The sequence below is a fragment of the Microcebus murinus genome, chromosome 10, assembly GCF_040939455.1.
Source record: "Microcebus murinus isolate Inina chromosome 10, M.murinus_Inina_mat1.0, whole genome shotgun sequence".
In the NCBI taxonomy this organism is placed as follows: domain Eukaryota; kingdom Metazoa; phylum Chordata; class Mammalia; order Primates; family Cheirogaleidae; genus Microcebus; species Microcebus murinus.
In genome coordinates, this window is record NC_134113.1 from 18847554 (window position 1) to 18991732 (window position 144179).

At 39.2% G+C, this 144179-nt stretch overlaps 1 protein-coding gene across 3 annotated transcripts; it reads left to right on the forward strand.

Moving 5' to 3' along the window:
• Positions 1-9006: 9006 nt before the first annotated feature.
• On the forward strand, positions 9007-93235 carry IGF1 (insulin like growth factor 1). 3 transcript variants are annotated; one of them, XM_012772679.3, is made up of 4 exons: positions 9007-9328; positions 13873-14029; positions 68327-68508; positions 92971-93235. In XM_012772679.3, the coding sequence occupies exons 1-4, from the start codon at positions 9266-9268 to the stop codon at positions 93028-93030; spliced, it is 462 nt and encodes a 153-aa protein (XP_012628133.1). In that variant the 5' UTR covers positions 9007-9265; the 3' UTR covers positions 93031-93235. The 3 variants fall into 3 exon arrangements, with proteins under 3 accessions (XP_012628133.1, XP_075863188.1, XP_012628134.1); XM_076007073.1 differs by lacking the exon at positions 9007-9328 and adding an exon at positions 9513-9548; XM_012772680.3 differs by lacking the exon at positions 9007-9328 and adding an exon at positions 11095-11161.
• The last annotated feature ends 50944 nt before the right edge of the window (positions 93236-144179 follow it).

The following is a 144179-nucleotide window of genomic DNA, read 5'->3' on the forward strand; positions in this document are numbered from 1 at the left end:
ACAAACCAGGCAAGTAATATAATAGCTTTCTGAGAATCCCTGACTGCACTGACTCTAGGGCAGGTTGAGAGAGATTTGCTATGTTGTCTATCCTAGAACAACGTGCAAATGCTTCTTTAACCTTAGGAAATACAGGCACCAGAGACTGAGCTTGCCCCAGACTCTAGGACTCTAAGAAGTAGAGTCTGTCTCATCAGAATAAAGCCTATTCAAATTAGAGTGGGATTCAGTAGGCAGATGTTTGGCGTTGTGAGTTGCTATACCTCAGCTTCCCACATCTAAAGTTCCAGTAAGACTATACCCCAGAAAACCCATCCTTTGTTTTTACTGTAATTGAAAGAGTAAAAGTGGCTTTCCGTCAAGGTTAAGTTTTGCCTGAGCTCCTGGCTTGACTCTTGCACCTCTTGCCTCTGGAGAGTAAGTGTCTATTTCTGCTGCTCTGGCTGCTTGCTTTGTTTTATTAGTGGCAGCACAGCATAGTGAAAAGTCTGCAGGGACTTGTCCTGTTGGACTTCTAGGACATTTAGTATTATGTATTAGACCAACCTGAATTTGAATCTGGCATCTGTAATTTATTAGCCATGTGCCATCAGCCAAATCATTTAACTTCTCCTAGCTTGATTTCCTCTTCCTTCATCTGACAAGTACTTTGGAGAATTTGGTATGTTCCAAGAACTGCCCCCCTCCTTAAGCACTTTGAAATAAAAATGGAAATATAGTATATGTTTCATTGAGGTATGTGATAATTAAATGAGATCATTAAAATTAATGTGAAGTAAAAAAAATGACTATAAGACAAATTCAACAATGGCAGTTTTTACTCATATAATTATTAATTTACAAATATTTATTGAGCACCTGTTGAAAACCAAGTACTGTGCTGAGAGCTAGGGATATGCTGATATACAATAACAGGTTTGTTATGAGGAACCTATGTTGGGCATTAGCAAGAGATGAGGCTGCTAAGGAGAGAAGTGTTTCGAATGGCAGGAGGGAGCCTCAGATGTGATCAAAGCACTCCAAGGAGTCGTTACATGTTCCGGAACATGGTATGTGAGGAAGATGATTGCAGCAAACAGGTATGGGCTACATTGCATGAGGGAAGACTGGCTGGAAGTCCATGAAATAATCAGGAATTCATCAATCCAGTGCAGAACAATGCCAGGCAGATGGAAAGGAAGAGGGTGGATGTGAAAGGCATTACAAAAGAAGGTGGTAGAATGAGGGTGAGGTTTGATGGGCGAGTGCAGATAAATGTCAAATAAGCCAGCCAAGACCAGAATAATACCTTTAGAGGCTCAAAAGCTTTGAAGAGTAAAGAGGAAAACTGAGTGACTAAATACACATCCACACAAACACAGGCATATATGCTAGTCTTCAGGCAACACCAAGGACAGGGAGTACAAAGAGCACAGGTTGTTATCTGTCAATGATATATTCAATAACTGTGTTGTGAGATTTTTCCTGACTATAAAAGCAAGGGCTGCTAAATGTAAAAAGAAAAAAAAACTTAGAAAATGCAGAAATATATTAAGAATATTAGAATCACTGTCGTCCTGCTACCCAAGGAGTCAAAGTCCCACATTAGAGCCAGGCACAGAGTCAGTCTCTGGAGGCACAAGCATGTGGGAAAAATTTGTCTCATTTTGCCAAAAGGGAGGATATCACCCCACAGCACACACCATCTTAGACCTGAAACTTCTCCACATTGGTCTAGACAGCAAGTTTTCTTATAAGGGAATGAGCATACTTCTTATTATCTAGATAAACAAGAGCAAATGTGTATGTATGAATTTGTGTGCATGTGTTCATGGGGTATGAGTGTTACTCTGTGTGTGTGTGTGTGTGTGTGTGTGTGTGTGCATTCTGTGTGCATTTGCTCCCATTGGTGGGAGGATAAAACAAAATATTGTTTATTTGCTTGTCACAGATGAGCAGCATCTTCATGAAATATTAATGATATAGCCAAGGCACGTGCTCCGTGACTTCCTTTTGGCAACGATCAGGAAACAGTAAGTGCAGGAGCCACAGGTTTAAAAAAATGTATGGGGAGAATATTTGGAACTGCAAAACGTAATCCATTAACTTGAGTTTTGTTTTTTGCAACTGGGAAAAGATTATTATTATTATTCAGTTTTAGTGAGGGAGGACCAGTGAGTGCACTTTTTGAGAGCCACTGTTACGATGGTTAACTCCGTGTGTCAACTTAGCTAGGCCACAGTACCCAGATATTTGGTCAAGCATCATTCTAGATGTTTCTGTGATAAGATTCACATTTAAATCAGGAGACTTGGAGTAAAAGCAGATTACCCTCCATCATAATGTGGGTGGCCTCGTCTAATCAGTTGAAGGTGTAGACAGGAAAATACTGACGTCCTCAGAAGAAGAGGGAATTTTGCCAGCAGGTTGCCTGTGGATCCTCCCTGGATCTGCAGCCTGCTGGTCTACCCTGCAGATCTTGCACGTGCCAAGCTGCCACCATCATGTGAGCCAACTCCTTAAAGTAAATCTCTCTCTACAAACATGTATACACCCTGTTGACTCTGTTTCTCTGGAGAACCCTGACTGATACAACTCAGATTAAAAGTGTATTTTGAGTGCTGAAAGAAGATGAGGGCTCTTGCGAAAAGGAGCAATGTGGGCTGTAGTTACATCTACGTGGCTGTAAGGTGTTCGGTACACGCTCAAGGGTCTGTGCCGGGCAGAGGACAGGGTACGATTTCCAAGGGTATACGCTTACCAAATGGATCATTACCAAGAGCTCCTCTAGATGCAGTGTCCCTCTGCAACAGAGTACTCAAACTTCTGTTTATAGAGGGAACCCCAACAGGAAGCAACCTGAAAGGTTCCCCAGTAGCCACTGCTAAGTAAGAGACTGAGGCTGGGGCTGCGTGCCCTACTCTCAAACAGCGCATAATAAGACTTTCTTAGTTGACCCACGTGAAGTGTATGATGCTATCATGAACCAGTTTCCCTAGGCCAGGTGTCCTCAAACTACGGCCCGTGGGCCACATGCGGGTATTTTCGCCTGTTTGTTTTTTTACTTTAAAGTAAAATATGTGCAGTGTGCATAGGAATTTGTTCATAGTTTTTTTTAAACTATAGTCCAGCCCTCCACCGGTCTGAGGGACAGTGAACTGGCCCCCTGTTTAAAAAGTTTGAGGACCCCTGCTAGGCATTTCAGAGCATGCCAGGAACAAGCCCTCTCAACCCTTACAGTGAAAAATCTTTATCAAAGTGTAATCATTTAATTTTTCTATTAAAATATACCTCCTAAAGTATAAACACTACAAGTAATCTTTTAAAAAATAGAACAATTGGCAAGATGATCCGGTGATCAATCTGTACCTCAGTTTTCACCCAGGACCGTTCTCCTGGACGTAGGTTATAATGTAACCCGGGTCTGTTATTACATAGTTACCTTGAGGCACTGTGCCATTCCCAGGGTTAATCGTGATTTAGTTACATGCAAATCTTTGTGTGCAAGGGAAATATGAGGGCATGAAGACTGTTTTCCAGTCTTTTCTAACTACTCAAGGGAGGCTACTGATGGGAGATGGGCTCCCCAGTGCAGGACTCATCTCCCACATTCCCCCCAACACTGAGGATCTCCTCATTCCTACATAACTTTGCTCATGCTGTTCCCTCTGCCTGCAATAGCCTTTGCTGTTTGTTCCTTCTTGGAAGTGAACTCATGCTTTAAGGCCTGTCTCAAATGCTACTAGGTCTGCCAGCCCCTTTCCAACATCTCCAGGCTTTGTGAAAGACTGGAGTGAAAAATGTGCGAGCCAAAAAGGGATCTAAATTATCTAGATATATAATGAACACATTTATACGGTGGCATTTTTCAATATATTGGTTCTTTGTTCACTGTCTTTAGGTTGTGGCTATGCATTTGTTTTTCTAACACAATGGCATGTCACACTGCAGCCACCCTACACATCAGACTTTCAAACACCACCTACACATTGTTTGTCATAACTGCCGGCCACCTGTAATATTATTTACTTACTTTAAATATATTCTTTTCCTGAATTGATGTTTTTAAGACTTAGATACATATGTTTTAAAACTGAACTTTAAAATATCTATTTTAAATATAGCATCACTTGCCCTAAATAGAAGATATTTAAAAAAAACAAATTCCGTAAAAACAGTATTATTAAATTTTGGATAGAAATCGCTGCCTGCAAAGACGTCAGGCTTGAGATTCGCTTTCTTTTTGTTAAAAAGGGAGATTAGCAAGTGCTAGAGAGGCGTTGAATATGGACTAGTGCCAAACTGAGACTTACTCCTTGGTAAATTCAGGATAAAAAGAGAATTGAAAATGGAATCACTTCTATACTTTTTTTTTTCCTGAAACAGGTGTCTCTCTATGTTGCCCAGGCTAGGCTTGAACTCCTGGACTCAAGCAATCCTCCTTCTTCAGCCTCCTGAGTAAGCTGGGACTACAGGTGCAGGCCACCATCCTGGCCCCACTGCTATACTTAAGTGATTCTTTAATGCCATGGTCTTTGACCACAGGTGTTATAGCCCACATTTTGAAAACTGAAGTGATACAAAGAGTGCAGAACCACAGGGAGACTGGGTTTGAGCTCCACTTGTGAGCACCTAAATTTGTTTTGTTTGACGAGTCATTTTTCTACACCCTACTTACCCTCCCTTTCCCAGTCTCATTTTTCTTATTATAAAATGAGAAACTTGATCATTTTACTCTCAAAGAGTTTGTGATTTTTTTTATGTTGTACCTTTACCACCATTTACTTTCTAAACTTTCATTCATTCAACAAAATGTTTTGAGCCTGTACCAGGAGCAAAGCATTGGGATTAAGGCCACAAAGAAACAGTCCATGCCCTCATGAAGTTTAGGATGTTTCTTTCCCCTTTAGCACTCTTCCCCCTTTTTAAACTACAACGAGTTGAATATCTCCCTCATGTATCTCAAAAGACTTAATAAAACAAAAGATAAGTGCAGCTTAAAGCATATTTAAACGCAGAGCTTTTAATAAAGCCCCCACTCCTGCCACGCCGCACAGCCACGGTGGAGTGCAGTGGCAGTTTCCCAGAAGCCCACTAGAGGGCGCGCACATTTTTTGATTCCCAAAGAAAGCGCTTATGTGGGTATTACCCCTGAAGTTTGGAGTTGGTGTCTCCTCTCCCCACTTTCTCTTAAACGTGGGGCAAGAGTGGCGAGCCCTCAGGTTCTCTCACTTCCACCTACCCACCCCTTACCCTATGCAGTGACGACTCCTCTGCCACAACGAAGAATTATTCTGTTCACACAACCACAACAGTTTCGTTTCTGTTTCCAGCATTTGTCCTTTTGACATTTTAGAAGAAATAAGATCCAAGTTTGATGTTGAAAAGAAAGCACTGATTTCTTTAGTGAGAGGATTTATCCTCCCTTCTCCTGTTCTCCCTAGCTGTGGGGGAGATGTTCCTTCAAGGAGTTAGAGCAGTTCCTTTGAGCTAAAGAAGATCTTCCTGGGGAATAACAGGGACCCTTCTGAGCAGATCTTTTGGAGCTGACATTAGCCCTCCTGCCCTGCAGCACGTGGAGTTATTGAGGTCCAGTCTTTTCCTCTGAGTTTTATGTTCTGAGTTGACAAGCTCTTGTCCTCAAATATTGGAGAATACACCCCCAGACCAACCCTCTCCACAAACCATGAACCAAGGGAAACATCCAGTAGTCTCCCCAAGTTCTTTGCTTGGTGGGTTGCCCTAGAAGCTTAGTTCTCAGCCTTTATTTGATTCCAAAGTTCCCTTACCTCCAAACATCCATTCTGCGCTTTTCTTGGGATTCACCAACACATTAATGAAATAAATTTTAAATATGCCCTATTATACATGGATATGAAATTTCCTTTTGGATGAGCTTTTCTCCAGTTAACACAGGAAGATTGGGAACATGGTTTGAGCAAAAAGAAAGAAGGATTGGGCCTTGCTCACCCCTCACCCCCTTTCTGTGAACCTCAGCCAGCCCTCCCTTTAAGGAAATGAACAACTTTTTTTTTTAATGAAAAGTGTCAGAAGTCTGCTTTATGCAAATACGCTACTCAAGAAGCCTTTAGGGGAGAGTTATTTATATCCCATAGGCATTACACATGCGAAAGGTGAAACTGTGAATCTCTGAATTTCCAGGAGTGGATGTTCTCAGGATGAGCACATCCTTGCAGTTAGCTATTTTGGTGACACACAATTCCCATATCTCACTGTTAGATTTTTCCAGGCAGGAGATGACATTTAGTAATTTTAGAATGACCCTGGATGTTTCTCTCCAATGGGACTTCATGACCTGAACTTATTCTGGGCATCAGATTTACTACCACCTTGGACTCTCTAGTAATAGGTGTATTTGTTTTCTTTTTCTCCTAAATAGGTACAGAACTCAGTCATTAAAAAGTAATCGTGTGGCACATTTATTGCTCTTTCATTTTCATATTGACTCCTGGAACTGGCATGGAAAATTGTCATTTCTCTAGAAATTATTGCCCTGCTCTGTTGCGGGCTCCCCAGAAGTAGAGACCATTCTCCAAATTGAAATATACATTAATCACTTCAGGAAATTGCTTCCTCCATTGGAAACTGATAGCTCTCCTCGGAATGTTTCCATGGCACAGCTGATGACAATTACGATTCACTGAAATTTCAGTTTTCTTTGATTGTGACATAAAAACTGGGACATAAATTAAAACCTAATTATCCTTTAAGGGTAATTGGGGTTATAAAACCAAGAGACTGTGAGTCAGTGTGTCGATATTGTAGGAGTGCAGTGCCTGCTGGAATAGTGTGTGTTCTGTCCCCAAAGCAGCCTTTCATATGAAATGGTTTCAGATAAGGTAATCTGTGCACCGGGGGTGCCAAGAGAGCAAGCACATCAGGCTCAGTGACAGATTTGGAGAAACATAGTTAGCTTCTAGGACATCTTGGAACAATTAAAGTATGCTGAAACTGCGATGAGAAGCGGGTAGAACAAAGACCTGGCTTTCACCTGTGAAGGTGCCCCATTGTAGAAAGAGGAATTCATGCCAAGACTCCAGCCAGTACCTGGCTCTCCCAACTTGCAAGAGAAGGTTCTTTCTCATCTGGGAGACAGGTGAGGTCAGCTCTTTTCTTCCATACAATCTACATCATCAAAGTCCCTTAGAGGAAGATGTACTTTGTGTTTGACAAAGGGCATAATCTATAAAAGCTGCAGAAAAAAAAAGAAAAAAGATTTTTGGTAAATCAAGTCATGATTCAAGTGCGCGAGGACGGTTTGTTAGAGGAAGCCATGGATTGATTATTCTCCTGCAGATGCCTACTGGGCCACCTCTTGATGAAGCTGCTTTGTATACACTTCAGGTCAAATCTTAGTCTCTGACACTTCCCAACTGTATACCCCAAAGCCTCTCCTGACCCAATCCATCTCCTCCATTCTGGATTTTCAAAAAGATTTCACTCCCCTGTCTTCCCAGAGAATTTGTCACTCCCTCCCGCTGTTTACTGTTCATAGTTTTAAAAGAGCACATACATGACAGTAACATTTTCCTTGCTGATTCTGCCACTCAGCTGAAAGTCCCTGGGGGGGCTTGACCGTATCTTATTCCTCTTTGTTTCTCTAGAGATCTGTGTAGTTGGGCACATAGTAGGCACTCACAAAATGATGCTGAATAATGCACTGTGGAAACAACATGATTCCAGACTTCTACCTTTTATTTCTGGAAGGTAAATATTGCTACAATGTATTAACCACACAGAAGACTTGACCAAACCCAACCCCCTTTCAAAACCAAACAGGTTTTCTTGCGAGGGTACCAACCTCTACAGACAAATTTCAGGCTACAGGACATTTTAAAGAGCCAGAGAAGGGTTTCTAACAGACCTCTATTTTCAGTTTGTGTGTCAGTCCCCTGAGAATCACAAGGAAAATAATGCAAGGGCCAGGTTATTTCCCCCATCCCTGGGAAACCAGACCTGGAGAGATATCTTTGGAGGGTGGTATGTCTGCTCTGGGCTTTTGCAACCTTATTTCATAATCCACTTTCTTATCTACTGCTTCGCAAAACCAAAACCAAAGAGAAATAGGTACAAACTGTATCAACAAAAGATCAGAACTTAATTCTCAATGGCAAAGGCAAGTGTACATTATAAATAGCTAAACAGCTGGCTTGGACCATGTTGCCGGCCACTCACCCAGTTGAGGGATTTGAATGACATCATAACCCTTGAGAGGGTATTGCTAGCCAGCTGGTGTTATTTAGAATACACAAAATTTGGAGAAAGAAAACACACACACACACACACACACACACACGCAGAGATTCAAGTTTTGCAGAAAAATATGACAATGGAAAAATAGTTTGTCCCTCAGGTGCCGCCAGGGGGCTGGCGTGTGGGTGGTGATAGGTAGCCCAGTAAAAGAATGAAAAAAAAAGATTTTATTTTTTAGTTGGTTTTATAGATCAGCATTGTCTTTGCCTCCTTGTAGGCAAAAAAGTCTGAGACCTGACAGTGTCCTGACAGGAGCCGATGCAATGCTGCCTGCCCCTCCTGTAGGTTCAGAGAATGAGATTACTCCCCTCACCCAGCAACTAGGACAAGGGGTCGGTCACCCGAGCGTTTCCAACCTACTTTAACCCAGCCACTTGGGGGTTAAAATTGTAGGGTTTGCTGGAGATGGTCTTTTCTTCCTTACTTTTTTTTTTCTTAATTTTGCGTTTGCTCTAGAATGTAAAATTGCTCACCCATCCCCCGTGTATATTACTTTCTTCCCGGTAAGGTGTATTAGCAGACATGTGTGTCTTTATGCCCAGTAGAAAGTTAATCAGGGAACAGATCCTTATTTTCTATGGCAGCATAAGTATTTTAATGTCTCCTAACCCTGTCACTAACACACATTCTTTTAAGGGAAAAAAATGCTTCTGTGCTCTAGTTTTAAAATGCAAAGGTATGATGTTATTTGTCACCATGCCCAAAAAAGTCCTTAGTCGATAACTTTGCCAGAAGAGGGAGAGAGAGAGAAGGCAAATGTTCCCCCAGCTGTTTCCTGTCTACAGTGTCTGTGTTTTGTAGATAAATGTGAGGATTTTCTCTAAATCCCTCTTCTGTTTGCTAAATCTCACTGTCACTGCTAAATTCAGAGCAGATAGAGCCTGCGCAATGGAATAAAGTCCTCAAAATTGAAATGTGACATTGCTCTCAACATCTCCCATCTCTCTGGATTTCATTCTGCTTCATTATTCCTGCTAACCAATTCATTTCCAGACTTTGTACTTCAGAAGCAATGGGGAAAATCAGCAGTCTTCCAACCCAATTATTTAAGTGCTGCTTTTGTGATTTCTTGAAGGTAAATATTTCTTACTCTTTGAAGTCATTGGGGAATTTTATTTAAATTGTTTACTGTTTGCTTCTGCCTAGAACTGTTATTCACTTTAAAATTTTTCATTGTTTCAGAACTGGGAGTTATTTATAAATTGCTGAATATGCAATTCTGTGAGATCTGAAAAAATATCTGGGGAGATGGATGCATTTGCACAGATATCTGTATGAGTAGAAACTATTGCAAGGTACTTATGCTAAATCCTCCACTTCTGCAGGGCTTCCGTGGTGTTATTATAGAAGATTCCTTTAAATCCTGTCTATAGCTGAGGGATATAGAGCATGGATATGAACTTTGGGATTTTTTTTCTTTTGCAGGTGCAGATGTTTTATTTTTAAGACCATGTTCATGTGTATGCATATGTGTGTGTATGTGTATGTGTGTGTGTGTGTGTGTGTGTGTGTGTGTAACTTGTCCGGATTTTATTTATAAGGCATGCTACATACAAAGAGTTACATTTTAGATGATATTAAAGCTTTTAAATATGATCCTTGGAGCTAAGGTCCCGGAACTCTACGCTTATGCCCAGAGAGTTAGAGTGAAGTTTAATTTGTTCTTCCGAAAAAGAACTCCTTGACAATTCTTGCTGACCTTGCATATTAGTATAATTTAAACAAATGTGTACTGTATATGGAAAGCAGAAACTTTCTAGCAGCTGTTTGCCCAACTTTTCTCTTCTGAAGAGGACTTTCATGAGTGAAGTTTGAACTTAGGGTTTTGTGTTGTAAAACTCTGATTTTATACTCAGTGTTGTAAAGTCTCTTTAGGTAAATCTGACTGCTGTTGTCAATGCACCAACTTCTCGTTTCTGATCACTGGCCATAGTTCTAGTTTCCATTCTCAGCAGAATTATATCCTTCAAGACTTGTGTTTTTTTTTCAATTTGCACGCACTTTTAAGCCCTGTCACTGGCTCCACGGATGCAACTGCCTGAGGGCTCAATTCATAAAACGCCTCTGCCACTTAGTGCAGCATTCATTCGCTGCTTTCAATCACTGCACCACTAGGACTTTTCTTAGTCAAGTAAGTGGCTTAGGAGTTAAGGATATCCCCTTGCCAGGCACCTGATTCTGCTGTTTCTGAGATGCCCACACATGCTAGCCACCTTGCTTTAAAAGGGATGAAGTCAATATGCATATGTACTATGTGGTCTGGCAGCTGGGGTTTTTGTCTCCCTACTTAGATGATCATAAAAGAGGCTGTAGAATATTATCCCTGAATCAATTACAAGTTTAGAAAATTGTCTCCAAATTCACTTTTCATGCTGTGTATGTATGCTGAACATTTCAGAAGTGGAGCTAGTAATAAGTTGTTACTTTCGCCTGGCTTGAAGCAGGAAGTGGTTTGAGGGAGCTGCATGGTCTTTTGAACTTAATTCAGTGAGCAAAGGTGTCCTGCCTAGGGGCAGAACTATCAAGCCGGTTGTACTCTGAGTCTCAAGGTATTTCCAAGGGAGTGAGGGTGGGGGAAGGGAGAAAGAGAGCCCACTGGAGCTTGGGTCACTATTCTGGGTGGCTACAATAGGCACACTATGGATATTGGTGGCTTGATTGGGGGGGAAAGATTGATTTAAATCCCAGCCGTGCAATTTGTTCATTGTTTGAATGGACAAAAGGCAGTTTACCCAGGCTCATAGAATACCTGCCTGGGTGTCCAAATGTAACTAGATGCTTTCACAAACCCCACCCACAAAGCAGCACATGTTTTTAAGTCCTCAGTTTTCTATCCACATCAGCCTCATAATACCCACCCTGACCTGCTGTAAAAGACCTGGAACAAACAAAAATGATTACACCTACAGTGAGTATTTTCTTATGACTCTTGCCCTCAAATTTTACTGGGCATTTTCATTGTAGTCCAGACATCTGGAATCAATTGATATTCCATTTATTTAAGATAAATAAGAAAAGTCTTTTAAAATTGGGATTTGTGAATGATTTTTAAGGAAAAGTGTTATGAATCTTTTTTCTTTTTTCTCTTCTCTTTCTGATTCTTCCTTCTTTTCTCTCTATCATATCTTTCCTTTCTCTCTATTCATTTCTTTTGTTTTTGGCAAAATAAAAGGCCAAGGAAATGATGAACATATGGGGCCACTTGTTTTACACTTTTAACTCCTCAGCAAGTTCATTATTGTTTTCTTTTTTGGGGAACATAATGTGATAAATTCTGTGGTTCTCTGTGGGTGTACTGGACTGTTCCTTAAACTAAAGGAAAATGCACTAGAGGTTCTATCTTGTCCTAGAACTATAAGTACTGATATTTATCTGACATACAACTCAGAAAAGAAACAAAGAAAGGAAGGAAGGAAAAAGAGAAAGAAAAAGAAAAATCTATTAAAAATCTATTAAAAAATCTTAAGTTCTTACATGCTAGAGATTAATATGTATTGCTGGACTTAAATGTGTTATACCAGAAATAGCTATTAAAAATATAGTTTTGACATCTAATGAAGTTCTAAATTCACTAGGGCTATAATTTGAGTATCCTACCCCCATCTCCCCCGGATTTCACAAAAACTGAAGAATTTGATGGCATCTACAGTGGCAGGTGCTTAGTCTTCAGCAATACTATAAACTCAACAAAGAAGGCAGGGGTGGAGAAATAGGATTGTTGAATAGTATATATTTTCTAGGACTAGCGCATTGCCAGAGTGTGGGGATATAGTCTATAACATCAATTATGGGTTTATTCTTTTGAAAAGGGCCATGAAGTCCACTTGGGTTGGATTTATTGATAACCATTGGAAATATTAAAGGGGAAAATCCCCCATTACTTCTTTAACTAAGAAAAATGAGGACTGGATGATAACTTGCTGCTAGCAGTCCCAGTATCTTTGGCTATGTGGGCGTGGAGGGTTTCCATGCAGAGGTCCTCTTGAGAAAACATAAAAAATGTTCAGCTGAGCTTTTACCTCTCCTATTTTATGTCCATTATTTATGATGATTTGCAAATAGAGGGCGCTTTTTCATCTTCAACTGTTTTACAAGCATTAACTAAATATTTATGTTGTGTTAACGAGAGTCAGGGGTTTGGAGGTTTTTTTGTGGGCTTTTCCCCCCCAATTGCTGGGCTGAAGATCTGGACACAAAACTGGAAATCTTAATTAGAAGGATGGAGGAAACTTCTGCCACTGATGCAGAACCATTAAGTTGAGAGTTCATGGAGGGCAAGGAGGGTGGTCAGAAAATAACGGAGTCTGTTTCTCCAAAAGTGATGAGGTTGAATGGACCTGCCACTACTGTGAAGTTCAAAAGAGCCTCTTTTTATAACTTCCAGTGTAACTTCCGAGACCATTTTAATAGGGTCCCTCACCTAACATCCTGCTGGTGGCGCTTCCAATGCTGTTGAACGATGCAGCTGAAAGAGGTGAAGCTACTCATCTTGGGAGGCTGCCTGGAAGAAACCACATCTTTGTGCCACGAGTGGCAATATGGAAAAATTTAATGATCACCTTAGCGCTGTTTCTACTACTTAGAGGACGGTGACTTGAGCCACAGGAATCCTGCTTTGGCAAGGCTGTCATTTGGCTGTCTGTCATGACTAAGTCATGCCAATCAGGGGTCCCTCGGTATATTTTGCTATAAAATGGATACAGTGACACATAAGTCCCTCCAGTCCAGGAGATGAAGTCAGAATTCCTGTGACTATTTAAAAAAAAGGCTTTTGTAGGTTTTGAGTCCAGTGTACAAGGAAGGGACTCTACACATATGTGTTAATTTGATACTGGATTAGAGGCAAGGGGCTTTAGAATGCAGAAGTAGTATCTACTTAGCATGAGCCAATTTCATTCCTAAATTCTCACATTTTTCCTGTATCTGTTTTTATTTTCTTTCATTTGTGGTTGTGTTAACTGCTGATATACCCCAGGTAAGAAATCTCTCTCTCTTTTTCTCTCTCTCTCTCCCCCTAAATGAAAGGAAAAAAAAAAACCTCTAACAGTATATAGTATTTTAACAGTCTTTTTGTTTGGCCACAGTAAATTCTTTTTAGTCAGTAGGCAGGAAATGATGTTCTGGTTAATTTAATATTCTGGTCAATAATGAACACATATGCCATCTGTGGATTGCCAGTTTTTAGAGAATTTAAATTAACAAAACTTATTTGGCCCCAAATCTGTACTTAGCACAGTTTAACCTTTGATAATTCAAAAGTGTCACCTGGATCTCCGAGTGGTGTGGGATCTCGCTATAACAATAGCATCCTTCATATACACGGTAAATGTCTCTAGATATTTTATCTTAATTGAAATAGGAACCCATAAAGAAGGGCTTCAGGGTGGATTTCTCTAAGGGTCCACAGCATCAAGGGGATTAAACACAGGTTGTTTGATGCCAAGATATGCTCAGCCCGCTACCCCCACTGGTCTCTCGTGCACTTCGTTGCACTTCTGTGCCAGGCAGTTCTGGTGAATGACGGTAATGGAATACTGGGAGTAAATGCACCCCATCCCGTCCCCTCTCCCCTTGCAAGGACCAAGGAGGAAGGCTGACCCTCTTCTGTTTCTCCGGCAGGTAAAGATGCACATCACATCCTCCTCGCATCTCCTCTACCTGGCCCTGTGCTTACTCACCTTCACCAGCTCCGCCGCAGCTGGACCCGAGACGCTGTGCGGGGCTGAGCTGGTGGATGCTCTTCAGTTCGTGTGTGGAGACAGGGGCTTTTATTTCAGTAAGTAGCCCTCCCTCTCACTGCGCTGCTAAAGTCTGAAGTATATGGCTCTGTGGATTTACAACCGCAGGGAGTGTGTGAATAACTGAATGGCTGCCCGAGGCTGGCAGCCGTCCTAGGCCTCCGAGATTCCTCACCTTAAAGTAAGCATAGTGTTTCAGTGGGGCTTTGGCAGGTTTTGCAGATTTAGGATGGAATTTTCCTCCTTAACAGTTTGCCTTTAACTACTTCCTGCTGAGCCTCCCTTCAACTATTATGATCTACCCTCACTATTCTAGTCCTTTCAATGAAAGGATGGTACAAAATGACCCTGGAGTATTGAGGTTTTTGTTTTCAAGACCTATGAGTGCACATGTAAACATATGGAACACATGAAAGGCAGTTTTAAGTGCTATATATTTTGGAATAAAATAGTAAGGACTCTTCAGTCATGTGGGCTTGGGAAAAGAATTAAGGGAATACATCCCAGATGTCCCCATGCAATATGAAATCACCATGAACAGACAGACAGAAGGTGAACTTCACTCAAAGGCATGTCTGGAAATACACAGGCTCTTTCTAAATGCAAACTAAAATGCTGTACTAATTTGCCCTCTATGCAAATTGACCTTGATTTTTTTGTTGTTATTGTTCTTTTTTGGCATAACTCTTGTCTGGGACTCTCTAGTGATATTTCCATCTGGAAAAGGGTCTCTGACAAGTGCAGGATCACCTATCTCATAAGTAGGTCTCAGGTGATTAGAAAGTCAACAGTCAATAAGAAGTAGATAGCCAAGTCAAGGTTTGCAAATGATAAACCAAATAAAATCAATGGTACCTAAGGGAATTAATCACTTAAAGAATCTATGTCACATGCACTTATCTTACTGTATGTTACAGGACAGTGAAAGATTTAAAGCCAGATGCTCATTCTGTATAATTCTTTGGAATTTTAGAGAGTTCCAGGAAACTGAGTATGAATCATTCTTAAAGATTCATATCACTCAAGTGTAGACAGCTTACCTCAGTTACCCACTAAGCTCTGAATAGCTCCTGTGATGACTCACACATTTGAAATCTCTCTCATCTTCTTCCCAAATGTCAGCCTCTCTCTAGGCAGATAGTATGTGTGTGTGTCTGTGTGTGTGTGAGTCTATTAGTGTATGACTGGGGGTGGGGGGTCCATGTCCAGTATGGAGATGAGTAGGGGAGATGGGAAGGAAGAGGTTTGGGGATGGGGGGGGGGTCTGGTGACCTGCACTTACAGTGGATTTGGCAACAAATAGTTTTAAAATCACTAATGACAGAAAATCAGAAGTGCTTTCTACTATTTGAATAGTCAGATTCCCACTCTGCTTTCAGCTGGTGCTTTAATTGAGTAAATTCATTTTTAATTGAGTAAATTCATATTTTTATGGCACTACATCAATTCTATCCAGTTCTCTGTTGCAAGGCAGAGGAATGAGCACATTGGGTGGGTGCTTTTCCAATAGCAGACTTGTTTTACCTTTAAAACCTCCTGTGGACAGTAACTGTGTGACACCACATGACCCAACAGTGGGTTGTAATTATTCTATAATTTGCTGCTACTGATCCACATTTTTAAAAAATGAAAAAGTGGTTCTCACTTATTATGCCCAAGAGGATTTTTTTTGCCTTGATAATCCATTTGTGCAATTTCCTTTGATCCAGTTCACTAGGTAATTGCCAAGCCTACAAGTGTCCTCTGTAATGTGCCAGGTTAAATTGTGATGTTCAACATGACATGCTTCAGGATTTCCAGGCACTGTGCGTAGAAACGGGATCCTTCTATGCCTGTGATGTTTGCATTAGATGATGAAAAATAAGGTAGAAAGAATGATTTTGGTCCTAAGTAGCTGTATGATACTTATATATGTTCATGCAGACACTTAAGAGTATTGGACAACTATGATAGAAACCTATTTCAAGGCACTGAAATGGTTCTTTTATTCTGTTTCTACAACAATAAAATTTTAGCAAATTTTTAAAAATTCCATTTAATAACTTGAAGGGGGAAAGTTATATAGATAGCAACTCTTGATGTGTAGGGCATGATTTTAGGCAGAAATGGTTTCATAAATCATATATTACTTTCAATACTATTGAGAGTATGTTTCGTATATTCTGCCTTATATTAAATAGAATTCCATGACCTATGTTAATCATAAGTCTGACATAGACACTTATGCACAAAAGTACTCTTGTTAACTTTCTAGTCAACTGGGCAATATTCTTTACTCAAAAGACATTAAGCCATTTAAATTATTTTCATTTATTTCACAACACAGATGGAATATCTGTTATATGTAAGACACTGTACTAGGCATGAAAGGGATACCTAGAAATGAATGAGAGATTGACCTTGCCTTCAAGGAGCTCACAGTTGAGTTGAGTGGTTAAAAATATATATATACACGTAAGTATTATCAAGAGTCATAAGAGAAAAATAACCATGGAGAATAGATTATATCCTTTATGCTTTTCCTGAATATATTGTTTAATTTGTGGCAAATTACCAGGTTCTACCCTCCCATGAATAATGCCCTCTTAATATGCTCCTTGATGCCAAAGGACATGTTTATTTACTTTGAATCCTAGTGTTTAGCTTAGTGGTTGATATAGTAGCTGCTCATATTTGATTGTTGAACTGACAAGACTGAATTGAATTGAATCCAATCGAATTGAACAGAATTACTCGTTTGGAATCTTAGTTTTGACTAAGAACCATGAAGAATTAGTGTTGTCAAGTACTGTGGATAATACTTCTTGCCTCATGTTTACCCAGTTATTTGATAAAGCTTTTTCTTACTTTCAACTAAATATAATACATACTAACAATGACTTAGAGGCTGCATTTTGTTTATCCCAAGCTACATTGATGATCTGTTTTGTGTCTGAGCCAATTATTATTATAGGCATTAATGCTGTCAACAAAGTTTATTGGGTTTCTTTTCTGTCCCCTGAGATTTGCTGTGTATGAAGAAGTCAGCTCTAACCATTTAATGTCTTTGAAATACTTGTTAGAGGGAAGCATTCTTCCCCACCTCATATCCCCTGTCAGTTGGCTCTTATTATTGTTTTTACCCTCATTTTCAAAGGTTTAGTGTGGCTGTGCCTTTTATTTTAAGCTTCTTTAAATCCATTTTGGAACTATAGATTTTTTGTTGTTGTTGTTAATAGTGGAAAGTGGTTTCTGATCTTAGTTTGACTCTCAAACATCTAAAATAAAATTGCCTCCCTATCTATCTCTTCTTTTGTCAATACAGAATATTTAACAAACAAAGTTTTTTTTAACCCTATTAGAACTGTTCCAAATGAAAATTTTTGTAATGTTTATTTTGTGTAGCTTGACCCAATGTTGTGAATGAGCTCCTATTTCCCTTCCAGCCCAAATGCCACTAGAGCACAGTGGAAGCAACCTTCTATATTATCTGTCTCATGAATATCTTCCCAGCATAAGTGGAAGAGTTCAAGTATAATTAATGCAGCTTCCTCAGACATTTTATGAAATAAAAGATCCAATGAAGAGCTAATTACTGATTCTTCCCTATACATCAGAGTAAGAGAGTTTATCAACCAGCCTTCTGCTCTTATTGTCCTGTGAGAAAAATGGTGGCATAGTGGAGGTGAAAGCACATCAGGGGAAAAAGCTAGCTATTATAACCTAATTTTGCATGAAACACAGCAAGAGGAAAAGAGCTTCAAGTGAAATAGGAGAAGTTAAGCTTGCCATAGATATAATTTTTGACAATCATGGTGATTAACCATTTTAACATGCCGTTATGGGCTTGTGGAATTTCTCTCCTTGGAGATACTTAAAAAATTGACAGACAACCAACCATCTTGGATGGTTTCAATTAAGAGCAACCAAAAGAAAAAGTTTCTGGGGTCTTTTTTAGTTTTAAGAGTCTATAAACAGTCCCTTAAATAAACTGTATATGCTTTACCTTGGCGGTCTGGGAAAAAGGAGAAGTAAATCAATTAGAAAAGAAAGTTGGATACCCTTTCAGCTATTCCAGATTTATAGCTTTTGTAAAACATACTCCCAATGTATAGTTATTAAGAACAGGTCTGGATAAACAAATGGCATTCTTCATGTGTTAAAATGTGCTGTTTTGTAAAAGAGTTTAAGTGAAACTTTGCAATTAACTTTCATTGTTATTGATTGCAACAACCTTCCTAGATCTAGGTTATTATTATTAACTTAAGCTTCTTTCCTTTGATATATAATTCTCAGAAAACTGCTCCTAGACCTGTCATTCATTAGCTGTATGACTGTGGCAGACATTTAAACTTCTTGGGCTGAAATGTCCTTGTCTATAAAACAAGGGGATTTTGTTAAAGTAAATGACCTCTTCTAACTTTAACAGACTCATAGTCTAGGTTATAATTAACAAGGCTTTGGTGCTATTGAAGAAAGGAGAACCTTGGACTTAAGTAGTGACCAAAGAACATTCAGTCTCCTTTATCTTATTTACATAGTTTCTGTCAGTCCCCAAAGATAGGAGATTCTACCCACTGAAAGAAAGAGGAGCCAGCTTCTCTGTTTTGTTTTGTTTTAAGCTGGATTTCAACCCCTCAAGGATGGATAGAAACTCAGATATGACCAAATACATGCAGGTCATTTGTACCAAAGGAGCCAAAGGAGCACATGCCTCTTGAAAACAGACTACCACTCTTCTTTGCTAGGAATGGCCAGCTGACAGTTCTCATCTTTACATTTTCTCACTCTCTTGGCTGTGAGGACAAGTGAGTAGGTTTGTTCTTAGCTATCCTAAAAAAAGGAGGATAAATTTCAGGAGACAAATAAGAATATATAGGTTTCTAAACCTTCACCAAAAGCCTTTCCCCAACCTATTGATATTGACTTTTCAATTAAAGAAGAGAGTGCACAATTTGGGGCATTCAAAGACACACTTACCTGCCATTAGCACTGTTTTGAGTGCGGCTGGAGTTGAGCTGTGCCGCTTGCATTCCTCTGCTGGATTCTCCTTAGACCACCAGCCATGCATTTGTGTGACAGCTAGTCAAAGTTAGGTCATAGTCACTAGTTGTGGAAATGCTTTTCTCTTTGAAACTAACTGGTACATGCGGGGTCTGATCTTATGACCCTGGCATCATTAGTATCACTAAGCTAATAGTCCACAGATATTGTTAAAAAATAAAAATGCAATGAGTTTTTATATTGACTCCAAATGCTTGCTACTTACTTTTTAAATATGCCCAGGAGGACCAGTCTGTGCAAACAAGGGACCACTAAGAAATTTATGGTTTCTGTGCAAAATTAGAAAATAATTTATATTTTTCTGACACATTAAAGCTCTTCAATACCATCTCCTTCCTGATGCAGAATTATAAGCAAGAAAGAGAAGGGTTCAAGATGAGGCACATGGCCTCTATTGCCAAGCCTGCAAGGTTTGAACCCCGGCTCTGCAACTTATTTGGTGGGTGGCCTTGAGCAAGTTCCTTAAACTCTTTGTTAATCAATTTTCTCATCTATAAAATGGAATGCCTGCCTTATAGAGTCAGTGTAAGGCTTAAATTAGTTAATATACTTAATTATGTTAACTTAGAAAATGCCTGACACATAGTAAGCATCTTACACTTGTTAGCTACTACACTTACTTATTCTCTTCTGAGATCAGTTACAGAATCTATTGCAAAGGTTGAGGTATCTAAACAGCCCAATTAATTGTACACTCGTGTTCTCTTCTTGGAGGCAGCTGATAAAACCTGTTATGTAACAGCAGTAACAATTAGGTGGTAGTATTAGTAACAGTAATAAGAAGACTGTCTTACGTTTGTCTAGTATATTTACTTTTTTCTAAATCCAGTTGTATTGGCTCTTTCACTTTATCTCTTTACCCCAGGCTTGGTGGGCAAGGATTATTGCTTCACTGGACAAATGAATGTGAGACACAGAGATTTTGTGACTTATCTCACTGGATGGGTCCAGAACCAAAGCCAAGCTCTCTTGTCTCCAAGAAGTGTGTTCATTTGGTCATTTGCATTGTTTAAAGGCCCAAAGTGTTGTAGCACAGAGAGATGCTTCCAAAATCCCAATTCTCTTCTGAGGGATAAAGAGCAGGAATCCTGGGGTGACTCAGTTTATTTAGAACACATTCTTGAAAGGAGGTATGAGAGGGATAGCCATGTAATGACCCTACATTTTACTTCTGGAAAAATTGAGGAAATACTAGTAGAATTTCTTGAGGGTGCACCTAGAAAGACATCTTTGATTAGAGGCTGCTTCTGTACAAGAGGATCCACAGGCTGTATTCTTGGATCCCACTCAGAAAGAATATTGCAGCTCACCTGTGAATACCAGGATTTGCAATATGATCTGGGTGATCTGGGAGAGCCTCTCTGGCCAACTTCAAGTGGTCTTCCTCTGCCAGCAAACCTCAACTGCTTTATTTCTGGCAGCTATTAGTTTCATTGATTTTTTTTCTCAAAGGCCTACTAAAGAAAGGATGTTTAGTTGGACCAGGATTTTTCTTGGGGTGCTATGAGAGTGGTGGTAAAGGGGAGGTGGTCACAAGACACCAAAATCCAGAGAGTGAGCCAGGCAGGAAGAAATGTCCCCAACCTAACCATATACGGAGCTGTGGGAGCAGCCATGCAAAACTTCCACAGTGCAGTTATCACCCAACCAGTTGTTTGAAGACCATCGATATTGGAATGCCTTTATCTTCAGTGGCTTGTAGGGTATACATTTTGGATTCCAGAGGGAGTTTTGGCATTTTGCAAATTCAATGGGCCTCCTAATACCTTGTCCAGACACCATGTGCCGTGCCAGCATTGTTCAGGGCTGCCATTAGAGCCCACTTCATCTCTCTAGCAGCCTTCCTTCTGATTTCACCAGCTGCACCAAAGATTAAGGCACAGTGAAATGGACACAAGTTCTCTCCCAAGGAGATTTCTATTTGTTCTCAATAACAGGCTACAAAGACTTTGCTCTTTTCTTCAGCCAGACATCTTTGACAACCCATGGTGGCAAAAAATTGTTTTTGCCCTGAGCTGCTGCCCTGGCAGAATTCCATTCTATACCTCTCCATGAAAGATCAGCGAGCTCTTACATCCCAAATAATTACTTTTGGTTGCTTGGGAAGATCAAACCCTCAGGCCTTATTAGCTGTTGGACTAAGGAGATGACAACACAGCATTTTGTTTGTCTTTATCTATACGTGAGATCATGTTTAAAACATAGCAAAGAGGTGTTATTTGACATGCAATTCCCTAACTGCAGTAAGTTGTATGCCTATTTAATGCATTGTTTAGTCTCACATTGGCTAAAGCCACTTAAAGAAGCACTTGGCAAGCTCTGGCTTTTCATTCTTGGCATAGCTGCCCCTCTTACTTTTTCACTGAACCTTAAATACCAAGAAAAACCCTTCACTTACTTTACATCTGGCATATTGCTTTATGCAATTGGCCAGAACGTTTGCAGGTGGCCCTCTGCATTTGTCCTAAGGTAATTAATGGCTTTGCAATATTTGATCAGCAGCAATACAGACACAAAGAGAAATTGTGCAACTAGCAAAGACCACACACTCTTTTAAATTAAAACCTTTCGCATTAAATGCTCAGGCATTCTGAAGGGATAAGGGTTTCCATGCCAAAAGGAAAAAAACAAACAACAACAACAAAAAACTATGCTGAAACCCCTGGGAAGATACCCAAGAACCTGATTATTGATTAAGTATATATCTCTCTAACAGCTCCCTCTTAAGACTCCCTGATTGTTCAAAGAAAATAAAATTGAAGATTGCTACAAGCTTGGAAGCTCTTGGAAAATAATCTAGTCAGCACTAAGCCTGAAACCCAGAGAGAAATGACATGTCCAAGGTCATATAACTACTTAGTGGCAGAAGTAGAAGATACTCTTGATTCTATTTTCTGATCCCAATGCAATATTCCTCCATTTAGCAGCAACCAACCATGCCTGTTCAAATTTACCTGGTAAGTTAAATGAGCAGGAGAAGCCTCCAGTGAAGTTGATTACATGAACATAGATCTTCATGGTTCCTTCATTCCAATAAACTCACCTGAGATTAGGTTAATACTTTTGTTCACTTGCTGCAGAAACTTGTACAAACAAAAAACAAAACTGATTCCCTGCCTGTCTCCCATATGGTACACAAACCCTTCAGATGAATTTTGGACATTCCAAGTCCACTTAAGGTCATAATTTAGACTATTATTGTATATTATATTATTCTGATGCTTTGGTCACTCTCTCCAATGTCAACTTTGGTAGAACTGCTTTGGAATGACTTAGCAAAGCTGTGCTCCTGGAAAATCTGAAACAATCTGACCAGTTGTTGGATCAGCTTTTTTTTTTTTTTTTTTTTTTCTGGGAGATTTCTCTGCCGGTTTTAGGCCAAAAGAAATTTACACCTGATTTTTTTGCAGACTTCCAAGCAAATACGCTATGAATCTCTTCTGATTTTCTTCTTTCATCTGTGGTCTTTATGAGGTACTAAAAGGCTGTTTGAGGGGCCTTTTTAAACTTTGAAAATTTGTCAGACATAGAAGCAATTCAGTGAATATTGCTGGGAAGATGGTACTACCTCTATGCCATTTACTCTGATGAAATGAGTCTTTCATCAGACACAAGTGATTTAGAAAGTCTGTGCTGAGCCAACCCGCATGCAGCCAGTTCCTGATTATCTGTGAAACTGGGGAAAGGAGCACAAGAGCTAGACTTGTGAATTAAATGGGATTTGAAGACACTATAGATTTCTCTTCTCCCTCCTCACTCAGCCTACCTCCAACCGCTTTATGAGACCAAGTGACCTGTTTTTACAACCTAGTGCATTCTCACACTCCCCACTCAATTTTTCCCAGCAGTGCCATCGACAACAAGGTTTTTTGACCTCAGCACTATTGACATTTTAGGCCAGATAATTTTCTCCTGGGGGAGGGGCTGTCCTGTGCATGATAGGATATCTGGCAACATACTTTGTCTCTACCCACTAGATGCCAGTAGTCCCTTCCTCCCAGTCGTGACAATCAAAAATGTCTCCAGACATTGCCAAATGTCCCCTGGGGAGCAACATCACTCCCAATTGAGAACTACTGAACTAGACAAGTCCCTAGAAGAGAAGCATCTCAGAGAGGTGGGCAAACCATGAGTGAAAGTAATACACCAACCGTCAGTCACTGGTTAATCAGGAGTCTATGGTCCATTGCCCAGAGCAAACAATGGGAAGAGTCATTGTGGTTTTGAAAGCTTTCTCTGAAAATTGAAAGTTCTTCCTATAGGCTATTTAAAAGGCATTTGCAGACCTTCCCTTTTGCCTTATAGTGGTGGAACTCATTTATTTTAGCGAAAGAAGTAAGGGCAGGCCGAAATGGTCCAGAGCAGACCTGTGTGCTTGTAACCACATGGAGGAAATGAAAAAGAAATTGATCATCTTTGACCTCAGCATTTGTGGCTGTTCCCTTCTTAGTCACATAATAAATAAACTCTCAATTCCTCACAAGTAAAAAAGCCTGATTTAAAGGGAATGGCCACAATTTTTCTCCTTTCTTATGACTTTCCTATCTGAGCATTATCACAGTCATTCAATTGCCCAGAAACAGTCAGAAGTTCTGCATGTGGGCCTCACCCAGCTCCCCTAATTGAACAGCCCTGTGACCTTGGAGAAGTCACTTAATGTCCTTGAGCCTTACATTCCTCATCATAGGAGGGGAATAAAAATATTGTACCTCAGAGCTGTTCTGAGGCTCAACTGTAGAAGGGCTTTGGAAACTTAGAGGGCTATCCAAATGTGTCACTCTTAATGGGTGGAATTCAATGCTTTTTGCCTTATCTCCCTAGCAGTAATCTACAATTAGTTCAATGATTTGACTTCTGCCAAACTTGATGCAATAATTTTAATCTATAAAAAAATAAATTGGCAGTATAACTTCTCAACCTTATTAATAAAAAAGAAAAGCATGTTGGTATCTCCTGTTCACCTATCACTTCACATTTATACCACCCAAGAGTTAATTAATGGGTCTTCAGAATGCTCATTCAGTATCACTTTTTATTTCCTCTCATTGGAAGAAGCAGAAAGGAGATGGAGCCTATCATTTTACCACACTGAGCTTGCATAGAGAGTTTGTTCCCCACGAGATGGTTAGGTAGGCAATAAGGTATCACATACAGGCAAAAGATTTCTGTTCTCCCAAGTCAGCTATTGGTGATTTCTGCTTAGCCTCAAAAAGCAGTGTTCAGCAGAGGGAATGTACTCACTAATCAGAAAAGTATCTTTGTACTCTCAAGTTGCACATCTAAACTGCTTCCTTATCACAAGCTGACATAGGAGAACTGAATGTTTTTGTTTGAGCATGGCTTCGACGAAATCAAAGCTGTGAGTTTTATCACCATATGGACCAGTGACCATGTGGTTCTTCTTATCCTAAATACCTCACATCCAGTGGCTCCCAGAGACCCAACATTTGATGTGGTAATGACACTTTCGAACCACACAATCAAATACTGGTTACTGTTGCTACTGGGAATTTTCATTCTCTCTATTTTAGTTTGAGCTCTTTCAGAAAAACACAGACTAAGTTTAAGAGGTGTTTTCTTTTTTCTCTCCTGCACAGCATCCAGTGTGGGGTACTTAATACAACTCCTTGATTTAATATTAAAAAAGTCATTCCAAAGCTATTTCCTTCTTCCAGTCCCCAGAATATATCCCATGAATTTCAATTTGTTACTGCTGTCATTGTGAACCTGAGATTAAAGGAATAGAATTAAAAAGTTAACAAGTCTACTCGAGATGTCACCTCTTGGAACCCCTTCACTGCTGCCATACTGAAAGGCCCCAGCTCGAGAGTCAGCTAATTCTAGTCAACAGGGAATTTTCAAAACCTACTAGATCTTCACAGATAAGTTCCACCCATGGAAGTAGTTTTGAGAAGAGAACCTCTCCTCAATTCCTCTCTCTTATTCTACCTTAGTTATTTAAAAGGAACAGTGGTAGGCAAGAGAAGGCATGCAACAAATGGCACATCCTGGCAAATCCTGAGGTATGTGCAACAGCTAGAGCAGCAGCCCTCAGAGAACTCTACAAGTGGTTTCTATTTGCCAAAGCAGAATCAAATAATTGGAGAGCTAGGAAGAACCATATAGAGCAATCTAGTCCAGTGCTCTCACTTCCCAGATGAGGGAATAAAGGTCCAGAAAACACATGATGTGCATGAGGTCGCAAAGCACACTGGTGAGAAAGCCAGGACTACAATTCAACCACATCATGCTCAGGCCAGAGCTCTTTGCACTGCTGGACTCTTTAAACTTAAACTTGATAAACTCATGTGAAGGTAGTCCTCATAACTATAGTCCATAATACTCAGAGTGAACTGCTATGACATATTCTTTTGGTGTAACACATCAGAATAGTCATTGAAAATTCAAGCTCTTAACCATTCATAAAAACTTTTTTTTTCTATTTCTACCACCCATTTAACAACATCATCAAGTCTCTTTATCCCAAATCTGATCAATCCTACTATGAATCTTCATCAACCCTAGTAGTGTGATGGATTGGAGGCTTAAAAAAAAAAAGTAAAATGCTTATTTTTTTGGAGCTAATTTTAATTTGAAGTCATGTCATCTGGTTGACCAGTTTATGTATTTTGTATTGCTTATTAACTCAGGAGCTACCTAAAACAAAAGGTATTGTCGATGTGTTGTCTCTGTCTCCACACATTCCTGACTTGCTAGTCTTCCATGAAGGTCTTCCATGAAGAAGCTTAAATTTTCCTACATAGTTTGAGTTTTATGTTTCTTTCCATTAAAGTTTCCAGCCGTTCATAGACATATTTAGTTTGGCAGAAGGTAGTGGTGACTCATGGAATGAAGAAATTTGAAGGCAAAGCTACTGAAAATGGATCTAATTTCTTTTTGGGGTAATTTGGGAGCGAGCGATTGATAATTTGTCTAATTTTTCCTGGTTTCATCAGCTGCCACACTGCCAAATATATGTTCCATATGGATGCTTTGTTATTCCTCAGACATATAACAAATTTCAGCTGCAACTATATCTAATATGGTCAAAGGGTAAGACTATTGTTGGCTCATTTTCTCATTGTTTTTGGCTGGACACCCTCAATCAATGGCTATTGAGTGAAAAAACAGGATCATATTGAAATCATTTTCAGCATGTTCCTTCCTATGGATCTAACCGTTTCACTGTGAGTTTGTCAAGCACAGCAAATGTTCCCTATTAAATGGATGACTGTGTTTTCAGCATAGATGCAACTGCCAGTTAATTGCATTCACCTTATAATTCCACTCTCTCAATTTGGTGTAGAGATGTTTTTGGCACCCCAAAGATTTCTATATATATATATTTTATTTTATTTTATTTTATTTTTTGCTGATCCTTGCCTCCTAGTATGGAACAGATATTTGGGGATACATTCTGAGAAGATCAATGACACACATACAATAGGCATCATTTCAGGCTTTCCTTAAATTAGAAAGTCTGTGGGCCCTGAGTCATATGAATCATAAGACTTGTGAAAGGTATTAGTGCCACAAATCTGGCTGGCATTTCTGTATATTATTAGTGCTTTGCATGCTATTATGGAGGTCTCTGGCCAGATAAGTCAGAGGGAGGGTTCAGTAATATTGTACAAAAGCACTGTGATGTAAAAGCTGAAGACACAGAAAGACTTACTTCGGGTTGGTTCTGATGTAGACACTGGCCACTTAGTTTCTTAAAGCTATTCAGTAGTGAATGGTTTCAATCGAGATAAATGATTTTGATGTTCCTCACACATAACAAACAATAGCAATAATAAAGAACGGAGAAATCTATCTTTTAGAAGAAACCAGATTTGATTGATGGCTATGGAAAGTGTTTTGTGGTAATAAACACTCTCTTGTTTATAATGGGTAGATTTGGTTTGATTAACCAATGTTCTAAGGGGCACTATCAGTGTTGCTTGGGAAAAATATAGCTTAGTGTGTGGAGATAAATCCAGAGCCTTGCTACTCAAAGCAACCTGACAGCTTGTTAGAAATGCAGAGGGGGGAGGGGGGGCTGACCCCAAACCAATTAAACTAAAATTTGCATTTTAACCAGACACTCAGGGGATTAGTATGTGCATTAGGGTTTGAGAAGCCCAGATCTAGAAAATAATAGGAAATAAAAAGTACTTGTTAATTGGTGGCTCTCATCTGATAAGTGAAAGGATACAAAATAGCCAGATTTCAACTCTCATAGAAGATTTGAAAAATGATGTTAGGGCCAAACTTGCTTGTGGTCATTAACAATATATGTGCTGATTCACCTGTATCAAGTTCTGATTCCCCCAAGTTCATAGAGCCTTTCCTCAGAGGAATTATAGCACTGCTCCAAGGATAACCCCATTGCCTGACCTTCTGTGAACTGGAAATTGGAACTCCTAATTGCTGTGGCTGCAATTTCCAAGCCCATCACTGGGGCCAGGAACTGAGCTCCAGTCCTTAAGATCTTGCCAGTTTCTTTTTCAATAGTTACATTTTTCAAGAACAGCCAAGCAAGAGTGCTTCAAAAAATAATAATAATAATTTCTAATTGCACTGAGTGGACAAATGTGTGTTTTACTCATATCAGATTGCTGCTTTTGTCATGCTCAGCCAGGTTCTAATATTATGTCTTGTGAGTTCAAGTTGATTAGTTCCCTTAGGTTCCCCACTGGAATTTTAGAGAACTAGTTTTAAGATGAGAAAAGCATATTTCTGTCACCTTTTGGAAGGTGAAGGGTAAACTTGAAAACTGCTTTTCAAAGAGACACAGCTGGCTTCCAGCCTTCACTAAGCCCATTATGGAACTCAAGTTCCCCAGCCTGAGCCCATGATGAAGGTCTACGTATCTTATGAAGGACATGCTTCTTGAGAAGGACATTGTCCGACAGCAGAACAGGTAAAAGTGAGAGAGGGCCAGTTTGTAATTTCTATTGCTTCAAATGATGCTAGCAAAAAAGGGAGGGCTCTGGGTTGGAGAGTTAGAGAATCTTGGATTTACTCAGAACTCTGCTACTAAATAACTTGATAAATTTGATGATTAATCTTCTGGGTTTCAAAAACCTGTTGTCATTGGAACAATGGTATTAAAATGAACCAAGACATTCCACCTCTGAAACGGGATAATTGTGATCTCTTTCCCCAAATTTTACAGGGAAAAAAAATGTCATCCATACAGTTTTCACATTTTTTCACATGTATTTTCCTTGAACTTTAAGTACATGCTACCTCTCGACTATATTCTTCACTAGGATAAGGTGGTATTTGACTTAGACCAAAATCATATCTTTGAGTTGTTTAGCGTTAATCCACATTATTTTAATACAATGAGATCCCTGATTCTTCGGCACTCTACTCATTGAATGAAAGTTGACAAGATAATCTCTAAGACCTTTTCCAGAACAAACATTTACTGTTGTTCATGGAAATCTCTAAAATCCTTTAAGAAATCTGACTGGCTATGGAGCTTATTTTTTATTTCTTTGTTAGCATTCTTCTCTTGTTACATTTGTTCCGTGCTTTAGTATAATGTATGGAAGTAATATTATAGCACTAACCAATTTAATTATAAAATCATCAGCTGCTTCTCAATACCCAAGGAAAGATGAAGCCATGCCTTCAAAGGGGCTTCACTCTAGTGTGCAAGTTCCCATGAAATATAATCATAAAACCCCAAGCTTGAGTCACATGGAAATATTTCTCTCCAATAGTATCATAGTCCACACCATCTACTGAGTACCTTCTGTTGAGCCAAACACTAATAATGAAAGGAGTGAGGCAAGCACAGCCCTATGCTCTTGGAGTCGATATTCTAAAGCAGATGTCACAAAATGGGGTCCGTCCCTAGTCCTCACTCTCACCCTCACCCTGCCTGAATCTAGCCCACAGACATGTTTTGTTTGGTCCACCCAATATATCTTTCAAATTTGGAATTATAAAAAATCAAGAGATTACACATAAAAACAAAGATTAACAGCTTCTCTTAAAAAATGGGCAATCTAGCATGGCTGGGCATGCATTCCTGGGTGGGAGCTTTTGGCCTGAACCTTTTATGTGGGGTGTGTGCCCCTATGGCTCACTGCAGTGCCTTGCAGACTTACTTTATTCATTATACCATCTGGCCTCGGCGTATGTTGCCCCATGCCACTCCTGCTCCAGATGTGCATGATTTCTTTGAATATTAACCATACATCATCCAATTCAACATGCATTTATTGCCTTTGCATTTTCACCCATTCACCAGGCCAACTGCCACTGATTCATATGAATACAAAACAAACTTTATAGAATGCTATAGCTCTTCTCAAACACAGCAAGGGTACAACTCAGCTAGAATTTAAAAGACAATCAAGTCCTCCTAGTGAAGGAAGAACCCAGATCTGAAAAACTGAACATTCAATAATTTAGACATTATCGAAGGGATGTTTCCTCAAGAGCAAATGGAGCTTTGGGATAGTGACCTGTCCCAAAGGGACAGGTTCTCAGCCAATGCAATAGATGGGTTATGCAATCACCTCGAGTGTCTAGGACCAGTGGAGACATCAAACTCAACTCTTCAGACAAAGCGATGGCAGCATTATAGTTTGCTTTTCACCAAGTCCACAACAGCTGTTTCCAGTTCACTGGAAGATCCTTCCGGTCCCACTATTTAGGTCCTCATTACTCACCAAAACTATTGCAACAGCCTCCCTAATGATCGCTCTGTGTTCACTCCTCCTTGACACCAGCCATCCCACCCATGAGATTAATCTTTCTAAAGCACAGTTAATCACTTTATCCCTTTTCTAAACAACTTCCAGTGACCATCCATGGCTAAGTAAATTGAGTCCAAACTCCCTAATTTGACAGTGAGGCATTTTATATAAGGCTTCCATCTGACTTTCCAATTGCATTTCTGAATGTTTCCCTACAACAAAGGTCACAAACTGGCAGTCTGTAAGTTGTTTGGCTAATACAGTGTTTTTACAAAAATCTGAATTATCTGCCAGTATTTACTAAATGAGTCCCCCCTTCATATTGACACGTGCTTGTTGCCTTACCCAAACGCCCACCACTCCCTATTCACTTGCACAGGCCCACTTCACTCCCTTACATGACTTGCTTTAATCATTGAGACACTGACTGATTCAATTTACTCACCAAGCTTATAAATGCCCCCTATATATTCCAACATCCAACCTAGATGACTTATTACCGCATGTTTTATTTTCCTGGACTTTCCTCCTGTTCTTCTCTCAAATGTCACCTCCTCTGTAAAATCTTCTACCAGATGTCAGCTCTCTTTCCTCTGAAAGAGGAAAGCAATAATACTACTTTTACAGCACTTATAATCTGTTTTATTTTGTGTTTTTGGGTGAGTATTCGTGTCTTATACCATCTGCTTAAGCTCCTCAAAGGCGAGGGCTATGTACTATTAATCTCTAGAAGATCCCACTTACTCCCTCATATACAGTGCAGTCAATGTTTGCATGGAATTAATTAAGTTATCCATTTTTCTTTAGCCTACAGGCCTAGCTTAGTTACTTGTGCCCATAAGAAGGCAGTAACTCATTTGAAATCCAGACATGGCTGAGTCGGAAGGCCTCCATGGACTTTTAGGCATTTTCAAGGAGGGAGTGAGAAATGCTGTATCTAAAGAAAACTACTGAGGGAATTTAGGTAAACAGAAAATGATCCTTTTTGTTGGAAGCTGGCTGTGATTTCCAGATTAAAACACTGTAAGAAGCATCAGCAAATCCTTTAGTATGCTCAACTTGTGTTAGAATTACAGGAGTCAATCTATTCCTGAGGGCCCAGCTGAAACAATGGATTGAGCCAATGCCAGAAAGAGCACAAATACCATGGAGAAAAAAAAAATGAAACAGAAAGAGCTCGGCATGCTACATTCAAAAGCGCCAACTTCTAAAGTTTCTGAATACCTAGAAAGGGGCTTTCATTTCTGTTTGCCCTACAGAAGGACCGTCAAGTCACAGAGTTATAGAGTCAAATCTCAGACTCCAGTAACAGATCCAGCTTAGTGAATTTTGATTGGAATGACCATTTATTAAATATTGGCCAAAAAGAAGAAAGTCACTCTTTTTAAATGTAATTAAATTCAGCAATGTTTCATGGACTACCATGTACCTAGCATAATGCTAGAAACAAGAAACAAGCTGAAACAAGAAAGAGACAACTAATATTAATGAGCATGTCCCCAAAAAGTAACGAAAAAGTCTTCCTTAAGGTTACCTTCAATCTGGTTAAGAAAACAACCCTTACCCATATATAGGAATAACCATTATAAATCTATAGCATTAAAGTAAATAATAATATATAAAAATAGTATTTATTTTTTCCTATTCTTCCTGCACATGGCAGATCTCAAAACATTTTACTGAATTTCCAAATGAGATTGGGCAAGGTAGCTCAAGCCTGTAATCCCAGCATTTTGGGAAGCAGAGGCAGGAGGGTGGCTTGAGCCCAGGAGTTCCAATCCATCCTGGCAACATAGCAAGATGCGCCCCACCCCCAACACAAACACACACACACACACACACAAATAGAAAAAGTTAGCCAGCCCTGGTGTTACACACCTATAGTCTCAGCTACTCCAGAGGCTGAAGCAGGGGGATTCCTTGAGCCCAGGAGGTTGAGGTTGCAGCGAGCTGTCAGGACACCACTGCACTCTAGCCTGTGCAACAGAGTGAGACTCTGTTTCAAAAAATTTAAAAAATTCCAAATGAATACCAAGAATTTTCATTCTCCTCTCTCCATACACAGCCTTATAAAGTCTTCCACTTATGTTTAGAAGATAGAATTTGTCACTTTCATGCACTGTATTTGCCTGGGTCCTTGCATATGCTCTGTAGCCCAAGAGAGGGCAGAAATACTGTACAATTTACCTTGATTTTGAGTCATGAAAGAATCTCTCCTTTTGTGAACCTACAAGGCCAATCTTTCTGACTCAAGTTCAATGACACATCCAAATTCTATCTAGAGTCATGAGGTTCTCCTCCCATCTAATCCTCTGTATCCCCCAGTCCATCCAGATAGGATCCAATGCAGAGAACACAAGCACCATAGGTTCCTTTTCTTTCAGAATTCCTCAAAACAGACATTTTTCTGAATTAAGCAGAAATCCAACTGTGAGTGCCATCAAATAATATTTATTTTTCTACCAGAAAGACAACACTGGGTATCAAAAAGAATTCTGAATATGAGGTGAGGAAACCTGGGTGTTCTGAAGAGGCATGAATTAGCTGTGTTAGAAACTTGGTACCTTCAGGCAATTCCCTTCCTTGTAAACACTGTACAGTGAGCCCTGCCTGCCTACCAAAAGGGTTTTTTGTGAGTATCAGGTGAAATTATGCCTATGAAATCATCACAAAATTCTCAGAGCTTCAAGGCCTGCTGCTGGTTTCTAGAGATAATTTGAGCAAAGCATAGTTGGAATTGAAAGGGAGCTGGGCCAGAGTACATTCTGAAATTGAAAGTGGGTTAGCCAGGATGGCATTCATGCACCTTCCTGTGGCGCTTGGGGACTGCCATTTCTTTTGGGGTCATGTATGATTTCTGTGGGCTGGAATTACAAGGGCAAAAGTAGGAATTGCTGTATTATTGGTCAGTACTTTCCACATTTTGCCATCCCATGAGTCGGGATGAGAGGCTAATTAAATCCATCTCTCGGGCAGCAGAAACGATCAAGGCTGCCCCTGGAACACAGTTGCTTTCAAAAAGTAGGCTTTTGTTTCAGGGAAGATCTCCCACAGAGAAACATGGAACGCCAAAGAGAACTATAAATAGGCCTATCATTTATGTCAATTATAAATAGATTTGTTCCCTTTTGATTAGAAGATTAATGCTAGCTGAAACTCTGTAGTTGAACAGAAATGAGGGAAAAACTCCTGACAAAATATTATTACATGCTAACAGTTAGATTTGATACCTTTTCCTCCCTGATTTTCCCTAAATGAAGAGTTTCTTCTCATTTGAGTTTAGAATCCAGTTTAGTCTTGGAAGTACATTTGTTCATACTTCATAAGCACCTCAGGATTTCTTCTTATCCTCTGGATTAGACCACACACATGCATGTGTATGAATGCACACACACACACACACACACACACCTTTATTTAAGTAAAAAAAATTGAATAAATTGAATGTCAGGGTTAGAAATTCAAAAAGGGGGCAAAACTTTCTTCTCAGATGCTCCTGAGAGGGCCACCATGCCCTCTTAACAAAAGTTTTCTTTTTCAAGAAGGAGATTCTGTACCAAATTACTACACACATGTGGATCCTTGGTAAACACATATTAGCAGTGAGCATAAAAACCAAAGGGATAAAGGAAAAGATCAGTAGGGAAGAGCCACACCCCATAGCCTGTTGCTACTGAGCACTTGTCAGATGTGGAGCCATTTTTCTTTCATTCTGGAGGGAACAGTATCCAGAGAGATCTCTTTAGGTCTGGTGAGCCAACTCCTTGTCCTCTTCTCGTGTTCATGACTCATCTCTTCCCAGAGCCAGGGAGAGAAGTGGCAGCTTCCCATCCACACTGTCTGCTAGGTTCATCCTGGGACGAGGGACTGCAGGTGCCACTGGAATGCATGTCTCTTCCCTGCTAGGAGGAGGGGATGGGAAATCCTGCCTGAGTCTACCCACCTTGCCTCCTGGAGGCTTTTGATTTCAGCTACCCCAGACTCAGCATTAAGGAAGGGGCTGTGGGTAGGTGGCTGGCAGGAGAGGGCAGATGCAGTGAACAGGGACCCCTCTGGGAAACTCCTCCCCCACTCAAAGTGCCATATTCTGATTTCACTGGGAGATATTTTAGAATGAACTTTACTTTTCAACTGGAAATTCACTGCCTGACCTGAGATTTCTGGAAAAACACAAATCAGGGGTTTGGAAAGCCTGGGTCCCTGCACATAAAGAAATATGTTGAATATTTATAAAGATATAAAATTCTTAGAACCATTGGACAGGTTTCCGTGTGTGACCTTTCTGTTCCAAACAGTATTGCACAACAGCCCAGCCCCCATCAGAAGGCTGACATTATGCTGTTGTGCAACTCGCAGCCTTAGCAATGTCACTTTGCTAACTGCACTTGCTGTGCATTCAACTACTGAGAAGCCAAACGGCCTTAAGTTTGAGTCAGAAGTTCTAAGCAGGATCATTCCCGTGAAACCTGAGCCTTTAGTTCTTCTAAAAAGTCAAAATACATTTGGATCTTGCAAATCGAGAATGTCAGAGCCAATATTTTCCTCTTTAATCAAAACCCAGGAATGGCATGGTGGGTGGCTGGGGCCATGTCCTCCCTTCCCCCATACTCTCAGCCAAGATTCTCCAGACTTGAGAGAGCTGAAGTGGAAAAGCAGCTCTGGTCCTTGTGTATTCAGCCCTGAACCTCTATCCCGAGCACTGCCTTAACAATGGACTGTAACACAGTGGCAGGTGGAGGCATGAGCCTGAGATAACCAATTTGTTCCCCGACTAATAGACAAACAGCAAACAAGAAAAGCCTGCTTCTTCCCACTCATGCCTACATTCCCCATCAAATTTTGGAGTTTCTATCCAACAGCCTGACTCTATATCCTATGCTGGTCTCTGACTCAGTTGACTCCTTGATGGGGAATCTTCCATCCAGTCTAGCTAGATCACTTCTCTGGCTCAATCTGTGAACTATTTTCCAAATTGAGGAAATAAGGCCCTTTCCCATCCTTACATAGCTGGCCCAGAATGTTCTTGGGAGCTTCATGAAGAGTGTTGAGTCCTGGCTTATTCAAAAAGGTGGCAATGGCCTTCAGATTTAGTTAAATAAACATTGGCACGTGCAGGTGACCATGAGATGTTAGTATTTGTCTTGCTCCTTCTGTGTTGCTATTATCTGTCATGGAAATCTAGGACTAGCAGAAAGGTGAACCTGTCCTTTCCCCTGGTCATTCACTGCCTTCTAGGGAGAAGCAAAGGAAATCCTGTCATTCCCCAGACCTCATGAGTCCCTCTGGAGGGCTCGTAGTAGCCTTGGTTACTGGCAAGTTTCAGAAGGGGAATGCCTTCTGAAAGGCATTCCACAGGCATTCATTGCAATGCCTGTGGAGTGCAATGAGTTACTCATGTTTGTCTGGAAGTCACATGTGGTGTTTAAGGTAGGCCTTAGATAGGTAGGATTTTTTATAGATGGAGAAACCAACTCATTAGAAAAGCACATAAACAACAAAGTTTGTGCCAAAAAGATATTGGCACAAGATTTATATGGAATGTTCTAGAATAAGAATAACTAGTACTTGCTAAGCTCTTCTTATATACATGGTACTATTCTAAGCACTTACATATAGTAACTCATTCAATCCTCAGACAAGGCTGTGAAATAGGTACTATCATTATCCTCACTTGATAAGTAAGGCCACTGAGGAAGAGAGAAGTACATAATGTGCCTAAGGACATATAGCTTCTAAATGTGACAAAACCAGGGTTTTAACTCAGGCAGCCAACCCAAACACCCACGGTATCTCCTAACCTTGACAGCATACTGGCTATAACAAGCCTTTACTCTGCTTTTTCTTCCATCCCTTGTCCCTAGCTGTGGAAATGCAGACCTCTAAGGCCAAGCTCTTCTCTTTCTTCCTTAGTAAGGTTTCTTCCAACTCCATCAGCAAGGATTGATCATTCCCTATCCCAGGTTCCTCTTTATTTGTACATACAGCAATTTTCCCAACCTGACTTATAGTAAAGTCTATGTTCCTTTGTGAACTTCTTCAGTCAAGAATTGACATCATATCCCTCTTTATGTCCTCAGAACCTGGGACAGTGATTTGCATTTAGAAAGGGCTCAATTAATATTGCCTGAATTGAACTGAATACAAGAGGACACTAGCTGAGGCCTGAACAAATGTCCCCTAATCCTACGACACCTCTTTAAGATCATCTTTCCAAATTCAAAACAAAACAAGAAAACCTAAGAAATGCTGAGCCTTATAGGGAACTCTCCCACTCCCAAAAACCTACAACCCACAAGAAACAGTTTGGAAAAGCACATTGTGTACTATCTCGGGCCACAGACCACGCACACCATTCGAGGTTTAGCCTTGCTTGGCTGCAAAGGAATGTTAATGGCAACAGTGCTTCTAAAGGCAAAAACGTGGCCACACGTGGATGATAGCTAAGAACTGTGGGGTTCCAGTATTTCTGAGAAGGCTCCTTTCATCCTAATAAACTTCTCAGCTTCTCGACCCCCGAACCCTAACTCCCCGCAGGAGATGCAAAAACACTCAATTTAATTAAAGCCTTTTTTTTTTCACACTGAAGTCACAAGTTTTCACAGGGTGCAACGTGTTGCTAACCCAGCAATTTCCAGACAAGAGTGCTCAGCAAGGCAGGTGCTGTTTTCTTTTTAGGGCCCATGTCCTTAAATTGCTTTGCTCCTTAGATATCTCTAAGGGCCAAATTTCTCTGGCATATTGCAGCCCAAGCTCTCTTTCTTTCACCCAATTCTTTTCTGGCTCAAAAGACTTCTACTGGGTCAATAACTACAGTAAGAATAGCACTATGCCTTCTGGAAGTATGTCAAACATGCATTTTGAATGGGCTACAATTATCTAACTGGCAAGCACCCTAACACAGATTGAATGTTATAGATCTGTAAAGTTGAGTGCCAAAATGTAGTGAAAGTACACAGATATTTACTGAGCATCTATTATATGATGGGCTCTGTAGCAGGTGCTAGGGATATGATGCTGAACAGAACTGACAGGGTTCCTGCCTTAGATATTTAGAGGTTAGCCAGAAAGGGACAGATGCCAGTGCTGAGGAAGGGCAAGGAGAGGAGATGCATTTGTACACTGGAAGCACCCGAGAGAACTAATCCATGTGTTCTTCAAGCTTTATTTCCTTCCCAGTGTTGGAATATTTTTCTCATCAATCTCCCATCTTCTTCTTTTCATTTTTCTTCTTATCACCCTCTACAACATGCACTGTTGCACACCCACTGTTATAACAACTAGGATTATATTCATTCTGGCAAAAAAGCCTCACTGTCTGCAAGCCTATATCCAGCACCTTAATCTCAAGCTTCTGGAAGCATTGGCTTTCTCGAAGTTCACTACCTACTCTATGTAAACAAACAATGAGAATGGTAGAAAACATCTAGTAGTTTTCACATTATTTGTTTGAGATATACTGAAATGCTCTGTAGGAGGGATTGCAGTGGTCTCTGCCTTTGAAGATCAAGTGCATAAAGAAATTACAGGTTTTGATACAACTTCATTGATGAACTCAATTCCTACCCAGGAGCCAACCGGTCTACCTAGCAGAGTTCTGGGAATAAAGAAGCTAGAATAGGTATGGGTAACCATTCATCAAATTCTATATATGATACTGTGTGACTCACTTGATATTAGAGTATATGTTTTAAAATTTGTTTATGTTTTCACCAGTAGCTTTTCTGGTTTTCCAAAATCCTTCTCCTTGTTGTGTACTGACACCATTAGACTTACCTCCCATAATAAGATCCTCTAAAGCCTCTTTCAATGCTGAACCTCTGTGACTCTATATCCCTGGATCCCAAATCCTGACTCCAATTAAGAGAGCTTTAGGCGAAATGACCCAAGACCCTTCTGAAAATCCATCCAAGGTATGATTAGAATCTTATTAGAATTAGAAAGAATAAATCAAAATTAGATGCATAGATGGAAGTACATTGCATTGACAAACAACCTATAGATTCTGAGAAAAAGGAAATTAAAAATAGCAAGAGGAGTGGCTTAATGAGTTAGAAAGTGTACCAAATGAGTTAGAAAGAAGGAAAGGGAAATCTTTCCTTTATTTGCATTTGCCAACACAAAGAGAGTAATAACCACCATCTCCAAATGAGATGATGCATAGCCTTAGCTTTCAAATGGAGGGTGAAGACAAGTCCAGAAGAGCAGCATTTTATCAGGTTTAATTTAGTTCCAGAGTGATCAGGAGTCTTTTTGCCTCCAAGTTAAGCGTTGTATGTGGCCATGTTTCCATTCATGGCAGAAAGCCACCTGGGCCATCAGAGCAAGAGAGGCTTCACAAAGAAAAGTGAGAAAGCAGCACTAAAAGGCAAATACAGTTCCTGTCACATCCAAAATATTTCACTTTGCTCTTTGTGCTACTCTCTTACTCATTTGTCACAGAGTAATTTCTAGGACAGTTGTGTAAAAGTAAGGAGAATGTTAGCTTTGGGCAGTAAATGAGTGAACTGGCCAAGGAAAGAATGAAATTCAGTGAGGAAAAAGAAACAGTGACAGAGGAATATCATAAAAGCTCTGGAAAAGATTCCCCTTTAGAGAATCTACCATGTGAAAATTCACACCTAATCGAACAGATACACGCTGGATGGATTGTCTCTGTTCAGAAGAATCCTTCGCTTTAATAAAACACTTTTTAAGTCTTCGTCTCATGACATCACATTTGATGTCCTTGAGCACTTCCTTCTTGGGGATGCATCCTCTTTCTATACTAAACTAGATGAGACGAAAGGGGAACCTTGGAGGTGAGGTTACTTCAAGGCCTCTCTACCTATGCACATTTGTGCTTCATTTCTGCCAAGTGGATATAATATTAGTATAACATGGCAAGACTTAGAAACCTCAGGTAATCCAGATGGCAAGAGTTTCTGTCAAGAATAGAGGTAGAAGAATCACAGAATTATAGGGCTGGAAAAGACCTTTAAATTCATAAAATCCCTCTGCTGAGAAAGCAGTCCCTTCATTGACATCCTGACAGAGGCCTGTGCTGAAATTCCTCCATGGGTGGGGACAGAAAAACAATTCTACTGCCTCCCTGTTCTGCAAACAGAAAACTGTAGCAGTAAGGTATCACACTAATCTGTGAGATGGTCATCTCTTCCGTGAATGGAGGCCACTCCTCAGTGACTCAGCAGAGTTCCTCCTCTGAACTTCCCTTGTACTTTGTACCTGCTAAGGCACTTAACCTTATTCTGCTTTATATTATAGTTTTTATGGGTTATCTCAGCTCCCTGCTGTATCATAAACTCCTTGAAAGCCACAGCTTTGTCTTATCCATCCATGTTCTATTCACATATTACAGAGCACTTAGAGCAGTTCCTTAAATGTGGCATATCACCAGTAGTTTTGCTTGCTTTTTAAAGTGCTTGTTTTTAAATTGACTTGCAGCTTAGTTCTACAAGAAGACTATCTAAATGAGAAACATTTTTTTCATCATGGCTTTAAGTTTCCTTAATCCATAAAAAGTATGCCTCACACATGGTAGACAGTAAATAAGCTTGTTGAATGAATTTATGAGTAAATAAATCAATGAACAACTGCTGATGGAGGATGGTCCCCTTTTCCCCTGTGAAGTTGAGGCAGGGTTGGTAGAATGCTCTATTTGTCTACCCCTAACTCTCCTGTTCCAGTCTAGTATTGCTGATACGAAGGTGTCATCATCACTGTTAATCCAATACTGATGTAATCTGAACTCTTGCTCTGTGTAATTAGAGATCTGGGGTAAATTTCCTAGAAGAGAACAGCCCTGGACAAAATTGTTAAGCAGAAAAAAAAGTATAAATTGGGACTTTTTTCCCATACTGTTAAGAGCAGGGAGGCCCTAACTCTACTCTGCCCCTTCTTGGTCCCTTATCGGTCATGGCAGCACCAGAATTATACGTGCTGAAGAATTATAGGCACCTCAAGCTTGCCTATTTTGTGCCCACTCCTGGTCTATTCATGCACCCTCAGGGATCTATTACCTTCCTTCCCAGAAACTCTATAAATATATCCTCATTCAATGGAACAAATCTGTTATGGAGACATTTGAGGCATCAGTAAACCAAACAGTGACCTATTACTTTGTTCATTCCAGAAGAGGTTATCATGAAAATACTCTGAGTAACAGAGTTCCAGGATTACACTGGCTTAAATAAAATGGAAATAGATTTGAAAGGATCCATGGAAATTATCTTCTGAATGCTCCATTATAATTCAGTATCTCTAAAGACAAAGTCAACATCTTTGCCATTCACCAAAATCAAGTCAACTAAAGTGAAATCCTCCTCTGGACTTGCCCTCCTGTTTAGTCCCAAGATATATAATTCAGGTATCTCTCCTGTATTAATCCAAAGATACGTAATTCAGGGCTGCTGAACTATCTGCTGCACCAGAGCAGCTCTGTTCCACAAAATCCTCAAGGATCTAGATCTTTCTAATTTTCTGTTTTATCATCCTTTCATTGTGGCCATTGTCCACATGGGCCAAGATGGTTGCCAGAGGTTCAACATTACACCCATGCTCCAGCCAACAGGAAGATTAAAAGAAAAAGGAAAAAAAAAAAAGGAAAGGATGCATTCTGATTGTCCTTTAAGGAAGGATTCCAGAAACTGTCATGTGACACTTTCACATTGATTCCATTGTCACACATAGCTGTAAGGGAAGCTGGAATATACAGTCAGCTGACAATTAGGGTTTCTGTTATTGCAGAAGGAAGGAGGATAGATATTGAACAATGACTAGGTATTTCTGTCAGAGGGACCACCCTCAAGCTCTTTAAATCCTATCACTTAAGTCCCCAAAATCAAGGCACTGCAAAATCAAAGGCTGGTCTGGTGTCAGCCTGATCCAGATGCCAATCCTGTCATGATCACTTAATGAGCTGTGTGATCTCTGAACCACTTCCCATACTGTCAAAACCAAATAACACCTCCTCATTAGGTTCCTGTAGGATGCTATGAGATGACTAGGGTGCCTAGCAGAGTGCCTGGCATACAATAGATGTTCAGTCAACATTTATGATTATTATCATTCTGTCTGCATATAAGACTGGCTCTGCTCCAAGCTTTAGATCAAGTTGGGCACAAAAAACATTAACAAAGCTCCTGGCGGTCACGTTTCTTGAGCAATTTCACACCCTATCCATTAGCCAGATGCATTAGAGCAAATGAGCGGCTGCTCAAGAGACTGTCTTTATCCTCAGTTGCCCTTTTCTTTTCTGTCTTTGTTGGATAGTGTCAAACAAGACAGAAACAATTAATAAACTTCTCAGCACCATAAGAGATGACAATTAGGATCAGCAGAGCTCAAACAGGAGCCTAAAATGATGCGAGTTGGGAAGTGGGCTTTGTAAAGTACAAAGAGCATACATTTTCACTTTACCCTGTTTATCAGACCAAGCAAACTAATGTAGGAAGTCACTGTGGGGAAAGGTAAAGAAAAATGTACCTATTTTGGCATCCACTTTTTCCTATCAAGTAAATGGGTTTAAAAGTGTATTGGGCTTTGCTTCCCATTGTTTCATGTCAAGTTCCTCTTAGAAGATGCTTTCAGATGCACTAAGCTTTTCCCATTGACTTCTATCTAGGCAGGAAGTTTCTACTCAAGTTAAGAGGCAGTGTAGTAGAATAACTTAGTGCTCAGAAAGTCTTGAGTTTGAATCCTGGCTGGCTACTGAATAGGTGGGTGACTTAGAGACAAATTAATAAACTTTGCTATGGCTCAATGTTTTCAACTATAAGATGGAGATAATAACAGCATCCATCTCATAGGATTGCCATAAGAACTAAATGAGATAGTGTATGTATAAGCCAGATGTTTCCAGGTTTTCTAGTCTCCCTGGGTCACTCTTTTCTCCAATATCTTCATAAAATAGCTTGTGACCCATTTTCACATTCCATGGGAAGTCTATGCTCTGCCCAAGAGCTCTGAAGATTTGAGGTATCTTGCTTTTCTCAAATTAGTCCATTCTATAGTCTGCTTCTCGGCAATTGCCCATTCCTATTTGTCACTCTTGACTCCTGAATTCACCATCCCCTGTCACCTGTCCCCTTTGCTCCAGCTCATCTAAAGAGTAGGAAAAAGCTGGAAGCAGGAGAGTTGACTGATTACTCAATCCCAACCTGGCAGGTGGTTGGGAACAATTGCAGTTAGCATACCCTGGAGTAATCCGTGGTCAGCACGTCATGGAGTGCATTCTTTTCGGAGCTATAGCTAGAGGGTAGGGTGCTGTGTTTGTCCTAGGAATTTTCCAGGGTGAAGCCCGTGCGTAGGACAAGTCATAGGGGTGTTGAGGGTCCCAGCTTCTAACATCTCCCCCTCTCTTTATTAATATGAGGGAGATTTATATAGGTTGGTGGAGAGCCTGTCTTAGGCTACGCGATGGGCTTCCGCGACCAGCACCCCAAATATAAGATTGGGTGATTAATGTGAAGGTGAGGCCTCTGTCTTAGGCTATGTAGGTGGCATCCAGCTCCGGCACTTCTGATTATGAAGTGTGCCCCCGGGCATGGACCTACAATATTCCTGTCATGGAGTCACCTCACGTCGGCGAGGTGTGCATTTGGTACACGGCATCATAATAATCCCATCATGGGCATCTCCACAGCTTTTGGAACCAACTGCATTCCATGTCTGCGGCAAGGTCTGAGAAATTTAGACCTTCAGTGGGTGTATTGGGAGACTCTTCATGAAGATTTCCTCTGGAGCCTCTTTGTTCTAGCCGTTGGTAAAACACGGAGACCGATTTTTGTGTGGCTGCATCTACCTGTGACTTGACAAAATCAGTTAGTTTTTTGAATGCCCAAGGCCCAAAGGTGAGGAGCAACAGAAAACCTACAAGTGGCCCTAAGACACTGGGAAGCAATGTGGATAGCCAGGGGGATGTAGAAAACCAATTTTGATACCATGCTTCACTCTGTTCTCTTTGTTTTTTCCTATCTTCTAGGCTCTGTCTAACCCTTTCAGTGCTATCTTCTACCAGACCTGTTTTGTCTACGTAAAAGCAACATTCTTCTTTAAGTGCTGTGCACAAACATCCCTCTTGGAGGAACACTAAGTTTAGGCCTCTTCTATTTTGCAACACTACCTCAGAAAGTGAAGCAAGGGATTCTTTGAGATATTTTAGGCCCTGCTGTAGCTCTCGGAGATCATTATCGATGGCAGCAGATAGCTGCAGGTATTGCTGGTTGGAGGTGACTAGAGAGGCCTGTTCCAGCCCCTGTGGCACCAAGGCCTAGAACAACTGCAAGTGTTATGGCCATGATGGGCTCTCTCTTTTCTCGGGGCATTGTGGTGCCGCGCTCCCAGAATTTGAGCAATTTGTCAGCAGGATGTACAGTGAGTCTGGGGAAAAGCATGACTAACACACAATATTCTCTATGCTCAAGAAACGTTGCAGTGACTACATACAGGGTAAGGCCGGAAGAACAAGCAAAATAAGAGGTGTTAGATGCCTGAATATACTGAAAGGTGGAGTTGACAGTAATTGACTGATTACACATTTTCTCTAAGGGTGCGGGGGGGAGCATTCTTGGGCCAAGAAGGCAAAGGCCTAGGCCTGTGACTTGGCTGAGTGTCAGGCCATTATGGGTCTCTAGGCCCCATCTGAGTTTGCTGGTGTCGTTAGTAAATAATGGTTCACTAGATGTAGCGACACCTTCATAGAAGGGAGGCCAGGGGGAGTAGCATACCCAACACTCTTGATATTCTGAATTGTTGGCCTCTCGGATGGTCCTGACAGAGGCGTTGACTAAGGTGAGAATTAGTTCTGCAGAGGAGGGGGGCCCCTCGGGCAGGGTAGGTTGGTATAAGGAGGTGCTAAGCGGAGAAGAGGACACAGCTGGGGAGGAGGGTAGGTCCCTGGAGGGACTGCGAGGCTGTGGTGGGTGTAGGTTGTGGTTAGGACCTATTGTGACTGTAGGACCTCTGGGGAGGCTTTTAATTAATTTGATTTTGAATGTGAGACCAATGTCTCTCCCAGATATGTAAAGTCTAAGTCCCCACTCAAATACGGCTCCTGGAATGGGGAAGACTCTTGGTTTTTTTTGGGAAATATTACAGGTGTCCGATAGAGGAACTGAATTAGTTTATCAGAGGGGTAATGATTATCTAGTTTGCCCTGGAAAGACATACAGTTAACCGCCCAGTCATCATCATTTTGTATCAGCCACCGAATTTGAGAAGCATTGTAAGGGAGTATTATGATATCTGGATCTTTTCCAAAGAGCTTAAGGGAGTTTTCTCGTCCCAAGCGAATAATTTTAGCTACTAAGTAAGGGTAGGTGGGAAGGACTTTAGGGGGGGAAGCCAATAGGTGAACCCAAAAAAGCGGTTGCCCTGCCAGAAGAGTCCCGTGGGGGAAAAGGGGGTAGGGAGGACAATGAAGTACAAGGGGGAATCGGGGGAGAAGTAGCCAATGGCCTGGGCATTTATGGCCTGCTCGACTAAATTAAGCGCTTGCTGCCCTTCTTTAGTTAGGGAGCATGGAGAGGTTGGATCAGTATCTCCCTGCAGGATGTCAAATAGGGGTTTTAACTGTCCTGTGGTGAGTCTCAAATATGGGCGAAGCCAATTAATGTTGCCTAGAAGGCGCTGAAAATCATTAAGGCATTGAAGAGAGTCTTTTCTGATTTGTACCTTTTGAGAGAGGACCTTATTGGGGAACAATTCAAAGCCTAAGAACAGGTGAGGTGGGCAGACCTGAATTTTTTCAGGGGACAGGCGGATGCCTCAAGCTTGTAAGGCCGAGACAACCTGCATGGTAACTTGATGTAAGGTTGCCTCCTCAGCCCCGGCAAAAAGAATGTCATCCATATAATGAATTATATAAAGCTGAGGATGTTGAATTCTAAAAGAATCAATTGTCTGAGCCACATATTTTTGGCAAAGGGTAGGGCTGTTGGCCATGCCTTGAGGCAATACTCGCCATTGGAAGCGCGGAGAGGGTCCTATACAGTTTACTACCGGGAGACTGAATGCGAAGCATTTGCAGTCATCTGGGTGCAATGGTATGGAGAAGAAGCAGTCTTTTAGGTCAATGACTATTTTATAGTAGCCTTTGGGGATAGCTACGGGCGAAGGCAAACCAGGCTGGAGTGCCCCCATGGGAACCATTGTTTGGTTAACAGCCCGTAAGTCTTGTAGCAGCCGCCACTTGCCAGTCCTTTTTTGAATGACGAAAATGGGGGTATTCCATGGGGAAGTAGAGGGCTCTATGTGTCCGGCAGCTAATTGTTCCTGCACTAACGCTGTAGCTGTGGCTAGTTTGTTAGACAGGAGGGGCCACTGATCGATCCAGACAGGGGAGTCACTCTTCCAAGTGATTTTATCTGCCTGCAGTGCAGGGGGATTAATGGCCCTTACGATAAATGGTCTTTGAACCCCAGTCCTGATCTGTCTGACTTAGGGAGGGTGGTCAAGGGTGCTTTTAGTCCCTGACCTTCCTTGCCTAAACCCTGTCCTGGGAGGAATCCCTGTTTAAGCATTTGGCTGATTATAACCTCATTGGGGCTGCACATAATGACATTCATTTGTGCAAGGATATCACGCCCCCATAAGTTAACAGGTAGGCTCGGGACTACAAAGGGTTGAGTGGTACCTTTGTTTCCCTCAGGGTCTTCCCATGTCAAAATTTTTGAGCTCTGGAGAGTCTCTTTAGACTGTCCTATACCTTGTAAGTGTGTACGGGAAGGCTGCAGTGGCCATGAATCGGGCCAGGCGTCTTGGGCAATAACCGTGGAATCGGCGCCTGAATCAAGAAGGCCTTCAAAAAGTTTACCATCTAATTTTAGCCTCAGGGTGGGCCGTTCTTTGGTGATAGCTTGGACCCAATAGAGATCAAAAGAGCCAGGGCAGGAAGCACCTCAGTTAGAGGCGATGGCTGGGAAGGATGTATTATGGGGCAAGGGTAATGCCTGAGCTAAGCGCTGTCCCTTAGAGACATACACAGGGCCAGTAAACGCACTGGCTAAGATGTTAATTTCCCCGGTAAAGTCACTATCTACTATGGAGGGGTGGACTATGAGCCCCGCAAGAGTGGAGGAGGCTCGGCCCAGAATAAAAAAGAACATATTAGCGGGGGGGGAGGGGGCCCAAAGGAGCCAGTGGGCAAAATTTGAACACCATCCTCAGGTCTTAATATTGTGTCGGAGGAGGCACACAAGTCCACTCCTGCGCTCCCTGTGGTTGCTCGGAGGAGTCTAAAGTTTGGGGGCTCTCTTGTCGGCTGTTCCCCGAGGCCGACCGGAATTGAATAGGACGGGGGCCCCGGGGCTGGCCCCTCAGGCCGTTTCCCGAAAGGGGGGGCAAGGGGTTCCCAAAGACATCAGTCTTGGAGCGGCACTGATTGGCCCAATGCTTTCCCCTCTTACAGCGAGGACAGAGGGAGGAGGGCTGGGCTGGCCTGCCTGGCGGCTCACTGAGGTTAGGGGTAGCAGAGGAGGCGGCTAAGGGGCACTGCCTTGCAAAGTGCCCTGGTTGACCACATTTAAAGCAGTCCCTCTGTGCCGCGGTCCCTTGGATGGCGGCCCCAACCGCAAGCTGCACGGCCTGTGATACCTTATGGGCGAAGGGGTCAACATCATTACACATTCTAATCATGTCATTAAGGTCTTTATTTTTGAGTTTGCCCCTGAGGATGGCCCTGCAGGTGCTGTTGGCATTTTCATAAGCTAACTGTTTAATAAGCCTATTATTCTCATCTTCGTATCTGAGGGTCCGTTCAGCAGACTCTAAAAGCCTGCCCACAAATTCACTAAAACCCTCTTGAGCTCCCTGGGTGATTTTTGTCAGTGGAGTAAGAACAGATAGATCCCTTAGAGGGAAGTGTTCGCCAGGCGCCGAAGGCGGCTGCGGCGGTCTGAGACAAAAGTCCAATTGGGAGTCTCCTTTGGCGCTGTTCAGTGGCAAATCTCCCCTGTCCGCTAAGCTTTTCAAGGGTCCAAGATGCAGAATTGGGGTTTTTTAAATTATTAGCAGCCGTGGTCTGACAGCGGTTGAGAAAGTCGGCCTTACAAGAGAGGAACTTCCCGTGAGAAAGGACCGCCTGAACTAGTTTGATCCATTCTCTGGGGAGCAGGTAGCCGCCCCCTGAGGCTGCCTCTAGGAGGGAATAGGTAAAGGGTGCATTGGGCCCATACGCCCTAACAGCAGAATTCAGTTCTTTTAAGGTTTTAAACTTTAGCCTGCGAAATTCAGTGGGCTCTGCAGTGGGCCCCGGGACTGTCTCCTCCGGGGGGTCATCACTTTCACTTTCCCTTTCTCTCTCTTCTGTATTCTCGTTATCTGAATCTTGGCTCGAAGAAGGGGCAGCAAGGTCTCCTCGCCTATTAGACCGGGTAACTACCGGGAATGCTAGGGCTTTATGGGAGGACTCTAAGGATTTTTTATTTAAGGTGGTGTATGATTGGGCAGTCTCATGACGTGGGTGGCTAACGAAGACAGAATCTTTAAGCGTATCTTGGAGGGAGGACAAGTCTTTGGAAAGCTGGGCAAATTCTTTTGAAGTTGTAAGACATCCTTTAATTGCGTGACTCTTTGACTTAAGTCTTTTTTGGCACGCAAAAGCAAGGGCATTGTAAGGGGAGGCATTAACGAAGGTGCACAAATCTGGGGCGCGTAAGGAGGAGGTCTATGGGGGCCGTGGTAGGAGGCGGCCATTCAGGATCGTGATATTGGGCCTCCTCCTCTTCGAGGGTTGCCTCTTCCGCGGGGTCAAGGGACTCTTGGAGGGGTTGTTTTTTGAATACCGGGTAATTGAATGCATGAGGGGCTGTACCCTCGGGCAAGGGAGGGTAGAGAGTCTTGGTGTCTGGCCTACTAATCGGGGGCTCGTCCCTAGATGTCTGGAGCTCAGCCGAGGGGTCTTGAGGGGGCATATTAATGCAAACCGAGGGGCAAGGGGAAGGGCATGTTGGTCCCTCAGGATTATTAGGGGAAGCTGACCCTTCGGCCTCCTCTAAAGACGTTCTTGAAGTGGACCTCGACACGGGTTGGAGGCAGAATTCTGCTACCGAGAGCAGCTGCTTTTTATTGGGGTCTGAATCTGCTCCTTCAACAATATCTCTGATTAGTCCCCAGTATGAGAAAACGGATACAGCGACAGCATCTGGGCCCTGATTCAGAAGTAAATTGTTTAAATCTCTGCCTACCTTTTGCCACTTGTGTGGGTGAATTTCAGGTCCACCAACAATAAACCAGGGACAAGCACGGTCAATGAACACAAAAAACTTTACTAGGTCCTTTTTCTTAACTCTAATTCCTCTCTCTCTGAGTGAGGCCTTGAGATCCTTGATAAAAACGGCCTCTTTAGACAATGAATAGCCCATCTCGATGGGATGACAATGTAAAAAATTTACTCACCAGACCGTCGACTCTGTGAGTGGCAGAACGAGGGTCTCTGTAGGGTTTCCTTCGGCAGAAGAGCGCACCGCGGTGTCACTCGACAAAGGTCCATACCTCAGGCCCCACATTGGGCGCCACTTGTCCCAGCCCGCGGGACCTTCTGTTACTCATGGGGGTCAAGGGGGACCGTGCCTGAAAGATATGGGCGAGAGAAAAGAACGAGACCAAGCAAATGGTTGTAAAGATCTACTTTACTTAGATTCTTAGTAGGTTTTATAAGCATACAGAAACAAGGAAGTAGAAACAGAAAAATAGAGTGGGGTGACGATGAGGCTTGCGTTTGGAGCACATTCTTTTCGGAGCTATAGCTGGAGGGTGGGGTGCTGTTTTTGTCCTAGGAATTTTCCAGGGCGAAGCCTGTGTGTAGGACAAGTCATAGAGGTATTGAGGGTCCCAGCTTCTAACAGAGAGTCATAACTGCTTGGAATTTTACAGGAGCAGTACGAATGGGCAGTAAGAGGGGGACATGAGGCCTATGATAATGAAAGACTTGATGCAATATATTGTCTTCACAGATAATGAGGGGAAAGTAGTCAAAGATGATTGTAAGATTTTGAGTCTGGATAAGCAAGAAGATAATGGGGCAGTCATGGGGAAGTCCAGAGGAGGATTTGACTTAGTTGACTTGATTTTGGTTGACATTGATTTTGGTCAATGGCAAAGATGTTGACTTTGTCTTTAGAGATACTGAATTATAATGGAGCATTCAGAAGATAATTTCCATGGATCATTAGAGTGCTAGTCCAAAACTCACAGAGAGGGTAGCACAGAAGAATAGGCCTGAAAGTTTCCTTGTACATGTGATAGACGAAGCATGTTTCTCCTCCCATATTAAATTTGTAGATTACTTTTTAAAATAGAAAGAAAGAAAGTTGCCATTTTAGGGTATCAAAATGAGTGAGCTCCATCCACTTATATCACAAATAATCTCCCAAAAAACTCATTCCTTTAGACCAGCAGCTGAGTTTCTACTCATTATTTTTATAACTATTGTAAAATTTCAAATCATAGCACACTGCAGTTGATATAAGCCTTAAAATGTTGCTGGCCAAAATGCCTCACTTAAATATGGGGAAACTGACCTGCTAGAAAGTCTGGGTGACCTATCCTTGCCCTCTCAAGCTAAATAAGACTGCCAGAAATTCTACTGTTAGAATTTCTGCTCTCTCAAGCTCATTTCTTCACCTGCAGTCTAGCTATTGATGATATGATTTTAGACATTCTATTTGCATTAAAAATGTTCCTTCTGACTAAAGTATAAACACAGGTAGCAAGGAAAGAGTGTGGAATAAAGAGCCAGAAGGCCTGGATTTTAGTCCCATGCAAAAAGAAGCAGCTGCATGACCTGGAGAGAGTCATTTAATCTAATAAATTCCCAGTTTCCTCATTTGAATAGCAAGGGGATGGGTCTGGATTCGCTCTGACATGTCTTGCAGCTCTGGCATTTCATGGTTCTTGGAGGAATTGGCTGTCTCCACTGGGTCCACATCTTCCAATCCCACACAAGATGGAGAAGTGGGCCCATCCCAGTATTTGGGGAGGCCCATCAGAACCAAAGCTGGCCTCTCTCTGTGGGGGCTGGAGAAGGGAAGCAGCTGAGGCAACACGATCAGTTTCCTTCCCATTCCGAAGAGAACAATCCAGCTCCTCCCAGGGGAAGCCATTTGGATTTTGACAGTGTGGGGTCTGTCTTATGACGGGAACAGAGGATTCCCGTAGAATAGGGGTGCTTAGTGGCTGTGATTCTGAACACAGAATCAAAGATGGAAGGAAAGCCAAGAGGTCCTTAGGTCCAGTCCCCTGCCTCTATCTAAGTCTTCCAAGGCAGATGGTTGTCATCCTACGTTTAAAGATCTCCAGGGTAGCAATTTCTCAGCTTCCCACAGTACCCTGGGTCAGCATGTTTTCCCCTTATAATCAAGACATTCTTTCTGATGTTCTAGTGGAAATGCTTCAAATGTAGCTCAAGTCTGTTTTTCTTTGTCTAGTCCTCTGTGGAGATGAGAAAGAATCTTCTGTGTAATAATAACCATTCTTATACCTGGTGCTGCTGATTAAGTCACTTCTTAGCCTTTTCTTTTTTGAGCTAGATCTTAACTTCATTTTCCACCCAGTTAATCATTCTTTTTTTTTTTTTTTTACTCCTAGCTGGATCCTTTCCAGCTTCTCCAAATGAGTCTTAAAATAGGAGGATGAAATCTGAGTTCCCACTCTAATTAAAACCTTAGCAATGCCAAGTTTTGTGGAAAGATTACTCTCTAGGCTTTCGTTTCATAATTCTCTACATACGCCTGCCTCATATTACAATTTGTTGTACTACTTTCTCGCTCACTCAGGGCCCACAGCTATTTTGCTACAGTACTTGTCTCAGACAGATGGAGCCCATTTTTGTCTATTTTAAACATCTTTCAGTTTTTAATGACTCCCCCTTACTAAATTGCTAAAGGTCTCTAAATTCTAATCCTACCTTCTAACATTTCTTTTCCTGACTTAGTATAATCTGAAAAACATTCTATTCTATTATTTGTCATTGAGGAAGGAAATTCAATTTATATTAGTTCTAGAAGGTCCTGAATATCACTTGTTTCTCCCAATACCCACAAGCATGATTTCAGCGTGAAAAACAATACAGACCACCTCTCTCCATGCATTTATTCAATATCTTTTCAGCACCAATAAACAGCACTGGGGATATAGCAATGAACAAGTCACAGTTTCTCTCTCCATTCACTAATGTGTTCATACATTCATACAAAGTGTATTTCTTAAGCACTTACTCTATGCAGAGGTATGGTGGATATTGTGGTTATAGTAGTGAAGAGGGAATAAAAGACTCTTGGCTTCATAGATCACACATTCCACTGGGGGTGGGGCAAGAGGGAGACAAAGTAGAGGTTAATCAATAAATAAACAGGACCATGTCAGATCTTGATAAATGTTTTGAAAGAAACAATAGGGATGATAGGCCTGAGGGTAGTGTCACCTTGGATGGGGTGGACAGGAGAGGCCTCCCTGAGGAGGAAATCCTGAAGACCTTTCAGTTTCGCACAGCTCTGTTGTTCTGAACCAATCCCCTTTAGCAAACCCTATTTCCTTATGTCCTCTCCTCCCAACCCAGAACCAACTTCTGTTCGTGGTTGATAATCCGGTGTTCCTCAGTTAATTATTTACATTCCCAAAGGACTCTTTCATGTTCTTTAATCAAAAGAAGTGATAAACAGAAGGCATTTCAGGATTCAGGTGCCCCGGTACCTCAGGAAGTTAATAGACATTCCTGGAAAACAGGAGTCCAGTGGTCTGTCATGTGTGGAGAGAGTGGACTTTAGAACTATCAGATAGATTTTTTTTCACTGCAGAACTTTAATGAGCTGTTCTCACAACCTTGTATAGGCTGGGGAACATTAAGACTCTCCAAAATGAGATAACGTTGGCAGCTATTTCCTAAGCTTTTTGCATGGAACTCTTGAAGAACACTCTTCAGTGAATACTGGACTGAGAAGATATTTTGGATTCTTGGTATCTTTTGACATTGGATTTGGCATTTGGGATGTGATTCCAAATTATAAGCAGCCAATGTGCAGGCCAGTCACACCTGTCTCTGAAAGGCATACTAGAAAGAAGGCGGCAAAATGTCCTGACTGTGCCTCAGCCCCCCTGCAAATCTTTGGTAACCACTATTCTATTCTCTACTTCTATGAGATCAACTTCTTTAGATTTCTCATATGAGTGAGATCAAGCCATATTTGTCTTTTGACATTGATCTGGGCAAGGACTTTTTGGGATAAGATCCCAAAAGCACAAGCAACAAAAGTAAAAATAGACAAATGGCATTATATCAAACTAAAAAGCTTCTGCACAGCACAGGAAATAATCAACAGAATGAAAAAGATACTCTAGGTCCGTGTTTTTGATTAGCCTGTGGGCTCCTTGGGACCAGGCCCAGCATTCTATCACCTCCCATGCTTCCTTCAGCCTTGGTGGAACGCTAAGTACACCAGGGAGTCCAGTACGTATTTCTGTGCCTATGGCAGGCTCCTCCCCAGAGGATGCAGAGGTGGCCACTGCATGAGAAATAGCTAGGGAGGCTGGGAGGCCCCTCAACACAGAGGTACTAGCCAACCTGGGGATACTCAGTTGACTTCTCAATGAGTGAATGAGGTCATTTTTGCCTCTGATCTTTTCCAGAAATACATTTGTGAAGAAGGCATGTGCTGAAATGACCTAGCAAGGCAGTGGGAAGGAAGTAATTAGAAAGAGAATCATTAAAAATCCAACTTCCTCTTTAAAGGGAAATGGAACAAGGACCTGGAAGAAGGTCATAATTGCCAAGCCAGCAGTGGTCCTTGACTTCCCTCCCAGTTCCCCCAATATGGATTTTCTGCCTGCAGGGCTCTGTTTGATTTAAAGCTATGAAAGCTTCACACACACTCTCATAAGAAGGGCTCATAAAAGAAATAGAGTGTCATTGCCCTCTTCCTGTCACTTCTATAAGGAGTCAGATTAATTAACCCTGTTTTCTCAGTGAGATCAATCCTGACACTTGCTTGAGAAATTTTGATGTTTATATGTAGCCTTACCGACAAATAAAAATGTACTTTTTCTTCTTGTAAATTGAATGTCGTCTGGTTTGTATAACCACTTTGGTTCTACAGTCAGTCACTGGTGGTGCGTTTCCCTTTTGCTCTCCTTTACCATGAGTTTTGAAGGATCCATGAAAGGATATTTTGACCTTGTGATCCTGAAGGTGTGCCCAAAACCCACCTCACCTTTTTTGGCTTCCCCTGCATTACCCCAGGATGTTATAAAAGTGAAGTCATAGAAAAGGTAGATTTGGGTCCCTGGAAAGTCTGTCTTCTGACCTAAGTTTTACAACTGAGTAGATTGGCTTGAATACCCACCTGAGTATTTTGAAAGCTTAAAAATAAATTGAACTTGGTACTTAGAAAAGGGCAGCTTTCAATATCAGAGGACGTCCCTGTATTTGTAGCTTTCCATTTGGCTGGAGAATTTGTTAAGGCTCTAATTTCCTTCCCTGAGACCTGGCTTGTTGTCCTCAGGTGGTAGCTGGAATTGAGAATGACACAGACTGGCAAATAAAAAATACAGGGAAGGGAAAAAGGTCAACATGTGTTTTTTGTTTCAGTTTAGTGTCTTACTTTGGAGGGTTATGATTTTTTTCTTTCTGTTTTGCAATAAAACTGATTCTGCTACCAGACTAACATATGGATACCTTTATTAGGCAATTATCACAAGAGACATAAAGACTTTCTGGAGTTTTTAAGGTATGAGAGGCCTTTCCCAGGACTACAGTCTTTATTGGCTCTTCCCTTCTCTCTAGTGCTCTAGGACTTGATCACATATGCACGTATTAGAAGTTGATATCGCACAGGGGCATTGCCACCATCAGAATTCATTAAAAATGCAGATTCCTGGGCACCACCCCAGACCTATTGAAACAGCAACTCTAAGGGTGGGGCTCGTCGATCTGCATTTTAACAAGCCCTCCAGGTAATGTTGATGCAGGCTGAAGCTTGAAAACCACTGATTGTGTGTCACTGTGTATTCATCCACCCCATGGTGTTTTGATCATGTTGGGCACTGGATGCTTCGGGAACCCCCACAGACATAAACCTAAAATGCATCCTTTCATGAGGCTTGGGGACAGGCATATGGATGAAGAAGTCTTGCCATTTGAAATCAAAGGAACTTCTGGATTCATAAGTCACTGTCAGTTTTCTCATCCCTGTAATGGGGATAATTCCATCTGCTTCATAAGGTTGCTAAAATGGCTGAAGCACGGAGTGTGTGTGAAAGTGATTTGTGAACTGCCAGACACTCTCTGGAGTTAGCTGAATGGATCAATAATGCTGAGATGCACCATGAACTGCAGCCTCCCTGAGGGGAGACTATTTCCTTTATCCTTTTCTGTATTCTGAGCACCAAGTCCAGGCAGATAATGGCCATCCGATGATCTTTGCTGAGTAATTTTAACTAACATTTGGTAAGTGTTTACTCATGCATTCATCATAAGCACCTTGTGAGGTGGATAGTGCCCCTTTTCAGATGAGACCTGAGAGGTTAAGTAGCTTACCCACAGTCACATGGTTAGAAATAGTGAAGCTAGCATCTATACTCAGGCAAAGGGGCTCCAGAGCCTGTGTTCTAACCACTTCACCACACAACCTCACAATCAGTTCATAATGGTGATGCTGAGGGGTGATGTTAGATGACATTTTGGGAGTGTTTGTTCTGTGCCACAACCTGTTCCAAGTTCTTCCTGTGTCTTAACTCACAACAACCCTATGGAGATAAATATTATTATCACTCTTTTTTATTAATAACAAGAGAGGAAATGGAGACACAGAGGCTGGTCCTGACAGTAGGTTTCTTCTTTTCAATGTACAAATTTCTTCATTTTGCTTCTCTCTGGGTATTGTTTGTGCACCCAACTTGTCAATCCACTAATCAGTGAGCATTTGTCAGGTGCCTAACTGCCCAGTGCTGTGCTCCTAGACATAGAAGCAGCTTCTGCCTTCAAGATGCTTAAAACTAAGTTGGAAAAGTGTGGTGCTCTTCACAAAACAGAAAATAAAGGGCTACTATATAGTTAAGCGCTAACTTACAATGCACAAAATAATCATTGTACACATTCAGAGAGGTTAATGGGAATAAAGCAGTCAGACAAGAATTTTCACCTAGGGGCTGAAGGAACTTTCTCTTGCTAGACTGAGACTTCAACAAATTTCTCTGAGCAATTGTCATCGAACTATTGAGTCTAGCATCTTTGCCCTATAGTTTCCTTTAAGGATGCCACAGTAATCAGGGTTCTTAAGGGATGGTGACCTGTTGTCCCATTTGTGTCCATTTTGTTGACTTCTTATCCCCAGTACTGAGAACAGCATCTTGAATATAGTAGTTGCTCAATAAACATGTGTGATCATAAGCAGGAGAGGAATAATGTAGTAAAAGTAGAACAGATGTGCTTAGCCAGATTTGGGGATGGATGGAAGGCATGTTGTCAGGAATATCATGCCCCAAAAGATGGTTGAGTGACACCAGATTGGGCAGACACCGGGTTCTTCAGAGATAACCTGGGTTCAGAAGGAACATGAGAGCAGAGCCTTTGTTATTTACAATACAAACTCTCCTACTCCATACCCTGGGGTATGGTATTGTCTTGGCAGCTGTGTTCCTTGAATCTTCCCTATCCCTACCTTAGAGAAGAAACCTCATAGGTACTTGGTGATTTTGAAAGTTGAGAACCAGAGTCTCTTGTCATCAATTTCATTTTCCTTGGTTTTTCTTCTACTTAGAAAACCTTTGGATGCCAAGCTCAAGTCTTGGTTACACCCCATGTTTCCTTCAAAGGAAACTGCACTAGTAATTGAAAACAGAAATTGGTTCATTTATTCTAATTCACAGGATGCAGGTAAGATTCCTGTTTGTGCTCCACCTTGGCTGTCTCTTTTCTAATCCTGGGAGAAAAATCTGGATATAATTCACTGCTTTGTTGATTACATTCCTTCTTGTCTTTACGCAAAATTGTAGGCTTTCATCAAAATGGGATTGTCTGATAATACCCTTTGACTCTGTAATTCCATTCCTGGGAATTTATTCTTATAAATGATCTATGAGTAGAATGTTATGTGTACAAGGACACTTATTGCTGGGATAGTTTAAATAATGATAAAACGGTAAATAGCCCACATGTCTAGTAATAGGAAAATGATTAAAGAAACAAAAGAAGTCAAATCTACTCAATAAAATGTTCTGCAGCTTTAAAATTATAATTATGAAGACCATGTAGCAATAAGGGAAATACTTGCAATATAATGTTAAATGGAAAAAAATACAGTACTACATTAAATTTAGGCTGTGACTATAGCCATGTTGGAGTAATGTATGCATCTGGATGAGAACTAGAAAAAAATTCAAAAAATGAAGATAATGTAATTTGTTGGGATATCAAGATTATGGGTAAAACTTCTCTATTTCAGTGTATGCTAACGTTGTTATAACTTTGTGCAATTCAAGGGGATTGGAAACAGGATGATCTGGCTATGTAACAGAGCGGCTACCCCAACTGAAACATTTCTGTGACTCTTGTCAGTCACAGTGTACTAGGTGAGATGTGAGCAGCCAATATCCAGCCATGGACATCCTGCATTAAACTGCAGAAGTGCACAGACTTCTTTCTCAAGGGCAAAAGCCATGCATGGCATTCCTTCTGGCATTCTCCAAAATACCTAGGATAAAACTCTGTGTCCTGCATGTGCTCACCCTGGGATTGGTGGGCTGGCTTAGATGACTTCACCCATATTTTTCATGAGATATTAGCATCATGTGCCCTCAAGAATCTCAGTAATGATATAAACTTCACAGTTTTTCATCACCAAAGAATTGTCCCACTTTTAAGTTTTCCCCAGTTAAGGTGACCTGACTCTGCAACTTACTAGATATATATATATGATTTAGGTCAAGTTGTATAATCTTGCCAAGCCTCAGCTTCCTGATATGTAAAATGGATATAGCAATAATGCCTGCTCCATGGAGAGGCTATGAGAAAGTAAATGAGATAACGTATGAAAAGTAATATTTACTATTCTAGCTTAATAGAAAGCACTCAATAAGGGGAAACCACTGGTAGTGTGTTACTGCAAAGGCCTCAATTTCTCTAACTTTCAAAGAGAAGCTTGTGTTTATGGAATAGTTTCCAACTTCATTTGATTATATCTTTGGGTCTTATTATAGTGCCTTCTCTCACACTAGCTAATCAGTATCCTATAGGTTTGCATCTTCTCAAGGGTTTTTGCTTGTATGGGTGTACTGTCTGCAATACTGTGTTTAAATCATGTTGGGAAGCTCAACTAAGCTGCAAGCCAGGTAGCATGGTTTACATAGTAACTCTTGACATTTACAGAAATGCAAAGTTCAGGCCAGATAGAAAGATAAGAGAAAGAGACCCTGGTGGTGATGCCAGAGTTGGCTAACCCTGATAGGGGAGATGAGAAAGGTGGAAAGCCAAGAGCCACAGTCAGAGACAAGAGAGGAATTTGGTTTGAAAGGTGAGTATTAAGACATCAACAACCTGGAAAGAGAAGTACAGGGTGATTTATGGCCTGTTGAGTACCAGGGAAAAAGATGTGGCAAAAGAAGGCACAGATGTTCAGAAAAATGCAAAGAATTTATGATGTTTCATATTCCAACTTAGGGAAATGCCTGCCAAAGGCAGATCTCTGTGGACCATGAGAGCACTAGTTCAACAAGAAGATATGAGGGGACTAGGACTTTACCGGTGACCTTTACCAGAGTATCTTCTTGAACCAGAGTGAAGAAGGATGAGAAGGATAAGGAGAAGTTGCTTGAAAGAAAAACAAATTAGCAAGTCTTTAGAAGTAGATTAAAATGTTCCTAAACCAACAGCCCCTTTTTTTCCTAAAATTCTCTTCTTTAAGTCGTCTTCAATGGCTTGAATGAAGATGTGTGCAGCTCTCTCACATTCTCTTATCGGAACTCCTACTACTCACAATCAAAAACTTCACTTCTCTCCTCCCATCCCTACTACATGGAGGCTACTGCAAGGTCTTGAGAGTCATTTCTTCCATCAACCACAATGTTCTTAAATGTAGTTTTTTAATACAAATATGCATCTAGTTGACATAGTAAAGATTAGGGAAACCATGCCCATCAAGAGATCAATAGATTTGATAGTCTCCTTTCACCCAAGGGTGAAAAGTTTCATTTCGGGTTACAATGAAGCAGGTTTTGGCCAGAAGGCTGGGATGAGAGAATGGAGGCTGCCCTGATGAAAAACTGTGTACTAGAAAAAAGCATTTAGCCCCTGAACTTAGGCCCTCACTTCTGCTACAGCTGGGGAGAGCTAATTATGCCTAAGTGTTAGCATAAGCAATGCTTCACACAGCTTTCTCAAACCCAGATCTGAGCCAAAGAGAGCAGACAGAAGGCAAGTGTCAGGGGAAATAACATGGCCCACAAGCAGTCATCCTGGCCCAGTGTCCCTGCACCAAAGGAGCCTCCCCAGCTGTGTGTCACATTAGACCTCACATTGCTTGTTCTCAATGAGGCCAACTAATTCTGCAACCATGGATAGGTTGTGTGATAAATTGGAAAACGACTTCTGGGGCAATAATATCTAGTTCTCAGAAAGGAAATTCACAGAAGTGAGTGGCCAGAGGGCCAAGAGTCCATTGCCTCAGAGTGGGTCCCAAAGCAGAGTGATGTGGCCATTTGCAGTGTGTCTCAGTGTGTAAGAAAAAAATGAAAATGAAAAAGAGTGTGATTTTTCTGGCCAATATCACAAACTGAAAATGTTTTCCTTTGATTAATTTAGTAAAATAAATAAGAGAATCAGAGATTTTTCTTGATGGACATTATATTTGCTCAAAAGCATTTAATGAGGTTTGGGAATGTAAGCATGATGTTGGTCCCAGATGAAATAAAGATGAGAACAAGATTTAGCTTGGAGACAAGCTGTAACTTAACCACAGCTCTCTCTCTCCCTTTCTCCTTATTCATAGTTCAATTCTTCAGTTCAAAAAAATAATTTTCAAGAGGTAAGGCACTGTGAGGAGTGCAATGGCTAGAATCTAAAGGCTCAATAATTGCCAGAAGATTACTAGGAAACCTCTTTAGTTGACCTTGAATTTTCTATAATATCCAAATATATATGAAATTCTAAAATACAATAATTGGAGGAAAGAACTTAAAGTCTCTTGATCATGTTTAAGCAATCAAATATTAAAAGAAAAGGGGATAAAAATTATAGCAGCAAAGTTTCACAGAAAGGAAAAAAATAATGGAATGGTCTGATTAGTCCAAATTTTAACTGAAATTTCCCAAAATAATATAAATACACTCTACATGGACCATTCAGCCTCAGTCTGCATAGTTGCTTGGTGTTTCGATGAATACTACTGCACCTTGCCTGAGCACTCTTTGTGCATACTTTTAAATTTTAGTAACCTTAGCTGTAGTTTATTTTATTTACAAAGGGAGTGGCATTTGAAAAACCATGTTTAAAATCTTTACATTCTGATTTTATCCTCTGGGCAGGTGTTGGGTTCCAATGGCATAGATGGTGGCCTGTCTGGAAGCTCATTCACATTATCAGAGATGAGATAAACAGTAGTTGTAGTTGTACATTTCCAGGGAAGCTATGAATCTGCCCACCTGAAAGGAAAAGAATATCACACAGAGGATTGATATACCATTGACAGACACCAAGGAAATTAATGAAGAATGAAACCTGACAAAGAAGAAACTGCCAGTTCTCTGATCAAACTTCTCTTTGCTACTATATTTCCCTGTTATCAGGAGAAGCACTGATATGCCATGCATATACATTATTGATTAGAAAGTGAGTAGTGTGACCATCCAGATAATATTTAGAGACATATTTGTAGAAGGAGTGCTAGATATTATCCACTACTTTGGTTGTCTGGATAACCAAACAGACAACCATGAGAAAACTGAATCTCAAGGAGTTCAGGTGACTTGTGAGTCCACAGAGGATCCGGGGCTAGAATCCAGTGTTGTTTTCAACATACCATATTGCCTGCTTTTGATTCCCTCTCTGCATATGGCACTGTGCTAGGTGCTATAGAAACACTCCCCAGGACCTCTCGATCCAAGAACAACACTGTTGACACACCAGCATGAAAGGGATATCACACACAACCCAACTGGCACTCAAGTGTATGCCATGCAGTTATTTATATCATGTAACTCCTCCTGTCCTCCCTCCCTGCTTCCCTCTCTCCCTGTGTTCAATCTGTCGCTGACTCTGGCTGCTTCCTTGGCTGCGATAGTGCCAAGGGCTGTCTCTGCAGCCGCGGAGGCTGTCTTCCAGCAGTGTACTTCCTGATGCATGCCCGATGCCTCTCTTCCCGGGGCCCCCACCTCCCAACACTCTCCCTCCAGACACGCCAGCCTTCCCTGGCAGCTGTCACCCCTTCACCTGCCATCCTGACCCTGTCGCTCCCACCCCTGGGACAATGTCCAGATGTGCCCCAGGCAAAACAAACAGAGGCCTGCATGAGGAGACTGACAGGGTGTAGGGCCTCTGAAAATGCAGAGCAGGTGCCAAGTTGCAAAGAAAAGAGAAATGATAGACTTTAGAGTGAAACTAAAAATAAAGAGAATGTGTTTTAATACCCCTTTGGCTGACTCATCTTTCTGTGGCACCAGAAAGAGGGGCGTTACCCTCTATTCACTAATGCCTTATGTTTTGCCTACGAGGCCTTTCTTCCCACATCTGAAAGAGTGAACTAACAATAACAGTGTAGTATGGGAGATAATACTGGTGGCATGGCTACGATCTCCAGGTTGGAGCCAGACTCAGCTTTCAATTTTCGTCACAGCTTTTCTCAAAAAAAAAAAAAAAAAAAAAAAAAAAAAATGAGATAACCAAGGCCCATGTGTGTGATTCCTCAACATCCCTTCTTATTCTTTCTCTTGGTGTCTGTTTTCATTTCATTCAGGCTTGGGTCCAAGATGGAGTAGTGATTAAGTAGGCCTGGCGACATCATATACTTGGTGACTGCTTGTTCCTAAAGCATGGCTGACAGGAGAGGGAGCCCTAGTTGTCAGTCATTACAGGGAGAGAAGTAAGCTAATTCCTTGCCTACCACAAAGTCTACAATGGCATGGGCTTTTGTCCTAAAGTTCAGCAGTGAGTAAAAAGAATATCAATGGCTGACAATAGCAGGAGAGGAGAGGAAAAGAAGTGAAAAGAGATGAGGCATGAAGCAGAGAGAGAGGAGAGAAATACACGCACTAGTTGAAAATGATTGGGAAACCACTTCTGATCATGTATTTCACCACACTCATCCCATGCCTGGCAGCATTGTTTTGAAATAAGATGGGTGGATACTAACACTGAAAAGCCAATAACTTTAACCGTGGATTATTTGAGATAAATCACAGGTAGCAAGGTGTTGTGATAAGCTCATATGACTTTGCCTTATTTGACTTGGAGGATCCACTTTAATAGAATGTCTATTCTAGATTAAAACTATACAACATATAGTTTTTACAATAGCCTATACAAGATTAAAGTTTGGATATCCCTTCAAGGGAACAGTTATTCATTTATTTTAATGAATAACAGTCCTCCTCTATCTAGAAAGACCATCTGTTTCAACCAAACTTTCTAAAGGATGCATTTTTAAGAGTAAAGGAGGAAAAGGATACCTGCCCAGCTAGTTATATTAACCAACTCAACTCCATAACAACAATGATAATATCCAACATTTATATAGTTTACCACACACCAGATAGTGTACAAAATACTTTATATACATTCTCACTTAATCTTCATACCAGTCTTGGTAGGTACTCTTATTACATCCATTTTACATATAAGGGTCTGAGTCTTAGAAGATTTGGTAATTTGCCAAATCAAAGGTTAACAGTAAATAAGTGGCAGAATCCAGACCTGTCCGACTCCAAAATCTGTGCTTTTTTATCACTCCACGTAATGCCTCTGTAATTAGTATAACAGATGTCACAGGCAGATCAAACTCAAATTTTGCAATATGTTCTAAATAATAAAAACTATATAACTAGGAAATTGTAGCTAACTTATATAGCAGGCCCTACTGAAATAATTCAAACATCATAAAAATGACCTCTTGGCATTTGATTATCTTTCACCTTAGACGTTGATAAACCAAACCATTCCCTTAGGACAACATTTCTGTCCTGCAAAGCATTTCTTTAGCCAAAGTATAATTTTTTGGCTACATCTATCTCTTCCAAGCCCTGGAATCAGACCTAAGCTAGTAAATTGTGCTGTCCTGGCAAGATGCTCATCCTCCAGGGCATTGTATCAAGCTAAAGTAATACATCACGTTGCTTCCCACTCTGTCGGTCCATTTCTTCAAAGAGTCCTAAAACAGTAACATTTCTGCTTTGAATCTCTAGTTACTGCCTGTACGCCTTGCACTTTAGCTCCCTGGCCTTGGAAACCAAGGTGGGCTGAACAGCACTCTTTTCACACCTGCTTTTGAGTTAGGCTCCCAAAAGAAGGGAGGTTCTCAAGAAAGGGGCAACCCTATAGAACCCTCTGCTTCAATCATTTTAGACACAGAGATACACAAACATTGGCTGGATTGGGTAATGTGAAGACTTTGGTCTTTCAGGTTATGGAAATTTAGTAGCTGAGAAAGAGTTGCTGTGTGGTTAGGGTGGGGACAGGTCATACAGGGCCATGATTCCTAGAAAAGATGACCACGTCCAATTGAGAGGTAGTGAGACCAGAAAACACTGGCAATTAAAAATTAACACAGGCCAAAAGTGAAATCAATACCTAAATTTGATAGGTTTTCACGAAAAGCTTATGACATGCAGTTCATAGAAAAGAGAACATTTTCTCAGTGTTCACTTTTACAAATGCGAAAGGTCAATCTTACGTGGAAATACTCTTCCATAGAAAAGCAGAAATGTACAGGGTTCACTAGCAAAGTATAAGGCAGGCTATATATATATAGATAGATATTTTAGAAAAACTTTCAAAAACAATCCTAATTTCAAAATGTTTGACATCAGCTTTGATACTAATAATAACTCACTTAATTCCCCAATATGTGTTTGAGTATGTGTGTGTACATACTTATGATATTCCAAATGCATAAATATGTGGCCAGTTGACAGTAGTAAAAGCTTTCTTCCATATTTTTACTAAGCACATGACTACTCAATAATTATATTAATTCAAGTGTGATTTCTATAGAAAAATTGTAAAAGGTAAAATACTGACTCTCAAAAGGATTTAAATTAAATGAAAATCCTATGAATTCAGGAAATATCAACCATTCAATGTATTACATTTGGGGTCTGGGTAACAGTCGTACCACAATTTTCTTTATACTAAGAATTATAAAAAAGAGTCCAGTTTTCCTTGTAAAGCCATCAAATGTGTAGGAAAGTTTGGGAAATGATTTTCCCTTTTCTACAAATGAAAATAGCAATCAAAATGCTTAAAGACTACTTTAAGATTATTCACATCTTACACAATTTTCATACTAGTATCCCATATAAAATTATGTCAGCTAAAGGAATTTATATTAGATAAGGTGGCCCACAGAGCATTATTGCCCTAAGAAAATAACCATTCTAAGTTATGCCAAATTTTCAATGTGTCTAAAGGTCTGAAATAAATAATTGGTATAAAAACTAATTTTCTGGCTTCTTCAAATAACTGGCAGAATACTAAGAAATGAAGATATTTAGTTGTATAATCAATCTTTAGTTAATCAAAGTTAAGTGCAGATTAGTTTCTTATTTGCTAATAATCTAATTGAAATTTTTCTAGAAATAGCCCTGAAAATCCAACTTGAATTGTCTTCTTACCTTTTTTTTCTGCTTTTGAAAAAAAATATTTATTTCAAAGCTTCTTACTGTTAGCAAATTTCTAGGGAATAGATTTATTCCTTGGAACCCCAAAAGTAACACATGTATGTCTTCAGAACTAGATGTATTGCATTCTTTATCATTTGAACACTGATTCTTCAAATCAGTGTCTCCTCGTTTCAATGATAGAGTTAAAATGTTAAAGTAGGGCTTTTAACTATGTTATTCTCAGTAAGCAAGAAGGAAAGTTTCAAAGGAAATTAAAGTTGAGTAGTCAAGTATAGTATCACAGCTGCATATCCAAAAGCCCATAAGAAACATAAGCTTATACAGCACCAGTAGAGGTGGTACCATTTTTACCAGTGATGAATGGCCAGAGCTTTTTGTTCTAGAAGTGATGACCCCAGTTAAATCTCAGCATTACACATTTCCCTTCAGAGATGTAGGGGAGCGAGTTGCTTGCATCCATGACAAAATGTGAGACTCAGCTAATTGGTGTGGTTTTGATGATGCCACAGTTCTGCCCAAAACCCTTGTAACTAGCAAGTTTGTCCTGAAGATTATTGAATTACTCCACTGACCATGCATTATTTAAAGGGAAGTGCTGTTATTATAGAAGCCAGCTGTTTAACCATTGGAATTCTGTTGGCCAACTTTCAAGATACAGCAGTGCATTGTGACTAAACATTATGTCTACTCATAGGGGAGTCAAAGTCTAGGTTTGGTGGTGGACAACTTGTCTGGTAAGAAATCTTTGGTCCACATGCTATGAAACCTCTGAAGCAAAACTACTGACAAAATAAATATATAAATATATAAGTTTTCAAGGTCAAGACTTTGTCAGCAAGAAAAATTCTGTGGAATGTTACACATTCCTTTTCACTCTAACAGTTGAGTGAGTACACAGACACTTCATAATGCCAATACAACAACTCTCGGATGGTACCTCATTGTAGAAGACACTATCCTAGTCACTCATCTTTTTTTGTAGCATTGAGTAAGGACAATAAAAAATGTTTTGAGCATCTAGGGGAACTCAAATGCTAAGTAAAAAAACTTTTACTTTTTAAGTTAGAAAATATTTTAACCTCCTTCTTGAAGACAATGTAAGCTCCCAACCATATTGAATATTTGGCCCAGAATTTACTCTTTCATCTCTTCACTTGTCATAGAATCTTTAGAATAGAAATGACCATAGTGGTCATCCTCTGTGTGTAATACTGGAATCTGCTCCCAGGATCTCTGACAGGTGTTCATATAGTCTTCACTTAACTGCTTCCAGCAATAGAAGTTCATTACTTTTCAAGGAAGTCTTTAACACTTGTATGTTCAAAATATTTAAAATATCTTCTTATATTAAGCCAATATTTGTTTTCTAGTCACCTGCCAATTCTGATTCTGCCCACTGGAGCAGAATTACACAGTGCCTAATGAGGAGTTTCTAAAGGCAAGGATGGAACAATTTGTCCCATCTCATTTAAAAATTAGTCAAAATGATACAAAGTATAATTTAGAGGTCATTAAAAATACCTATTATTGTTCAAATAAGAAAATCTCAAATACTGGAGCAAATTATTTTATTGCCTTTCTATTCAATCACATAGTATCAGGCTGCTAGCTTTAGACTCTTATTAAAAGAAGCAAATACCTTTACTGTGGTTCTGGAAAAAGAAACAATATGTAGTATTGGAAGATACAGGACAAACCTTTGGCCCTCAACTGTGGTCTCTCAATTGCTGAGAAATGATGATTGTTAAATATCTTGATGTAGAACCAGAACTCAAGCTTTACAGGATACTTCAAAGGATGAATTAAACTTTAAAGGGCAAGAGGTAAACACTTGTTATATTCACATATTCCCAATTAAGTATAATGAATTCATTTTTAGACACAAAAAAAATTTCTCCATAATTGTGGTAGCTAGAAATAACTGGCAGTTATGTCTAAGGCAAAATCTAAGTCTGTATACTATGCCTTCAAAGAAACAGATACAGACATAAGATAAACTTTATGGAACATTACAGAAATGTCCTAAAATTCTCTGTTCCTAAATCCGTCAGTCTGTAGACTAAAAAGCATAACTGTTTTATAGACAGAGCCATGTCCAACTCTGAGCTTATTTAAGAGAGATGATAAACCAGATGCCTGGTGTGTGCTGTTATTTTTTGCTGTGATGATGATTACTTTCTATTTTAAAAAAGGAAATAAACCTGTGGTGAGTTTCATGGCTGTTGACAGTCACAAAGAAGGGAATATGAAATTTGTAGAAATGTTCTTTGCCATCTCAGAGTGAAAGCTGGTGTCTGCCTCCTGTAGCAGGCAAAGAGCTCTGGCACCTATGGGATCTCAGAAGCAGGATTAAGATAGAAGTGCTTAAAATGGAAATACTTAATAGGTCCTGGAATCCCAAAGCCTACCCCTTTCTGTCTTCAATCAATAAGCATGAATTTTGAAATCAGTTGTTTCTGACTTAGCTAAGTCTGAAAGTTTCTGGAACAACTCCTACGAGCCTACCCCCAGACATCAAATTACTATTTCATAATCAACACATGAATCCCATTACATCCCATTAAGAAATTTATAGTTTCAACAGAAAACAATCATTACCTATGGTGGACTACAGGGACAATTATCACAAAGCAGGCCAAGTCACCTTCTCCTTCCTTCCCACCCGAAGAGCAAAAACAAAGGGTATCGGCTACACTTTACTGGCTAGTCACTTAGCAAAAAGTATGTAGAAGTCCTTTGTGAATTACAAAGAACCATGTAAGCCCATTTGTGTCTTTCCTCTAATTTATAGTTCCAGGAAAGATTATAAAAACAAAAAAACAAAAAACATTGTTTACATTGCTCAGGGGACCAGCTGAGTCTTGGCTCGCCAGTGCCGGTCCCTCCCAAGCCTCGCATCCATGAGGAGCCCACAGGGTTTGCTCTGAGAGAGAGAGAGAAGCAGACCCCGCCCAGAGAGACCACAAATGAACCCTGTTGGAGTTACTACCTCCAGCTGCCCTAAGAATGACAATAAACCTGCGTTACAGGAGGAGGCAGCCACCAGGCTCCTGTGCCAAGCATCAGGAAAACATTTGGGCTCTTAGAGGATGCCATGAACAGTTGGCCCTTCCAGCGGTGAGGCGGCCAAGCTAGTTTGGTAGCAGGCCATTACCATGGGCCTGATCTCCCCTAGTGAAGGAGTTCAAAATACTTGAGGATTTTGACTTTCAAAACCCCATCTTCAAATATGGTGTCATTATTACGCAAACATACGACTTTTTATTTAAAATGCAATGCTTTCTTCTGTCAGGAATTAAGATTGAATATGTGTCAGATTGATTAATTGGATTCTTCTGGATCAGTGGTTTTCAAATTTTCCTCCACAAAGCCTGGGTGCCAGTGGAGAAGACCCAGGCCGCCCACCTTCCAAAGGGGATAAGGGAAGATATGAGAAGGCCAAGATCCAGGCCTTCTGCCCTTGCCTGAGCCAGAGCAGATTCACTTTGGCTGTTTCATGCACTGGTGCATATGTAAGATTTGGCTTAACAAAAGGTCTACTGTGACAAAAAGTTTACAAATAACTCAGGTATATGTTAAGTTCCACGTAAGCTTGCTTTGTCCTCTCTTTTCATTCTAGAGCCAGGCAAAAGGTGTCCAACCCAAAACAAAACAAAATCAAACTAAAACAGAACCCACTTGCCAAGGTAAAGAGGTCTGATTGATTTGTAAATATCAAAAGAAATGTTCTTCATGGTGTTCCGTCTGGGTAATCAGAATCACATGAAAAGTAGACATTTAGTTCATTGTCTCAGTCTGGTAGTTATTCTATAAAAAACAGAATTAATTTTTCTGGTCTCTTGTGTTGATGGGAGAGGAAGTCCTATCACATTGGCATTGTTATCAGTTTCAAGTTCCAAGGCTTCTACATTCAGTCAATAGTGACACCACTTCTCTATAGATCATATAAGTCCCTGGAAAGGGTACTCAGAGGAAGCAAATCAATATTTATTTAGGGCTGTGCCAAATAGTAATCATACATTATCTCATTTAATCCTCAAACAATTCTTACAAGGAAGATATTATTAACTCCATCATACAAATGGGCAAACTGAGGCCCAGAGAGCTTAAGTGACTTGTTCCGCGGTCATTTAACAGGTATCCTGTGCTCAGTGAGGCACTTGCGCTTTGTAGCAAGGAGATCTGAATTTGAATCTTGACTCCACACCTTGCTGCAAAAATTACCTTGAGCAAGTCATTCCCAACCCCAAGTCTTAGTTTTCACATCAGTACAATGAGGAGCCCTTTCCATACTTAAACCTCTTTGTTGCTGAACCAGACTTTGCAGTCAAGCAAAAAAGCAAACATATGGACTGTCCTGCATATAAAAACTATGTAGCTTTGCTAAAGAGATTAAGGAAATAGTACATGATATTCTTTTAATTAATATTACTAGCATCCTCCTAAGTAGACCAATATATAATGAAAGGCTAGAATTGGGCATAGACAAGATCCTTGACAACAGGTTGATTAAAACTTAGGGAGAATTAACACAAATAGTGTGGTGAGTGAATTTGTGCTAACAAGCGTGGCACAGACTTCAGGAGACATACTGGAATCCAGAAGGATCCATGGGATCAAGAATTACTGGGGAATCTTCAAGTAGAGGTTGAGACATTAGAGAATGTGTAGGTTGACTAAATGTGGGGAAAGGAGAGGCATCGGGAGCTGGGTGGAAGTCCGTGAAGATGGCAGATTCCTCCCCTAACATGAGACCATTCTGCTTGCTTTGTACAGACAAGCCCACAGGGTATGGCTCCAGCAGTCGGAGGGCACCTCAGACGGGCATCGTGGACGAGTGCTGCTTCCGGAGCTGTGATCTGAGGAGGCTGGAGATGTATTGTGCACCCCTCAAGCCTGCCAAGTCAGCCCGTTCTGTCCGTGCCCAGCGCCACACCGATATGCCCAAGACTCAGAAGGTAAGCTCACCTGAGAGGGATCTGGCCATCCTCAGGTGATCTCTGTCTTATACATGTGGGTGGGCCAAACAGAAATCCTACCCCATAACCTCCTGGCTTACAAGGCAGAAAAGCTCCATTCCCACCAAAGGGATGGATTCGATGCCCATCTCTTTGGTCACTCTACATTGCAAATTTCCCCTTCCACTACTCTGGATTATCTCAGGATTGGAAGACTGTGGAAAACAGTGACTAAATAAACATGGGCTTTGGTATCAGACAAAACTGAAGTCCTAGTTTCTGCACTCATCAGCTGAAAGCTCTTGGCCAAATAGTATAACCTACCCAAGCCTCAGTTTCATCAGTAAACTTGGGGTAATGGCAATATCTACCACATTAGGCTATAGCCAAAATTAAGAACACTAATGCACATACTTTAAGATGCTTTTCACATGCCTGCACAAAGTAACTGTTGGACCAATGATAATGTCTGTCAAAATTATAATTAATAACAAAGCATGTAACCTTTCAAGTTCTGGGATTCTGCAATTGTGCAAAGAAAAAAATGATTCTAATGGAAACTATTCAAAATTCACATTCAGTGCAAGCATAATTAAAGAAAAAAATGAAAAATAGAAATTTCTGTTTGGCCGCAAGAACACCTAGAAATTTCTAGTGATCAAAATTTGCAGGCATCTTTTTCTAATAGTTAGACCATAAACAAACCTTAGAGGTACCATCTGTGCCATCAGAAGTATATAAAACATCTGGTGCACATTTAGTCACTTCATAGATTTTTGTTGAATGAGTGAATGAATGAACAAATGAATATAAAGGATTAACTAAAATTTTAGTCATTAAGTAGAAAGAAAGAGAACTAAGGAAATAGTGAAGGAGGGAAAAGAAAGCGAGAAAGATGAATAAAGAAACAAAAAGCTCTCATTTAAGTCTTCTTGGGGACTCTGTTGAAAAATAAATGCCAATGTGTGGATTTAATCTTTAGAGCTAACATTGTGCAGAGGGTACTAGATGACAGACCAAGAGGTTCAGAATGACACCTTTGCTGGTTCCTGGTCCTAAACTGCAACTGAGGCTGGAGGAGGACTGTGAAGGCTTAGCAGAGATGTGACCCAGGGTGCCACCCCTAGGAAAGGAAAGGGACTCGGCCGGACCCAGTGCACACAGAACACAGTAGCCAATGGTGAATCAGGGAGCAAAGACCACAGAAGAAACTTGGTAGGAACATATGCTTGAGGGAGGTGAAGGCAGGTTCATTCTTTCTTTTTTCAGGAGTCTCAGTGCCTCTCAGTTTTTTGTTGGGGTAGGGGCAGGTGTCAGGAGTACCAAGGTTCTGCAATGATGGCTCTTGTGACTAAGATATAGAGCCCTCTCTAGCACCAATTCTGTCTCCTGCATCATATGGAGCCCAGGCATTCTGGGCTCACCCAAAGGCTCTGTCTTCAGGGACTCATGTCTTCAGGGACACCATAGGAGCTGCCTGTTCTCAATATGATTGTTTTTGTGATGCTTACAGTACCATCCCCCATCTACCAACAAGAACATGAAGTCTAAGAGGAGAAGGATAGTTGGGCCAAAGAAATGCCCAGGAGGGGAGCAGAAGAAGGGACAGAAGCAAATCAGCAGATCAGAGCAAAGAAGAAAGAGCAGAGGAGGGAGACTGGAACTAGAAATGCTGAACACAGATGCAAAAAAGAAAACTGGAGGAGAGGAGAACTAAGCAGACAGAAGGAAGGATGATGAGAGAGGAACAGAGAGCACAAAGGAAAAGCAGGAAATGTGATAGAGGCCTGCTGGAGCTAGACTAAGATGTGATGGAAACAAAAGTAACCTGTTATGGGAATGTGGCTAAGAAATGTGGAGAAAATGTAAAAGAAAAATGTAATGCCCAAGAAAGCCCAAAGAAAGACATTGGCAAGAATCAAAAAAAAAAAAAAAAATTAAAGAAGCAATAAATAAGACATACCATTCCTCATCCCCCAAAAACCAATTAAAAAGAGTAAAATAATTTAGACATTTAGAGAAAAATAAAGACTTTTATATGCATTTTAAAATTTTGCATTAATCTGTTATAGAAGAATTCCCTATGTCAATATATATTCAGAGTTAAATATTAGCCCAAAATTCTCAGCAAGACTTAATTGTGTCATACAAATTCCCAGATTTCATTTCCTGCTATCACTGGAGGCTGCATTTCTTAGTCAAGTTCAGGGTTCATGCCAAAGGGCATCAGGTATTTGCCTAAAAGGCCTGTGAGGCATATGAGGTAACTTTAAAAGGAAATTGCTGAACTGTTTTTTTTTTTTTTTTTTTTTTTTTTTTGCACTTTGGAAGCAGATATAAAAGAGATATTAGTTTGCTTAGGCTGCCACAACAAAGTACCACAGACTGGAAGGTGTAAACCACAGAAATTTATTTTCTCACCTTTCTGGAGGTTGAAAGCCCAAAGTCAAGGTATCAGCCTTTCTTAGGGTCTTAGAGAGGGAGGCCTATCCCAGGCCTCTCTCCTTGGCTTATAAATGGGCTCCTTTCTCTTCTCCTTGTGTCTTTAGGTGTCTTCCCTCCATACATATCTGTGTTCAAATATCTTCTTTGTATTATATAAGGACACCGGTCAGATTGGAGTAGGGCCCACCCTATTCACCTCATTTTAACTTAATTACCTCTATAAAGACGCTATCTCCAAACACAATCATATTTTGAGGTACTGGGGGTTAAAACTTCAACATTTGAATTTTGGGGGAGGGGGACAAAATTCAGCCCTTAATAAAAGACTTCTGATATCTGACTACTGCCTTTTGATTAGATCTCCTAGAAAACTCTTCCCTACCCCACCCCTCACACATAAATCTAGATTTTTACATCTAAAATCCCATGAATTTCTGCTCCATGAAAACCCTAGGACCATGTTATGTTAGAACTGAAAGAGGCCTCAGAAATCACCTGGTTCAATCCCTTCATTTTAAAGATAAGAGATCCAGAAATGGATAAAGACATGATTGAGTTCTAAGCTGCTTTCCTTCTGGCCAGCAGAAAACAGCACACAATCATTGTGAGTCAACTAAGAAAGAATTCCAAAAGGAAAAGAGGGGGCAGAAGTGATCATGTGAAGTCTCCCACTAATTTTTTTCCACCTGAAGGGAGTGAATGAGAACAAGAGTGCTGGATTTCCCCAAGGGTGAAGAAAAGCTAAGTAGAATCACAGAATTCAGGTCTTAGAGATCTTCTCATTCTGTTCCCTTGGTTTAATCAGTAGAATTAGGGTGTTCATAGATAATAAAGCAAAAAGTCTCAGGGTCCTCCAAATTGTGAATTATAAAAGCTGAGAGAGAATGCAAGAGAGAAGTGCTCAGCCAAGCAAATGATGACACTTGGGAGTAAGAAGATGATTAAATTAAAAGGTGAAGTATTTCACCCAAGTAGCCTGCTTTGAGGATGCCATAGTATACAGGAACCTCCTTTTTTTCTGGTCCTTTGTGCCCCTGCCATACTTTCTACTCCAGGATTACCCTTCCTCCATGTTTACTGAAAACCCAGGATCACTTGAATGTGATGGAGATTCCCAAGGCTCAATCCAGGAGGAAAAGGTCAAATCCGAAGCATGCCTAAGCCCCAGGTGCGAACTAAGCCAATGTTGCTGTGATTACAAAGTAGATCTTGGCTTATCAGAGAAGACAAAAGTCAGGCTGGTGCCTGAGCCCATGTGGCCAGCACCTTATTCAGGCAATGCTAAGTTCTCCTACTAAGAAGTCCATGCTTTGGGACCAGCCTCAGGCACAGATGAGTATCTACTGCAACTATCACCCTAGAGAATCCTGCAAACACAGAGGACTCTTCATGGGACCACAGTTTGAATAATAATTAAGAATTCATATCCTATGGAAAGATTTGGGTAAACTATAATTATATCCAATAATAAACTTCTTTCAAGAGGAACTAAGCACTTTGGGAGGCGGAAGCAGGAGGATTGCTTGAGGGTCAGAAGTTTGAGACTAGCATGGTCAACATAGTAAGAACCTGTCTCCACAAGAAAAACAAAAATCAGCTGGTCACATGCCTGTCCTAGCTACTTGCGAGGGTGAGGCAGGAGAATTACTTGAGCCCAATGGTTCAAGGTTGCAGTGAGCTATGACCATGCCACTGCAGTCCAGCCTAGGCAACATGTGAGACCCTGTCTCTAAAAAAGAACTAAAGACAAAGAAAGAGAGAAAGAAAATAAAAGAAAAGAAAACAAAAGGAAAGGAAAGGAAAAGGGGAAAAAGGAAAGGGGAAAGGGGAAAAGGGAAAGGGGAAAGGAAAGAGAAGATGGAAGAAGGGAGAGAAGGAAGGAAGGGAAGAGAGGAGGGAAGGAGGAAAAACAAGAAACCAACCTTTCTAGTTAAAGAATGCTTAACTCTCAGACTATGCATTAAAATATACTTCTTTTTGGAAAGAGTTTTGTCAACTCTAAAGCAATTATCTTAAATGTCTACATGTGATTACCTAATAATATGAGTCAAGAAAACAGGAAAAGTCTATTATTGTCTCTCTGTCTCTTCCTTTCTTGTATCAATATTCAAGCACCTAGTGACACATGGCATATAATACTCACTGGATGGATGGATGGATGGATGGATGGATGGAAAGTTGGACAGATGGATCAATCGATTGAGGAATAGATGGACAAATTAGTGCATAGGACAATGAATAGTGGTAGAAATACAGACCATAAAAATAAGTTGTACTTATGAAACTAAATGATTCCCAGTACCCTACATAGGTTAGTGTGGCAAATACAGAATGAAAAAGGAAAAGCAAAGGAGCAATGCTTGCACAGGTCTTGCACATTTAGAATTTTCTTCTGTAGCCTCAATTGAAATTGTTCAAGGAACTACTGCTATAGGCAGCAGCTAAGTACTTTATAGTCAATGTTGTATACCTGTTACTTCCCTTAATGTTTTCTTTAAAAAGGCAGACTATTAATCATCATTTAAAATTCTAATGTTTCAACTTCAACTGTTTATTAGGGCAAATTGATGATTATGTGTAAAACTAATTAGAATTTGTATAGAATCATGATCCTGAAATAAAAATGGTGAAAAATATTTGTTATTGAGCATCTACAATGTTCAAACTTCCACACTAGGCACGAAGCAGAGTTATAAGCATTGGAAGTTAAAATATAGTCATCAGGAGTACCGAATGTAAAGTCAAGTTGCCTGGGTTCAAATTCTGATTCTCTCACTTACTAGGTGTGTGGCCTTGGGCAAATCATGTCACTTACTTATGCCTAAGTTTCCTTATCTGTCAAATGGGGATAATACTTGAATCTAGCTCAGAGAATTATTGTGAAGGATTATTGATATATACACAAATATACATATTATAGTGCTTAAAATGGAATCTGACACATGGTAAGCTCTACTAATTTTTAGTTAATATTATTTCACTACTTCTGAAAATTAGAGCCATATGAAAAAATAAGTAGATATCCTGAAGTGGAAGTCAGTGTCATATCACCAAAAACTTCAAGCTCAAACTTGCCAAAACTTTTCTGTAATGTGGTAGTAGAGTTTCAAGCATATGATAGGACAAGAAGAGAACTCAATGACCTAAGACTTCTTCCAACTCAGAAAACCCCTGGTTCTATAAATAATTCCCACTTAAATGGTTGCTCAGTTCTCCCACGTGAAGAACAGTTAACTTTCATTTCAGGGTCACACAAAGAACTTTCAGAAAACCACCATTTTTCTCAACTAGTTAAAATCAAATATAATATGTGTTTTCATTTCATGGTGCCTGGGGAAAATTTAATTGTAGCATGAACTCCAGTTCTTGCTATTTTTAAGTAAAATTGCCAAAATAAATAGAAATGTGGGATATTTCCAGGCTCACACAGCTTCCGGGACACTTCAGTTTCTAGGGCTGCCGATGCAGTGCTTTTCACAAGTATTTGATCTTCTCTCAAACATCTCTTGAAAACAAACAAAACTTCATACAGTTCCTAATGTGTATACTATTAGGATGTAAGGGTGGAAAAGAAGGCAAAGAAATGAGCCCCCAAAGATCAATTCCCCTTCTCTCTTCTCCACCCCCTGACAACCTCCCTCCCACTAGAGGAAAACAATGTTTTCTTATATGATAAATTTTGCAATTTCTCAAGAACATTAGCATTCATGGGAGAAGATGAGGTCTATGCTCTGTGCTTGGCAATGTGAAGGGAATAGGGTTTTTTACAATGTTTACTATATAACATGGAGTTGATTTTTAATCCAAGGGCAAAGTTGATAGACTCGAGATAAAGTAGAAGACTTTGGTAGCAATGAGAAGATTAATAGTTTTAGATGCAGCAGAATCCTCTTTTATGAGGTTTGGAATAACCACTATGGAATAATCAGTTTGTAAGCTCACCTTAATACTTACTTAAAGCCCAGTTACCGATTCATTTGATCTAAGAAAGACAGGTCTACTTTTAAAGGAGTAGCTGAGGTTAGCAAAAGTCCTTTAGGGGCTAAATCAAAAATCACCTTTTCCATCCTCAAGGGCCAAACTAAGATCAGAACTTTTCCCTGATGCTCTCATATTTGGGGGCCTTCTTTAATTGTACTCCTCAATAGCTTTGGTGCTACTCTACTTTTATCCAGCAACCAAAAGAGATGATTTACACATATAAACTTATGTTTAAACTCCAGAAGACAGAAATGGCAATCAAGAACAGCAGGGAAATGATGAGAGACATGGGATAATAGATCTATGAGTCCATGTCTGCTACTTCTAGAGAGCCCCTAAGAAAGTTCTTAACACACAAGGAACTCAATTATAGATTTGATGGGCTATTGGTAGATGAGTATCAGGAGCCAGAAAACATTTTTTAAAATTCTCTATTTTATTAACTAATATGGTTATAGTTTTAAGAACAATTGGTCAAGAAACTAACTCTTAAAAAAGGAGAAGTTCAATGGTTAGAATATTTTTCATTTCAGAATATTATAGGGGTAAAAATGTTTTGGTTATATAATTTGCTTTTGTATATAGTTTGAGTCAAAGTTGTAACTGTGCCCATCACTCATAGAGTGTGAATTGTACCTGTTAGGTGTGAATTTACCCATCCTCTCCTTTCCCCTTCCACCTGCTTGATTTCCAACATAAATGTTGATCAATTAGGTCCAATAGAGTACTAAGGACATGTGGTGTTTGTTTTTCCATTCTTGCAATACTTCACTTAGAAGAATGGTCTCCGGTTCCATGGTTCCATGGTTCCACAGTTCTAGGTTATTACAAAAGGTATTAGTTCACCATTTTTTTTATGGCTGAATAGAACTCCATGGTATACATATACCATATTTTATTAATCCACTCATGTACTGATGGGCACTTGGGTTGTTTCCACATCTTTGCAGGTATGAACTGTGCTACTATAAACATTCAAGTGCTAGTGTCTTCTTTATAAGATGTCTTTTTTTTCTTCTTGGTAAATTCCCAGTAGTGGGATTGCTGGATCAAATGGTAGGACTACTTTTAGTTCTTTGAGGTATCTCCATACTACTCTCCATAGAGGTTGTACTAATTTGCAGTCCCACCAACAGTGTATAAGTATTCCTATGCCTCTGTGTCCACTCCAGCATCTGTTGTTTTGGGACTTTTTGATAAAAGCCATTCTCACTGGAGTTAGGTGATGTCTCATTGTGGTTTTGATTTACATTTTCCAGATAATTAGAGACATTGAGCATTTTATCATGTTTCTTGGCCATTAGTCTTCATTTGAAGACTATCTTCATTTGAAAAGTTTCTGTTCATGTCTTTTGCCCACTTTTTAATGGGGTTGATTTTTTTCTTGCTGATTTGCTTGAGTTCTTTGTAGATTCTGGTTATAAGCCCTTTATTGGATTTATAGCATGCAAATATTTTCCCCCATTCTGTAGGCTATTTACTCTATTGATTATTTCCTTGGCTGTGCAGAAGTGTTTTAATTTGATCATGTCCCATTTATTTATTTTTGTTAGTTCTGTGATTGCTTTTAGGGTCTTCTTCATAAGTTCATTGCCTAGGCTGATATCTAGAAGAGTTTTCCCAACATTTTCTTCTAGAATTATTATATTGATAGTTTCATGCCTTTGGTTTAAGTCTGTTAGCCATCATGAATTAATTTTTGTGAGTGGTGAGGGGGTGGATCTTGTTTCAGTCTTCTACATGTGGCTATCCAATTTTCCCAGCACCATTTATTGGATAGGGATTTTCCCCAGTGTATGTTTTTGTCTGCTTTGTCAAGGACCAGACGGCAATATGAGGATAGTTTTATACCTGGGTTCTGTGTTCTGACATCCATTGATCTATGTCTTTGTTCTTGCACCAATCACATGCTGTTTTGCTTAATATAGCCTTGTAATATATCTTGAAGTCTGGTAAATTAATGCCTCCCAATTTGTTCTTTTTGATTAAGGTTATTCTGGCTATACTGAGTCTTTTCTGGTTCCATGAAAAGTACAGAATTATTTTTTCTAGATCTGTGAAAAATGACATTGGTATCTTGATGGGGATTACACTGATTCTGTGAATCACTTTGAGTAGTATAGACATTTTAATAATTGATTCTGCCAATCTATAAGCATGATACGTTTTTCCATTTGTTTACATCCTCTATAATTTCCTTCTTCAGTGTTTACTAGTTCTCCCTGTAGAGGTCTTTCACCTCCTTGGTTAAATATATTCCTAGGTATTTTATTTTCTTTCTTGCCATCGTGAAAGGTATTGAGTCTTTGATTCTCAGCTTCACTGTTGTTGGCATATAGGAATGCTACTGATTTGTGTAGATTGATTTTTATAACCTGAGACTTTGCTGAATTTATGTATCAATTCCAGGAGTCTCTTGGCAGAAGAGGTTTGGGGTTTTCTAGATATAAGACCATGTAATTCAGCAAAGAGCAATAGTTTGACCTCTTCTTTCCCCATTTGCATACCCTTGACTTCCTTCTCTTGCCTGATTGCTCTGGCCAGTACTTCTAGCACTACAGTGAATAGCAGTGATGACAGTGGACAACCTTGTCTGGTTCCAGTTCTAAGGAAGAATGCTCTCATTTTTTCCCAGTTCAGTATGATATTGGCTGTGCATTTTCTGTATATAGCTTTTATAATATTGAGGTATGTTCTATCTGTGCCTATTTTGTTAAGAGTTCTTATCATAAAAGAGTGATGAATTTTGTCAAATGCTTTTTATGCATCTATTGAGAGGATCATATGGTCTTTGTTTTTGCTTCTATTTATGTGGTGAATCACATTTACAGATTTGCATACATTTAACCATCCTTGTGTCTCTGGGATAAAGCCCACCTATGGTGGATTATTATTATTATTTTTTTTTATGTACAGCTGAATTTGATTTACTAGGGTTTTATTGGGAATTTTTGCATCTATATTCATAAGGGATATTGGTCTATGGGTTTTTTCTTTTTATGTCCTTTCCTGGCTTTGGTATCAAGGTGATATTGGCTTTGTAGAATGAGTTAGGGAGGATTCCTTTCTTCTCTGCATGAAATAATTTCTGCAGTATAGGTACAAGTTCTTTGTATGTCTGGTAAAGTTAGGCTGTGAAACCATTTGGTCCAGGACTTTTTTTTGTTAGAAGATTTTTTATTGCTGCTCCAATTTTATTACTTGATATTGGTCTGTTCAGGAATTCTATTTCTTCCTGATTGAGCCTAGGGAGGTTGTATGTTTCCAAGAATTTGTCCATTTCCTAAACATTTTGAGTTTATGTACATAGAGATTTTTATAGTATTCTGGTTAGAAATGTTAATAAGAATGCTAAAGGTGCATCCAACTAATTTTAATTCTAAATGTCCTTGGTAGTAATTTAGGATCTATAATTAACTACATCAAACAGTTTTGAGGGGAAGGGGATTATTTTCTTTTCTTTACTTGTGCATGCATGTGTGTATGTGTGTGTGTGTGTGTACATGTGTATAGCTTTGTGTTCTAGCATTGTTGCATCTAGTAGGGATTTGGGATAAATGATTTTCCAAAATTATAGTTAATTACAGTTTGGCTTTTCTTTCCAGGTAAAAACTAACCACCATTCCAAAAAAACTGCAGGAATACTTTATCTTCTCAAAGACCCCTAAATTAAATATTATTCAGGAAATAATAAGGGAACATTATTGTAAGGGCAGAAAGAAGTTGGTCTTCTTTCTAATGTATCTTCTAAGGAGCCAGGGACTTCAACCACTGCCTATCTGATCTATAGAGAGGTACTCTGTAGATCCCTCTCATCTGTAGATCCCACTAACTTTCCCATAGAACTAATTTGCAACTTTTGAAACTTCCAGATCTAATTCTTGACGCATTATGACTAAAGGTCAGTGCGTCCAGCCAATCTTCCTTCCATCATCCCCTACCCCTACTTTTATTAAAGACTGGGATTATTGGCAAAAACTATTCAGTGCCTCTTTAACCACTTTCCCCTTTCTTAACCATAAACCTCTAACTTCTTCTATTCATTCTGGCATATACTTTCATTCCCATTGATCAGATAAAAGAATATACATTTACTTGAGGAGGCACATATTGTTGTCACTCTGGGGAAAAAAAAGGTAGCAATGCATTATACTGTTCTCCTTGGAATAGTCATAATTACCACAAGAAGATGGGATGCTAAGAGCAAAACCTATGAAAACAGAGCATAATGGTAACTCTGGTCTCTGATAAAATCGTTCCAAAGTTCCCAGTGAGAAATCAAGAACTTTTATACCAAACCCAAACCACCCAAATGATCTAGGCTTCCAAGATACATGGCAAAACTTTCTACAAAATTCTGTGTAAAATGTATAAATATTCACGTGAGCCTTTCTGTCTAGCCAACACCAAGAGATTAAATAATCAAAGACCAACTAGCTCTACCCTTTGGGAAAATATGATGTCCTATTTTCACAGTTTTAGATAACAATTATGGCAAAACAAAAATTCCAAAAGACTAGGAGCAAGACCATGGCAAGTTGAGGGTTGGGTAAAGATTCCTACTCAGTTGACAATTGTAGACTTGAGAATGTGCAGAATTTATGTCATGGTGCAAGTGTGTGGCATGCTTGAATAGCTCATGAGTCATTAGAAAACTAGTACAAATAAAAAGTATAAATGAATCAATAAATGCATAGCATTATTATTGTTATTTTATCAGTATCGGTTGACCCACGTCACTATTGAATGCTTTGATTTGTCTCTCTGTAAATAATATTGTTTCCTTCTTCAAAAGCATGCTAGAATGGAGGCAGAGGTGCACAAGCAACAAATCTGAGTTTTTTTAAAAACTGTATGCAGGCAGGAATTGTTCTTGTGCCATTTTCTGCCTTGGAATCACTCTGTCTGGCACTCTGAGTGTTTACTTTTATATGCTGAAGGCGCCCATCAACCTCAAACAGATGCAAATCACTTTAACTTGTCATAGTGTTATTTTGTTCATCCTAAAAGTTCAGGAAAGCCTTCCAAACTTCCAAAATTTTTCTCAATTCAGTGAGGAGGAAAATTCAGAACACAGCATTTAAATGTTCTGCCCAGATTTGTCACACATACAAGGAATGAGTGGAAGAGGGCAACACCCTTTCCTACTAACCCTCTGAACTCATCACTATTGCACTGAAATGACACCAAAAGGTAAAAACCCTGGGCCTCACATCTCCCAAGGACATTGTAATATAAATTACTGCATACACTAGTTTAAATAACTCTAGCTTAACTTGTATGTCAGATGAAACAATGGCATTTTGGAGGCTTAAGAGAAAAAGAATAATCAAATCCAGTTTTTAGGTAAGAATGTGCTGAATCTTTAGCACATATCAGTAAAATTGCTAGAATCTGGTGTTTCACTTTTTTAAATACCAAAGCATTTGAACCTTTCATCAATTCCAAAATCAACTCCCTCTGGGAAAGATAGTGTGCTTAAACTTTTTTAAATTTAAAAATGTAACACAAACACAAACAGCTAACTGAACAAGCTGCCCATAAAATCAACAGCCTAAGCAGCCCTGAACTCTGAAGTATTTTACATCTTTCAAGACTATTAACAGCAACATGAATACTTTTGCCAGCACGAGAAAGTACCCTTTGGCATTTTCTTTTCTTTCTTTTTTTTTTTTTTCCTTTTTTCCCCAAGCTTTTAAACCATCTTGGTAGAGATTTCTTACATCATGGCAGAAATATTTGAGATAGGGTCAATTGTGTCCTTTGAAGAGTAAGAAAGTTGCTAAATCAGGACAATCCTGGAATAATGATGGGACACATACCAGTATCCTGATTCCTGGGCATTCCTAGTGATGCGCCAGTCACTAGAAAAAAGAGCTATAAGTCTGCAATCCCAGCATTCAAGGGAGCTCTGAAACCCAGGTGGTAGCTACTCTTTCCCCACATTCAGCGAGAGAAAGGACAGAAGCACCCTAACATGGAAAGTGCTTTGGAAATAGTAACTATTTAATAATAATAACAATAGCTGATATTGATTAGGCACATGCCCTGTGGTAAGGCCTATAGCAAATAACCACATTTGATCTTCACTATAACCCTGTAGGGGAAGGGGGAGTACTATAATTATCCCTATTGTACAGATAGGAAAACTCATGCTGAGTATGGCTAAATATCTTCCCAAAGTTTTGCTATAACAAGTAATCAGAAACTAAACCTGAGATGGACTCCAGTGTGTCAACCACACACTACACTATCTCCTTCATTTCTTACTTGATATCTACCATATCACAACCTGTCACTTGTAAGTTCTGAGACAGGAGGAGGCTCTGTGCTAATTTGTCCTTATAGAACACAGTAGGAAGTAAGTAGCCATGCAATGTTTGCTGTTGACCTGAACACTATTCCATCCCTCCGGCAGGAAATCTAAATCAATTTAATAAACATTTCTTAGTTTGCCACTTTGCTCAAAGCACCATGCTTAGATCTGGGAAAGGTAAAGAGGTGAAGGAAATATTCTACCTATCATCAAGTAGCTTACCTTTCAGTGGAGGGATAAACGTGCAGAATTTACTCTATAACACATCAATGGTCTAACAAAGGTAGGCCCAGAGTAGACTCTGACAGCACACAAACCAGAATAGATTGATGTTGCTAACAATCAAGTTCACATAATGGATCTAAATCGAGTGGCCTTGAAACAGTAGGCTCCCTTGCACACAACTATCCCCTATGCTGGGTAAATGTGTAAGGGTTATCACATTCAGTTATAACAACACTGGAGGTAGGTGCTCTTACGCAACCCTTACATTTTACAAAGAGGAAACTGAGGAGAGAACAAGTAGTGATTGTCAAAGGTCACACAACTCCTATGTGGAGGAACTGGGATCTAAACCAGGTGTGTGAGCCCAGGTCCTCCTAAATGAGCAAGGCTTTTATGACTGGGAATGCCTGTGTGAAAGGAACTAGAATTTAGAGGAACCCTGTGTAAACCTTCAGACCACAAGGTAAATCTGACCTCAAGTGAAGGAGGAAGGAAGAAAAGGTTGGGTGAACACATCCTAGACTGCCACACAGTCTAAGGAAAGCTCAGCAAAGCCAGCAGGGAGTCTTTCAGCCAATGCTGGCTGGTAAAGGAGTCCTGAGTTTCCCAGGAATAGATGTCCTTTGGTGTCCCTACCACACTCAGTCATTGGCATGTGGGAAGGGCCTGCCCTGGGCCAATCAACCATCACCAAAGAAGAGGATCGTATTGAGGGGAAAAGGTCATTCCCCCCACCCCGTAGCCACATAAAAGGTGAGATGAGGTTTCTAGAAAAAAACATGAGGCTGGGCAGACCAACATTGTGTCCAGCAAGTACATACCTCTCCCTCTTTCTTAAAGAGGCAGCCATATCAACAAGGAATACAGGTCTTTTGAAACATGCACCTTGTCCTTTGGTTGTAAAGTCACATCCCAAAGCTCTGAATAGATCTCATGACACTCAGTTTGCTTGGCTCCCAGAGATAAATGGCTGACCCAACTCTCCTGGAATTTGAACTTGTGATTCCCTGAAGTAAGGAGATACCCAAGTTGATACCAAAACATCTAAATTGTCCTCTGCAATTTCACATATCCCCAGGCTAAGCCAGCAAAATTGCTACAGCACATCCTTCTCAACAGGTAAAGAACTGATATCTGGACCATCTCTCTAATCATCCACTGCTCTTTCTTTCTCATTTTACCCTTTTTGGGAGAAGGTCAATGCTGAGTTAGTACTTTATGTATGCTGTACAATAGGCTGCTAATATTCCATGCTGGATGATATTTTCCCAGTATTTTTTATAGGGTGCCAGGCTTTTCTTAGACTTTATACCATATAATAGTTAACTTGTTTGGAGTGGGTGGAGATGGAAACATAGTCTATTGAAAACATCATTGCTTCCTCCCTGTAATTTAAAGAAACTATTATATTATCATCCTTCTTTTAGATTCCATCTCGCAGGCAAAATCTCACAAAGATAGGCAGGGAGAAAAGAAGGGGTTATAATATCCAGGGGGTTAGCTTTTGCTAACTGAATACTGTGCACTAGATCACAATAAATAACCATGACAAATAGGGCCCAGGTCCCACTTGTGGCAAGGGACAGCAGCCATTGAGAGTGTTCTGCCCCAGGGCACTGCTTACCCTCTAAACCAGCATCATCTACCACCCCAGAATCACAGGCAGCTCATCAACTATTGCTATTGGAAAGAGATTTGAACTCTGAGCCACCAGATGTCATTTTACCTCTTGGAGAGGCAAGATAGCAGAGTGGCTAACTGGGGAGCTCTAGAGTCAGAAGGAACTGGTGCAAATCCCAACCACTATCACATACGTCATCACGGTAAGAAATTAGGCAAGTGTTCACCCTTTCCAAGCTTCAGAGTCCTTAAAGGTAGAGTGATCATGATATCAGAACTCATCTCAGATAGATTTATGATAACTAAATAAGAAAATATATGCAATTAACCTGCATAATACAATACCCAGCACATAATAAATGTTCAAGCAAGGGCAACTGTGGTTATTTCAGTCTTAGGTCTATCAGTTTGTTCCTATACAACCTCTAGCATGTTACTAAATCTTAGCAAGCCTCAGCTTATAAATGGGACTAATATAAATAATGTCACATCACCTTACAATGTGGTTGTGAGAGTTCAGTGAGATTATTCTGTAAACCATAGAGCTTCTGCCAAATGTTAAGCAAGATTATAATTATTGCTATTATTAGTGTTAGTCTTCAGTTATTGTCTTAATTGAAAAATTTGTGGATAGCTTTCCAGAGGAAATCTCAGAGCTGGGATAAGAGCCAGAAGACAATGAGAGAATGTGAATGGCCTCTTCAAGGCCTCTTCTAGCTTCCCAAATATCTATGTATGTCACAGTGTCCAATAACATATATCACAAATTAAGCCCTTTCTCAAACTTAATTTCTAATGAGTTGGTTAGTCCTTCCTTCAGAAGGATAAATTTCTTTAGTCAACCCCAGTGAGCTAGAGGATCAACTTTTTTTTTTTTAACATTTTGGTTGCACTTCATATCTTTGCCTCTCCCTAGCAAGGGTTAGAGGTATGCCCTTCCCCTCCAAAATGTTCACCATATCCCTCAGGTGTGGGTCTACCCCTACAACTCCTGAATCCCTGGTGAACACCACCACCATTTGAGCACCATAGTGTTAATCAGTCAGTACTAATTTGATGGCAAGTACATGTGGAGCCCATTCTTCTGATCTTGTGTCACCTCACTTTGGATAATGGGCTTAAGCTCAATACAGAATAATATAAGCGGTGCTAGCTCACTGTCATTTCTTAGCATTGAGTAATATTCCATTGTAAACATATACCAAATTTTAATAATCCACTTATGAATTGACAGGCACTTGGGTTGTTTCCACATCCTTGCAATAGTGAATTGTGTTGCCATAAACATTCAGGTGCAGATGTCTTTATTATAGAATTTCTTATGCTTTTTTGGGTAGATGCCTAATAATGCTATTGCTGGATCGAATGATATTTCTATTTTTAGCTATTGGAGGTATCTCCAAATTCTTTTCCACAAAGGTTGCACTAATTTGCTGTCCCACCAGCAGTGTAAGAGTGTTCCTGTCTCTCCATATCCTCACCAGCATCTGTTGCTTTGGGATTTTTTGATAGAGGCCAATATCACTGGGGTTAGGTGATATCTCACTGTGGTTTTGATTTCCATTTCTCTAATGATTAGAGATGTTGAGCATTTATATGTTTGCTGGCCATTATTCTGTCTTCTTTAGAAAAGTTTCTGTTCATTTCCATTGCCCATTTCTTGATGGGGTTGTTTGATTTTTTTCTTGTTAATTCTTTTGAGTTCTAGATAGATTCTTGTTATCAGACCTTTATCAGAAGTGTAGAGAGCAAGTATTTTCTCCCATTCTGTAGGTTGTCTATTTGCTCTAATGATAGTTTCCTTGGCTGTGCAGAAGCTTTTAATCATCTTAGATGGTACTGAATCATTTAAAAAATTTTTTTATTTCAGCATATTATGGGGGTACAAATTTTAATGTTTCAAATCATGCCGTTGTCCCCTCTCCCCCCACAAGTCTGAGTTTCCAGTTGACCATCCTCCAGACGGTACACATCTCACACATTATGTATGTATATACCAGCCCCCCTCCCACCCGCCTAATACAATTAAGGTAGTTCCTATGTGTCCACTTAGGTGCTACTCAGTTAATACCAGTTTGCTGGTGAGTATATGTTGTGCTTGTTTTTCCATTCTTGGGATACTTCACTTAGTAGTATGGGTTCCAGCTCTATCCAGGAATATACAAGATTTTCCTGGTGCTATATCACCATAGTTTCTTAGAGCTGAATAGTGCTCCATGGTATACATATACCACATTTTATTAATCCACTCATGAATTGATGGGCACTTGGGTTGTTTCCACAGCTTTGCAATTATGAATTGTGCCACTCTAAACATTCGAGTGCAGGTGTCTTTTTTGTAGAGTGTCATATGATCTTTTGGGTAGATGCCTAGTAATGGGATTGCTGGATCAAATGGTAGATACACTTGTATCGCTTTAAGGTATCTCCATATTGCTTTCCACAAAGGTTGAACTAGTTTGCAGTCCCACCAGCAGTGTAGGAGTGTTCCTATCTCTCCACATCCACACCAACATCTATTGTTTTGGGACGTTTTGATAAAGGCATTCTTACTGGAAATAAGTGATATCTCATTATAGTTTTGATTTGCATTTCCCTGATGATTAGAGATGTTGAGCATTTTTTCATGTTTGTTAGCCATTATTCTGTCTTCTTTAGAAAAGTTTCTGTTCATGTCCTTTGCCCACTTTTTGATAGGGTTGTTTGATTTTTCTTGCCCATTTTCGTGAGTTCTAAGTAGATTCTAGTTATCAGTCCCTTATCAGATGTGTAGGATGCAAAAATTTTCTCCCATTCTGTAGGTTGTCTGTTTACTTTCATGACTATTTCTTTGGCTGTGCAGAAGCTTTTTACTTTGATCATGTCCCATTTATTTATTTTTGTTACTGCTGTGATTGCCTTTGGGGTCTTCTTCATAAATTCTTTGCCTAGGCTGATGTCTAGGAGAGTGTTCCCAACATTTTCCTCTAGAATTCTAATACTTTCATACCTTAGGTTTAAGTCTGTTTGTTATCCAGCGAGAGTTGATTTTTGTGAAAGGTGAAAGGTATAGATCTTGCTTTAGCCTTCTACAAGTGGCTATCCAGTTTTCCCAGCACCATTTATTGAAGGGACATACCTAAAAATGATACAAGCCATATACAACAGACCCATAGCCAACATCATACTGAATGGGGAAAAATTGAAAGCATTCCCAACTTAGAACTGGAACCAGGCAAGGCTGCCCACTATCTCCACTTCTATTTAACATAGTGCTGGAAGTCCTAGCTATAGCAATCAGACAGGAAAGTGGAATTAAACATATCCAAATAGGGGCAGAAGAGATCAAACTTTCACTGTTTGCTGATGATATCATATTATATTTAGAAAACCCCAAGGATTCAACCAAGAAACTCCTGGAATTGATAAATAAATTTAGTAAAGTCTCAGGATATAAAATCAATACACAGAAATCAGAGGCATTCATATATGCCAACAACAATCTAATTGAGAACCAAATCAGAGACTCAATACCCTTCACAATAGCAACAAAGAAAATAAAGTACCTAGGAATATACTTAACCAAGGAAGTAAAAGACCTCTACAGGAAGAACTATGAAACACTGAGGAAGGAAATAGCAGAGGATGTAAACAGATGGAAATCCATACCATGCTCATGGGTCAGCAGACTCAACATTGTTAAAATGTCTATACTAACCAAACTTATCTACATATTCAATGCAATACATATTAAAATCCCATCATCATTCTTCACAAATATGGAAATAATAATTCTATGCTTCGTTTGGAACCAGAGAAGACCCCGCATATCAAAAGCAATTCTAGCCAATAAAAATAAAATGGGAGGTATTAATATGCCAGATATCAAACTATACTACAAAGCTGTAGTAATTAAATCAATCTGGTATTGGCACAATAATAGGAATATTGACCAGTGGAACAGATTTGAGAACCCTGATATAAAACCATCCTCATATAGCCATCTAATCTTTGACAAAGCAGACAAAAACATACATTGGGGAAAAGAATCCCTTTTCAATAAATGTACAGAAGCTTTTTAATTTGATTAGATCCCATTTGTTTATTTTTATTGCTGTGATGATTGCTTCAGGGTCTTCTTCAAGAATTCTTTGCCTAGGCCAATGTTTGAAAGGGTCTTCCCAACATCTTCTTTTAGGATTCTTAAGGTTTCATGTCTTAGGTTTAAGTCTGTTATCCATCTTGATTGGATTTTTGTGAGAGGTGAGTGGTAGGGATCCAGATTCATTCTTCTGCATGTAGCTATTCAGTTTTCCCAGCACCATTTATTGAAAAGAGATTCTTTTCCCCAATGTATATTTTTCTCTGCTTTATGAAAGATTAGGTTACCATATGCAGATGGTTTCATCCCTGGAATCTCAGTCCTGTTCCAAAGATCAATGCCTCTGTTCTGCCAGTACCAGGCTAATTTAATTATTATTGCTTTATTAGTACAGCTTAAAGTCAGGAAGACTGATGCCTCCCAGTTTGTTCTTTTTACTTAAGATTGCTTTGGCTATATGAGGTTTTTCTGGTTCCACGCAAAGTTAAGAATTATTTTTTCTTGATCTGTAGAGGATGATGATGGTACTTTGATGGGTGCATTTATTCTTTAGATCACTTTAGCTAATATTGACATTTTAATGATATTGATTCTACCAATCCATGAACAAGGTAGATTTTTCCATCTGTTTACATCTTCTACAATTTCTTTTTTAGCATTTCATAGTTCTCCTTGTATAAGTCTTTCATATCTTTCATTAAATATATTCCTAGATATTTAATATTTATGCACCCAGTGCAGGAACACCCAATTACATAAAGCAAACCTTGTCTGATCTAAATAACATGTTAAACAATACTGCCATAGTAGCAGGGGACTTCAACACTCCACTGAATGAAAGGATAGATCCTTCAAACAGAAAATAAGCAAAGAAATAATGGGCTTAAACGGAGCTCTTGAACAAAAAGTTCTGACAGATCTCTACAGAACATTCCACCCAAATAAAGTTGAATTTACCTTCTTCTCAGCAGCCCATGGAACCTTCTCCAAAATTGATCACATACTAGGCTACAAATCAGATCTTAACAAATTCAAAAAAATAGAAATTATACCATGTGACTTCTCTGACCATAGTGGTATAAAATTAGAGTTCAATTCCTATAGAAACACTCACCGTTTCACAAAGTCATAGAATCTGAACAATCTATTATTGAAGAATTATTGGGTCAAGGAGGAAATTCAGAGGGAAATTAAGAGTTTCTTCGAACTAAATGATAACGGAGACACATGTTACCAAAACCTGTGGGATATAGCAAGAGCATACCTGAAAGGAAAATTAATAGCAATAAACGCTCACATCCAAAAAACAGAAAGCTTAGATACTGACAACCTAATGAATAGACTCAAGGAATTGGAAAAAGAAGAGCAAACCAATCCCAAGCCTACTAGAAGAAAAGAAATAACTAAGATCAAAGACAGAACTAAATGAAATTGAGAACAAGAGAATTATACAGAAGATCAAAAAAACAGAAGCTGATTTTTCAAAAAGATAAACAAAATTGATAGCCCTCTTGCTAGATTGACAAGAACTCAAAGGGAAAGGACTCTAATAAACTCAATAAGAAATGAGAAAGGAGAGGTCACAACAGACACCACAGAAATTCAAAACGTTATTTTTGATTACTATAAAAAAAACTATATGCCCAAAAACTACATAATGAGGAGGAAGTGGACAAATTTCTGGAAACATACAACCTCCCTAAGTTCACCCAGGAGGTAACAGAATTTCTGAATAGACCAATCTCAAGCTCAGAAATTGGAGTAGTAATTAATATCCTCCTCAAACGGAAAAGTCCCGGACCAGATGGCTACACTTCAGAGTTTTACCAAACACACAAAGATGAACTCATACCTATACTACAGAAATTATTCCACAACATTGAGAAGGATGGTATCCTTCCTAACTCATACTACAAAGCCAATATTACCTTGATACCGAAGCCAGGAAAGGATGCAACAAAAAAAGAAAATTACAGATCAATATCCCTCATGAGTATAGATGTAAAAATCCTCAACAAAATTTTAGCAAATAGAATTCAGCAGCACATCAAAACAATAATTCACTATGACCAGGTGGGCTTTATTCCAGGGATGCAAGGCTAGTTCAACATACGCAAGTCTATAAATGCAATTCGCCTCATAAATAAAAACAAGAACAAAGACTATATGATTCTCTCAATAGATGCAGAAAAAGCATTTGACAAAGTCCAACACACCTTTATGATAAAAACTCTTAACAAAATAGACATAGGCGACTCGTACCTTAAAATTATCAAATCCATTTATGACAAACCCACAGCCAATATCATACTGAATGGGGAAAAACTGAAACCATTCCCACTTCAAACTGGAACTAGACAAGGATGCCCACTATCTACTCTTCTATTCAATATAGTGCTTGAAGTCCTAGCTATAGAAATCAGGCAAGAGAGGGGTATTAAGGGCATCCAAGTGGGGGCAGATGAGATCAAACTCTCGCTCTTTGCTGATGATGTGGTAGCTAGAAACCCCAGGGATTCATCCAAGAGACTCCTAGATTTGATAAATGAATTCAGTAAAGTCTCAGGTTACAAAATCAATATGCACAAATCAGAGGCATTCATATACACCAATGACAGTCAAGCCAAAACTCAAATAAAAATGCAATACCTTTTACTATAGCCTCACAGGAAAACTTTTTTTAATGGTCTTACTTTCCCTGGTGTCAATAGGAAACAGTATTTACTCACTACTGTTTTCCTTTCAAAAATCTGTCTAGTTGTATACTAGAAACAGTTTCAGCTGGATTGTTTGTCTTGGACAAACTGTTAAAGTGAAAAGTTTTTGCTTGGCTGAATGTGGGACAGTTTCATAACCTTCAAGAAGTGCACTGAAGGTGAGTGCCAGCTCCAGCGATGGTTGCTTCTAACGTGCCTCCACTTGCCACCCATTGTCAAGGGTGGCCAGTGTAATTAAGTTAGGACAATGAGCAAAGCAACAGATGCAACTGAGACCAAGTCCCTGAGTGCTTTTGTTTTGTCACTGTCATTGTCTGCAACAAAGAAGTCACATGTGAGAGCCTGGGAAGAGAGCCAAATTCAAACCAGACGACATCCCAGCTGGTTTGAATGGCCTGCACTGTACGCATGTATGCATGGGAACCGTGCTACTTGGAACTGCATCTGCTTTACTCAAGTGAGTTTTAGCCATGGCTTTGCTGTGATGCTGAGACAGACCCAGAAGAAATAGACCAAAGGATCCCTCTGTTCAGACTTTGCCCTTTATAGCTTCTGCTTTGAGGGAAAAGCAAAAGAATCTCTTGGTTAGGGACAAAAGATAAGATCTATATGGCTGGCCAATTTAACTTTAATTCTTTTTGCTACAGCCACCATTAATTTGAAGAGTGAAGCATAAAAGATACTTTACTATTTTCTTCTGGAAATTTGGAATTAACTTGAACTTCAGAGTAAGAATGGAAATTAAACACTTCATGAGGCTTTCTTTTACCAATTCATTCTTGAGCATTTTCTTAGTTAGGGCATTGCAGATTCTTATAAATCTTCTTTTGTTAAAGATGGTATGCCTCTTAAACAGAAATAAAGGTAAAATTCAAATCATTGTGTTTCTCTACCTGTCAGTTAACTTGATTACTAGTTTGGCAGTATCCTTTTTTTTTAATTTCAGCATATTATGGGGGTACAGATTTCAAGGTTTCAATAAATGCCCATTCCCCCTCCCCCCACAAGTCTGAGTTTCCAGCATGAGGCAGTATCCTTAATAATTGCTATTATGGGGGCTTTGATGAACCACATACTATTAACAGGGCTGACTGAGAATTGAACAGAATGTTTCAAAGAGTTTGAGAACATTAGAGATGCTACTCTATGGCCCCATACATCTTTCCTTCATTTTTCTAGGGAACTCCTGTAAGAAAGCAGCATAAGATGTAATACTGGAAACACAAGTTTACTGGTAGCTTAATGGTAGATGCTTTGCACCACAACAAATGCATGCTAATTGGACTTGTATGATATTTGAGGGAAACATGCCAGGATTTTAAACAGATGGCATTTCAAGATATTCTACACAAATGCTCAGTTTCTTCCCACAAGCTTTCTTTGTAGTGGCCACTGAGCTCACTATTTTAATAAATGTTTTTACACAATGATGCCATCTTTCTTCTATTCAGTCAGTACAGGATATTGACCATCAATTCACAAAGTGCTAGTGATCTTTCATGAAGGACTTGGTGATAATGTTCCAAGTAGAGCTAAAAAACATGTGTGAGAAAAACTGCCAAAATCCCTAGGGCCTTAGCCAGTGGGTATTATTTCCAAGGAGTGGTAGCTGATTTTCCCCAGGCTCAGTATTAAAACCTCTCACCCTCTCCAGATCTCAGGTCTGAGTGGCCTATAAGGTGCCTTAGCTCCTAACACATGTTGTGATTGGGTGGGCATTCATTACCTTAGCCAGAAAAAACAGTTTGCAGATTCTAGCCCCCATGGTGAGAAGTCTTATTTTTGGTTTTGATGGAAACATATTCTAGAGGAAAGGGATACTGTGGCTCCTTAAACTTCATTTTATACTAATAATTGTTTATTATATCCTCCTATAGAGGGCCGTCCAGCAAAGGTAAAACCAAGAAAAGAAGTACCTTAAATTTATGCATGTAAATGCCATTTCATTCTCTATTTTTTCAAATCTCCTCATCTACATTCTTTGCTATTCAAATATATTCAAGGATAAAATATAGTTACAGAAAAGTATAACGACTCGATTCTACACATCATGAGGGGGTCCCTCATATTCATTCATTTAATTCATTCTGCAGATATTTCCCACTCACCTTCAGTATCCTTGGCACTGTGCTAGATACTGGGGCTATGACAGTGACCAGACAAGTCTCTGCTCCCAAGTGGCATATATTCTAAACAAAACTCAATATTCCTTATATAATAGTGGATGAGTGGATGGTAGCACCAAAGCAAGGAACCCAGGATTTCTAGTCCTAGAATGGTTATTTCTAAATAAAGATGATAATAATAGGAAGATAAAAATGAGTAAATAATAATAATAATAGCAGCTAATGTTTTTGTAGTACTTACCATGTGCCAGACTTATTGTGAGTGCTTTTACATTAATTATTTACTCTTTAATCCCATGATGCAGATACTATTATTGTTCTATTTTATGGATGAAGAAACTGAGAAACAAGAGATTGTCACTTGCAGAAGTTCACATAGCTAGAAATTGGAAGAGCTAGGATTTGAGCTAAGCTTAGTATGTCTGTGATTTTACAGATTCGAAATTAATTATAAAATCTCTTAATCTTCTATTTCTAAAACTCCACCTTTCTCTAGAGGAAGAAAAAAAAAATCTCCTTTTTACAAAAATTAAAACAGAACAAACTGCAACAAAATAGAGGATGATCCCAAGATGTGATAAATGTGATTGATTTTTGTTGTTGTTGTTAGGAAAAGATCTATAGGACAGAAAGCTGGATTTTTCAGGATCCCCTTTCTGTCAATGAATCTGTGATTAAGGCAGATGGATAGAAATGCATCTGTGTGTGATTATAAAGCAATCTGTGGTATTCATATCACCAGCAGTACATAGAAAAAGACTGAGCGAGGATTGGCCAAAATAGTAAAGGCCTGTCCACCTATATAGGGTCTTTTCAGGAAAACCAGGGCTCAAACTGTCTATTAGCTTGACTGGTAATGCACACAGTAAGAAAGGTTAAGACTCAATGATAGAAAGAAATGGGTACATAAAGCCTCATCAAATTAATGCCACTTTTCTCTCTCATTTATAGGAAGTACATTTGAAGAACGCAAGTAGAGGGAGTGCAGGAAACAAGAACTACAGAATGTAGGAAGACCTCCTTGAGGAGTGAAGAGTGACATGCCACCGCAGGATCCTTTGTTCTGCATAAGTTACCTGTTGACCATTGGAACCACCTACCAAAAAAGAAGTTTGATAACATTTAAAAGATGGGCATTCCCCCCAATGAAATATACAAGTAAACATTCCAATATTGTCTTTAGGAGTGATTATTAAAGCTTTGCACCTTGCAAAAATGGTCCTGGAGTTGGTAGATTGCTGTTGATCCTTTATTAATAATGTTCTATAGGAAAAATATATATATATATATATATATCTTAGTCCCTGACTCTCAAGAGCCACAAATGCATGGGTGTTGTATAGATCCAGTTGCACTAAATTCCTCTCTGAATCTTGGCTGCTGGAGCCATTCATTCAGCAGTCTTGTCTAAGTGGTTTATGAATTGTTTCCTTATTTGCACTTCTTTCTACACAACACAGGCTGTTTGTTTTATAGTGTCTGATAATCTTGTTTGTCTATCCCCACCACCTCTCCTCATAACCTTTATATTTGCCGAATTTGGCCTCCTCAAAGCAGCAGCAAATAGTTAAGTAGTACACCAATTTTTAACCCACAAGATTCCATCTGTGGCATTTGTACCAAATATAAGTTGGATGCATTTATTTTAGACACAAAGCTTTATTTTTCCACATCATGCTTACGAAAATAATGCAAATAATTGCAACTTTGAGGCCAATCATTTTTAGGTATATGTTTTAAACATAGAAAGTCTCTTAAACTCTAAATGATTCCCTCGAATAATGACTTAACGTGCAACCTGATTAGTAACTTTTCTCTTTTTATTTTTTCCATATAGAGCACTATGTAAATTTAGCATATCAATAATACAGGATATATCAAACAGTATGTAAAACTCTGTTTTTTAGTATAATGGTGCTATTTTGTAGTTTGTTATATGAAAGAGTCTGGCCAAAACGGTAAAAGGTGAAAGCAAAACAAAAGAAAGTCTGGAGCCAAAGACGAGACAAAACAGAAGAGTACTAAAAAATCCATCTATTGGGGAAAGAAGGTAGAGTCCCCCCAATTATACCTTCTAAGAGGAACTTGAGACACAAAAGTCCACTGATTCAAATTTGATTGGCGAGTCCAGAGAGGAAGCCACGGAATGGGAAGAGCAGAAGGCTAGGAATTTTAACAGTCCTGGTTTCTTTTTTTCAATGAAGGAACAAACATCTGCCAGCTCTGCCATGGACTCACCACTGTGTGACCTTGGGCAAGTCACTTCACCTCTCTGTGCCTCAGTTTCCTCATCTGCAAAATGGGGGCAATATATCATCTGCCTACCTCAAAGGGGTGGTATGAGGATTAAAAAGACAAAGCTTCAGATTTTTTACCCTGGGTTGCTATAAGGGTACAACATCAGAGCCCTTGCATTGCTGGGATGGAATTCTATAAACAACCCATTCACAGCATAACTACAGATTGGTTAAACAAATGTTCCTGACATCTGAATTCTTGTCAGTGAAGATATCCAATTAAAATGTCCAACTAACTAGTTGTTAAAAGCTCAATCTCTTTTAAATCACTTTTCAAAATAAGTTAGAAATATTTGGTTTACAATTTAATTTTAAATTCTGCATTTGGATTTATGAATATAAAGACAAATGAAAAAGAAAGGAAAAGAAAAAATGGGAAAAACAAAAAGATTGCTCTATGAGTGAAAGGGGAATTAATTATTCCATTTGTTAGCACTCACTGACTCTTCCAGGCAGTTTGCTATCTATCTAATAATACTTCTTTTAATATTATAAATGATACTCTATTCATTATGAAAAATACATTCATTCTGTCTTTCTAGGAAATATAAGAAAAATGATTCAAGATTTTAAATATTGAAATAATATCTCATAAAAAGTCATAAAGTTACTTTCTTTAATGAACTTTATTCTTATTCTTAACTGTACATAAATATACATATTTCTTTTATTTTTGCTAAAATATGCTTGAATAGAGTTGCTAATTGAGTGGCAAAAATTTCCTTCACAACTAGAAATTTCCCCCATATCTCCTTGGAAGGGTAGTGCATAGCTCTCTATAGATGTGTCTTATCCATTCAACTGAAAATTGGTATCAAGAAAATCCAAGGGTGAGGACAGGCCCATCGTAGCCTAGAAAATGGTCTCTGTATGTGGATCAAGATTTTATTAGAACAATGAATCATCCAGCATTCAGATGTTTTTATCCATCTTAGAATTTTATGATAAAAAGTACCCCAACTTGATTATTTCATGCAAATTTTATTCTTTATATTCTTGGAAAGTGTATATGAAGAACAAAAATAATATCTTCTGTTTTCTACCCATTGGATCACCTCAAGGTTCAGAGGCTAGAAGATAAAACAAACAAAAAGACTTTTGGATTTTTGAATGTATACAAAAAGAAGGCCCTATTTAGTGGAGCACTCCTGTTCAGTCAATAAGCATTTAAACTCTCAGTCCAGAGTTATTTGGATTTAGCACCTAGAGTCACCTGAGCAGTGTTCTTATCACTGGGGACAGATGAAAAAGAAACTACATGGCATTTTTGCCCTCTGCCTGTTTTCCAGACACATGGGTCCTGTGAAATGATATACTGGATCCCTCTTCCCAAAATGGCACTTCTGATTTTTATTTTTTGTTCCCAGTATCTATCTTTTAAAATGACTGACACTCAGAAAAACTTTATAGGCAGTCTCCTGCAGACTTATAGGTATTCTGACACAGTTGGACATGGTAATTCAAAGAGTGCCTATGATTTATTTTATTCATTTAATCCTATTCATACTCAAAAACCTCCCAATAAGGAAAGCTTAAATATGCGATGCCATGTTATCTTTTTAAACTTTTTCCAACACACAATGCTAAATCCTTTACAACTGGTTATAAATCAACTAATTAAAAATGACTAATTATACTAACCCACTATTCTATTTTTAAATGATTTAAAGCCAGAAGACAAATTGATAACTCTGAAAATCAGTTGATGGTTATATATTACAGCAGAATGATCCAAGATTGATAGAGCACCTAAAGTTTCACAGCTCAAACTGTATAGCCTTTGCTTTAGAATTATATTGCTTTAGAATTATAAAATGAAACAATTTCAAGATGTTTAGAAAAGAACTGTAAATATTGGTAAAAATGAGCTTTCAACGTATAAGCTTATATTCAATTTAATTGACAATACCCAATAACTAGTCAAATTTTTGTTCCCACTTTCCCAAATAGAATAAAATATTATTTGAACATTTTAAGTTGAAGAGGCTCCACTGAAAAGGTTAATGCATCTCTTCATTGGAATCCACTCTTCTAGGGATAAGAAAATCTCTCTCTCTTTCACACACACACACATACACACACACACATACACACACATATACACATTCACACTCATCCTAAGAATCCAGTGGAATACTGAGAAGAAATCACTTCCTTGAAAATATTAAAAATAAAAAACAAAAATGCCTGGCCTCCCTTGGGAATTCTTCCCCTTCCTGGAATGTCAATGTTTATATAGATGAAACCGTCTCATGTACTGTGGCTCCAGGGTTTCTGTTACTAGTTTATACTCTTGGGAGAAGGCTTAGAATGAAAGATGTAGCAATTTTGCTTTCCCATTTATTGTTTGGCCAGCTATGCCAATGTGGTGCTATTGTTTCTTTAAGAAAGTACTTGACTAAAAAAAGAAAAAAAGAAAAAAAAGAAAGTATAGACATATTTTTTTAAAGTATGAAAACAACAATTCTATAGATAGATGGCTTAATAAAATAGCATTAGGTCTAGCCACCACCACCTTTCAACTTTTTATCACTCACAAGTAGCATACTGTTCGCCAAATTGTGAATTTGGGGGTGCAGGGGCAGGAGATGGAAATTCTTAAAAGTTAGAAGGCTCTGGTATTTTGCTGGCTCTCAAACTTAGCAAAATTAGTATTATCCAATCTGAACACCTTGATCAAGAGCATGGAATATAAATGGAAAAAGAAAAAGACCTTATAGGAAAATGGCAGAACTAAAAAGATGAGTAAGTTACTTATTGATTTTTGTGCTCTCTGCTGTAGAACAGATATTCAGCAAGGGGAGAAAATAAAAACAAAAAGAGAAAAAATATATATATTTACATCATAAAAATCGCTTCTGCCACATTCCCCTTGGATATTTTTTTGGCATTTACTGGTTTGTAGAAGATATTCTCCCTTCACCCAAACATCTCAAAGAGCAGTAGCTCTTATAAAAAGCAATCGCTGATCTCACTGGGAAATGTTGGGAACTATTTCCTTATGAGATGAGGGTTATCTACTGATAAAGAAAAGAATTTATGAGAAATTGTTGAAAGAGATGGCTAACAATCTGTGAAGATTTTTTATTCGCTGTTTTTGTTATGTTCTTGGTTTTTTTTTTTTCTTTACACAGTCTTAATGAACATCTTAATGTTCAAAAATATGACTTGGTCCTTTTCTTCTTTTTTTATATTGGAATGAGGAATGATTAAGTTAAACCCACATAGACTCTTTAAAACTATAGGCTAGATAGAATTGTATGTTTTACTTGTTGAAGCTATAATCAGACTATTTTAAATGGTTTGCTATTTTTAATCTTAAAAGATTGTACTAATTTATTAGAGCAGAACCTATTTGGCTCTCCTCATAAAAAAGAACATTCCCATTCAAATCATGTGGGGTTTCCATCAATGTTTTCAAAATATAAATCTAATTCGAGTTATGGCATCATTTATTATAAAATAGAAAAATTGTGAGTCTTTATGCCCCTCCCGCAAAGATCAGAAAGTCCCAAATCTGAGGGACAACAATGAAAGGAAAATGTTGTTGATTCTCTGTTTTTGTTTTTTATTTTTTTCAATGCTAGTGTTTAATCTTGTAGTACATATTTGCTTATTGCTATTTTAATATTCTATAAGACTTTCCTGTTAGGTGTTAGAAACTGATACATAAATATAATTTTTGTGTAATTTCTATTTTAAAAAAGGAAGACAAGAAAACTGAAACTTTAGGTGCATAAGGTACAGGATAAAGATATCGATTTAAACAACCAAGCCCTATCTGGAACAGTGCTTTTGTTTCTGAAGGAAACCTCTCACAGATAAGACAGAGGCCCAGAGGATTTGCGAAATTGTCTTTATTCCTTCCAGTCCTTATTATTTTAGTATTTGCCTCAGAATTTTATAGAGGGCTAACCAAGCTGAAACACTAGAATTAAAAGAACCTCTTTAAAAACATACATTTGCCATATTCCCTCTTAATGTATGATTACATTGATCTTAAACATGGTCCTTCTCTCTCCCCATTTTTCAATTGTGATTGATACAGTCTTTCAAGAAAAAAAAAAAACACCTTTTTTTGTTGAAAACAAAAAAAAAAGAGAGAGAGAACACAAAAGTCCAAATGTTACTGCCCATCTGAAATATGAGCTAAAATAGAAATAGAGTTCTCCCACTTAATAACTCCGGCTGAATCACCTGTCACTTTCAAAATGACCTTTCACAATCCTTCGAATCTGCCTTTTTTTTAATTGCCCAGGCTTAAAAGTAAACATTACTCATCTTCTTTTGCCCAAAATGCACTGATGCAAGGTAGGAAAAATGAAAACAGAATTCTAAAATCCCTTTCAAGCCACCATTGACCCCTCTTACTGACTCATAGCAAAGTTACTCCTGTTAATCCCTTAATCTGATTTTGTTTGGATATTTATCTTGTACCTGCTGCTAAACACCCTGCAGGAGGGACTCTGAAACCTCAAATTATCTACTCATATCCCTTATCTGTGTCTGTGTATCATTAAAATGTCTATTCAGAATATCAAAAACTTTTAAACATCATGCAGCTTATATTCAGTTTACATAAAGACCCCAAATATCATGTCAGATCTCCTTTTGCTAAGAGAGTTAATGAACTATAAGAATTGGGATTACATCATGTATTTTGCCTCATGTATTTTTATCACACTTATAGGCCAAGTGTGATAAGCAAACTTATAGACACTGAATTAATTTTCCCTGCTATTTTGAAACCAGAGAATAATGATTGGTCATTCATTATATCTGTCTTAGTTGAAAAGCATATTTTTATTAAATTAATTCTAATTGTATTTGAAATTATTATTCAATTCACTTATGGCAGAGGAATATCAATCCTAATGACTTCTAAAAATGTAACTAACTGAATCATTATCTTACATTTACTGTTTAATAAGCATATTTTGAAAATGTATGGCTAGAGTGTCATAATAAAATGGTATATCTTTCTTTAGTAATTACATTAAAATTAATCATGTTTGATTAATTAGTTTTTTTGGATAATGTTGGTGTAATGTGTCATTTCTTAAGAATTCTACTATTATATAGCATTTTTATTAAGGTCATTGCAACAAATAAACATGAAAACATACTTGGAAAAATAAAACTAATCATATATCAAAATGGAGCTATCTTATAGAATTTACAGATATTTAAAAATAAATGTTTCAACTGACTTCCGCAAACCATGTAAGAGATCTATGCATTATACAATATATACATTACAATAAAGGAGGTTAAAGTAACTGACCCTACTTACTGTAAGGCAACACTGAGTTCCATGATACAAAGTGTTTGTTTGGGAAAAATTTTTCTTGCCAAAAAATACAAACATATCATATAGGGCACATAATATATAAATGGCATTTAATATACTTCCATATCAAGAGATTTTATAAGAATGTGATCTCTCAGCATTCAGTTTTTGTCCCAACAAATCTTTCTAATACTTTTACTGAATAGATACTTTGAATATCAAACTCACAACAGCATTTGTAGAAGTACAAGGCATAAAGATTAGTAATTTCCCTCTTGTTTAAAACTATCTCATTCCATTTTCCTTTTTTGTTCTTAATCTACCATTAACTATTTGGAAAGTTACCCATATATAAAAAAAGGCTCGCAAGTTTTATACGTGACGTTAAGAAAATAATACTATAGTTTCCTTTCATGTTTTCCTGCATGCCGTTGGTAGCCTAGCTCACCTTCACTCCCAAACTTGCTCCCTTGAAATTTCCATGGATCTCCCTGGGACTAACATTCTCCAGATCCCCTCTTCCTCTGAATTTCCTGTTCACACTCAGCATTTTCCATCCTGTGGCCATGGTATTCATGATTTTCTGTATTACTTTCTTTTTCCCCTCTCCACCCAGAACAATGCCCTTCTCCTTTCATTCATACTAGGCTAATCTAGCTACACCCTTTCACTAAAAAGCTTGTAGATAATTAAGTTGGAGGCAATTAAGCACAGGGCAGAAAAAGGCTTCCAGTGCAATGTCAAACATCACTATTACCACAAAGTCATCAAGGAATCTCTGGCTGCTCATGCACCTCTTCTTGTCTTAGTAAGGTCCCTTCCTCTCTTCTACAAACTCTCCCAGGAACTACTTTCTATCCAATTCTTCATCCCCTTCCTTAGAAAGAATTTGCAAGAAAATTCTGGTATGTTCTTATGCAAAGCAATCTACCTCCTTCATAGCTCTTCCATGGTGGGGATGGGGGCAGGGCTGGCCCACCTTTTATTACTGAATGTGTCCAAAAGGTGTTTTTTTCTAAACAAAGAGCAATTCTATCCCTAGGAGGAATTCTATCTTCCTTCAAAGTCATCTACATCAAATTACAGCCCCTTTTAAAAATAGTATTTTTTTTCTTCCTATAGGATCTTTACTATTGATAATTATCACCACTCTGACAATAACGACAGTGAGTATTTGCTGGCACTTACTGTGGATCAGTCATTATGCCAAGTGGTTTAACTATATTATCTCATTCCTTCTTATAAAAATCCTATGCATCAGGCACTATTATGAACACTATTTTTCAGATGAGGAAATGGAGGCTCAAAGACATTATATAACTTACTGAAGGTCACAGACAGGCAGAGTAGGCTTGAATCTATGCTTTTACTACTTCACTATTCCTGACATAAGGACAGCTCAGAATACTGACTGATACCTTTTCATTCAAATTTGGTTTTACATGCTACAGGCAGAGAGATAGCTAATTGCACCTTTGAGTGATGAACTATTTTTTATTATATTATCAAGATAAATAAGCATTTCTGCACAGCAACCAATGTATGTAACTGCACAGCAACCAACATATCTAATGTATTGTTACCCACTGCCATTCCTCTACTCATTCACCTTCACATTGGAATGCCAGTTCTGGATAGTGCTTCCCATTGTGTATGTAACATCCAAGGGTGCACCAATCCCAGGATACCTCAGTAAAGAAGGTTATGTCTTAGACCTTATATAGTCTAAGAATAAACCATTTCCATATAAGTGAAACTGGAAGCTGATCATAAAGAATCTTACCAAGAGCTCTGGCAGCAATCCACCTATTTTTCCCTTGACAGCTTATCAAAGTCAGCTTGGTTTCAAGGGACATGGTTGAATCAGGGCTTCCAGAGGAAAAAATATGGATTCATGGCCTAGAATTTCACGAGACCCAAATTCCTATTTCCCTGCCCTTCAGAATGGGCACAGTCAGCCCACACTAGGGGTTCCCATCGGTTACAGTTCTGGTCCTAGGTGGCATTTTGGAAACACATGGGGACCCTTGGGGTTGTTGCAAGGATTGGGGAAAGTGTTTCTGGCATTTACTGGGCAGGAGCCAGGGCTTCAGACATTTCATGCAAGCGATAACCCTGTTTATAATCACTTAGGTCTAGAATAAAATTTATTTATATAAAAGTATTTTTATTACCTCATATTATGGGGGTACAAATATTGTTAGGGTTACATGTCTTGCCCCTGCCCCCCCTACTTAAAGTATTTTTGCATGATTTTATATAAACTGAATATTTTTAGGAATGCAATTACCATGTAAACTAAGGGAAGGTTATACTTTCTTTTATTTAGAACTTTACCAGGTGTTATCCACTGATTTAGAATATTTCATCAGTGGCAATGCTAATTGTGCTACTTAAATCTCTCTGCTCTGCACCTGTATTAGTTTGCACATGCAGCTGTCACATTTGTGATTCTCCACATAGGTGTAAACATCTGACCAGTTCATTATGTTTTCCAGTAAAGTTGTGCCTGAGCATTCTATCTTGTAATGTATATTATGTTATTATAAACTTTCTTCCATTTATTTCTCCTATATATTACACTTTAGGCATCATTTTGATTTTTGTTGAAATTGTATATGTTGATAGTATCGATGAATTTCACTTGGGGACATTAATGGGTATATCATAAGATATTCATTATAAAAAGGGGAACTTTGAGTCTGATAGGGTTGAACTACTAGACTATGTACATCAATCATGACCCTCCTTGGGTCATAATGGCACATGAATGGCAGAGCCTTTGCCCCTTCTCAGTAAGTCATCCTAAGGGCAAAGCTGAGCAGAAACCTTATTTCTTCCTCACCTGTTTGTGAATGAAGATTAATCCTCTTTGGGATCCCATAAAAGATAATGGTTATGGTTAATATAACAGCTGGTTTCTAACCGTTCTTTTCTTCACCCTGTGATGGGATGAGATGATTTGGGAAAAAAAAAAAACAATCACTAAAAACAGAAACAGATGTAAATTGGATTTGAGACAATTGCAACAGAACATAAGAAGTAAAATTTGACCTTGGACTTCAAGTAAGGTAGGAAATGTGGCTTGGCAGGGAAGTTTCTCTTTTAAGTTAAAGAGAAGAGTGTTAAAGATCGAGTAACTGTCCTAACTCTACTTATTTAACTCGGTAGCTCCTGCTTAGCCCCCAAAGGGGCTTCACAGGGGACAATAAGGAGGGCCTTTTACTCCAAATAGAAATGTAGGGGGTCATAGGCTCTATTCATGGCAACTTCTCTATATAAGTGCTGTCACTGAACCTATCATTCCACCCCATACATTTGGAACTGTCTTTCCCAACCTCAAATTTCTAAAAGGTAAAAGAGAGATTGGGAGAGGATAATCGAAAGGGAAGAAGATAACAGTAAGAGAGGAAGAAGTATTATCTAGGATTTTTCTCCCCCATTTTATTTGATCCAGAGCTTCTAATTCAGCTACCCTTATATGACCTAAAATACTCAAAGCTAAGCCTATCCTTGAACCAAATCTCTCCTTATCCTTCTGCCTCTCTCTGCTTTACAGGTTAATTGGAAATAGAGACATTCCCATCCCTCCCCTATCTCCCATTCCCATTCTCTTAGACTGTTAATATTGAAAAATCTTTTCTTGTATATTTAAACTTCATTGCTAGAGTAAAATATACAATGAAATAATTTAATACAAATTTATGCTAGAATGTGCTTGTTGTTTACCTGTTTGCTCCCATCTCCATTTCCCAACATTCCCTTGATCTCAATTTCACAAAGGACTACATTTCTCAGCACCTATGCTCTCTGAGTTCTGGGTAAATTTAGCCAATAGAAGTCACTAGCAAAAGACAGGGGGTAGTAGGAAGAAGCCCGGGTATTTTTCCCCATTTCTCTCTGCTTCAAACAAGATCTTCAGCAATAGCTGAAGCTCTTCCCTCCATGGTCCCTGCCTTCCAGTACAAGCAGAACCCTGTCACCTCAATGGACCTAGCTCCATCCAGATGGTTTTTCTAGCTTCTGTCCGTGTCTCTAGTCCTAAGGTTGGGGGTGACTTCCTAATGTTGTTAATCTGTGGGTTGATCTGCCTCCCTTATTTAACTCCTCATCACTTTCATCATCTGCATTAAATCCTCTCTGTTTAAAATACCTAGAATGGTTTCTGTGCTCCTCACCGGATCCTAACTAATACAAACAGGAATAACATAGTGTGGTAAGAGACATGAGTGCTGAAATCAAGCAGATGTGCATTGCGTTGTGGCTCTGATGCTTCTGTGGGACTTGGTTTCCTCTAATAAAATAACACTAATATCTTCCTCATATTAGTCTTGAAGATTAAACATTTTCATATGATAATTTCTAAACTTTTAGATTTCTCAAAATAGGGAATTTCTAAAAATAAAAGGAGATATTGGGAGAAATTGACATAGGGTAGCAAAATCTTTTTGCCTAAAACAAGAACATTAAAAAATAACTACCTATCATTACCATTGTGTCATGAAAAAGGAATTAATTTTTTTAAGAAACATAATTTAAATATAATCTAAGAATAAAGGGCAGTTCCTTAAATTAAATAAATTAAGCTTTATTTCCATAAAACTCATCATATAATCTTTATTTTTTTTTCATCTTTTAAATTTTTCCACGGCTAGGTGAAACCACTGGAATAGTCCAGCACTAGCCTGCTCATCAGCTCTTGTTTTGTGCAGTTTCTGGCATTCTTACTATTACTTATATTATCACTATTTCTGTCAGTATTATTAAGAATGAAAGTACTAATTAAGGATCTAAGATACTCACGGTAGAATTCTTTCCATTGGCTTTGTCACACCCTTTTCTATATATACTCTGACTCATGGCCCTAACGTCTTTGACACTGACAAAGTGACCCCTAATTTGATTTTGACTTGGAAAAATCAGGTGAAAAGTATGGATGCGAATCCTTGCACCACAAAGCAGATGTAAAGTTTCAAGTCTAGCATTTTCTTGCTGTGTCATTATAATTCTTTCCCTTTCTTTATTCCAGCCCAGCCCAGCCCAGCCAGCAGAGATACAACCTTTTCATATAATGACTTTTAACTTATTTGATATTTTCAGCCTGTTCCTATATAATACCAAAATAATTAGTCATCAATGTAATCAATTCAAAGGAACAGTGCAAATAAGTCAGTTGTTTGTCATTCTACACAAACCAAACATCCATAATTTTTCAACCAGTTTTACTGGATTCATCAACATATAATTTTAGTTATTCTGCCTGTTACTTTTAGTCATATTTCACAGCATATTCTTCTAAGACATTACTATTATTCTTAGCAATCTATTAAGTAGTATTTGATGGTCTAGTCTCTTACTCTTAAGCCTTTTAACTTTTTCCTAATGTCAAATAATAGAAATATCCCTGTTGCGGCAAACTCCAATTCCCTAAAAGAAAAGTGAACCTATTTTCAAGTCCTTCTTAAGCCACAGGGATTTATTCTGAATCTTTCAGTATGTGTGTAGCATTATTACAAATCATCTTCATGGTCACTCTTGTAGGACCCAGGGTGTATCAGTAAACTGAAAAAGCAATTTGAGAATCTCTAGCATTGATTTTCAAAAATGCAGTATCCACAGAAACAGACTTTAGATGCTACCCCAGCAAGTGCTGGTAACTCTGTACTTGTGAGGAATATGCCATTTGTGGGTTTGTCTAAGGGTTGTTCTGTGGATATCGCCATTCTTTTTAAAAACACTACACATTCTATGCCATATCCTTCTATGACCACTTCACAAGAATTCTGTGTCAACTTGTCTTTCCCAGTAAGAGTATGTAGCAAGCTAAAGCAGTTGGATAAGAAAAATGTGTCAGTGAAAGATTTGCTTAGAGAGTTTTTTGGGCACATTCATGCTCTCCAAGGTCTATTTGGACAACATTAGAGAGCTACTTCTCAAAGTCAAACTGATAGTACTCCAACCCTTACAAGTAGACACTTGCACCAAAGAACCACATACTCCTGTATCATCACACTGCCCTTTACTGGAAAAGTAAATGAATATAAGGCAGATGTGAGCAGACATGAACATGATAGTTCCATGTGTATTTATTTATGGTGTTGTCTCTAAAAATGTGATCTTTGCCCCAAGAGCTGAGAGAGGAAGGCAGACAAAGATTCCTGAATAAGCAACCCAGATAAACCCACTTGGAGCTGTTCTTCCAGTAGTTTAAATGAATTGGATACACAACTGCTCACACTTTCTCACTGGGCCCCCTTGGGACTAATGCTGCATAGTTTTGAGACAAGTAGACAGGATTAGGGGTGAAGTCTATGAACCATGGAATGCAATTTTCCTCTCCATGAAACTAACTGGCCCTTCTGGGGATCAAACCCATGACCTTGGGCTCATTAGCACTCCACTCCAACTATGCCCAAAACAAATACAGGTTTGAAGCCAGAGGAGCTTCAAACCACACATAAAAATGTAATCAACAGAGCCACAGGGAAACACATAAAGTAAACACTTTCTATATAGGCAAAAAGAACAGAAGATTTGGAAAGAGCTCACATTCTCTGAATCCCTTAGTCATCTGAAGGCTTACTGGAAATTTCCACGTGGATATCATCCAAAACTTTGACTTCAACCCATTTTCGTCTCTTAGTCTCCACCTCTAAAGTCAATTTACTATTGGAACTTTCAGTCTATGGCATCGTAATTCGGTCAACCAAATTCTGAACCTTGAAGTTGTCCTTAGCAACACATTCAACCATCCATTGCATATTTAGTCCAGAACAAAACCCACTGAGGTTATTATTCAAACATCCCTCATATCTCTCCTCTGCCTATCCCCAAAGGCATCACCTTATTCCAATCCTTATTGCCTTCTGGACAGTTGCAATAACTGCCTACCAGCTCTTCTCTCTTAATCCATTTTATATATCATCCTTAAAATTCTGCTCAGCATATCTTATCTAAAACTTCAGTGGTTCCCATCCCATCTTGATATCTTACTTTTTCCCAATATCTATTACAACTAAACTATTCAGGAGGAGGCAGGGCAAGACAGCTGAAGAGAAAACTCCAGCGATAGTCCCTCTGCATGAACACCAAATTCAAGAACTATCTATACAAAAAAAGCACCTTAAGAACCAAAAATCAGGCAGTAAAGCTCAGGGAGAATCTTCTTCCACTTAAGCAAAGAAAAGGGAAGAATTCAGAGGACTTTGTTTTGCAACTTGGGTACCAGCTCAGCCATAGTAAAATAAAACAAACTCCTAAAGCCCCTGAGTCCAGGCTTCCTAGAAAGAGTTTCTGGACCTGCCCTGGGCCAGAAGGAAACATGCTGCCCTGAAGGGAAGGACCCAGTCCTGGCAGGATTCACCACCTGCTGACTAAAGAGCCCTTAGGCTTAGAATAAACATCAGAGGTAGCCAGGCAGCAGTCATCATAGGCCTCGGGTGAGACTGGACTGCCTTCAGGTGTGATGGGGGGGCTGGTGGCCACAAGGGAGTGCCCATGTCACTCCTCCCCCAATTCCAACAGCCCAGCACAAAGAGTGAGAGAAGAGAGTGAGAGACTTGCCTGGTAATCCAGGAAATTCTCCAGTATCTTACCCAAGTCCACCAAGGCAGTACCACCAGGAGTCTGCAAGAGTCACAACATTACTGGGCTTGGGGACCCCCGTCCTAGTGCAGCTGCAGTGATAAGTTAGATCACAACACTCAATTCCCTTTGAATATCTGGAAAGCCTTCTTAAGAAGGATGTGTTCGAATAAGCCCAAATGCAAAGACTGAAATAAATTATCTAACTCCTTCATGTCCAGACATCAACAAACATTCATAAGCAGCGAGAACATCTAGGAAACATGATCCCACCAACCAAACTAAAGTATCAGTGACCAATCCCAGAGTGATGGAGATATGTGACCTTTCAGACAAAGAATTAAAATAGCTGTCCTGAAGAAGCTCAATGAACTTCGGGACAACACAGAGAAAGAATTCAGAAGCCTATCAGAGAAATGTAACAGAGAGATTGAAATAATTTTTAAAAATCAATCAGAAATTCTGGAACTGAAGAATTCAATTGACAAACTGAGAAAGGCATCAGAATCTCTCAACAACAGAATTGTTGAGAGAAGAAGAAGAAAGAATTAGTGAGCTTGAAGACAGGCTATTTGAAAATATATAGTCAGAAGAGAAAAAGAAAAAATAATAAAAAAGTGAAGCACACCTACAAGATCTAGAAAATAGCCTTAAAAGGGCAAATCTAAGCACTATTGGCCTTAAAGAGAAGGTAGAGAGAAAGATCAAGGTAGACAGTTTATTCAAAGAAATAACCACAGAGAACTTTTCAAACCTAGAGAAAAATATCAATATTCAGGTACAAGAAGGTCATAGAACACCAAGTAGATTTAAGCCACATAAGACTACCTCAAGGCATTTAACAATCAAGCTCCCAAAGGCCATAAAGAAAATGTCCTAAGGTAAGCAAGAAAAAAAATAACATATAAAGGAGATCCAATATGTCTGGTAGCAGAGTTTTTAATGGAAACTTCACAGGCCTATCAAACTTTACTCACCTATCAATAATAACATTGAATATGAATCAACTAAACTCTCCAATCAGAAGACATAGAGTGGCTGAATGAATTAAAAAAACAAGAGCCAACTGTATATTGTCTACAAGAAATCTACTTCACTTATGAAGACACATATAGACTGAAAATAAAAGGATAGAAAAAGATATTCCATGCAAATGGAAACCAAAAAAAAGAGCATGAGTAGCTATACTTCCATTGGATAAAATTGATTTCAAGACAAAAACTGTAAAAAGAGATAAAGAAGGTCATTATATAATGAAAAAGGGGTCAATTCAGCAAGAGGTTATAACAATTCTAAATATATATGCATCCAATACTGGAGCACCCAGAAACATAAAACAAATATTATCAGAGTTAAAGAGAAAGAGAAACCACAGTACAATAACTGTTGCAGACCTCAGTACTCCTCTTTCAGCATTGGACAGATCAACCAGACAGAAAAATCAACAAAGAAACATTGGATTTAATCTGTACTATAGACCAAATGGACCTAATAGATATTTACAGAACGTTTCATCCAACAGCTGCAGAATACGTATTCTTCTCTTCAGCTCATGGATCATTCTCAAGGATAGAACATATGGTAAGCCATAAAAAAAGTCTTAAAAACTTTTTAAAAATTGAAATCATACTAAGTATTTTCTCTGACCACAATGGAGTAAAACTAGAAATCAATAATAAGAGGAACATTGAAAAATATACAAACACATGGAAATTAAACAATATGCCCCTGATTGACAAGTTGGCCAATGAAGAGACTAAGAAGGAAATTTGAAAATTTCCCCAAACAACTGAACTATTCACATGCATCTCACCTTTGCATAAGTCATTCACCAAACCTGGAAAGCATCTCCCTTCCTTTGAATCTCTGGAAAAATCCCATAATCTCTCTCTTAAAAATATGTCAAAGTCCAACTTCGCACAATCTTCATGCATATACCCTCATTACAAGCCCTTCCACTGCTTACGTAAAATTTCAATTTGCTTCCTTACCACTGTAGTAAGTTGCAGTGTGTCCTTCAAAAAGATATGTTAAAGTCCTAACCAACCCCTCCATACCTATGAATGTGACCTTATCTGGAAATAAAATCTTTACAGATGTGATTAATTAAGACTCTTACAATTCAATTATCCTAGATCTAGGATGGGCCTCAACGCAAAAAAAATGGTATCTTTATAAGAGAAAGGAGAGGAATATTCAGACACACAGACGTAGATACAGACACAGACACAGGGAATGCCATGTGAGAAGGGAGGAAGAGACTGGAGTTATATTCACAAGCCCAGGAATGCCAGAAGCCACCAGAACTGGAAGAGACAAGGAAGGATTCTTCGCTATGGCCTTCAGAGAAAGCATGGCCCTGCTGACACCTTGATGTCCTACTTCTGACCTCCAGAACTGTGAGAGAATAAATTTGTGTTATTTTAAGCTACCTACCTACTTTGTGGTAATTTGTTATAGCATTCCCCAGGAAACTAATACACTGTCCTTTCATCTTCTACAGTTTGTTCTTAACACAGGAATTTCCAGTTTTAGTTCTGCAGGTAAGGAACTTAGAAGTTGAAACTCCATTCTAACACAAATAAAAAGCTTAACAGATTGAAAAATCAACAACTTTTCTCGAATCCAAAAGAGAGGGGAAGATACAAGGCAAACTGCTGTCCCCAAGATTGGAGAGACAGGCAGGTTAATACAGAACCATGGATAACCAGAACAGAAACTCATGAGCAGAGACCACCATGGGAACCAATGCAGGGCTAGGAAAACCTGCACTATAATTGACGAATTCCTGAAGACTTAGTACTGACAACTCAGGCAGGTAAAAACTTCAGAGGCCCATTTATAGGAGACTCCCTCAATATTGTGAGATTTACATCCAGCAGCTCAATCAGGTTCCCACAGTAAACATCCAGAGAAAAATCTCCTCATGCTTCCAGAAGGGGAAGGGTAAAAAAAAATCATTTTGAAATATGCCACAGCACTCCGCTCTTCCTAACAAGGCATGCCCTCAAGAAAAACTAGTTAACTAGAGCCTTACCTGCTGGGGTCTTATCGGAGCCTAACTGACCTGGGGAAAGGGAAATACCCAACTCCAGCCCCTTCTAGCCATTCTGTCCCATCTAAGCAGGGAGAAAAAATGGGAAACACCTGTGAAGTTCATAGTTCAGAGAGGCATATGCTCACCAAAAGACTGAGACCTAAGGATAGAACTGAACCTTGCTCCCCTTCCCCCAGCACCTATCACACATTACTAAAGGCCTACCTACAGCAGTTCTTTTTACCTGATACATCATGTCCACCTATCAAAAAATTACAAGGCATATCAAAAGGCAAAAAACACAATTTGAAGAGACAGAGCAAGCATCAGAACCTGACATGGCAGGGACGTTGGAATTATCAGACCAGGGATTTATAACAACTATAATTAATATGTCAAAGGCTCTAATGGATAAAGAAGACAGCATGCAAGAACAGATGGGCAATGAGGCAGAGAGATGGAATCCTAAGAAAGAACCAAAAAGAAATGCTAAGACTGAAAAACACTATGAGAGAAATGAAGAATGCCTTTGATGGGGCTTATTAGTAGACTGGATATAGCTAAGGAAAGAAACTCTGAGCTTGAGAATATATTATATCTATAGAAACTTCAAAAACTGAAGAACAAAGAGAACAAAGACTAAAGAAACATCACAGAATATCCAAGGACTGTCGGACAACTACAAAAGGTGTAACATATATATAATAGGATGACTAGAAGGAAAAGAGAAAGAAACAGAAGAAATATTTGAAATAATAAACACTGAGAATTTCCCCAAATTAATGTCAGGGCAACAAAGTGTTATGGGGAAACAGTCAGCATTCTACTGCATTGAAAAGTGATAAAACATTTAGTAAGGTATTTTTGCAACATAAAAGATATGGGTGGTTTTCCTGAGTAGTTTTGGTGGACTGGAGAGAACAAACACCACATTGAGGCTGAAGTAAAGAATGAGTGAGAAGTGAGGAAATGAAAAAAGTTGTGTAGAAAACTTTTTTAAAGGATGTTGACCAAGAAGGAGTCACAAAAAAGGGCTACAAAATTGAGAGACATATTTTTTTAATAGGAGATGCTAGAAAAATGTGTATGCTAACCAGAAATGATCCAGTAAAAAAATGTGGAGGTGAAAGGTGAAAAAGAGAGAAAAGAGAACATTTGAAGAAAGCAGATTAGAAGATTTAAGACCCAGACTGCTGCAGAAAACAAAACAAAATGGTCTTTGATAGAAGAAAGGCTACTTCCTTGATGATAACAGAAGGGAAGAAGAAAAAAAAAAGTGTAGCTACAAGTAGGTTTATAGACTTAGCAGAAAACTTAGGGTATGCCTACCTGATAATGTCTATATTCTCTGTGAAGGAGGATTTAAGGCTATCACTAAAAGTGAGGAGAGTGGGAGAGGGGCTGGGGATGTACAAGTTTGAAATGGGGTAATAAGCATAAAATGTTCATTGTAGTAGGTAGCACAACCTTCACAAAAAAGTAGATCAACAAGCATGCCCATCCCCGAGACAGTGTGTACCACACCCATTAGGTTATGAATATACCCATCCCCACCTTCCCCCTCCCACCTGCCCGGCACCTGATGAATGTTACTTCCATATGTGCACATTTAAATGTTGATCAATTAGTACCAATTTGATGGTGAGGACATGTGGTGCTTGTTTTTCCATTCTTGTAGCTCTGACTCAGGCAGTGCAAAGGCAATATATGTAACCTAAATGCTTATACCCCCATAATATTCTGCAATTTAAAAGAAAAAAAGGAAAATAGATCAACAGAGAATGTCCTTTTGAAGTTGAGGATTATAGATCTATAGTGACACAAGTATGATTGTTTGTCACTACGGCCACAGGTTGAATGTGCCAAGGGGAAAGGTCAAAGTCTTTGCTAAATGCAGCATTAAGTTTTACTCTCTTTTTTTAACCTTCAGTAAACTCCTTATAATCAATCAAAAAGTGTGCACTCTATCTGGCATCTATTTTTTGAAATAAAAGAATTACTTGCAGAATATTTTTTGGTGTTGCTTGATTAAAACTATCCTGGGAACTTCCCCATCACTAAAATGAGCAGTATTCTTTTCGATTTTAGAAATGAACTAAGAGAGAATATGTATATGTGAGTTATCTTTCACTCCTCTTCCCACCTGCCCTGCATGTCACTGGGACCATATCTTGCTGCACATAAGAAACCTCTGAGCCCCACCCAAACTGGCTCAGAACTTCTGGAAATTGACACCCTAAAATGTCCATTTTTAAAAAGTTCTCCAACTGGCACTTTTTCAGTCAACATCTGTCCACATTTGGAACTCATTCTTCCATAGGCAACATGCATTTTGGCCTTCCCTGACTTTGGAAAGAAGCACCCCCACCTAATGGAAAAACAAATCTGGGGAAGTGAAAGAAGATTTTTATTTTTGAACCATTAAATTATTCTCAGAGATGACCACTTGAGTGTAATGTACACAAGGCCATTTTGTGTGTAAGAATTGTTTGTGGAATGAATAAGTGCATGGATAACAGTTGATCCGACAGGAACGAGTGAGGAGATGCTTCATTCAGTAGTAGTCTACAAGACTTGTCAAGAACTTTACACATCCTGTGTTGAAGGGCTGCCAAGGAGAAGAGACGCCCAAGGCCAGGGAAAAGTTGTGTAAGAGGAAAACTTAAAGGATTGAGTATGGAAGCTTGGAAGGAGCCACATATGAAATAAAGTGTCATTTATACTTTTTCTAATCACAACACAGTTTAATGAGGAGATTTGGCAGGGAGGGGGCCCTGGTTGGAATAAAGATGCTCTATTAACTAAAGAAGCCAGTGGAGATTACAGTAGCCAAATAAACTGTACTGGCCTTCCCGAACTTACCAGCTGTTTCCTTTCTGTTGAATGGAAATAGAAAAACTAAACCTTCTAAACTCAATAGGAAAATAATATTTTCAGACTCTAGAGAGCATGATCAGGTTCTCACAAGAGAAACGACTTAGCAGTGACTTAATAATGCATCCCCAGAATACAAATTCAAGGGACCAGACATGGAATGTTCAGCAGCCTTTCTAATGACATTCACAGAGTTATTTTTATGCTTAATCAAATGAGTCTCAGACAGCTTTTGAATATGGAAAGGATGATACACAAATGTTTGTGCCAATTTCTGGTTATGCACTTTGCTTAAAAATTGACTTGGACTAGCTGAAATTTTGGCTGAAGGGGTTTCTTGGTGAGAACACAGTAAAATATTCAGCCTTTTCATCTGAATTGAGGGAGTTGTCACTTTGAGTTTCAGGGTTGTGAAAGGTCAGCTAGGTGACAAAGTGACAAATTCTCATTACACTATTTAACAAGATTTTATAGATTACATGTTAAAGTAGGCAATTTCCATTACCATTTCCTGGATGGGGAATACATTGAAATCCTCTATTAAAAGTATAATAAATGACTCATAACATAAAAATTAAGCATGTACCCTTCATTTGCTTTTGCAATATGAATTCATAATGTAATAAAATTTAGAACCTAAAAAAACATAAGAAAACATCAAACTCAAAACATTTGTTTCACAAATGAACAGAAGCTGTCAGATTTAGTTCAAAATTAGAACACCTAAGACTTGACTGGATTTATAATAGCATTACTAACTTAGTTTTAAATTTTCCATATATGTTATCTACTGGGAATAAGACCAGGGCTCTCCTAAATACCCATGGATGGGCAGATTTCACTTCCCTCAAAGTCCTTGTCATTAATCTTACTCGCAATATGCTGGTTTCTAGGAAATACCTGGTAAAATAAAACAAAGAAAGGAAAGGAAGACCCCAGCAAAATCCTACCAAAACTAATTCATTTGAAGAGAAAATAATCATTTTTTCCTTGGCAAAAGTAATTTGGTTTGGCTTTCCACATGACCCAAATTCACCAGATAATTACCAGTTTTCTGTTTCTCTTCGTGCTGTTTTGGTCTGGCCTTTGAGTCCTGGGTGTACCCACAGTCCAAGGGATTAACTGAAAATTTCCCCTGACATTATTAAACCCATATACCATGCATTTTATAGACTGCTGCAGCACCCCAGATTGCCAGCACTAGGAAATATGCTTAGGAGATGGGCCAAGGTCCCCAAATCAGATAAAGAGAAAGGAGTTATTGAAATAGACTATTTGGGGTTATAAACTATGTGAGAGCAGGGCTATGCCTATCCTACATGCCATTTTAACCCCTAGTGTATCTTATATGCCATTTTATCCCCTAGCCTATCCTATATGCCATTTTATCCCCTAGCCTATCCTATATGCCTTTTTATCCCCTAGCCTATCCTACATGCCATTTTATCCCCTAGTGTATCTTATATGCCATTTTATCCCCTAGCCTATCCTATATGCCATTTTATCCCCTAGCCTATTGTATATGCCATTTTATCCCCTAGCCTATCCTATATGCCATTTTATCCCCTAGCCTATCCTATATGCCATTTTATCCCCTAGCCTATCCTATATGCCATTTTATCCCCTAGCCTATCCTATATGCCATTTTATCCCCTAGCCTATCCTATATGCAATTTTATCCCCAGCACCTAGCACAACGCCTAGCAGGCACATAGAACAGGCTCAATTAATATTTCTTAAAATCATATGCAAATGAATGAATAGAAAATCAAGTGAACAACCCAAGAAAGTTGAGATAGTGAAAACATAACTCTTGGTTACTATAAAAAAACAACTGTCAGAGTCAGAGTTGGGGTCAGCTCTATATCCTAGACACACACACACACACACACACACACACACACACACACACACACAAATGTATCCTATTTGGCTGAGCACAGGCAGTAAGAACAACTACAACTAACAATCACTGAACTCTACTGTGTCCCAGGCATTGTTCTAAGTCCTTCATGTATATTAATTCATTTAATCGCTGTAAACCTATGTGGAAGAAATTATGATTATGTGATCTGGCAGAGAAGGAAGCCAAGGCTCTGAGAGTTTTATAAGCTTCCTCAAAGTTTTCCAGCTAATAAGGGGAGAGAACCAAGACATAAGGCAGTCAGCCTGGCTCTAGAGACCACACTCTTAATCATCATGCTACATTAACTCCTAAAATTAAAACTAAATAATGAGGATGGCTGGTGCAGCTAGTTCAAGTGTTGGGGGCTTACCCTCCACACCAACCATCTTCTGGTAACCATGCCCATGTTTAATGGTATTTATTAGTGTCCTTGGCCATTGAAAAAGAAATATCCAAATAGTAACTCATATGGAGTTGAACAAAATATGGGGATATTGTAGGGTATCATTTCTGCTGAAAATCCATGGATTGACTTGTAGGCAGATGGTTATGGAAGGTTCTCAACAGAAAAGGCTGAGAGAAACAGCTGACATGGCCCTCCCCTAAATGACAATGCATGGTCTGCAAGGCACACCATCCCTCTACACTTACCTGCTCCCCTCTACATGGTTCCTCAGGTCTGGCCTCCTCTTCCCAACCCTCAGCCCCTTACTTCTCCTCTCCCTGTTCAATCAGGTGACCACCACTCACTCACTCTCTAGCCCAGAGAGGAAGGTAGGATAACCTGGGTCATCTCCTATTCTTTTTGTAACCTAACTTTATGTCATAGACTCTACAACCTTCTTCCTCAAACACCTTCCCTTTGGATTTGCAAGGGATTTTTCCTCTCTCAACAAACCCAGGTCTTGCAAATCAAAGCGTTAGCATTCGAATCTATGCTTCTGCTGTGACATGCAAGAGCCTATCTTATTAGTTTCTGTCTTTTTGCAGTCCTGATCTAACAATCCTAACTCTCCTCAAAGCAATACAGATGCCTCTGGCTGAACAGGGAAGAAAGAAATGCTACAAACACAGACAGACATTAATATTTAAAAAAACAAAACAAAACAAAACACCTTTCTATGCCAGTTAACTCTGGGCCACTCAGTATAAGAAATCACCAAAGCATTATAATTCACCTTGCAGTGTTTTGTTTCATTTTGTTCTCCTCCCCATACCCGTGGAAACAATTCTTGGATGTGGCCCTCTTTGCTCCACAGTGGAAAAGAGCTCCAGGTCTTAGCTCTTGTCCTAGGTCTGCCATTAACTTGCTGTAAAACGTGGGCTAGCCACTTCCCTGCACTGGGTGATCTTTCCCAGCTGTGCAATCTATGCCACAGTCATCTCACTATTTATGGGGCGATTGCTGTGGGCCTGACCCTGCCAGGGAAGGTGTACACGCATTGCCTCTCTTGACCGTATAAGAATTCTGGGAGCAAGGGAGGTATTTTTATAGATAGGTCAGCTGAGGCTTATCACACAAAATTCATATTCAAACTCAAATTTGCTGGGTTCTACAGTTCTTTCTACTGTACAACTATACAGTATTTAGATTAGTTTCGTGTGTATGTCTGTATTACTGCAGAGCTGCTAAATCTATCATAAGGGCAACTTTAATGGGCAAATACAAAGTATGAAACACATCTATGCACAGCACTGAAAAGGGAATACCCAATAGTTAGTCACCCTAGTCAAGGGGCAGAACCATGAGGATATCCTTGTTCAAGAATATACAAGAAACAAATGTGAGTGAACAAGCAAATTCCCTTTGGTTTACCAATCTGAGTTGATTACATTGATGGGATAATTTCTCACCCTGTTAAGACAAGACCAGAGTTGCAAAATCTTGAACAAAGGGCAAGGCAGAGACCACAAGCATACTGGCAAAAATCTGGTTTGTGGTGGCGTCTGACACTGACTTATTTCTGCTGAAATGATAAGGATCCCAGGCAGGCTCTCTAGGCAGGAAACTCCAGCATCTAGGGAGGGAGCCTAATTAGGAAATAGACAATGAACCATATGCAGACTTTTGCATCCCTGACACAGCAAAACAACTTCCTTTGCTCTGGATGGCAAAATTGTTTTCCCACTGTGCGCGTGGGAGAGAGATGACGCATTCTGTGACAGTAACTGCGAACAGGTGGGGGGAAAAACAAGGGTCACTTCCAAGAGGCCTGTTAAAACTTTCCCTTTTCAAAGTCTGAGGAAATAATAATGCAGCTGCCCAAATGAAAACCTATCTGTTGCTATGCGTTCAGTGTACACCTTGCCTATCCACTCAAAAGTCTCAATTAAAATCCCAGCTGTTATTTGTGTGTTGGGTTCAGACACTCTCCCATAGCCATGGCAAAGGAACAAAGGAAAATACTCTTGTTGGTTGTTACACCTGCAACTGGGATGAATGGTAGTTGATGTCAGCTGCATTTATATTGTATCTGGAAGAATAATAATGCTTTTCATTTGCAGAGAGCTTTACAGCTTATGAAGCCCTTTTATATGCATTTCATGCATTCATTAAAATTAAACATGGTGCCTCCCTTACAAAAAATAAATCAAAAAATTTTTGATTTTACAAAAATCAGCTTCTGCAGCATGTAGCTGGCCAAACATTTCTGAGTATTTGAAATTATTTGTTGCATGGTCATAACAATGACACCAAGATTTCCCATTCAACAATTTGTTCTCCATTTTAACAACAGCAACAAATAGACACACACACACAGTATGTTTCTTGGTTTTAATTGGGTTTTCTTTTTTGCTTATTGATTTATAGGAGTCATTTATTCTTGGTCTGAGTTCTTGGTCAGACATATGATTTGTGAATATCTTCCAGTTTCTTGTGGGGTCTGCAATTCATAAACCATTTGTTGGCCTTTAGAGTTAGAAACATTGCCAGTGATCCTTTAGGCCAATCAACCTCTTTGTTCACAGATGAAGAAAATAAGCCCAGAGAGAAGTTCACATAGCTACTTAGTAGTAAAATTAAGTTTAGAACCCAAGTCTTTTGACTTTTTCTCCTGGCCTATAGCTAATATTCTGCACTGACAAATTCTTAAGATGTGATACTTCTGCATTTCCATAGAGCAATGAAAAAAAAAAACCTACTGACATGCGGCAGCATGGATGAATCTCAGGCACAATGTTGAGTCAAATGAAAAAGTCAAACAAAATAGGTTATATCCTGTGTGGTTCCATTCATATAAACTTCAAAACTAGGCACGATCCTGAAGGGACACAAACCTGACAACAGGAAGGAATCCCCCACGTGCCCTCTTGGTCAGGCTTGGGGACAGGATAGGAAACTCCTGGTGCTCACAGTGAGTTGGGGAGATGCACATTTTGTTTGCCTTTAGTGTTTCTCTCTCTTTCTCCACATCCCAGACTCCCAGGTATGCTATGGTGTGACTGCAGTGACAATGGAGGTAACAGGAAATTGTCCTTCTTAGTTGAAGTGCTGTTCTCCCACAATGGGAGCTTAGACCCCTGTGGCATGTTTCTCCTGTGAGGGAACTTTCTCCAGTTGTCAAAATGTTCTATATCTTGATTTGTGAGATAGTTACATAGATGGATACATATGTAAAAATTCATCAAGCTGTACATGTAAGATTTGTGCACTTTACTGTATATGTTATATATCAGTAGAAAGCAAAGAAGAAAATCGAAGCAAAATAGAGAGATTTAACTATTCCTCATTAACTCAATAGATAGTGAACAAAGAGAATAATTCTGGCCCTGAAATGATTTTTAACCTGAATTATTATTTTTGGCTGATTTTCACTATTACACAAACCATGAAGTTGCCAAATCTCTACTTTTTTTTGAATAATCTGGCTCTGCTTTGAACAAGGTGTGGGTTGGACTAATTGACCTTCAAATTCTTGGGATTTTTTGAAAAAGAAATGCCAAAATATATATAATCTCTGAGTTGGGAAAGATCAGCAGAGATTGTCTTGTTCTTGTCTTTTATTTTGTAGGAGAGAGAAGTGACCTTGGGGGAAGGAAATGACTTATCCAAGGTTGCACCAATAGTAATTTGGTGCAGATCTATAGGCTTCATTTCAACTCACTTCAACAAATAACCCTTGAGTGCCTGCTATGGGCTAGGCACCAAGTCAGACACTGCATTAAATTCCCAGGCTCCATAATGTCACCGATGAAAACATCACTGTATGCTTTGTGAGAGAAGCAATGAGCTCATCTCCAACATACTCATGAGGGCACCAGCAGACAAGATCAGAAGACTTAAAAAGGAAGCAAAACCAAGGTGAAAACGCCAAAATAAAGTAACCACATCATGTCTTTTCCCGCACTCAACCATGCAACCATCAAGTGAAGTCTCTCCTTACTCGAGGGTAGTGATTCTGGGACTCTACATCAAGATAATGGCAAATAGTAATTTTAGAGTCTACTATATGAAAATTCTAATGACATGGCCTAAAATTATGTAATCCTAAACATTCCTATTTGTAAATTTCTACTTCCTATCTGCTGAAATTTACATTTTTAAGAAAACTATTTTTCTTCTTCAGTGAATTTAGCAAATGTGATGAACTAATTTCTGTAGCCTTCTTACAAAGTGATTGTAGGAACAAAACATGATGAATGTACAATTTACCTCTCAAAGCATGCAAAACCTACGAATTCACCATTGTGACAAGAGCGTAGTAAGTAGACACAGGCTCAGAGAGAAAGTAGAATACATGGGTCTGTCTTAATTCTCTCACTAGCTATGTGAGAGCTTCTCTTTTCTGGGCAGTCATTTCTCCTCTCTGGAACTCCATTTCCTCATTTACAAACTGTAGGGGTTGGACCAAAGAATCACCAACATTCTTCTCAGCTCTAAGATTCAACAAGGTTGTGACTCATGGGCCCATTAAGAAACTTCTGAGTCTGGTGGGCCTCGTTGATTGTTTCTGGGAGCACTATGGGTAGTGAGGATGCAGGGAGCTAAGGAAGAGGAGAAAGGACTGAGAAGATAGAAGAGGAAAAGGGGAAACAATCGAGGAGAATATGACAAGGAGAGACTTCACTGATGTCTGTGTGACTAGCTGGTAGACAGGGCCTTCAGGTGGCTCCTGAACCAGACTTCTGATTTCCTTTCCCTTCACATCTGTACCCTCCACACATCTGCTTCTAACTTGGGCCAACTTGAAGTTGGCCCACTGAAGTCCCAGGACCTCACCCCGGTGTGGTGACTGGCTATTTGTACTTTCTCCTTTACCTCTCACCTCTCCCTGTTCCGTGCCATTGTGTGCATCCCAAAACTTCTCCTCTGTGCTCTGAAGGCACTGTAATCTACACAACACATTTCCTTCTTTTCTTGAACCTCAAGGACTTGGTTGAAGTCTATACCACTAACTCCTGAGCTTAATGTAGACCATGTAAATATATAACCCCCACATCCAATCTCCCTGAAGTCTTGCTTCCTTGTAGCTTTATACAGCTTAGAATCTACCTGGGATACAGATGAAGATTTTTCAACAGTTGGCACAGTATAGATGCCCACTGTGTCTCTGAAGAAAGCAACAGTAGTATTCAGAGCCCAGTTACCAGGGAAGCACAATTATTCTGAGGGCACAATTGAGCCCACTTCATAGAGAGGTAGTGAAACATCCCCTCCCCCAATACAAAAGATGTACAAACCTGATTCAGTCTTGTTTCCTGACACCAGCATTTAATGATACCCAAATAGAAATGTGAGGTTTTAGGAACCACCTCCCTCCTTATCCTTCTACCACTTGCAAAATCAAAACCAAACTCCCAAACATGGCATGGAAAACCCTTCAGGAATGTCTTATAGTTCCATCATAATTTGTAGCAGGTCTGTGCCTGCTTTGCCTTCTTGAATCTGATGCTCTAGTTCTGTGGTTCTCAAACTTATGTGCAGAGGTTCTGTGCATTAGAATCACTAGGGAAGCTTTAAAAATCCAGATGCTCAGGCCACACCTCAAACTCATTAAATGAGAATCTCTGGGGGTAAGAATCCAGCATTGGTATTTTCTAAAACCCCTGATGATTATAGTGTACCCAGGGAGAGAACAACTTTATTTTTGGTTTAAGAGTCACTAAGAGGGCTAGTAAAGAATACAGGTTGCCAGGCCCCACCCCTGAGATTATAAATCAGTAAATATGAGGTAGGGATTTCAAAATGTGCATTTCCAATAGGCTCCCCGAGGAATTATGAAGATGGCCCGAGGACCACACTTGGGAAAAGCACTGGCCTGCTAGGCTACTCAGTCCAAGTGCCTGAGTCGATGGAACACTCTCACTCTCCTTGGATTTGTTTCGGCTTTGCTCGCTGCCTGGAATGCCCTCCCCTCCCCCTGACCTCTGAGAGAACTTTTGATCACCTTCCAAATGTAAACTCTACTCTGTGACTTTTCCTGACCCTTCCCAGTAGGAATTAATCACTCTCCCGTCTGAGTTTCCATAGCACTTTGTACATGCCTCTGCTAAAGCATTTGTCACACAGTATTATGGTTGTTTCTTTATGTGTCTGTCACACCCTTTAAACTGTATTTTCCTTTCTTCATCTTGCTAGCACCTAGCACAGTGCCTGGGATATAACTCAAGTCAGTAAATGTTTATTGAATTAAATGAAGTTGTTTGTAGAGTTGGTCATCATATTAGATATCCATCTGGCAAAACTACAGACACTGAGATGGGGCACAGGAAAGATCCTAGTGCCAGAGAGGAGGGTGGGAGGACTGCCAGCCCTAGCACCAGGGCTAGGGCATGACTCCTCCAACATGGAGGGTATGCAAAACAGACTCAGGTTTGTTTAGTAGGAGGAAGAAGAAAAATATGTAGGATGGTAATTGAAATTTAGAAATAGATACAAAGAAGAACTCCAGACACATGGGTATGGTAGATGATTGTAAGAATAACTGGGGCACTTATTTAAATTAAAATAAATCAAACTCCTGAGCCAAAAGCCAGCCCTGTAATCAAAATCTCTATGAGACATGCTGAGAATTTGAATATTTAGCAAGAGCTGGTGATTCTTATTATCAGTCAAGTTTGTGAAACACGGGGCTAAGCCAACCTCAGGAAGTGCTGAGAGTGGGTAGAAGAAGTTTTCAATGCAGAGGAAACCCAGCATCCTTGGGCACCTGATGATCTGTCCTGGTGGTACCAAGTCCTAGTTCTCACTGGAAGTGAGGGAAGCTTTAAGTTTGTGGGACAGTAGCCAATGGTTTTCGCTAGGTCCCAGGACACTACATCTGACTTTTAGAGAACCCCAATAGTGAGCTATACCCACTAAGTTGCAGCCCTTCCCATCTATCCTACCTCCACAAAACCTGAAGATGAGGCAGGGATGAGTGTACAAGGTGAGGGACATTGTGGAGAAAGGGATCAGAAGCTGAGAAGCTGAAGAAATGAAGCCAGCACTAACAGAGTGGGAAAATAAATTAGAGCACAAGCAACGGTCAGCCCTATCTCTCCCAAACTACAACAAGGTAAAGTTGTAATTCCAGCAATGTTTGAACTTCAGAAAGGGAGGGGAATGTGAGTGTGCCATCACCTGGAGTTAGCCAAAGTACAAATTCTCAGGGTACAACCTCCCAGACTGCCCTCACTTCTGATACTAACTGCAAGTTTGGGGGAGTCCCAAAACCACCCTCAAGTTTAATATTTCACTAGAAATATTCACAGAACTCACTAAAAACTATTATATTAATAGTCATGATTTATTACAGGGAAAGGATTAGAACTAGCCAGAGGAATAGACACATAGAAAAGAGTTTAGAAGGATTCCAAATGTAAAGCTTATGTTGTCCTCAGAACGCACTACTCTTCCAGCATCAGTGTGTGACAGTACAGAATATTACCAATGTGGTAAACTCAGCTCAGTGTCCAGAGTTTTGATTGAGGCTTCATTATGTAGGCATAATTGATTGATTGATTCATTCATTCATTGTGGACATGGTTGAACTCAGTCTCCAGCTGCACTCCTTTTCTGGAGGTTGGATGTTGGGCTGGAGGGGGCCTGAGGGATGGCAGGACAGATGTATCTGAACTTTGCCATCCTTGGAATGGAGTTAATGCTTACAGAATTAAAACTGGATTTTCCATACAGCTTATAGGGCCTTCACCCACATGGCATAGTTATGGAATCAATCTGAGAACAGGGTGGAACTAAAATAGCCTTACTAAGAGTCTGGAATGGAGTAAAGATGTTCAAATACATACAACAATATGACTCACCTGTATTTCAGTAAAAAACTCAATTAGAACTGAATAAAAAAAAAATCTATCAACCAATTGCTTTTGGTTGAAAAGAACACTAGTACTATTCCAGACCAGTTGCAATTCCAGTCATATTTCAAATTCCAGGAAAGTATGGGAATGTGGAAGTGTCAGTACTATTTTATGACATAATACTATTCCAGGTATTAAGCTACTATCTGTGGGACTACTGAAGAAACATTAAATACACTCAAAGATCCAAGAAATTACAAGCTAATTGAGGAAGATAATTCAGACAAATGAAATAGGCAGAAGTTTTCCAATAGAATATAATGGCACATGTCAAACTCTGTAATACTGATAAACTCTGATAAAGAGAGATGTTGATAATGGGCAGGTGTAAATTTATAACTATGTGAAGGCAGAAAAGAGTTTGAAACCCTGCTGGAATAGAGTGTCTAACAGTATATAATTAAGGGTTTACATATGAAATATAAACTATACATGCGAAAGTAGCTCAAAGGGAAGACCAATAAGGCCTGAACAAACATTAGGAGTTTCTGAAGAAACCTTAAAGTAGCAATGATTTGAAGTAGGGTGGTTTAGACAGAACAAGTGGAAAAAGAAAGAAAGCCACCTCAACATTCCTGGACAGTAAAGAGTTAATACTATATCTAGTTCACTAGAACCAGCCATCTGAGCAACACTGTGTACATTCTGATAATGAAAGTACCAAGCAAACGCTTTAGGATAGTATTTAAAAACCAATATACTGAGACAAACAGCACATTGATCAGGATGCGGGGCAATAACAAAGATATTAAGCCCTTTCCTCCCATCTTTACAAAGCAATTGCTGGATAATCAAAATATACCAGGTGGAGAGGCAACTGTTAAAAAAGAGGGAGGGAGGGAGGGAGGGAGGAAGAAAGACAGAGAGAGAGAGAGAGAGAGAGAAGTCAGCTGTTAGCTGGAAAAGGAAACAAAGGTGATCAGAAGGAGGGTTTGGGGTACTTACTGAAGAATAGGGATCAACATAAAAGCAGTCTCAGAGCAGAACAAGCCACTGGCACAATTCTGAATGACTAAAGAAGTTGGAAGCTGGCAAAGGTCCCTGAGTAATTTCAAAAACTCCCTAAAATATGTATTTTATGCCTTATATAGCTATTATTATTTGAAATTTGAAGGATCCAAACATCTTAGTCTGATTTCCAAGGCTTTCTATGATCTGTTAACAAATGTTTTCCCTACCACTAATCAATTATTTAAATCATTTACTCAACAAATGTTTGAGCACCTCCACTATTCTAGGTTTGGAGGATTCAACAAATCAAAAGGCTCCTTATGGAGACTATATTCCATTAGAAATGGACACAAACACATATATGTCTAATATCTACTATAGCTATATCTACTATGTAATATAGTAACTCGTTCTGTGATTGCAACTAAGGCATGGATAAGAGAGAGAATAGGCAGCGCTGTCTATATAGGGTGGGCGGGGAAGGTTTCACTAGTAAAGAACATTTGAGCTGAGATCCAAATGAAGTGAAGGATTGAACCATGTGAATATGAGGAGGGGGAAGGATCTCAGGCTGGGGGAACAGCTAGTACAAATCCTTAAGGCTGGAATGAGCCTTACCTCTAGGCTTAAAAATGGCAGGCAGTGGAGTAAATGGAATGAAATAAAGTGAGAAAAGTAGGCAGGTACCATCTCACATAGTCTTTCATATACCAGAATAGTTTCAATTTTATTCGGATTACAAAAAAAAAATCCTTTGGAGGATTTCCGTTATGATCTTATATGCCCAGTAACAGAACTGGTTAAATGTAAATATTTCCTACTCTTTTCATGTTTGTTTTCAAACCATGACTTCCCTGGTAAGGAGACCATAGTGAATATTTATTAATTCCACCCTCCACTCCTCATCGTATCTTCCTTTTACTATACTTTCTCCTCAGATGGCCAGTATTCTTACTATGAAGTGACAAACAAAACTTTATTCCTGAGGAATCTGAGTTTTCAGTGGTTCCTGCCTATAGGGGATTTCTATAATATTCCTTTAACTTACCACTGGTCAGAGATTATTCCAGGAAGTTCCTCTAGGTTTCATTCATATTGTCCTTTGATCTTACTATTTATTAGAATATGTATCAAAAATCTTTGATAACAGATTTACCCCAGCTAATACTATGGCTCATGTTTTTTCTGCCAAGTGGTGAAAAGGATCCTGAAATAGCAGAGGGGCAGTCTCTGTTGTTAAGCATTTCTTCTCTAAGTACTAAAACTCCCACACAAGTATTGCCCAGAGTCATGGGTGTAATATTAAATGTAACTGTAAGAAATTGGACTCCCATTTCTTCATCTTGGTCCCTAGATACATATTATCTGCCAGAGCCTGTACCATATATCAAACACAGGTAAACATATGTCCCACCTCTAAGATGGCCCCAACATTTCAAGATTTTAACCTCAAGTTGGCACCATAACTGAAATTTACCTTAGTCATTCCACTAAGCTGGTTTTGTAAAGCCAGGTGCCCCCAGGACAGATAAGACTTAAGGATGTTAACTTAGCTTTCTCACCTAAAAAAAAAAAAAAAAAAATGGGTTTCTTGGTAAGAAGCAATGTTGGATGGGATACTGTGATAGTATCTTCTAACAAGGTGTCTAGAATATCTACAGATGATGGCATTGGCAGAAGCATGGAGGGGAGGGAAGGCAAGTAAATCCAAATCCAAAGTGTCCATCTTACTGAGGACGTATTGCTTCTCCCTCCCTAAAGGAAGGAGTCCAATGTAGTTAACCTGTTACCATATAACTGGCCAGCCTCCTGGGAATGGTAGCAGATAGGAGGACTGGTAACAAAAACTGGCAGACTGGTCATGCCAGGAAAGCCTTGGCAAAGGGAAGGTCACATAATTAAGCTAGTATGTCAGTTACTACCACCATGGCCATTTAACTAACAAAGCCACTGAGCACCACTGGCACAGCTGAGAGCTGAGGACAAAGACCTACTGACTAACACTCAAAGGGCAGATCATACTGATCACCTAAGAACTGTGGGAGCCTTTTGGTAAATATGACATGGAACTCAAATATTGTATACCCATTATGAGAGAGCACATCTGATTAAAGTAAACCTGGACACATCTGAATGTTTGATTTTGTATGTCAGACAACACTGTTCAGAGTTTCAATTTTTGTAACTGTTGTTTAGTTATAAACATCAGAAATGTTTTTAACAATTTACCAAAAAATAACACTGGGTAGCTCAAAAAATCTCTAAGAAAGTTAACAAACCAAACTAAGATGCTACACATTAAAGAATTATGCTCAAAATCATGTTACAGAACCCCAGCTGGTAAGGAGACCACCGCCACCACCACTGACCCTTGAGGACCCACACCTCCATCCCTGGGCATTGTGGATAGCCCTGCAGCCACCGTTGCCCCCTGAAATCAACCGTATCTGCTGTTGCTGTCACTTCAATGGATCTGCATGGTCCTTGATGTTCTGCAACTATCCCTAGTTTGTTATTGTGTCCATGTTTATTTGCTGTATTTAAAGCCTTGTCTCCAACAGCAAAGTCAGAGAGATAACATAGAGTTTATAATATAAACCAAAGAAAAGGGGAAAATGAATGATGAATTAAGAGTAGTTTTTCTACTCCAAAATTACCAGTGTGTGGAGAACAATCTGAAGAATCTTGACTGCTGTTTATAGGCCACTGAGAGACGGCAAGCACCCTGTTTCCCTCACAGGGTCAAAACCCCAAAGAAGTCAGTGAAAGAAATCCAGGATATGTTCAGAGAAACCTAAGAACCAAAGGAGCTGTTACCTGGTTTTTCAGTGTGTAGCCTGGGGAGACTGCAAAGTTTGCACAGGACACTTGGGTCCAACATGAAGGTAAAACAACAATGACTGAAGGACTTTAGCAGTGAGAGTCTAGTCATAAAAACAAATACCATCTGAGGCATTTTAAACAGAAACAATTTAATACAGGGAATTGGTTACATAGGCAATGAAAGAGCTAAAAAGCCAAACAAAAGACAGTGAGGCAACTCAAATATTAGCAAGAGCAGAAAACTGCCACCAACTTTAGGGCTGGAGGGACACAGGAAGAATATGGCATTATCAGAACCAGAAACTAAAGCCATTTGTTAAGAGTCACCACCATGCAGGAGCCACTTTACAGGAGCTGGGAACACAAAGGATTCTGTTGACCAACAGCAGCTGAAATTGAATCCACAAACAAAAGCAGCCAGTGCTGGAATCCTCACTTGAGGCCAAAAGGAGGAGAAATACTCTAGTTCTTCCTGCCCTCCAGTGCCTCCAAGTAACCAGACCGACTGGAAAACCAGTTGGCAATGGAACATGAGAAACATAGTTCCCTTCAATACAGCTGCCATGAGCTCTTCAAACAGTCCATCAGAAGGTACAGGAGGCCACAGAATAGAAAGTGTTAAGCTCAACCTTCTGATTCAAAGCAGCCTTCAGCACCAGTATCACAGGCCTGGGGAGGTCACAGCCAGGCTGGAAGTACTCAATCTCTCTCAGGCCTTATGCCTAGAAGACGAGTCATCATTACAGAGTCACACATGTGTGACTAGTGATTACTTTTTAACCTGTGGCTAAAATATCAATGGACTCTGTAGCAACAATGAAGTGACCACACTGGGTTCTGGGGTAATGAGGTTGAGGGTCACAGAGGCACCTAAATGTGTCTTCTGTTAGGAATTGTGGGTCCTGAGAGTGCACATTACACAACACCATTACATGAAAGCACCCTACTTAAGATGAAGGATTTAGCAATCAGAGTTTCTTAGGAAACTCTGAGGACTGGAAGAAGTAGAAGGGGGAATTATCCCCGCTGCTAGTTGCTTTTCCAGCACAGTATACCTCTCCTGCTCCTTCTCTCCGCCCCAACTCACATCTGACTCAGCTCCCTCTGGAGTGGTCTCCCTCACACAGTGTCGGCAGGGCACCAACTCTGGGCAAGGCACTCTACCACCTGTGAGGAAATTTCAGGGTCTCGGCTTTCCAGAGTGGAAGTGGAATGCTATGCTGCTGCTAAGCTCAGCTCAAGCTCAATGCTTCCCACAGCACATACTCACTTATCCTATCAAATAATACTTGTAAAGTATGAGACAAGCCCTTCCTGGCATGGCTTGTCACTGCAGGCCCCCTCAGCATGCTGGCCTTCCTGCCAGGCTTTCTCTGTCCGTCTCCTGGCTTGGGGACTCTGAGGTTCTCTCTCCTTTTGGTTTGTTCCATTGCTACCTTCTAGCCTCAAGTTAAACAATTGTCATTTGAGAAGGGTTAGGACAAAGATAAAGGGAGGGGGGAAGCTGGGGCAGGCCTTGCTCTTTGGGTTCTTTCCTGTTATCTATCTTTTCCCTCCAGCCTGTAACCTAGGTCCTTTTAGAGGATGTGCTTTTTCCTGTCTCTGGACTAAACAAACTGAGATTGTCTCTGACACTTGGTCCTGAGGGCTTTGTCTGTGGCCCTGCCTTTATTCTGTATCCTCTCTGATCTCGTCCCTTTTCCTGCCTCAGTTTTTTCCCCTCCCCCCAGCCCCAGCTTGCTTTTCTTGCCCTCTACTGGTTCTTCTTCCCTCATCTTCAGGTTATTACCCAGGAACTCAACCATCACTGTCTTTTCTATAAAGAACCTTGGCATTCCCTGCTCACATGTGACACAGCTATAGGTCCTGGCCTCCTCCTCCAACCTAGACAATTCCGTTTTCCCTACACAATCCTGCTCACAGATTCACAATGTTCATCTGCATGTGAAAGCAATAGTTACTGATCCCTACCACATTAACAAAATACTACACTTTCATATTTCAACTACACTTTCATATTTCAACAAAACATTTTTAGCCAATCACTACTTTTTCAGGGCTCAGTGCATTCTTTCCTGGAGAGAACACTGGCAAATATACACAGAAAATCAGAAATATTCCTGAAATATGTGCATATGAAATGTTTCCGTGTAATGTTAGTCAATATGTGTCTAAGAACAAGTTTTCTCCTCTCCTCTCCTCTCTTCTGTGTCTCCAGAGCTTAAAATGCTACCAAAACCCTCCCTAATCTCTTGGGAAATTTTTCCTGACACATCCCTAGTCTTATTTAGAACATACATGAGCAAGTCCATTAAAAGGAAATTTATGTTGTGGAGTGTCAAAAGCCAAAAAGAAAAATGTATTTCAGAATGAGAAAGAAGCAAGCAACTACAAAGTCAAACAGAATTCTGGAACAACTTCAAGGAATGATGCAGTGGGACAAGCAGGAGAAAGTTAAGGCAGAGTAAATTGATTTTGTGTAGATGGATTTCTTGTTAAGCCAGAGAAACTCAGCTAGTAACAGTTCCCACATGCACCATAAAACTTAAACTATGACTTAAAGCGACTCTGAGGAAATTTAGCTACCAGAGAGTAAGGTATTTCATGGAAATGAAGAGTTTTAGAATTGGAAGGAATGTTAAAGATCAGTTATACAAATAGAGTGCAGAAAGACAGACTGCATAAAATCAGTACTGGTACTGGATAATAGAGTGACATCTAACATGCAATGTAGAAAACTTACAAAGTGACATCCTCTATACTAAATGCTTTTTGTACATTATTTTATTTAATTTTATAATAGCTCTATAAGATAGGTATTACTATTAGCCCCATTTTCCAGATGATGAAATTGAGACTCAGATAGATTAAGTAACTCATTCAAGTCTTCTCTAGTAGAAAGCAGCAGGGCTGGTAGGCATATAGAAATAGCCTAACTTCGTAAGAACTCTCAACCATCAAACTTTTTAATCATCACAAGAATCTGATCAATTCAAACCTCTGGCTAAACCACTCAGACAAAGCAAGCAGATACATTTAGGAAGGACTTTTTGGGTTTCTACTTTCTGGGTGGAGGATGCCTGTTTTAGTTAGGATAATATAGGTTGTGCTATATTAACAAGCAATTCCCAAATCTCTGTGATACATAATAACAAAGGTTTATTTCTCACTCATACTATATTGAGTTGGTAGTGGGTTTGGCTTCATATTATCCTCATTGGGGACTCAGGCTGGCAGATCTTCACCCTGTGGAATGTTATTGGTTGCTATGGCTGGAGTAAGGGAAGATGGTGACTCATGTACTGGACCTAAAGGCTGCCACCTGAAGATGACACTTATCTATTCTGCCCATATTTCATTGGCCAAAGCAAGTTATGTGGCCACATATATTCAAGGATATGGGGAAAGGATATGGGGAAATGCCATCTAACTATATTTCAAGGATGTGGAAATATAGTTCAAGGATTTCAAGGATATGGGGAAATGCCATCTAACTATAAGGATCACTTGCTAATATGCTATATGGCACGGGAATGCTGTGGGAAGAAGTCTGGAAATATTGATGAATAGTTCTAATGCTCACTTCAATACCAAATTCACAAAATTGTCCTGTGAGCTCACTTTATCCTGTTGCACACAGACTAATTCTATAATGTGAATTTGTTCGTGTTTGTGAACTTCATGAACAAGTATAATTTCAAATTACTTACTATGTAGCATTGTGGCTCTTTTATAACAATAAAAACACTTTATCCTTCAAGTACAAAACTACTTAGGCAACATTTCACACCAAATTAATAAAATCAAGATTTAAATAAAATCTATATTCCAAATAATAAATGAAAAAAATGGAAATTATAACATGAGATCATATGTGCAGAAATTTCTATTGCCAGCACATTGTCTGGCTCAAAACAAGCACTCAATAATTGTTAGCTGCCTTAAACATTTTGGGTTAATTCCAATTAATTCTAATTAACCTTTCTACAAGAGACACATCTATCTCAATAACTGTTAAAAACTGTTGAAGTCCAGCAACACCTCTGGCTGTAATACTGATTACCAGACACATGACATACTACGAAATTATAAAGACAAAAACTGAATGACCTTGAGAGTCGTCCCAAAGCTCTTCCCTAATGAGAAAATGTTGAAAAGAAGTTAATTCTTTGGGCCACAATTATTTTTACACAAGCTGAACTTCCTAAAGCATGGTTATTTCTAATTAACTAGAATAGTTTTCAAATACTTTTGACATGTCCTGCTCATCATCACCACCCTCTTTGTCATGCAATTACACATTTGTACGGAATACTGGAGGGAAAGGTGGGTAGAGGACAATAGAGGTTTCTCTCAGGAAGAAAAAGCAAAATTGCGATTGGCACAATGGAATTTTCCTATTAACTGCCGGAAAGACAGACATGGGTGTCCAAAGGTAAAATGCAGGAAACCCCACACAAAAGTGAACCTTGGTAATCAGAATTGTAGATCTTGGGGGAAACCCATGGTATGAAAGCAATTCCCTTTGAGAATTTAGAAAGCAAACACAGGCAGTGCCAATCACATAATTCTGCTCATTCCTTTTCTGATTAAAACCAGGATCAAAGGAATGCCAGTCTACTAGAAAAAAGAATGGATATATTTTGCTGGCCTTACCCATGCTGAAGATACTTTGATGATGGAAGATACCCCTGACTTTACTCTACCTTACTTGACCCCAGATATGAATAAGTCCAACTGAAACCTTGCTTCTTCATTTTGCGATATGAAGAAATGCTTGCTGGGGGAACTTTCTAGCCGGATACCCTTGAATGCACTTCCTGATGAAGTGGGAGATGCACCAGCTGCCACTACAGATGCTGAAAGAACTGGAAACAAGTGAAGCTGATTGTAATAATATGTTGCACAAGACTAAGGGAGCTATGGTTGTGGAGAGTCCCAGTACAGTGTGTAGGTATCACCCAGATAAACAAAATCCAAGGCAGAATTTGGCCCACTGCTCTAGCACAACTAGAAGGATCACTTGCTAATATATTAGATGGCATAGAAGCACTGCAGAATATCTCTTAAAAAGAAAAAGAAATAGTAGCATTAAGGAGAAACTGACAGTTTTTGTTCCTAAAGAGTATGATTGGCAATTTAAGTAAGTTGTATAGGCTGTGATTTCAGAGACATGGAGAGGGTTCTCAGCCAAGAAATACACCATTTTACTACTTGCAAATGCCTTCATTTCCTTCATTAGGGATGTATTTCTTTGATCTAAGTCTTGTTCTGTTGTTAAAATAAAAATTTCAGGCTATAGTAAATCAACATCCAATCATTTATACCTTGCTTTGAACTAATTAGTACATTAGAATCCTATCTTAGAGATTTGTCAACATCTCCTAGTAGCAAAATTGGGAAGAAAGAAAAGTAAGAGTGTTTCATGTCTGAGGGAGATTTTACAGTATATAGGAACAGATTAGAGAAAAATATCAGAGGTTGGGAGTTAGGTTTCTAGGAATATATAGAAAGAGGAAAACAAATGGGGAAGACAAAGACAAAGTTAAATTTTATTCCTTCATTTGAATGTTTTTGTTTGTTTCAGTGAATAGATTGAGCCATTTGTAAAAAATGAGATTTTTTTTAAGGCTAAGAGATACTAATCTTTTAGGCCAAAGATGAAGTATCAAAACCTAGCATTGTCTCATTCTTTTCACTATTTGTAACTGCCTGGAAAACCACCTGGCGTGTGAAAGATAATGAATATTTTTTCATGAACGAATAAGTGAATGAATAAATAAAACTAAAGTTTTTAAAGTAAGCAAACAGCATTTCCTTCAAAGTTATCACAGAATTCAGCACCCTTTTATGATAAGAATGCTAAGTAAAATAGGCACAGAGGGACTTACCTTAAAATGACAAAAAGCCATATACAACAAACCTACAGCCAACATCATACTGGACAGGGGAAAAATTGAAAACATCTCTACTTATAACTGGAACCAGACAAGGATGCCATCTATCACCACTTCCATTTAACATAGTACTGGAAGCCTTAGCCAGAGCAATCAGACAAAAGAGGGAAATCAAGGGCATCCAAATGGAGGCAGAAGAGGTCAAACATTTGCTCTTTGCTGACATTATGATCTTGTATCTAGAAAACCCCACAGATTCTGCCAAGAGACTACTGGAATAGATAAAGAAGTTCAGTAAAGTCACAGGTTACAAAATCAATGAACATAAATCAGTAGCATTCAAATATGCCAACAACAGTCAAACTGAGAACAAAATCAAAGACTCAATACCTTTCACAAAAGCAACAAAGAAAATAAAATACCTAGGAATACATTTAACTGAGTAGGTGAAAGAACTCTACAGAGAGAACTATGAAACACTAAAGAAGAAAATAGTAGGGAACGTAAACAGATAGAAAACCATACCATGCTCATGGATCAGCAGAATCAACATTGTTAAAATGTCTATACTACCCAAAGTGATCTACAGAATCCATGCAATCCCTATTAAAATAGTAACAGCATTTCTCACAGATCTAGAAAAAGTAATTCTACACTTTGTATGGAACAAGAGAAGACTCTGTATAGCTAAAGCAACCTTAAGCAAAAAGAACAAATTAAGAGCCATCAATTTACCAGACTTCAAACTATACTCAAGGCTAACTAAAACAGCCTTGTACTGGCACAAGAACAGAGACATAGACCAGTGGAATAGGACTCAGAACCCAGATATAAAACCATCCTCATATAGCCATCTGATCTTTGACAAAGCAGACAAAAACATACATTAGGGAAAAGAATCTGTATTCAATAAATGGTGCTGGGGAAAATTGGATACCCACATCTAGAACACAGAAACAGGATCCATACCTCTCACCTTTCACAAAAATCAATTCACAATGGATAACAGACTTAAACCTAAGGCATGAAACTATAAGAATTCAAGGAGAAAACATTGGAAAAAAACTCTTATAGACATTGGCCTAGGCAAAGAATTTATGAAGAAAGCCCCAAAAGCAATCACAGCAACAACAAAAATAAATAAACGGGACCTGATCAAATAAAAAAGCTTCTCCACAGCCAAAGAAACTATCACTAAAGTGAATAGACAAACTACAGAATGGGAGAAAATAGTTGCATGCTATACATTTGATAAAGGGCTGATAACTAGAATCTATATAGAACTCAGGAAAATCAGCAAAAAAAAAAAAAAAATCAAACAACCTCATTAAAAAGTGGGCAAAGGATATGAACAGAAACTTTTCAAAAGAATATAGACTAATGGCCAATAAACATATGGAAAAAAAAATGTTCAACATCTCTAGTCATCAGGGAAATGCAAATCAAAACCACAATGACATATCACTTAACTCCAGTGTGGATGGCTTTTGTCAAAAAGTCCCCAAAACAACAAATATGAGTGTGGATCCAGAGAGATAGGAACACTCATACACGGCTGGTGGAACTATAGACTACTACAACCTCTATTGAAAGTAATATGGAGATACCTCAAAGAACTAAAAGTAGAAGTACCATTTGATCCAGCAATCCCTCTACTGGGCATCTATCCAAAGGAACAAAACGCATTCTATAGTAAAGACATCTGCACTTGAATGTTTATAGCAGCACAATTCATAATTGTGAAGATGTGGAAACAACCCAAGTGGCCATCAATACATGAGTGGATTAATAAAATGTAGTACATGTATACCATGGAGTACTACTTGGCCTCAGAAAACAATAGTGAACTAACATATTTTGTATTATCCTGGATAGAGCCAGAGCCCATTCTCCTAAGTGAAGTATCACAAGAATGGAAAAACAAGCACCACATATATTCACCATCAAATTGGCACTAATTAACCAACACTTATGAGCACATACGGAAGTAACATTCATCGGGTGTTCGTCAGGTGTTGGAGGAGGAGTGGATGGGAATATTCATACCTAATGGGTACTGTGTGCACTAAGGGATGGGCACACTTGTAGCTCTGACTCAGGCAGTACAAAGGCATTATATGTAACCTAAATGATTGTACCCTCTTAATATTCTGAAATTTTAAAAAAGTTATCACAGGAGACATTGTGTACATCCTTCAATTATACCCTTATTGCTCAAAACATATCCAGACACTATTCTGAGAACTTCCAAAGCAAGTGACAAAGTCAATTGAAAATCATCAGTGGTGCCAAATTATCCCCCTTTAGTGATATATTTTGTTTTGGGTTGTTGTGTTGTTGTTACAAGTCCAATAGCAGGTGAAATTTCAAGCTTGTCCTATTTTCTAATCAAAAATAAGATATAATGTTATGAAAAAGCCATGCTAACTTGCTTTTGTGGCATGAGCAAATCTAAAAGGGAGTCCCACTCACTCCAAGAAAGTTCTAAGAAGCTGCTGGCCCAATTGGCTGGCCCTCTCAAGTGGCTACTTTGAAAGATGACTTATTTGAATATATAAATTTTTGGTTATTTGCTATTAAACAAACAAATGAACAAAGTTATTTTAAAATCACATTACTTTACTGCACAGCCACAGAAACTGTTACGAAAGCAAACAGACAACCTACAGAATGGGAGAAAATTTTCGCAAGCTACACATCTAATAAAGGTCTGATAACTAGAATCTATTTAGAACTCAGGAAAAATCAAACAACCCTATCAAAAAGTGGGCAAGGGACATGAACAGAAACTTTTCAAAAGAAGACAGAATAGGCTGGGCGTGGTGGCTCATGCCTATAATCCTAGCTCTTTGGGATCCTCCGAGGCAGGAGGATCACTCAAGGTCAGGAGTTTGAAACTAGCCTGAGCAAGAGCAAGACCCCGTGTCTCTACTAAAAATAGAAAGAAATTAATTGGCCAACTAAAAATATATAGAAAAAATTAGCCGGGCATGATGGCGCATGCCTGTAATCCCAGCTACTTGGGAGGCTGAGGCAGGACGGTCATCTGAGCCCAGGAGTTTGAGGCTGCTGTGAGCTAGGCTGATGCCACAGCACTCTAGCCTGGGCAACAGAGTGAGATTATGTCTCAAAAAAAAAAAAAAATACAGAATAATGGCCAACAAACATATGAAGAAATGCTCAACATTTCTAACCATCAGGGAAATGCAAATCAAAACCACAATGAAATATCATTTTTCTCCAGTGAGAATGGCTTTTATCAAAAAGTCCCCAAACAATAAATATTGGTGTGGATGCAGAGATAGGAACACTCCTACACTGCAGGTGGGACTGCAAACTAGTGCAACCTCTGTGGAAAGCAATATGGAGATACCTTAAAGCGATACAAGTAGATCTACCATTTGATCCAGTAATCCTATTACTGGGCATCTACCCAAAAGAATAAAAGACACTCTATAAAAAAGACACCTGCACTCAAATGTTCATAGCAGCACAATTCACAATGGCAAAGATGTGGAAACAACCCAAGTGCCCATCAATACATTAGTGGATTAATAAAATGTGGTATATGTATACCATGGAGTACTATTCAGCTATAAGAAACAATGGTGATATGGCACCTCTTGTATTTTCCTGGATAGAGCTGGAATCCTTTCTACTAAGTGAAGTATCCCAAGAACAGAAAAATAAGCACCACATGTGCTCACCAGTAAATTGATATTAACTGATCAACTCCTAAGTGGATATATAGGAATAACATTTATCTGGCATCGGGCAGGTGGGAGGGGAGAGGGAGGATGGGCATGTAGATACATAATGAGTGTGATGCACACCATCTGGGGGATGGACACACTTGAAGCTCTGACTCCAGGGGGAAGGGAGGGAAAGGCAACATATAAAACCTAAACATTTGTACCCCCGTAATATGCTAAAATAAAAAATCACACTATTTTACCTTCTATTATTAATTTAGTACATTATAAAAAAAGATAACATCTTAAAAGTATATGTTCCAGTCAGTGCAATGATGTATACTTCCTTTGCATCACTTCATCTTACTCACTTAAGATCTAGCTTAAGCGATAAATACCACGTTTACAGTAATGACTCCCACATATACATCTCCAACTCTGGCCTATACCCTAAGGTCTAGATTTACATTTTCAACTATCTACTAGACTCCCACTTAGATGTATAATACCCATCTCAAACTCAATATATCTAAAAAAGTCTTACATCCATCTTAGTCTTCTCTACCTCAGTTAATGATTCTATCATCCCTCAGTTGCTTAAACTAGAAATCTAGGGGTCACTTTTGATTCCATTCATTCCTTTAATCTCCAGACCCTATCTATCAGAAAATCTTGTGGATTCTAGCTCCAAAATATTTCTAATCTTCTACTTTACTACCTCTCTACCATTCCCATTCTAATCCAAGTAAAGAATACTTGGGCCAGTACAATGGCTTCCTAACTGGCCTCGCTGCTTCCATTCTTGCCTATAAATCTAATCTCGTCAACCAGAGTGATTCTTAAAAATGTCAATCAATGATTAAAAAAGTCAATCATTACTTTAAAACCTAACCATATTATTATGGGACACAGTCCTCTGACCTGGCCTCTTCTTCCTTTTGGGTTCCAACAACTCTAGCCCTTACCTGCTCTGCTCTAGACCTCTCTGCCCTGACCACTGTTTCCAGAACCAACAAGTTTATTGTAGACTCAGCCCCTTATACTTTCTCTTCCTTCTTCCTAGAAGTCCCTTCTCCCAAATCTTCACATCTGATTCCTTCTCCTTATCAGGACTCTGGTCAAATGTCATCTTCTTAAAAAGGCATTTTCTGATCTAAAATTTCTCTACACAAGTCACTGTCTATTCCTTAACACTGCTTTATTTTACTTACAAGACTTATCATATCTGAAACCATTATTTTGTTGTTAGTATATTGTCAGTCTCCCCTATCATCTAGAATGCCAGTGCCATGAGGGTAGGAATTTTGCTTAGTTTCCTGCTAAAATTTAAAACAATACTTGGCACATATTAGGCATGAGAAAAATACTTGCTGAATGAATGAGTATGCAATAAACCACAAAAACTGTATGGTAGTTGCATTGGTGAGAGTTCTTCAGAGAACGAGAACCAATAGGAGAACTAGATAGAAGAAGAGATTTATTACAGGAATTGGCTCATGCAATTCCAGAGGCTGAGGAGTCCTATCACATGCCATTTGTCAGCTGGAGACACAGAAGAGCCACTGGTAGAAGATAGTCCAAGTCCAGGGGCCTCAGAACCAGGGAAGCTGGTGGTGTAACTCCCTATCTGAGGCCATAGGCCTGAGAACCTTGTGGGAAGTAGGAGCACTGGTATTAAATCTTGATGTCCAAAGGCCCAAGAACCAGGGCCTCTGATATCTGAGCACAGGAGAAGGATGTCCCAACTCAGGAAGAAAGAGTGAATCCACCCTTCTCTGACCTTTTTGTTTTAATCTCTTCCAGAAACACCCTCACAGACACACCCAGAAATAGTATTTTACCAGCTATCTGGGCATCCCTTAGGCCAGTGAAAGTTGAAACATAAAATAATTCTAACAAAGATTTATGATCAGATGACACTCTTCTAAAGCTAAAGAACTGCTAATGGAGACAGTAGCCATCAGTTATATAAATAAACCATTGAATTTAGAATTGTGTCCATGTAGGCCTGCCTGGATTACTAGTAGTGAAGCCTGTACTAAGTATTAGCTGGTAAAGGGATCTAAACAGGGAGTATATCATTTCACAGTATCATCAGAATCTTTGAGTACTGGATAAAATGCTTTCTTGGGCAGGTAGAAGATGACCTAAAATAAAAGAATATATGTATATTATCCTGGCCAGCCCTAACAAGCAGCAGAAAATGACTAATGCTAGTATCAGTTGGCTGTCCTTCTTTGCTCTCTCTTCTTTGAAAAGTGTGGAACCCATTGGAAAAGAAGCATTATATGAATTCACAGCGTTATTTTATCAAATTCCTATAATTATTTTAACTATGTGGCATAATCTGTACACAGCCAGTGATTAAGCCATGCCACAAATCATGAAACTAATTACCAAAGAGCTAGACAGATTGTGCTATCTCTCTGCTTTGTATCTGAATGTTACATAGAAGAATGTAATTCTATTCTGCAGACACCACTAAAATCTTCCAACATATTTTTAAATCCTTGACTGTCTGAGGGTGAGTGGGGTCAGGGAAGGATGGGTGGCAGCAAAGAGTGGAGAAGAATCCTGAATGAAGCTTGGGCTGTTTAGATAAGCCTTCATCATGAAGGGAAAAATAACTACAAATAGTTTTTGGGAAATTTTTTTCTCTTTATAAAAACTGTCTAATCAGAAAGCCAAATAGCTTGGCTGGACTATAGGAGCTATCTAGAGGACAGAAAGACCTGGCTGATACCTCCCCATTTAGACTGAAGCTACAATTATTTTCCTAGTCAGAGCAGATGAGGGAAAGAAGAAAGAATCCAAAGGCTAACATTAAATGCATCATTTACAGTTATCCACACAACCCAATGACATAAATAGTTTACAAGTATGCATCCCTATGTTAACGATAGTTTTATAGGTTGCTTTCATGGATAGTATCATTATTTTCATTCCCAACTAAATAGAAAGAGAGGCAGCCCATAAGAACATGGGTTAAACAGCAAAAAGAAGACAACTGGCATAAAAAATTTTTCTTGGATCACTGAGAAATGGCTACAAAATAAATAATTCAGACTGATTCTTTTACTCCAATCCAAGGCTACCCTGACAAAATCATCCAAATGGAGTCACTCAATGGGGTTACACAAGAGAAAGGGAGAACTAGATTTGGAAGGTTAAGCCCCAGGATTTACCTGAGCTCAGCTGGTCACAGACCAGTAGCATCTGCATCCTTGGGGACTTCTTAGAAAAATAACTTCTGGAATCCTACCCTAGACCTACTAACTCAGGAACTCTGGGGATAGGGCCCAGCAACCTATGTCTTAATAAATCCTCCAAGAAATTCTGATGCTCACTTAAGCTGGAGAGCCTCTGTCTTTGAGTGTCTTCATCACTCTTGATATAAGAGAATTATAAGGATCTAAAGATTCCATCACCTGGGTGTTCCAGGCCTCCCTTTTGACTCTAATTCTAGCCTTCCCACATGCTAGATGTGTGAGTAGAAACAGAAATAAACTGCCAGCTGAACTCCCCTCTACATATCAGGGGAAGATTATAGGTAGACCCATCTACAAAACTAAAGCAGAGAAAGAGAGCAAGAAATTTTCAAGTCTCCTCTCTAGGTAGAGCTATGATATTGAAAAAGTGATTATTTAGAATAGAGTTATATATTGGATCTTAGATCTAGTCGAATGTTCTTCAATACCTGGTATCATGCTTTGACTGTATTAGAATTCTGTACATATTTGTTCAAAGAAATGAAGTAATATTTTTAACAGACTCAAGTTACCCTACATATGGGCGGCAGTTATCTTCAGTTCTGTTTTCTCTCCATTGTCTTTACCTGGCCAGGTATATCACCATGACCATTTACTAGGCTCCCTGACTTAAAAGTCAAACCTTACTAGAAAGGCATCAACTTTATTCATTCATACTTCTATTCAGTCAACAATATCAACTGTACATCTGTCACATGCCAGGCACTGGGTTAGAAGCTAGAAAAACAAATTCAAGTATATATGTGGGAGCACACAGTGTTGTAGAAGGCAACACACATGTGAATAATTAAGTACAATAAGGTTTGCTGGTTTCTATGATAGAAATGAGCACAAGATGTGGTACATATGCAAGATGGTGCATCCAAGTCTACTTCTAAGAGTATGGAGGGGTGTCTGGTAGTGTGACTGAATATACTCTATATATACTTCTAACCCAACTCAAACTAAGTCAACTCTTTGAGGATTAAGAACCTGTTCTGTGATCTGAAAGTGGTAATGGCCAGTATATTAATCAGTTAGAATTAGCCACAGGCATGAGAATTTGAAAAAATAAAACCTTTCCTTAGACAGAATCATCTGAATATTCTCACCACAAACTGCTTTTGCTGGGCTGTATACCGAATCTGCATGTCAGTTCATTTGTGCATCCTTGACGACTGAAGTCAAGGCCTACTGCTTGGCAAGAATCATTTCAGCAGCATGCCATCCACTCCTCTCTCTGCTGCCACAGTGATTCTAGACTCTGTGCAAATCTACCCTGAGCAACTAGAGACCATAACTAGGAAAATTGATTTCCTTAAAAAGAAAATGGAACAGAGTTGCCAAAGGAGTTTCTAGGAGGATATGCCTGGAATTTTGGATTTTTTGATTTGTGTTTCTACAAATCCTGGGCGAGCTGCCCTACTAAAATTACCATTAAGTTGAATTTATGACCAAGTAATGGTGCATTTCTCTCATTAAAGACAGATCTTCTCTATCTGTCCAGGCTCAAGCATGACCTGCATGGGAAAACAATAAATCACCAATCCTGCACTGCTCTTTTGTGTACCTTGGGACTGGAGGGGATGCCAAAGTGGTTAAGGTCAGCTTTGTGATTTGTGTCTAAGGAGGGCAGAAAAATCAGTTTGAGGATTTGCTAAAGGATCAGCAAAATAATTGATAACCAGTGCACTGGCATGATTCTGTAGTTGGAATGCCTTTGAAACAGTTCCCAAATGGCACCAGGGATTAGGGAAGATTCTTGAACAGAGGATGAGTTATGTGACCTGGGATATACTTTAACTCTGCCTTAGACCTGGGTGTTGTGGTGAAGAACACTGGCCTCCATGACCTCATCATCTGTCAAGTAGGTAGAATAATGTCTGCAAGCCAGATGGAGCACACAAAGCACCAAGAGACACCATCAAAAGCTGTCAGTTATTTATATGAGCTCCCTCAACTTTTTAAAATTAAAATCAGAGAAACAAAAACAGTTGAAAATAAAACCTGATTTCAATCCTCAATGCCAAATTATGGGAAAATGATAGCTAATGTTCTTACTTGAATTTTCCAATGCTGCTCCTTCAGATTTCTGCCTAGAAGAAATAATAATAATTGTAACATTTAATATTTATTGAGTGTTTAAAACCTCAAGCCAGGTACTGTACTAAGCACTTTACCTGTATCTCCTGTAATCCTTACCACTAATCCATGAGATGGAGATTTTAGCTCCATTCTGCAGGTGAGAAAATTGTGGATTATGGAAGCCACTCCATTGATAGTGTTGGGACTGAGATCCAGATTGGGCTGTTTCTAAGGTCCATACTCATAAGCACTAGAAAGGAAATAACATGGATTATGAAGGAAGTTTTCTACATTCTTAAATTTATATATCAAATTTTTCAAATTTTAGATAATTTTTAATATTAGGAGATTTAATATTTGGTTGCTTCAGAATTTCCTTTTTCAATTACTTTCACAATACAGAAATCATTCAGTATCTATTTCTTTCTCTCTCACTGACAATTAACTATATCCTTCTATTCTATATTTAGAATATTTAAACCAGAAGCATTTTCAAGATAAACTCTCTACCTTAACTCCATTCAGCATTCTGACTCCCTCTTTTGCAAATCTTTTACTTTTTACTTTTTATGGCCTCAGATCATAATATAAATTATTTTATATTATCAAGGAGTTAATTATAAATTCCTCAAAACCTTATTCCCTTTAAGAACTTATAATTTATTCCAACCATTTCTGAGATAAATTATTATAAACTTCTGGATGACTCAATGCCCTCTGGGGAATTCATGCTTATAAGGCTTTCTATAGTCATATAAACTAAATCCAGACTTTCGTACATTGTAGTTTGGGGGTCTGTATTTTCTCTCTCTCCTCTTTCCATTGTAAACTGTTATTCCACATGCTGTCAGTATGGCCTCCCTGCTTTAAATCTATCTTGCTTTATAAATAATTGTCTGGATAAGTGCCTGAGGATAGGTCCATGTTTCTTCTGTGGAATAATATGCAGGAATTTCATGATATGTATTTTCACATTATCATTTAGTTTACCTCTGAGTTCACTATAGTCTTCCCACTGGTTGTGTCTGACCAAAGACAGAAGTTGAATATGAAAGCAAGTTGGATTCTTTTCCAAGTTATACATGCTTATATTGAAGTAGATTGATGTAGGTGATGATATAGGTAGAGATATAAAGATATCATGTATTAGTGTTTTAGCTTAGACTCTTTGTAGACCAGCCATAATACTGTGAGAAACCATTAGTCTCCAAATTGGTGGCTGTTCTAAAAATTTGCTTTAAAAGTCCATAATTCAAGTTTAAACATTAGACATTAAACGTTAAACCACAGTGCTTATTTATACTATAATACTTTATACATAAAAGTCGCTCAATAAATGCTAACTAAAGAAAATCTTGCAAAAAAAAGGCATTCAATGCCAAACCATTGAAAGATTTGCTAATACTTTTTTCTTCACACGTCCACCTATGCTTCTTTTTAAACTTAAAAGAATTTGCAAAATATTTCACATGTTAAAAAACGTTCTTCCTCTTTAAGAACATAGAAAACATTAACACAATGAAAATATAAGTCACAGACTATGAGAAAATATTTGCAAATTATATATTTAATGAGGAACTTTCATCTAGAATACATTTTTAAAAAACTCTCAAAACTCAATGATCAAAAAAAGACAAAAGATTTGGACAGTTACTTCACCAAAGAAGATATACAAGGGGCAAATAAAAACATGAAAAGATTTTTGACACCATTAGTCATTAGAAAAATGCAAATTTAAAACACAAAGAGATACCACTACATGCTTACTAGAATGGCTAAAATTTTTTAAATTTTTAAAAACTGAACATACAAAATTTTGCACACCACGCTCTAGCCTGGGCAACAGAGCAAGACTCTGTCTCAAAAAATAAAAAGATAGAAATGGAAATCTTGCATTTTTAAATCAACCTAAAAGTTCTCTGTAGACAGGTTTTTTTATGTTATCTTGTCCCAAATTTAGTAGGCATTTAGTGATATTGCAAATTGATATAATAAACCAAGTTGACCCTACACAATTATCAGATTATTTTGGTAAATATTCATCACCTCAACATTTGATAATATGATAAAAGATAAGTGGAAGTTATGACTGCTTCCCCTACCTCACCATTAAGTGATAAGTGTAGTGAAAGTAAATCTCAGATGATGTTCTGTCACACAGAAATATTTTTTAGC

What these genes read in the sequence shown, in the direction of transcription:
- IGF1 (XM_012772679.3), top strand. Translation starts at nt 9,266, where the DNA reads ATGGGGAAAATCAGCAGTCTTCCAACCCAATTATTTAAGTGCTGCTTT. An exon ending in GCTTTTGTGATTTCTTGAAG is followed by an intron (nt 9,329 to 13,872) that starts GTAAATATTTCT and finishes TTTCTCCGGCAG; the next exon opens with GTAAAGATGCACATCACATC. An exon ending in ATATGCCCAAGACTCAGAAG is followed by an intron (nt 68,509 to 92,970) that starts GTAAGCTCACCT and finishes TCTCATTTATAG; the next exon opens with GAAGTACATTTGAAGAACGC.